This window comes from Chelmon rostratus, chromosome 22 (genome assembly GCF_017976325.1).
Source record: "Chelmon rostratus isolate fCheRos1 chromosome 22, fCheRos1.pri, whole genome shotgun sequence".
NCBI classification, from domain to species: Eukaryota; Metazoa; Chordata; class Actinopteri; order Chaetodontiformes; family Chaetodontidae; genus Chelmon; species Chelmon rostratus.
This window is the reverse complement of record NC_055679.1, coordinates 12,269,288-12,413,466: the sequence shown is the minus strand read 5'-3', so window position 1 is coordinate 12,413,466 and position 144,179 is coordinate 12,269,288. Positions and strand designations below refer to the sequence as shown.

At 41.9% G+C, this 144,179-nt stretch overlaps 5 protein-coding genes across 8 annotated transcripts; 2 read left to right on the top strand and 3 right to left on the bottom strand.

The window, feature by feature from the left end:
- Positions 1-30,703: 30,703 nt before the first annotated feature.
- On the top strand, positions 30,704-70,309 carry atp2b1a (ATPase plasma membrane Ca2+ transporting 1a). 2 transcript variants are annotated; one of them, XM_041963512.1, is made up of 21 exons: positions 30,704-30,784; positions 40,528-41,017; positions 49,619-49,816; positions 50,138-50,395; positions 50,606-50,731; positions 53,352-53,513; positions 53,995-54,033; positions 56,116-56,271; positions 56,396-56,610; positions 56,904-57,146; positions 57,238-57,479; positions 57,982-58,219; positions 59,386-59,565; positions 59,651-59,738; positions 59,832-59,938; positions 60,107-60,298; positions 61,147-61,360; positions 61,453-61,664; positions 61,817-61,924; positions 63,326-63,514; positions 67,058-70,309. In XM_041963512.1, the coding sequence occupies exons 2-21, from the start codon at positions 40,825-40,827 to the stop codon at positions 67,439-67,441; spliced, it is 3,744 nt and encodes a 1,247-aa protein (XP_041819446.1). In that variant the 5' UTR covers positions 30,704-30,784; positions 40,528-40,824; the 3' UTR covers positions 67,442-70,309. The 2 variants fall into 2 exon arrangements, with proteins under 2 accessions (XP_041819446.1, XP_041819447.1); XM_041963513.1 differs by lacking the exon at positions 30,704-30,784 and adding an exon at positions 30,912-30,933.
- A 1,229-nt stretch (positions 70,310-71,538) lies between these two features.
- Positions 71,539-77,608, top strand: mest. Of its 3 annotated transcripts, none has more exons than XM_041963978.1 (12): positions 71,539-71,634; positions 72,039-72,228; positions 72,656-72,735; positions 72,831-72,908; positions 72,995-73,131; positions 73,259-73,317; positions 73,788-73,828; positions 73,941-74,011; positions 74,114-74,215; positions 74,323-74,399; positions 75,412-75,475; positions 77,032-77,608. In XM_041963978.1, the coding sequence occupies exons 2-12, from the start codon at positions 72,075-72,077 to the stop codon at positions 77,147-77,149; spliced, it is 981 nt and encodes a 326-aa protein (XP_041819912.1). In that variant the 5' UTR covers positions 71,539-71,634; positions 72,039-72,074; the 3' UTR covers positions 77,150-77,608. The 3 variants fall into 3 exon arrangements, with proteins under 3 accessions (XP_041819912.1, XP_041819911.1, XP_041819913.1); XM_041963977.1 differs by having other exon boundaries at positions 71,560-71,634; positions 72,045-72,228; XM_041963979.1 differs by having other exon boundaries at positions 71,620-71,731.
- A 49-nt stretch (positions 77,609-77,657) lies between these two features.
- copg2 (COPI coat complex subunit gamma 2) lies at positions 77,658-85,430 on the bottom strand. The gene is made up of 24 exons (XM_041963825.1): positions 85,305-85,430; positions 84,642-84,694; positions 84,439-84,519; positions 84,248-84,319; positions 84,056-84,135; positions 83,616-83,691; positions 83,372-83,464; positions 83,112-83,198; positions 82,769-82,926; positions 82,474-82,607; positions 82,102-82,169; positions 81,698-81,886; positions 81,168-81,263; positions 80,751-80,994; positions 80,485-80,560; positions 80,268-80,371; positions 80,022-80,147; positions 79,843-79,911; positions 79,540-79,721; positions 79,197-79,326; positions 78,849-78,946; positions 78,608-78,746; positions 78,402-78,500; positions 77,658-78,041 (listed from the first exon to the last, which is right to left on the bottom strand). Exons 1-24 carry the CDS (start codon positions 85,339-85,341, stop codon positions 77,911-77,913), a joined length of 2,622 nt encoding a protein of 873 aa, XP_041819759.1. The 5' UTR covers positions 85,342-85,430; the 3' UTR covers positions 77,658-77,910.
- A 2,273-nt stretch (positions 85,431-87,703) lies between these two features.
- Positions 87,704-88,180, bottom strand: ucn3l (urocortin 3, like). Its single transcript, XM_041964361.1, has one exon. It carries the CDS (start codon positions 88,178-88,180, stop codon positions 87,704-87,706), a length of 477 nt encoding a protein of 158 aa, XP_041820295.1.
- A 3,509-nt stretch (positions 88,181-91,689) lies between these two features.
- Positions 91,690-141,954, bottom strand: col7a1l (collagen type VII alpha 1-like). The gene is made up of 109 exons (XM_041964447.1): positions 141,918-141,954; positions 141,529-141,709; positions 141,132-141,291; positions 139,410-139,503; positions 137,892-138,065; positions 137,426-137,589; positions 136,238-136,367; positions 136,006-136,122; positions 135,730-135,885; positions 134,507-134,623; positions 134,225-134,371; positions 133,996-134,115; positions 133,321-133,479; positions 133,100-133,213; positions 132,768-132,917; positions 132,215-132,352; positions 131,816-131,962; positions 131,156-131,275; positions 130,513-130,659; positions 129,944-130,204; positions 129,662-129,801; positions 129,033-129,156; positions 128,088-128,231; positions 127,752-127,939; positions 127,279-127,359; positions 126,989-127,006; positions 126,862-126,888; positions 126,637-126,702; positions 125,957-126,037; positions 125,834-125,860; positions 125,271-125,315; positions 125,072-125,146; positions 124,900-124,995; positions 124,664-124,690; positions 124,456-124,509; positions 124,183-124,254; positions 124,034-124,093; positions 123,785-123,820; positions 123,623-123,667; positions 123,396-123,431; positions 123,137-123,181; positions 121,774-121,845; positions 121,665-121,697; positions 119,870-119,941; positions 119,661-119,720; positions 119,520-119,555; positions 119,237-119,317; positions 118,946-118,981; positions 118,732-118,776; positions 118,335-118,406; positions 118,124-118,159; positions 117,777-117,803; positions 117,531-117,569; positions 117,369-117,431; positions 116,831-116,869; positions 116,690-116,743; positions 116,541-116,573; positions 114,864-114,929; positions 114,448-114,492; positions 114,332-114,367; positions 114,222-114,248; positions 114,062-114,133; positions 113,799-113,861; positions 113,557-113,574; positions 113,434-113,469; positions 113,305-113,343; positions 113,187-113,222; positions 112,957-113,091; positions 112,640-112,729; positions 111,884-112,087; positions 111,436-111,543; positions 110,550-110,594; positions 110,024-110,101; positions 109,616-109,672; positions 109,491-109,535; positions 109,301-109,333; positions 108,369-108,422; positions 108,208-108,258; positions 106,832-106,885; positions 106,699-106,752; positions 106,543-106,581; positions 106,165-106,443; positions 105,853-105,888; positions 105,674-105,709; positions 104,074-104,100; positions 103,898-103,957; positions 103,438-103,563; positions 103,219-103,290; positions 103,055-103,090; positions 102,848-102,907; positions 102,597-102,641; positions 102,450-102,485; positions 101,268-101,303; positions 101,013-101,069; positions 100,741-100,812; positions 100,539-100,610; positions 100,426-100,461; positions 100,244-100,324; positions 100,074-100,127; positions 99,881-99,934; positions 99,700-99,762; positions 99,560-99,622; positions 99,268-99,384; positions 97,986-98,063; positions 96,831-96,884; positions 96,661-96,709; positions 95,146-95,367; positions 93,149-93,211; positions 91,690-92,209 (listed from the first exon to the last, which is right to left on the bottom strand). Exons 1-109 carry the CDS (start codon positions 141,952-141,954, stop codon positions 91,995-91,997), a joined length of 8,802 nt encoding a protein of 2,933 aa, XP_041820381.1. The 3' UTR covers positions 91,690-91,994.
- Between the last annotated feature and the right edge of the window lie 2,225 nt (positions 141,955-144,179).

Here is a 144,179-nt window from a genome sequence, read left to right as displayed (position 1 = left end):
TTTATTAATAAATCTCTGCAGGATTGGAGAGAGAAATACATTGACTTTGTGCTGTATTTTAGAGAAAACAAAACTCTACCGTGGATGTTGAAAGAATGATATTCTAACCCACAAGGAGAAACTAGGACCATCTGGCAAGCAGCACCCTAATCCATCAAATCTAAACGTTACCTGGCTGAGTGAATGAGTGAAGGCATGTCATTGGAGTGATAAGGTGGGTGTCTGTAATTATAGAATTTGTTGATGTATCATATTTTTACTGACCAAAAGTGTCAAAATGTCTGCTGACCTGCCAGCCGTTGAAAGTCAAATTATGATATACTGTTCATGGTCTGGGTGGAAATGAATAGTGGAAATGTAGCAGGAGATTTTGAAAGTGGGACCAATACAAGTCAGCGGACCTCATTTCATGGATTTACTATAAGAACTGCCAGGGGTGTAAAGATGAAGCGATTCGCTATTTATCATATGTTATCCAGTGTGTCACATACTGTACACACATCATTTTCTGGGGTGTGTCTGATTTAGTTTTTATAATAAAAATGAAGGAAAAGATGTGTTATTTGTTTTAGTTAGTGAGTATAATTCAAGCAAAAATATCAAATCCTAATCACATCTGCATTGTATCGTAGTGCGTTGCATCATAACAAACTCAGCTCTATTGTTCTTGTATGATACCCCTAATGTACAGTAGTTGGAAGGGTGCCGGATGAGAATAATTTGATTTGGTTGTAAGTGCCTCTGAAAACTAAAAATAGGAAGCCGTTATCAAAAATCTAAAAAGCTCTCTTTTAAGTTCTGCTGGTCAGTTTCCTGTCTTCTGTCAAGTCTTCAATAAATCTGTTCCTATTCGTTTACATCCTGAGTAAAAGTCCAAAATATCGAACTTCATATTAGACTCATATGCAGGATACCAATGGGCCTGTGAAAGCAGTAATTTTACCCAGAACCATTTAACTTGAGAAACCAGAGAACGTCACCTAGCAAAAGCAAAAAGCCAAGCCGACATTACAGAGCAATATCTGTGCTAACTAGAGTAGAATCCTTTAGGTGAAAAACATGACCGTAGTGAATGACCTACATTCTGCCATGGTACACAACTCACACTAAAACATTTGAAACCCCTGCAGTTCAAGAATAACAAGTCTTGGTTTAGGCGTCACACCTACAGTTCACTCTTCACTCTCTCTCTTACACACACACACACATACACACGCTCAAACGTCAGTACACCTTAAACTGAAAAATAAATGCAACCCTCAGTGTTGATGGAAAAACAAGGTTTTATTTTGGAAAATTCCTGATAGCAAATGTGTTGCAGACGCAGGACACCTAAATGAAGAAAAGCTTTAGTTTTACACCCATGCAGAAAAAAAATCAAACTTTTTTTTTTTTTCATTCTTTCCTTTTTCCTAAAACAAAGAATTTAGCTGGATTTTAAGTATTTTTTCCTTCCCGGGATGTGTTTTGGTACAAATAGCTCACACAAAGGCCTGACATCTGGCCAGTGGTTTGCTATGTTCTGGCAAACCTTGATGCAAGCTGCGTGGGTTAGACAGAAAGAGACAGAAAGAGAGACAGTCGGGGAGGAACATCACACACACGCGCGCGCACACATACACACGGGAAAAAAAAAATCAGAGATGAAATAAAAAGAGATGAGGGGAGATTGGGTAAATATGCAGAGCCTAACTGACAGGAGCAAGGATAAACAAATTTGTATGCACGATAGAGAGACTGAGATAGGGAGGCAGATGGAGAGAGAGGCAAAGACAGAAGCAAATTCAATGACATCACTGGAGTTGGTTTGTGTCAGCATGCATGTGTTGAAAGTAGATGTGAGTGTACTAGAGCGTGTGCGGGGCAGGAGGGAGGGCTGAGAGCGAAGCGGTGACGTATTGTAATCTGGAATACTGAGAAGCCCAGCTGTGCAGAATCTGGGCAGAGCGAGGGCTTATGTTACGTCACACAGACACGCACACACGCACACATAGCCTGTCGTGAGTCCTGAAGGAACACAACTGTCACCAGAGACAAAGGTCAGGAGGGTTAAGGCACGTGTGTGTACGCTGTGTTTGCAGTTTCTAGCCCCTGTTATGATGTACATCCTCCTCACGAACAAATACCAGTAAATATTGAGGCTTGTGTCCACCCACCATCTCCTACTGACACTTTTCGCTGAGCCCTCCTCTTCTTCTGTGCTGCCATGCACCCTGGGAAGGGAGCAGTAATGCCAGATGGAGACGTGGTCAGCCTCATGTTGGGAGCCACAGTGCAGGGCGGGCGATTTGGACCCCACTCTCTGGCAGTAATTTGCCCAGGGTGAAAATAACTCTCTCCCGCACTGGAAATACAGTATATTTCTAATGCACCTCCACCCAAATGACTGATGGCACAATCTCTGCAAAGAGCTGGAAAATACCTATTTCTAGCTCCAAGACCATATTTGGCAGTGACCTCAGGAAAAGGAAATAACTCTACCCATGTCACCCTCCCTTCTTCGCTGGTTATTTTTGACCTTCCCCTTATTGCTCCCTTCACCCCAAGCTCTTCTGTACTCCTTTTGATAAACATCAAATAGCTTTAAAAAAAAAAAAAAACTCTTAACAAAATGACTTTTATGGTCTGAAGAGTCTAAGGCATCCCAGCTTCTGAGATGAGATGCTGCCATGTACATAAATGCATCCCCAGTGGTTAACCCATTGGCACCCGGCAAGTTGAGGCTATGAGAATGAATGTTTATTCACAGCTCGCGTGCGGACATGTTTACCCTCGGGGTCGTCATGAAATAAGGTCATCGAGCATGGTTGCGTAATTATTTGTACGTGCACCACGCATTCAGCATGGGTGTCTTTTTATAGAACGCTTGAATATATCCTCTTGCATTATATGTCAACCTGATTTATTCATCCCATCTCAATACACCTGAGGGTCATTCATAAGGCCTGACAGAAAGGTGGGAGAAGAGCTCGATCATTTGAATCCAGGCCCCGTGATGGATGTCTCAGAGAATATTGAGGCCACCAACAGTCTCCTGCTCATTTTCTTTTCCTTTGCATAAAATGATTTGTACAGGGCCATTGTGTTGTGACAGATGATTTACATGTTCCAGATAAAAGCTGTTATGTTTCGAGCCGCACCGGCAGCGTGGCTCTGGTGCGTGAGTCAGATATCTCTGCAGTGGAGTGCAACAAAATTTGGTGCAGAATTTCATGTTCCCCAGAGGATGAACGTTAATGACTGGTAGTCACATGGCTTTTCTTTCTAGTCATACCATTAACCAACCAATTAAGATTTCCACCTGTTATGAAAACTTCAGTTCACAAAAAGACTAATGACCAAGGCTGAAACTGTTGAGATGAACAAAATGAGTGTCCTAAAAAGGTCAATGTACAGATCTGATTTTGGTAAGTTGATAGTTGACTTCATTTCGTCAGGCTTTGAGAGGAGGATTTTGTTTTGTTTTGCGCTTAATAATCAGTAGCAAGTGATATATCCATCCTCCCAATCTCATCTTCAGTTCACACACAAGCTCCACTGCTGCTTCTAAGTTCACATTTTTCACATGAATGAAACATGAAAACACGTGATTGATGTCATGGATTTTATTTGTGAAAGCTGATTTACAAGAACTTGTGCATCTGCGTTGGTCTCACTCAGTCTTGTGGCCATTTTTCTGTTGCTGTCTTACATGAATGTTGCTAAGTAGCTGGCTAGCTACATAGAAAGATGTTCTCAATCCCTTCTACACAGACTGCTGTGCAGGAGTTTCCCTTGAATTCCTGGATAATTATGATTCCATCAGATTTGAATGTGCATTTCCAACATAATATGCATACTATATGGTAACGCCACACAATGAAGTGGAATCATATTCCACTTCTAATCATAGTCCTTGCAAGAAAAAATCAAATTATTGCCACTCTACTAACTTTCCAGTGTGTTGGAGTATTACAGTATTAATCCCTGTAGCGCATTTTGGCATCTAATAAGCCTTCAAATTCATGGATCAGTTACTCAAACTTGACTTCTTGGATTGTTTTCCATACATGAAGGAGCACACCCACACCAGTAAAGCCCTTTGAGTTGTTTTAATGCGCTCACTGAGACTTCAGTTCACTGTCCAGCTTCAACACTACTCCCGAATGTAGAAAAATGACTGAAGGTCAATGGATACACTGATATGGTGTGTCCATTGGCTCTGATGATCTGCGTAGGTTTGAGGATGAAGTCTCTGGAGGAGGCAAAGTCTGTGTATAACTGTAATGGAACTTTTTAGACTAGAAGCTAATAAAATGTTCATGTCAAGCTCAATGTATTCGTGCTGATTGTTTGTGTGTGTATGTTAATTACAGACCACCCGTTAAAACAGATTCAACCCACTTAAGAGGACCCAAGTGGGCACTGAGTGGTTGGCATAGTGCCGGCCTCGTGTCACTGCTTCTCTGGCATTGCGTCCAGCCTGTTTTCCGCTGCCACCTCCTCCCCGTGAGTGGGCACACTGCTGGGAGGTCAGATGAGTAGGTTGGTGTTGGAGATAAAAGGACACTGTTCCGTCTTCACACCTGACTGACACGGCGTGGTGCCTTCATATTGTGCTACAGCAGGACTGTCATAGGGAACACTTTCTTCCTTACACAGTGCATTTTAGCTGCTTAGCTGACACATTTATTTACACATTTATTTCAATGAATGCAACCGCAGACTCAGCTAAATTTTTCAGATCCCCAAATGTTATGCCATCCATGGTTGCAGTGCTTTTAACATACATACAACTGAAGGAACATGCAAGAACAAAATCCTACAGAAACATTATGTATGCAGTGTGGGGAGAGCTTCATAAATAGCACAAGTTTGTTAAAGCAACTTTTCATTCATTCATTTTTAATCGCTTCCTTTTTGTTTTCCTCTCACACATAGTTTGTCATACATGGAATTATTCATATTCCTGTGTGGTGTCTCCAGACTGGAAAGTGAAGATTTTCTAGTGAACGGTAATTGCAGAAAACACATTAAAACCAGGCTGTCAACTACAGTCTGTAGTCACGTTAGTGGCTCTATGATGCCGTACCTGCGTGTTCACAATGAAAATGCTGACATGCTAGTGTTGGCCTTTAGCAGGCAGGCTAATGTTTACCATGATCACCATCTGAATTTACAGGGCATCATGCTGACATTTGCTTTTTAGTGCTGAACACTAAGTACAGCTGAGGCTGATGGAAATGCCAGTAGTTTTGCAGATATTTGGTCAGTAATTGCCTATTATTTTGCCCTGATGATGGTGATACACGAAACAGTATTATAACACATCCTGTAGAGACCATGAATTTATACACTGGGGACCTTGAATATCCAGACCTAATTTCACACAAGACCAAAAATGACAACCTCATGGTACCATGCGAAGAAAAGTCAGGGCATCACCAAACAACATCCAGTTTCAGCTTCCGGGGACCGTCAAGGTCTCATGAAATAGTTGTTGAGATATCCCAGACTTCAGTGGCTGGCCGATCAACAGAGAGACCAGCCTACACTGCCATCCCTAAAGCCACACCAGCAGTGCACTAACTAAAAAACACTTAAACTGTTAGGGCAGTCAGTAGCTGGATCTCCACTCTGACGTAATGTACTCTACGTCCTCAGTGAATCCTTTGGTGTCTCATGGCCAAATGCAAAGCCACAATCTGTCCCATGAGACCATTAAACAATCCAGTACACTGTGTTCCTGGGCAACTATAAGAGAGTCAAGAGATTGTGCCTCGAGATCCTTAAATTGTCCCTTTTTGGAACTTTGTGTGTTTGTAAGTGAACAAGAAGAGAGAGGGACGAGGAGTGGAGAGTAGGCAAGCTTTTGATTCTGGGGAAGAAGACTGCATTAGCGGTAGCAGATTATAATAGAGGGCCCTCAAGCAAGAGTGACCACTTTGCCCCCAGGAACTAACTGTACTAAAAGGTTGTCTGTGGGTTTTTTTGTGTGTGCTGCCTTTGATTCGATCGCTTATCATCCTTAACCGTCCGTCAAACGTGGCTGTTGACGTCAGCATGTTTTGTGTTGCAACTCTCCTCTGGTCCTCAGCAGGCAATAAACATCCGAAGTTGGGAGTGTTTTCCAAAATGCAGCCTTCACAGTGCTGTGTTTGACTCTTTCCTGTGCATTATCAGCACTTCCTGTCATTAGCAGGAAGTCTGGATGTGACTGAAATAGATGGACACTGGAGTGCTATTGACATAGACAGAGACAGTAAGGTCATTATTGCTTTGCCCAGAGGAGAGAGACCTCTCCCAGGTCTCTTAAGTGCTTCTCCCTCTACTTTACCATCATCTGAATCCTCCTGTCACCGCTGGCCGCCTGGAAGACGGGCTCCATCAGAATGAGAGTGGTACTGAGATGTGTCAAAGTCACAGCAGGAGATGTCTGTCATGTTAAGAGACTTCTGATAGGCCGGTGTCATCGAGAATCACATTCACTGTCCTTGTCAAGCATAAGAGGATCTGAGCAGTTTTTCTTTAGTAAACATAATCTGCCAGGATTCCTTCGTCCGAGACCAAGAGGAAAACAGACATTTAGTTTCAGAAAGTTCCCAGGCACAAGTGAAAGCAGCTCCTCTCGCTCTGAGAACTAGCAGCAGTGCTTGCTGCTGCTGCTGGAGGTTTATAACTTGAACATTGCCATACGGACGCTGTGTTTGAACCCACAGAAGTCATGCTTGACTGTGTTTGCGCTCGCAGGCTAGCTGTGTGCTCACATACCATAATTAGCGTAATGAGTTATTTATAGCCAGCTGTGGAATTAGCTGTGGAATTGCCAGGCAGCCTCAGGGCTGATTAAGCCACTTGCCAATCAATTATTTATGGCTTCCTGGAGAAGAGTAGCTTGTCCTCTTTTGTATGCAGCACCATGGCAACACAACAGGAAGCAGAAAGCCTGTGGAGAGGAAGTAGACCCTGTGATAGAATCAGCTGTGCCGTCCCTGTCTGCACCATCTCCCTCCCTCACCCGCACTCACACACAGTGCTCTAATCTAAACCATACTTTTATTAGGAGCCCTCTATGAACTCCCTAGACCCAATAAAAGGTGTTTATGTTCTGTATTTGAGAGAAAATAAATAAACTGGAAGGATGAAATTAGATTATTCCCAGTTGGCGAAATGGAGGAACTGACTGAACACGGCATAGAAAATGTGCCTTTTATCCAGTCACTGTGAGATCAGGGAAACTACCTCTGGATGATAATAAACAGAGTTAATGATGTTCTCAGGGTCACAGGAACTTCTATTTCACACATTGTAATTGTTCCGGGAGTGAAAAGTCCCAAGAGGTAGACCAAGCATTTGTGGTCATGAAAGGAGTGTTTTTGGTCTTTTTCTGGCGAGTCTTCATTGCAAAATTTAAATTCCGTGTAAAACTATTTCCTGGCATAGTATGGTTGCCACATCCTCACTATGAGTAAGGGTGAATCACTGGTTTGTCAATCTGGCAGCCAAAACCAGCTGAGTATTTTTTTAAGGATAGAATACTGAGCATTTTGCAAAATCAGTCCCAGTTGAGAAATTGTCTTAAAAAAAAAACCTTTACCTGTTTTTACCATCAGCGGTATCCTCACTTTTCTTTCTCTCTTCCTGTATGTTCCTCTGCATATGTCTCACTTTCCTTCCTACAACGCAAACATACAGTGAGTTCCACAGATCACGACCAGGCAAACACATCAGCCACTCAGTGAAATAACACTACATAATAGAAATGAAAATGAAAGCGGCATGTTCTTTTCACCTCATAAAGTAATCGGACGAAGTCCACCCTCTGCATGTCAGCGAGGGCAGAGCGGCGCTTTGAGGCAAATTTCAATCAGTCTGTCTCACTCCTACACAGCTAGTTGGCTTCTGGCTGTGTGGGAGGCCCACAGGACATTGCCATGGGCTCCATCTTCACAGATCTGCCACCCAAATTGAATCTTAAATCTAAAATCCTCTGCAGTTTTTCCTTATCCACTTTTCTCTACTTATATAAACCTTGTCCCTGCAGAAATTGCTGAGCCTGAAGTTTGCAAACTAAATCTGTGCAAAGTTCCCCAAACAGCAAAAACCACATGCCTAAAATCTGACACAGGAACGTTTATTAGTATCAACACAGGAGAGCAGTTCTGTACCGACTGTGTAAAAGACAAAAGAGCAAGTTTGTATGTAGAGGTGTCAGAACTCGAAGTGTGACAGTGGTACAGTACTGCAAGGATGTTGATAGTCAATTGTTGAATGTGAAAGTAATTATGAATTGCTGCCTTAATGTCAAAGACAGAGAAATCCACTTACTTTCTTTAATGCCAAGAGTTAGATGTGAAGATTGACACAGCTCTCATGTCCGTGCAGCAGCCTAAACATGAAGCTGCAGCAATAGCCGGTTATCTTAGCATAAAGACTAGAAACAGAGTGAAACAGCTAGCCCGGCTCTGCACTCAGATAACAAAATCTGCATCCCAGCATGAGTATAAAACAGAGATTTTACACAAAATAGGCTGAATGAAGATGACCCAAAGACCTGAGTCCTCCTGGCGTTCAGCAGAAGTAAACTTATACTTTAAACGTGAAGCACACTGTCATCACAAACCCCCATGTGTATTTTTTATCACTTCCTGCCTCCTTTTCTCACACTCACATTTTTCCTCACTAAGCAGTATATTCTTGCCACAGTTGCTCTGGAAGGACATCTGTTTGCCCAGAGACTCATCATTCCCAGCATGCTTGGCTGTTGCCCAACTCTGGGTATGTGTCTTTTTCCTACCTGCTGTCTCTACATGTTTGCAGACCAATCATCACTTTCTAATTTACAGCGTTTAGTGAGAGGATGTACACACAGACAGAGCTGATACACAGATACACATATACTTCCCATGTGATGACACGGACACACTTTTAAATACACAGTGAGTACATTGTTTTTATCCACAAACACAATGCTTTCACACTAAGAAATACCTCTTAAGAACAACACACAAGTCTGAATGCAAGTACCGGATAAAAATACGGAATTAGACAATAATGAACGCTCAACGTGAATGCTTATTGTCATGGTTTAAAAAAAACTGTTGTGTCATACATACATACAAAAGAGAAGAGCTTTATCTACAAGGACAAACCAATGAATAATGTATTCCATCATGGGTAGCTGAACTAACTACTGTCGTTGGCATGAAATAGTGTGAGACTCTAGTTAGTGTACCAGAACTCAAGATGAGTCTTAACAAAAGAAATGTCCTCGAGAAATATTTTTGCATCCTTTTATCCTTCAGTCAACATTAGTTTTAAGGACACAGTGGTCTTTTCAGACTTGTTGTTGATGATGATGGTGATGTTAACCACTATGCAACGTTTACCCTTTTTATAAGAAATATTGTTCAATTTGAGATTTCATTAAAGTAGTCCTGGCATGCACTCTCCTAGGAGCCAACTGTTGCTCAGGCACCTCTCCCACTGCTCCCCTTGAGCCTACATAGCCAACATACAGTAGGCCTGCACCTGTTAGTCTTGTCGATATGTGTCATGCTGCTTTGCAGCAGCTCAGCCTTGTTCGTCTTGAACACATTATTGTATTTTCCTTTTGTATTGAGGACCTTTCAAGTCTTGTCTGCTCCCACCAATGACTCCCAGGGTCTCTCATCTGGTTTATATGCCTTTGTTGGAGTTTAACTGTGGTACTGGGACAGATCCAGACACACATTTTGCCTCTTTCTTCTAGTTAATCACGTTTCATCTCCTGTTTGCCTGTCTCATTGATTGTCATCTGTCCTCGTTTGGTTTAGATCCTCTCACGCTTAAATGTCTTTGTGTGCTTTGTTGCCTGTCCACATTTCCCTCTGCACACACACACACACACACACACAAACACACACTGCTTGGCCTTCGCCCCTTACATCATGTTTCCATTGCTCAATGAAAACCGACCTGTATCACGATCAGCTCTCTGTTTCGTCTTTTCGTCTCTTCCCTTTCTCCTGCCTTTCTCCACAGTCTTTGACTGTGAGTTTTATGAGATGGCCTTTTCATTCAATTGAATGTGTGAAAAAAGTTAGAAAAAGATTTCATACCTCATGCAAAAGCTCATTATCGATCAATCGGCCGATTCTTCTCATGATAAGTCAATGCCTGTAAAATAAAAAAATAAGTGAAAAATAATTTCCAGCAGCCCAAGGTGACATCTTTAAATGTCTTGTTTTCTCCAACCAACAATCCAAAACATAAAGATGTTCAGTTTACTATCATCATGGAGAATCAAATTGTCATATTTGAGAAGCTGAAACCAGCAAATGTTTAGCATTTTTGCTTAAGAAAAATGAATTTTTGATAGTTATTTTTCTTTCGACTAATGATTACACGTAAATGCACACTGCATGCACACAGAGGTTGTCATGCTTTTTTTCTCCACCCACAGTCATGTGACAATGCTGACAGTAAAGACATTAAACCATTAAGCCCTCCCTGCTCTTTCGCTCTTATGTCTATTCTGAATTCATTTTCATATTTGCATAATCTCATTTCTGCATATTCAGCAGCCACAAAACCATATTAACCTCTATTTAACTTGATTAACTTACTTGTGTATTAGATGTTTAATATATTTGCAAGCATTTCATTTGTATCATATTTGCCTTTTTCCCCAACCGAACATAAGTGTACCTCCTGGGCTCCACAGGCCATTTCGAGCAATTTAGCCTCAGTTAATTACTGATCAATAATGACCAAACAGCTTTAAAAGGAGCCTCCAAGCACACACACAACCACACACACACACCTCCTGCTTGCTCAATCCAATTAAATCCATCATAAAGATTCCACGGCAAGTGTATAATAGGAACGTAATATCTCGGCAATCATTACCCGAGCTGAGTTGGCCTGGCTCTCATTACCTGGAGACCTCGCAGGAGCTACCAGCCTACACACACACACACACACACACACACACACACACACACACACACAAATGTACTTATGGCTGGCTTCTGACTAATTTGAAACCTGGTTAAAAATGTGGAAAATGTCCGGTGTCAGCACAGCAGCTTGTAAAATGTCCTCTGGATTCTTGTATCAGTAGCTGACGAGCATGCACTGAGGAAGGAAACGGACCGTCACACAAATGTATTTCATATTATCTGTGTTGTGTATTTCAGCAGCCACACAATGCGATGTGTTTGTGTGTGTGCTTTTCTCTCCTGCCCTGAGGCACAGTAAATCTATCGGCTTCTGTTGATCCAGATTTCTTTTCAGCCCTGCATTAGATCGTCACACTCACACAGATGCACACACACAAATATGTATTTACCCTGCCGACCTTACAGAGGAATTGCAAACGTTAAACATGAACCCGCTGCAGGCATGAGCTCATGCTTACAAAGGCACACTCCGACACTACAGATTGATACTACCGCTCACATGTACTGTATGTAAATGTGCAATGGCCAGGACAGCACGCAGTACACACACACATCCCGTAATGCATTTGAGGTGGAAAGTGAGCGGCCCTGTTCATTGCCTTGGAAACGGCAGGCTGGCCGGTGGAGGTAGCAGCTTTGCAGAGTAATGATGTTATCACTTGACCGGGGTCAGTTCAGGACAGACCCCTACAGATCTACTGTACACACAATCAAACACACACATAGTCATGTTGACCAGTAATATGCATTTCTTATAGATGGAAAAAGGTTTATGTCAGAAATTGTAAATTTGCCCAGAAAGAATGTGTGACAGAGGACTGCAGCCTGAATACTCTCTGCGGCATTAGCAGTGAGCTGCAACAGACAGGATGTACAGTAGATGAATCTCACTAATCCGATAGATACTGCCTTTAAAAAAAAGCTTATATACATTTCATTACAATGTAGTGGTAACATGTACCATACAAGCTACGAGGGATTTTGATCCCTATTGGTTTTTAAAATCAAACAGAGGACGTGGATGTGAGCAGCTGTTTTTAAGTCTTCAAATAATTGGCCATATGTAGTATACCACATTATATGCAGTATTTCTGTGGTATATTACAGGTACTGGGAAAATCATGCTGTTTTGAGCGGGTAAAATATCTCATATACGACACCACGTTTGCATGAAAATTGCATTCAAAGTCAAAGCAACTTTAAACATGAAGCTTCTGTCCTCCGTAAAGTTCAAAAGTCTTTTTTTGAGATTTATTAACCTGCTGCTTGTTTCTCTATCCGGCAGTTAATTAATTTGGATAATTGATCAATTGTTAAAGCCATTTTTTAAGCAGTTTCCTCAATCACAGCTTGTTAAACTTGAGTATGTGCTGCTTTGCTTAATTAGTCAGGCAAATTCCACAGTTTGAATATGTCAACTTGGCCTCTCACTAGGTTCTTTTTAATAGACCAAATGATTAATCAGTTAATCAGCAGATTAATATGTAATGAAAATAACTCGTAGTTGGAGATGAGTTGTCATTTTTGCGTCAGTTACACTCTTGGTTTATAACACTTAATGTCTTTAGAGGTCTGTGATATCTCGCTGTAGTATCTCAGATTCCAGCTGTAAGAAAATGTTTTCAGGTGATGAGCAAAGTAGACACTCAGACAGGCATCGTCCGACACATTCATTTCACAGCTCGGCTAAAAAAAAGATGATTGTTTCTGTCACATTTTCTTCTCAGACTGTCAACCTGAGAAAAGACGTCAGCTGAAGTGGAAGAAACGTGTCTGTTTTCTTGTCATCTGCGTTATTAACCATGGTGCACCTTCACCTCCACACTGTCTGCCGTCGGTGTCTCCGTCACCCACCCATCCCCCAGCTGCACCCCGTCCTTGCCAGTTCTCCTATCTCATTTCACCACAGGGGAGGCACACGTTGGTGCTTGTTGTTGTTGTGGTCAATTGACATGCGATTCGCTCAATTCAGAATGTAAACTGAAACGTGTGTTTACTTGCTACTCACAGAGACGCTTATTTTTGATTATACTGCCTCAAACTGATCCCCTTTCTAGCCTTCAACCTTTCAATTTCACATTCCTACACACCTTTTTCTCTCTCAGTCGCAGTGGTTGAGTTATGCTGCCCTACACTTCTCTTACTCACCACAATAGTATTGGCCTTGGACTCATTATTGTGTGTGGAGGATGGTCCATCCCTTTTATACAGCAGCTAAATGGATGGTTATAGTTCAGAAAATGGCATCTATACATGGTGATATGCTCATTAAAAAGAATCAACGTAGCACATCTCTGCTATGTCAACTTTAGAAATCGTCAAATTGTGTGCTTACCTTCATGTAGGCCTTCATTTAAATCATGAAATCCCGTCACTTTTGTACATATTTGACATCTAAAAAGTTTAGTAAATTTCAAAATTTAGTTAGCATCCCAACTTTCCTTTACAGCTTTCTTTGCCTGTGGATTGTTAATGTGGAACTTGTGGGCACATATACTGCACAAATATTACTTGCTGTAGCTGCTCCTTCTTATTACACATGTCGACAGTTATTAATATCTTGAATGTCCTCTGTGTGTGTGTGTGTGTGTGCGTGCATGTGCATGTGTGTGTGTGCGTGCATGCATGCATGTGTGTATGCATGTGTATGTGTGTGCTTGTGTGTGTCAGCGTGTGTGTACATACTTGTGTTGGAATGATAATGTTAATGAGCTGCGGGCATGTGCCCCTTAGTTATTTATAAAGTGTTTTGTGCTCAAGGGTACTCACAACTCCCTCCCCCCTATCCCGTTACATCCGAATCCCAGTGAGGACACAGCACAGACTCCTGTTGCTTTCCAGGGTTGTCCTGTGTCTCTCCTGCATTCAGATATATATAAACATGTGTATAATTATTCAGACTTTTGTAGATGTGTGTGTGTGTGTGTGTGTGTGTGAGAGAGAGAGAGACAGCTAGACTGAGAGAGTTACAAGTGAGTGATGCTACCTTTGATTCTGTGACTGGGGTCACATCCTCTCAACAGGAACACTGCTTCCTGTTGTGTTGCCATGGCGACTGCATACAATAAAAGGACAAGCTACTCTCCTCCTTTATGCCACACACTGTTTGTCTTTCGTGTCACCAAATGGAAAGAAATGCACACACACTGTCTGTCACACACACACACACACACACACACACACTCAGGAGTAGAGATCATACACACATTGGCTCTGCCTCTGTTCAGTTATAAATACTCATGCACCAAAACAGCAGCACAAATTAAATTATTGCAACACAAGAGACCATCTAGTTACAGGTTTATATGATCACTTAAGCCATGCTGGCATGCCAGCCGTGTTAACTTACTCGAAACTAGGTCACTATATTGAGATATTCACCAATCACATCTCTGTGGATTACCAGATGCAGCCACAGCCCATCAGGACATTAGATATTGAAAATTAACCAGAGGATTTGGTGACGATAGAAACGTTTCTCATGATGTGACGAATGTGATCAGATCAGAAACGGTGTTTCATGCATGGGGATGTAATTGTGTTCAGCACCAAAGTGCCGCCTTTGGTTTTTAGGTCTTTTTGAAGACAGCAAACTTGTGACTTTTGAGAGCTAGAATTCACAGGCAATCTGTTTCGCTCATTTGTCGAAACTTCGAGTCTTGTGGTAAATGTGAAAGATTGCACAGAACAGATCCAATATTTCACACAGAATAATGAATTAATTGTTGTTCTGTTAATCGTTACTCATTCCAGCATGTCAGTACACACAGACAACCACTTAAAGACTGTTATATTTTATTAATATTATAGTTTTTTTATATCCTCAGATACCATAATTTAGCACGCATGAACCATATACTCCAAATATATAATTTTTCTCTTTATAAGTATTTACATTGTACTCCACTGCAGAGTTGTTTGACTGGCTGCTGTACTGAGGTGGCTGTGCAGAGAGCAGTTAAGCTCAGGGACGTTAAGCCATCTCTTACTACTGAAATGAGATGACCTGTAGGGTCAAGAAGCAGCAGTGTGTCTGTGACTGCGTGTTTTAGTGTGTTCAACTAAGTGGGTGTCTGCAGGGGCTGCATAAGTATGCTCATTTACAACATGAGACCTGCTGTCATTTTCCATGAATACATTTAAATAAAGATTTAGATTTAAACAAAATAGCCCCATTCTAATTTATTCTGATGCCCCATCCATGTCTACCCACAATTCAGCTGGTGTTTCATCTGAGGAGGAATCGACCCAAAGGTGCCGCTGCCAGTGGAGGGTGATTCTGCCTATGATGACTCATCAATCACTGTCAGTAGTTAAACATCCAATCAGAGGGACCTTGCCAGTGTCACGTCCAATCCGATTGATGGGAGAATTTTTCATCTTCCTGTTTCATCAGACTGAAGATGTCAAATATCCCTCCGACCAAAATATTTCATCTGTTCAGGGCCAAATAAAGATTCTACCACGGATGGAATAGTTTGTCTTAAATAAATAAGCTCATTCAGGACATCTAATGGATATTTTTAAAAGAGTTGACTGCTGATGATTCTCATTCTCACACAAACTACAGATCCACACTAAGCTGTAGAGGGTCTAGATAAGGCAATGGTTATAGTAGTAGTTGTAATCGTTGTGGTGTTTGTAGTTGTAAAGTATGCAACATGTCAAATGCAACACACATTCACTTGCATGTGCACAATAAGATAAAAGTTAATTTTGTCTAAGTTGTCTCTTATGTGGAAAATTGTTTTTGGCTTCACCACACAGCAAGAAATATTGAATATACGTAGTTTGTCAACGTGCATCAATTCCATCTTATCTTAAAGCATTTACAACGTTGTATTGTGGTTATTGTATTTTTTCACTTTTTTTAACATTTCATTTGACAAAACACTTAATGGATTGATCAAGAAAAGAATCGGCAGAGTAATAGTTAATGAAAATAATGGTTAGTTGCAGCTCTGCATGTAAATAAATGCAATCATTTAAAATAACCACACACATCCGGTTTCATGATATATGGGAGATAGATACACATTGCCAGCTCCGCTCACTACTTTCAGTTTAACTTACTCGTACCACCATTTTCAGACTTCCAAATGCTTGCAGAAATAAGGTAAGTGCAACCGCTTAATTAATCAATTACTGTGTGGATTAAGTCATCATCGAAATATACTGTGTGTGTGAAAAGCTTTGTGCCAATATTAATCTGGGATGTTGCACACACTTTGCAGAATGACTAATGAAATTAGAAATGACTAACTCACTGATGGTAACTGGGTAGCTAAAAATGTCTGAGTCAAATCAAGGCAAGCAATGACTACAACGGAGATGCCCCAACAGCAAAAATTCAGCAAAGCATTCAAAATGACAAATCACGATGCGTGTTTAATGCATTTGCATATCTGCATTCTTGTACTATGCACATGTGTTCATTGTGGTTTTGTGATTCAGTTGAAGTACTAATGAAGTGCTTCACAAGAGGTATCCATTGGGGTGCAGCCACACAATGTGTCATTCCGGACTTGGGAAATGGATTTACAGATATCATTTCCCTGACATGGCACTGAATGTGCAATCTGTGGGTGTCAAATGGAAGTGAGATTTCATGGCCTTGCATTATCAGTTCAGCAACAGAAATTGAACGGTTTTTTTTTTTATTGCAGGGAAGATGCAATCACTGATATACGGTACACACAAACATGGAGGAGACTTGTCATGCTACAGTGTTACACTGCAAGTCTTGCTCCTCAAGCTGTCTTATATTTATATCATTTGTTGACCTTTCCTTGATTTTCAGATGATCCCATGTATTCAAAAACCACATGCAGAGGCCCACCTAACCTGGGGGGCGCCAAAGAGTTTCAGTGGAATCTATGACATGGCCCGGAATGTGAAAGTGCTGGACGTTATTCATGAGAGTCCCAATTCCTCCTTTCAAATAAAACGATGTGGCCGCCTATTATGTGCTACATCAGAGAGCTTGATGTCCTGGAGAAGTTTCTGTTTTGTCATTCTCTGCTGGCAATAACAGCAACTGGGCCAGGGCAATGACAGGTTGCCATGGTGGTCTGGTGAAACTCATGCAAGATGTTGCTCCCACCGCTGTTTGGAGTCGCTGCATCATCCATTGACAGGCCTTAGTGGCCAAGAAGATGCCTGAGGAGCTGCATGCTGTTCTGGGTGAAGCAGTAAAAATTGGGAACCTGATGAAATTGGAAGCTCTGAATGCTCGTTTGTGCTCCATACTTTGCAATGAGATGGGCGCACACTTAAGCCGGCATCGCCTGCACTTTGAGTTCTGCTGGCTGCTCACCCACATGTGTGACTTATGTGAGGAAGTCCTCACCAAAATCAGCTCTCGTTTGTGAAAGTCTTGATGGACATGAACTGGGTGGCAAGGTTGGTCTTTTGTCTGATATTTTCGAAAGGATTAATGTGCTCAACAGTTTCCTGCAGGGAAAGGACGGCCATGTCTTTTTGGTACACAATAAAGTCTCTGCGCTCAGGAAAAGGTTTGACCTGTGGTGTGGTCTCGTGGAATGAGGTTCGGTGGAAGTTTTTCCAACCTTGGAGGAGGTTTAGGAGAAAGCAGAACACTGTACAACAGGTGGCCACTGCCCATTTGAAGGGGTTGAGCAGTTGAGGGGATTATTTTGGAGAGGAAACCAGAGGAGGAGGCCTTACCCGATCTGAGCTCTATATCAATATGGAGTTGCAACAGAAGATGTGTGAAGTGTCGCTGTCTGTGGAGGCTGTGTCACACCATAGCACACAGGTTTATCGGTGCAGTAACAACTACAATCTGAGGGCTGCTGTAAACCTTGCTTACTCAAGAAAATTTCTGTTTTTGATTGCAATTATATAGAAAAGTAGAGTTGTGGGAGTCAATCATTTCTCTGGCTGCGTTAGATATTAATACTTTGGCTGCCAACTCTACCAACTACCCTGCATTTTTGTCAAGATTTCAACCCATGAATTAGAATCAACACAAGCTGTATTCAAGTGCACCTCATAATATATGTTGACAGCTCAGGTGCCTGCATGGCTGATGTAAATTGTACATTTTCTGATGAGCTAATCTGCAGTCTATTGTCAAGTTTGGGCAGCTGGACCACAGTGTGTTTGATTTGTGTTTATAAAGCCAGTAGGACATTGAGGTCTAGGTAACATGCAAATTCTGAGGTCTCTGATACAGTACCTTTCCCAGGTCCGTTCTGAATGTCAACACACAAAACATGCACAGATGTAACTATTTGTATACACATTTGCAAAATTCTCATATACAAGATAATACATGAAGCATCATACATTTGCTTTTAATGTAGGTTAAAAAAAACATTATGTTTGTGAAACTTTTAGTTTAGATATGTTTCGGTTCCATGTCTGAGATGTCACAGTCCTCCTCCACAACTTTCTCTACTGAACATTACAGGCTTTTTGTGAATGACTGTGCCATTGTTATGGTTTGCTTTTTATCTAGCGAGCCGTGAATGCATCAGCTTGTTCTCCCCATCTCTCCCTCATTTTCCCTGATAGTCACACTCACTCTGTACCAACACCTATTTCTCTGCGACTGACTCATGATTCATACGCTCACATGGTATTATGCTGGCAGTGCATGATCGATTTTCTGGCAGATCTGTGCCTACACACCCACTGCCAAAAGCTTTGCTATGTAATCACACAAAGTATGTTGGAAATCCTTTTTACTTTCACACCTAAAGGTTCATCAGTTCTTGGCCCACTCACCGATGACATTGCCTCTGCTTTTGTGTACCTGCAGAAATCAATCAGCAGCCACTTAGAAGTGAGGAGGCTCTAATTAAATAAATGGAGCGCATCATTGTTGAGAGGGGGAGTGCAGAGGGCAGTACAATCTGTCTTGACAGGGTCCCACCCTCGGTACAGCCATGAGTCAGTCAGCCTCTGAAACACCCTGACTCCTGCCTGCCCGCGGATACACACTCTCTTTCTCACAGTCCATCAGGTATGTGACTAAGCATGCCATTGTCAGCATGAGGACTGAGGATGAGCCTCAGTAGTTCACTAGTCCCCCCACCCACCGTCCCTCCTACGCACAGGCACACACACACAGAGCTACCCCTGTTTCCCATCTGTCACCCTCCACTCAGCAGACAGCAGTGTCGCCTGTCAAAAGTGCTGGTCATCGATTGCTGCTGTAAGGTGGGATGGGCCTTGTGGTATTGAATTTCGAATAACTGCCTTAAACTGTGGGGCTGGTGTGGGCAGTGGCAGCTGTTTGGGTACAGTGCTCCCTTTGTAGCGGCCAGCTGACTCAAAGATCTCATCATAGACAGTGAATACTTAGCTGTTGGATCACTGTCTGATTCATCCCACCCAGTTCACATTATGAACAATAAAGTGGCTAAATTTAAGGCTGCTTTTAATGGGGTTCCCTAGTCATTTTTTGCTGCACTTCCAAGTCTAGGGACTCGCAAGAGAAAGATTTAAAATATCCCTTTTTAAAGATTTTCAATTCCTAGTATAGGTAAAATTCTGTAACACACAGTGACACTTCAATTCAGTTCGGTTTTTATCCTTGTGTACTGAATATCAGACGTTTTTTACAGTATATACCAGAACAGTGAGATTTAAACCTGCAATAAGTGTGAACACACCATTAACATATCACCCTTTAAGTTGATATGGTGAACTTATTTTCACATCCAGCAGTTTTGGAGCAACATTAGCCTTTATTTGGAGCTGTGTTTCTGCCCATCTGGTAAATGTATAATTCCCTTTTAGCTTTGTTTTTGGTCTCCACCAACTCCTGAGGGGAATATTTGGCTGATTAGCTGCTAAATGTGCCACTATGTTCAGCAGCTGGTCACTAACTGTGTCTGCTGTTTGTGCTGAGCAGGTAGCGTACAGTTTTTTGGTTTTTTTTTCGAGTTCTTTCACTGCAAACAGCTGCCTGCTGCGGTTGAAAACAGCACTACAAGAGTGAGAGTGAACCAGAACAGTGAAGTTGCGGCAGATTTAGGTGATAATTCTCTGTAGGTTCATCACTACAAGCAACTCCTTTTACATCGTCATTTAATTTTTATTGTAGTGCACAAGTGATGAATGCAGAACTAATGAATAAAGACAGTGGCACTACCACTTAGATTTTGGATTAAACATTTAGTCCAATTAGAATGATCTAGAACTTGGGCCTCCTCTGTCTTTATCACAGTGTTCCCTCATAAATGTATCCCTGGCCATCATGTTTGCTGGAGTGCTCATTTGGATTTATTTGTGTGCCACCATGTTTGTTTTCAATGCGGTCAAGTCTGGGTGAGCATCATGTTCCGTGTGTTCTGAGAAAGGCTTGTTGGCCGACAACAGGAGAAGGAGGAGGAGGAGGAAAAGGAGGCTAAGACTGAAGCAAGTCTCCATGTCCCACTGCATCCTCAGGTTACTCACCAGCCTCATCCATTATTGCCGACCCTCATCCATTATGGATGACCAGGTACAATGCCACATGGCTCCGGAACCAACGCTCCCAATGCTCTCCCCTTCCACCACTAACACCACTGCCGCCGCCGGCCTGCCAGAAACCTCCACCACCCTGGAGCTTCTTTATCATCTCTCTGGGCTGTGACCTACATAAACCAGGAGCAGGGACAACATCTCGGGGAGATAGAGGAAAGACGGGATGGTGAGACAGAAAACAAGAGCAAGGAGGGTTGAAATGACGCAGAGCAGTGAGAGTATGAGATCATCACGATGATAAGGATTTAAAACTCCCGAAAACAAGGCACATTTATTTTATCTTGCCTGGTGTTCCTATCAGTAAATCGTTTCCATTTCGCATCAGCGCACCACAGTTTATACCTTGAGCAAACAGTCTATCTATAATGATAGCAATTAGCATCTACTTAAACTGGCACTGTGCCGAGTTGCAGCACATCCAACATTAAGTTCCAGATAATAACACTAATGATGACTTGCAGCCTCCAACCGGAGTCTCCTGTCTGTCCTTTTTCCCTTTTATAGCAAGGAGTTCCTTGATGCTACTGCTCTGGGGAATGTATTTAGTCAGTGCTCCCCTGCAGTTGACAGTCAAGAGGCACTTGTTTGACATTGGGAAGTAAACTGGAAAGAACCCATGTTTCATTCCAGCATGGAGCACATCAACGGTCTTGGCTAATATTTGCCAGCAAGCCCTTGAAAACAGCTAGATGTGCAGTTGTTAAAGGAGAGCTGAAAATACAATGATACATTTAGCAGGATATTTCCAACACAACAGTGGCAAAAGTTTGATAAATAACATGGTATGAAATATAGTTAAGTCACTAAACTTTCCAGTGAGTCTCCCTATGACTGCAGTCAGAGCTCATTAACAGCGATTATGTCCTGCCAATGTGTTCTTGAGCAACACTCCTATAAGTCACTGAGGGACAAGCTTGTCAGATAGCTGCCTGAAATATTAATGTAATATATCCCATCCCAGCTCTGGCTCTCTGTGACATCTTTGCTCAATCTTCCCTCTTTATTTTAGGGTAGCTTCAGCCTCAGCTCAGAGTTGCCATTACTTATTTGGACTCTGCTCTCATGGAGAGACTGACTCTTCTGGGTGTTCTTGTAACTGGGCTATTGGAGCTGAAAGTAGGGTAGCCCTTAACTAGGCTATATGCACACTACTCCAACTAGGCTTCGTGTTGTCTGGTCACTCTAATGAGGCTAAAGTCTATTTCCCAAAAAGTGAATCTAAGTGCCAACTTGGTGACATGTAGACTCTTAAAGGAATAGTTCAACATTTTGGGAACGGTGTTTATTTAAAAGTTAGATAAGGTAGATGGATACCACTTTCATGCCTGTAGCTAGAGATAGCAGCTGGTTATCTTATCTTAGCATGCATACTGGAAACAGTTTGCCAGGCTCTGTAAAGTTCACAAATTAACATGTTAAATCCATTTTCATCCAGCCATTTTATGGGGGGATTCATACAGTATGTATGAGTGGCATCAAGATTCCCATCTAACTCTTGGCAAGAAAGCGAATCAGCATTTTTTCCCAAAATGTGGCTTTCACAAATTTGCGTGTCTTCCGAAACATCAAAATTCAGGATTCTGACTGGTACAAAGAGTATTTTCCCAAAGAGAGAGTTTATCACAAAAAAGAATTGATAGAAAATCATCCTCAGCCCTTCAAAATGTCACACCTTTTATTAATGTAATTTTTCACCCATTTTTTTCTTCAACACCGAATGTGTGAGTGGGCCAGTCATCTGCCACAGCAGTATTACTCAGTTCAGCTCACAGGACACTTTCCCTTGCACAAGAAACAAAGGCCAGTCTGTTTCTATGGTTTCTCACATACTGGAGATCTGAGTGGAATTTTACATAGACAAGGCTAATGGATGGCCTGCACCAGCCGACATTTAACAAATACCAAGGAGAGGTACGATCACAGAGAGCGTAACTTCAGTGCTCCGTGACTGAGTGAGCCGTTTCACAGATAAAGTTTTTGGATATTGTGTCATTGTGTTGCTCATTAGTGAAATGAGGTGTAGCTGTTACATTGCAGACGGTATGGGCAAAAAAAGCCTTCCAAGAATACGCCATGATGGCAGGTAGAACCCAAACAGAACATACACACACACATGCATCCACACACAAACCCTTGCTCTCCTGTAGATCAAAACAGGAAGCCCACCAAAAGAGCTTTGACAAACATACCCTCCTTTCTCCAGGCTCCTGATGCATCGCACAAGGGAAGGGTGTTTTTCTACAGACAGAGCATTGGAAAACTCCTGCCTTGCCCTTCACATGACACACTAACAGAGAGGAAAGTTTCCATGAACCGTTGGACGCTAGCTGAAGGCTGCAACTTTAGGGCAGAGGGAAGGCTGAAGGGCAAGAGAGAGGAGACTCACTGCAATATTTCTGAGCAAAGTTAAACAAACTATGTGTTTAAAGTGAATTGTGCCCTCCTGTAAGTAAGCAAAGCAAACATTTCTGTCAAGGATGGATGGAAGGAAAACCCTCACGAGCACCAGATCACTGCACAGTCTGTCGAAAATGTCATCTGTGCATAAATGAATCCTGAAAAGTTTGGAATTAACAAACTGTAAAATGGGAAAATAGTAAAGGACTCAAGTGCTTTTTTAAATGACAGCTCGGCATCACCCGTATTATGACTCAGACGAATTGAACCACTGCCTTGTTGAACCCTGTCAGTGTGTAATTTAATTGCACATTTTGTACCTTTTAAAGTTAAGTACACCAAACTGACCTTCTGAATTGCCGTGCACCAGGTCAGCACCAGTTATATGACAACCGATGCGCTTGAATAGGCAGAGATTTTTTGCTTCCTTTTTATGGACCTTTTGAAGAAGAGTAATCCTCGCCCAAACCTCAAAGCTGAAGCCATCAAATTTCACACATATGTTTACATATTCGTCATGCAGCCGATGGGGCTCCAGGAGACGCAGACAGTTGCTCCAAACCTTGAACATTTCTGCTAGAGGACAGTTGAAAGCAATTTCTCCACCCTGTCATCTTGCCAGCCATAGTAGTCGGTAATTTGTCAGTTTAACCAACAAAGTAAACAGAGTTGTTTCGTTCTTTCTGTCTCAAACTGACAAAAGTTTCCCCTTTCTGCTCTCTCAGTCAGGAAGGGAGAATCTAAGTTATAACCGGCTCTGGCTCAGTCTGCCTCTCTGTCACAGCAAAGTGACCGAGTTTTCCCCAGACAGACCTAGGGTAATTGGAACAGTGGATTGAGGGGTAGGCACACACGCACACACGCACACACACACACACACAAACCCACACAGGTCATTACATTTACCACTAAGCATCTCCATAAGCCCAAGCAGGCATATCTGACATATCCATCTGCTATGGTGGGATCATGCTGGATCTGCCTCTCTCTCACTCTCACTCTTTCTCTAAATCGGGGTAAGGGGTGTGCCAGTGGTAATGATGATGGGGACATGACATGTAATCACTGGGTTGATCGCAGCTTGGTAACTAAGCAGGGCTATGATTTTACCCACATTTACATCTCTTCTGGGGCAACATGTCATATTGGCCTGGTTTTGCGCAATAAAATGAAAAAGACAATTGAAATTCTTAAAATCCTTTAATCCTATAAAGAGGAGGTTCTTTATGGATTGTGTCTGTTGTTGCTTATAGATGAGAGTGGTATCAATCAGCAAGAAAGCAAATTATCATATTTCCCAAATAAGTAACTGTTGCTTTAAAATTGTAATGTGACATATGGTGTACACACAGTATGCAGTATAGTGTGCAGTTAAGCATAACTGACCGGTTCTGCTGAATATTCAGCTGATTTATTTCTTATTCCTTGACATATTTCTGTCTGTCACATCACATACTGCTTCTCTTTGAAACCTTTCCCCGCTCTCTCATTCAGACACACATATGTTCACTTGCTCTCTTCCCTGCGCAAGGAAGGTCAAGGCCATCACCTACTGCAGGCAAGGTGTGTGTTTGTATGCATCTGTGCATCTTGAGTGTGTGCTCACATGTGCTCAAGGGTTCTTTTGCGCCGAGAATCACAGATCCTAGTCTGCAAGCCTTCCTCTCTTCCTCCCTGTGCCTGCTTTCCTTCCCAGGGGAAAAGCCCCCATGCGAAAAAGGAAGAAATGGGGTGTAAAGGGCACCGAGTTCCCATTGGATCCACTCCTCTATGCCCCATCTGTGCCCAGTTTATGCCACTCTGCTTTGGACATTGCAAAAGCACTGCGCCGGCTTGAGGAAACAAGCACTGTTAATGTGCCCCTTCTCTTGCTCTCTGCACAATCCGTAGGTTAAGCAAAAAAATCGGATATGGCACTGTAATTAAGTTGCCATTAATTGTTTTGCCTGGTCTCGGGTGGCACTGCTCAGACTTTGGGGGAAGAGAACAGCAGATTTATAGGGCTGATGTGTTCCACGCCTAACTGAACAACTAAACACAGTGAAAACGATTCTTAATTGCTGCCTGTTGCCACTAATTCACCCAAAGTCACCTCAGCCAGAGAGCTAACTAGCCCTCGCTGTTGAGCTGCACTTAAGCACACAAGCTCCCTCTCTTTTATAAATTGTCCCTTCTATGGATAAATCATGTGTAAGCATCTTAAACTGTTGCCTTTTCTGATCGTGTAGACATGATTTCTGGCAAATGAGCCTGAAACACCAAAGCTAGTGTTTTGATTCTGCAATATTTTTGTCTTGTATGTTTTATTTTCCACGTTCATTCCTGATTGTATAATGGCCGCGTTTTCCATGACCACTGCACTGAGTCTAAATGCGGAATCTCAGGTGGTTTCTCTGCCTTGGCGGTAATTGAATCAAGACTATTTATATGCCCTACATTTTATGACATGTAGATGTTCACTGGCCTTAATGAAATACACTTTCCAGCTCCACCGCTGGCCAAGCCAAATGTAAATACAGCAGATATCGGCGGAAAACAGACCATGGAAAACATGTCCTAGAGGGCAGTGGCACTGCCGCCCCAGCAACCCCGCTAACACCCTTGTATGGCTCTTCTGACTTCACACACACAAACGCCAGTTTATATGCCGAAGGCATACTATAACCATACGCAGTTCCTCATATTGGGCTGGGTGGGTCGCTGCCCTGACAAAGTCTCGCCTCAATGGGCACTTGAGGTGAATTATTGTTTGTGAGTGGAAACTTGGCCAGATAATCTCAATGCTGCTGGCTCAGGCCTGAGTAAGACCACTGTCTCCTTCCCTGCGCACACACACCCTTTGCAAACACAGCTTTTGTTTTACCATCTCTATTTCCAGTTCACACATATTTGCTGACTCTTCGCCTTTTACAATAACTCCTTGTCTCTCCTGCCTCTCTCGTGCTTTTCCTTCATCTTTCTCTTCCTTTTCTCCACCTTCTGTTCCTCCTCTCTCTGTTTCTCTCCGCTGCTCTTTTCCCAACAACTCTGGCCTTTATCCTGCAGGCCATTCACCTCTCTGCGGCTGCCCTCGCTGCCTGCAGTAAATTCCAGGGGTAGCTGGAAACACAAACATGCACAAGCCTAGGACTAGCAGCTCAGTCATGATAGACCCCTCCTTACCACCACCACCACCTCTCTCTCTCAGCCTTCCTTCACACAAGGGGTCTTTGTGTGTCTAGCTGCTTCACAAGGTCTCACTTCAGATCTTCTCTTCTTAGATGTTTACCTGCATCATAGGTGCAATTCATGCGTCTATGTCTCCACTCATTTTGCCAGTCAGCAGGGTGTGAATGTTAATCATATAATTGGGGATTCCTCTCGCAGACATAAACCGATGTTTGGACCTCAGTAAAATGTGATTACAGTAATTGTGGCAGACTAATGACGTGTTAGATAAGAAAGGTTTGTTATTACAACGTGCGAGACCCATCCTTAATATAAACTGTATGATTGATATAGCTACTGTCCTGCTGGAATAATAGGTCTAAACAGTCTCATGTTAATGCAGCCTTCTTAACACTAAGGCTAAGAAGATGATGTGTTCACTGAACTAAGAAATAAAAGAATCGGTTAACAACAGGGCTTTTGATTGATTTGCAATCGGAAAATTCTCACACATCATCAACCTCCGATCAGCAGTCTTTCTCCAAAGTATGCAACACAATTTTTCCTCTTCCTCTTCTAAAGAAGGAAGCCCCCCCCCTCTCCACGTCTAACTCTTTGCCAATGTGCTGAGCCAGTGGAAAATCCAACGTCCGTTCAAGAAACAAAGTTGTGTAGAAAGATCGGTTGACCAGAGGAAGCAATATTCATACAGCATGTCCTCACTGATAGGGACCTGGTTGTGTAAGTTGACTAATGAGACATCTTCACATTCGCATTTTCCACTTGCCTTGGCTGAAGAGGCACATGATCTCCAAGTTCACCATGGGCATTTCCACCGCAGTCGTGTTTATTTAAGATTTGTTTAGGAAATAACTGATAATCTCTCTGTGGCTTATGATTTATTTTTTCCATTCCCTTTGGCTTTTCCATTGTGCATTGTTACTTGTGCAAATGTCCTCATCAGCTCGCAGCGTTGTCTTATCTAAAAATGTGATAAGTCTGCAACTAAGTTCCTCTCTGGGTTAGAGCAGCAGACACATTCACGGTGGCAGTTGCGAGACGCTCTTTGACTTGAACCTGCAATTATTTGTCAAGCTATCGTGTCTCATGGTGTGTAGAGCTCTTCCCCGGTAATTAAAGTTCTATGTTGGGATGAACACGCACATACAGCACACGCACGACCACAGCTATCTTATTTATTCTCAAACACTACTGCCAAACTTTTTTTGGTTTTCTGCAGCGTCCCCCTCTGTGACACCATGTGTTCTCTTTCAACCTAAATGAATAAAGCGGTTCTGTTTTGAGCGTGTTTTAATAAATGCAAAAGTTACCCTGAAGGCAACATCCCCTTTTGGGAGAGTTTTGGCGTGCCTCATCATTAATGCTTACTCAGACAGCATGAGCAACACATTAGCATGCACAAAGGCTAATGACACTTGACATTTACTGTAGTTCACAAGATGCTCCAGAGCATATGGCAAATTTCCACCCAGAAACTGAGTCAACAGCAAGACTCAGACAACAGCTGTGGGGAAAATGATTGGTCTCCTCAATTTAAAAAACTTGAAATAAGTTTTTCTGCTGTGGTTAATTTCCCAGGATTGCTGCTCTCCCCTTTGTTGCAGGAACATGTTTTGTTTTTTTGTATTTTCAGGAGCAAATAACCACTGTCTCCATTAACAAGTCAAAAGACCAGACAGCTCGCAGATTGTTGGTGTGGATACAGCTAAAGGCCCTTTGTGTGGGGATTCACCATCTTGCTCACTTCTGCGGTCCCAAAGTGTTTAAATGGATTGACGCAGAGATTAAGTGGTTTCAACTGAACAAACAGGCTCTGATGACACAAGGCAGAATTCCAATTTATTGTCTGTCATATTTAGATAAAGATTAAACAAACATCAGCCACTAGATGGAAGGAAGATGTCATGGGAAGTTGAGTTCCGCGTGGTGAAGAATTCCGTTTTTACTTGACGTACATACATTTTTATGAACTCTTGGCTTATCGTGTAATTGTGTGTATGTCTGTCTGTCTGTGTGCATGCTTGAGTGCATTTCTTCTCACGTTTGTGTGATTTTTATTTTAGTTTACATGCTTAACTATAATGCATTTTTAAGGAATAATCACATTTTGGGAAATAAAAATAGATAAGGAGATCGATAAACAGCCAGGCTAGCTGTTTGTCCCTGTTCCCAGTCTTTGTGCTAAGCTAAGCTAACCGGCTGCTGACTGTGGCTACTTATTTACTTGAGAGTGTTGATCCTCTCACTGCTGTTCATTGGGCACATTAAATTGATGGAGCTTCTTTAAATATATGACCTTGTAAGTAGTTTCTGAGAGGACACTTTGAGCCTATATGAACATCCCTACTGTAGATTTTAGTTAAGTGTGTCTGCTGGCTTGTGAAGTGTCTGAACAAGTAAGACAGAGGGAGGGAACATGTAAAGACTGATGGACAGACAAAGATAGAGAGAGAGAGAGAGAGACATGGGTGGCATCAGTGACATGTTAGGGGGACATCTGCTCAGGGTTGGGCTAACACAAAACACTGCAGGCTGCCAATCAGGAAGCCACCAAAACCACTGACACTGAGCTGGAAAAAATGGCAAGCGTAAAAATAGGTCTCGTCTACACTTCGGCATTACGGGGTTTGAAGGCCCGTTTGCCAGTCCTGGCTCAGCTGAGGCCTGTGCTACTGTTGGATGCACAAGAAAAACATCAGCATTGAAGTGCTGCTGTGCTACAGCTCCAGTTTGAAGTTTGGGAGCAGATGATTGACTGGCAGCTAAAAATGTGTGAAGGGTGTGGGGAAGCATATGTGACACCCAGACTTGACTGACTGCATCATCTCACTGATGGCTGCTTTTGCAAACATCGGGTCAAACTTCTACAAGTGTTACTTCTCAAATCTCTTTGATGTTTTGATCACAACAAAGTGCTGACATATCTATCTATCTATCTATCTATCTATCTATCTATCTATCTATCTTTTGACTGAACCAATTGTAGTCAAATTAAACGGACGTGAGGCCAAATGATTGCACAAGTCAACTTACATAAATCAAGTTTTGTTTTCCTGCTCCTTCTCTTCCACTTTCTTTCCGAACGTCTTCTCCCCTTGACGTAGATATGGCACGACAAGTTCTGAAACATTTTCCAACTTTTGAATTGCACGCAGGCATAAACATGTTGAACTTTTCCCCTGTTTACAAATCTGAAGAGGTGAACGCCGCTGTGCACTTAGGGCTGTTGTGTTAATGATAAATCCCATTATGTCAGGACAGCAAGTATATTACACTGAGGTTTGACCTCAAGCGGAGTTGTTTTCTGTTTATCATCTACTACCACTCGTGTCTCTTTTTAACCGGGGGTCCACCTTGTAGTCATAAAACTAATTTGTAAAAAGACAGTTTCTTCACATGACCTGGTTTGTGCAATGTCAGGATGTATTATTCACCTTGACTGAATTTTATTTTTCTTTTAGCCGGCCTCGTGCATTTATTGGACATTCTCTTGTGTATCTCAGTCATGAACTTGTTAGACTGCTGGGGCTTTGCACCTCAAACTACTGCACTTACACTTATCTTGCAATGTACTAAGTGATCATTTGGGACTTTTTGCTGCGAAATAATTGTGAAGCATATTCTCTAGTTACCGTTATCAAGGTGCTGTTTAATTTCTATTGCATAATAAAAGTCTAAAGGAATAGTAGTAGGAAAGGTGGACCTCTGCTTACACTCTAATGCAATGCAGTTCATTGCATTTCACAGACAGCTGTCTGCACTAGTAGGAAGGCTGATTGTCGAGTGTGTGACTCCTTCTCAACAGGACTAAAGAATCGCAAAGAATACAGGCATTGAATCCGCAGAAGAAGAAGAAAAAAAAGCGCTACGTCATGGAAAGAATGACGTCAGGTTTGATTAGGCGCCGAGGGGAGAGCCTTGTGTAGCCTAGGTGGAGTTCAAGCAGCCAGAAAGCAGGAACGATGCGGCGGTGAGGTTTCGGTGCGTACTTTTTACAGGCTGCATCATATTATGGGGGGGGGGGGGGGGGGGGGGGGTGGGGGGTGGACTGTTGAATAATCCTGTTATTATAAAGCGACACGGGAGCAAAGAGGGAGTACGAGGGGATCATGACGTAACCGTTTCCATAGGCGACTGATATGCTGGCTAAACCAATAGGAATCCACACCAGCGGTCCATACCCATCCTCCTTTTGACGTGCATCACATGTCCCTGGAGGTGTTGTGACAGAAAGGAACTAGAGTAGGCGAGATAACTCCCGGTTGCGTACTTCCGCCTTCGTCAAAATCAACGTTAGGGAGGCTGAAACCCCTCGTCCTTCAGGCTTGTTGTCTCCTACATTGTGCATACATACACCACATACATTTTGATGCTTAAAGCCTCAGAAAAGTGACGATAGCGATACGAGGCAGATACATTTCATTGTATTACTGAAAAAAAGCAGTTGATTTTGGTTTGTACCAGTTCTATGATGAAGTTATCTTTTAATGAATGACTACTGTATTCATTTGTATTATTTAAATATGTTAGCTATGGTGTATATCAGTTGACCGTTGTTACAACCGTATAAACAGCTGTTCGCATGTGTCATAAGGTTTCCGGACAAGTGGACGTGGGTTTCCACGGGCTCAAATGGGAGGGTAACTATCTTGGCAGTTCTCGTCGGAGACTTTGGTTGTGGTTGTGACAGCGCAGTGGGCGGGATTTTACCTCAGATCAGGGGAGAGAGTCTAGTCTTTGGTGAGACTGAGGGGGAGTTAAAGAGAGAAAGGGATCTGGGGTGCTCTTCAGAGAACGGAGTAAGTATTTTTGGGTAGATTTTCTGTGCTAGCGCGACAAAATGCCGCATGATAAGGACTGCTTCCAAGCGTGCTAGACGTTGCATAGAGGAACCTTGTCAGTTAAGTCTTCATTTTTGTGTGCAGTGATCAACGAGGGCCAGCCACCGGTGGGTAGCTGCCTTGGGTAGTTAGCTTTATACAGAGCTAACATCGTTAGCTAACGTTATATCTTGAATACATACTGACACTGGGCGTCTCGTTTTCCAACCCAGGTAGCTAATCGACCAGGATGCTGCCAGATTTTCTTTGGGTGTGCTTAGTTTACTCAGACCTCTGCATTGCTCTGGGCGAAGTTTTTCCACTTGTCAATGTATTGGAAGTGGCTTTTGTGTATTTTCCTTCTTTACAACCAACATAAGCTAACGCCTGGGAGCTAGTTGGCTAACATTGTACGCTAGCCTGGAACGTTGTTGTTTAACGATGGGCTCCACATGCGACAGTCTCGTGGACGGCAGATTGACGTTTACACTTTGTGGCTCATCATTTAGAGACAGCCTGTGAAATAGCACGAGCCGCTTATAACGTGGACCTCTAAACCGTTAACCTTACCTCTATAAAGTTACCTCTTTCATTCTGCATTAGGGTGCGTTTTACGAGCTGTCATTTGGTCTGTTTAACGTCATGTGGATCCCGTTTTACAGGCAGAAAGATAATCAGTCAGTAAGCTATCGTTAGTGTAGTAATTTTGTTAACCGACCTGGAACGGTATTCTCCGAGTACTGCTCCACGCGCTGCGGCTGCTCACGCGGACAATTCTGGGAGCTCAGAGAGGCACCCGTGGAGGCACATTAAAGTTATTTTGTCGGCCGACTGCCGCAACAGAGTGGACACGCTAAATGTGTAATTTCATGCGAAAATCGGCAACGTCCTGGAGAAACGAGCAGCGTCTCCCCATGCTGTTAGAGTCCATTGAAAGGATATTATTTACCGGTGTTTTGTCGAATTCTGGGTATCTGGGTAAGGGGGAAACCTTACCCAATTTTGAACCCACCCTTTAACCGCAGCGTCAACCTGTCGACGATGAACCTAAACCCCAAACGTAACCCCTTAACCCACGGAAGTGGTCTCTCAGGGGGAACGCTTTTCTGCACCGTGCCCATCTTGTCTAGTCAAGCGACCTATCGAGCCTCAATGTAATAATAGGAACCTGCCACTTTCATCAGTGCAAGCTGTACCACTATTAAAAGAAAAGCGTCCACTTTATGACTAGCACATTCGAAGACAGTAAACCGTTAACGCAGCATGTCGCTTTCAAACACCATGTCAGTTACCACGTAACAGCAATAGTAGCGTAAATCTCACATTTCCTATGCTTTTCCGGCTACTGCGAGTTGACTACGTATATTAACGTTACACTCCTGCCTCTGATTGAGTGTGATATAGTTTCGCACTCGCTAACATTGCATGCAAGTCTCCAGGTTGATGTGGAGTGCAGCCGCTGAGCACCTTTTGGTGTCAAGTTGAAGGGATCACTCCTTATCCAATTAAATAGCACCGGGGTTGCTGCAGCGCCAGCAGTGTCTTCCTGTGTTTGTGTAATGACTTGTGATCCTACAGTGGATTGTAAATAATGTTGTAGTCCTGTCAAAGTAATGCCACATTCGAACACAGAATTTAGCTCCAGCTGAAATGAATACACTGTGATTCAGTGGTACAAGGTGTGCCGGTCACTGTAGTATGGCATAGTTATCTGTAGACATATGACATAGTATAATGTCAGTTTAGGAATTCCTTGGCCAAGCATTTATCTTGTTGCAGAGTGTATGTTGAATGTAATGGCAGGTGTTGGAATTCAGTTTTGAATAGCAATATATCAGATTTTTCTTGATTTTACTACATTGGGCAGATATTTCCTATGTTTAACAGTGTGTGATTTTTCATGAGAGCTGCCTTGCTCAGCATATAGAGATTCAGTTTGTTTAATGATTCACTTAAACCACCAGTAACACAATCTGTTGCTGTGTCTGAGCCCTTTGAACTGAGACTGTTGCTGTCACTCAAGAATGACAAAAATATCTTTTCTTATTCCTTGCTAAACCTGCTTTTTCGTAGTGGCTGACTGTTGGCAGTGCTGCTCGCCCTGACTGAATTATGTGAGTCAGTAGCTCTAACACTTGTTTTGTACATTGTTTTTGGAAAATGGTTATATCTCAGAAGCAAAATCACTTGACCTCCTTGGCAGTGTGGCTCAGCTGGATAGTGGTCTTCTTACTTACATTTGTAGACATAACAACCTTTCAAGACTCAAGGTTTTCATCCTTAATGCGGTGCATATAAAATTAATTAACAATGCTGCAGAGTATGTAATTTATACTAATCCAGCATTATTGTTTGCTGTTGAAATGCTGATTGCTTCTCGTGGCATCGGGTGTTTCAGTAGTTACATAGCGATGGTCACTGCGAGGTAATGCAGTGTAGTGAATACACTTTCTTCCAGGCAGTTATCGCCTGTCAAGTCTGTTCCCAGCTCATCACGGATGAGTCCCCCTTACAGCTGCTTGATATGTCCACTGATTTCATTGTCATGCTCTGCACTTCAGTCAGTCACAAGCATAGCCTGAAAAAATGAATTAATCCTGTTAACAGCAACAATTGCTAATGTTTGTCCTCACTCCCGTCTGTATTCCCCAGTGAAATTGTTGTAAGTGCTTCGTATAAAGCATTATTGTAGAGAGCAAGCCACTGTAGGTCATTAATCTAAGGTGACATTGAGCCTCATGTAAACTGACATAGAAAGCTAAATATAGTCTGGTTTTTTACCATTAAGTACAATGTATTTATGGTACTGCTTTTCTTATGATGGAGCTTTGCTTATCTTTCTTTCTCTGTGTGAATTGTAAGGGCAAGGTTATTCCGGACAGTTCATTACTGATCGTTTTGCTCTATCATTACTTCTTATAAACTCATATCTTGCCCAACAAACCAGTAGAAACAAACAACATAGGTGTGACTAAACTTAATTTGCTGCTTTAAATCACAAGAGTTACCATTATAGTTGCAGGGAGACCAAGGGGACTATAATTTGGAGAAATTGGTCAGACTAATTGGATAAACCCCGATCCTGCCCACTCTTACAATTATAAGGCACGCACGGCAAAATATCATGAATTAGTCATCAAGACAGCTAGAAGGTCTAATTATGTTAACGGGCATTTATGTTAGTTTTGGCATTTCTGAAAAGCTGGTGGGCTTCATCACTTGACATGTCCTGATCAAAATAAAATGTTTAAAGTAGGGTAGAACGATTTCTTACTGAACTTTATAGTATCATCAATGGGATTATAAAACACAACCATACTGCTAGACCCTGAAGGTGTTTAAAAGCAAAGAATTGCTCTTAGTATACAGGTGACATAAAGTACACAATTCTATGCCGGTGTAATCTTCTCCACACATCCACATGGCCTTGTAGCAGTGGTGTGAAACCTTGCTACACCAGGCCAGTGGAAAAAGGCTAATGGCTACCTTGTCATACTGGTGTAGCCAATGAGTGAACAATTACTATTCATGCAGGTCCCTTGAAACCTATTTCCATAAAAAAGTAAGTACTGTAAGTACAGAACTCCACCTTTTTGAGTTAATTTGTAAGAATTCTAATCATGATGATCAATAAATAAGACATTTTGTGAGATTTTTGCATTGGGCTCTCTGGTGACGCTGCCATTACAACAGTGGCTTTGTCTGCTGAATGCGGTTTCACTGACAGGGAAAGCAAGGATGGTTAGATTGTGGGATAAAGGTAACATATACAGGTGTAAATGCAGATTTTGTCCAGACTTGACATTAGTGTGAAAGTTATTATCAAAAAAAAAAATCATGTTCGCATGAACAGTGTTGGCCAACTTACAGGGGGTGAATGTGAAAGTTCTGTGTGGCAACCTAGCCAGCACTAGGTTTCAGATTTAATTCACTTCCCTATATTATAGCATTGTATACATATGTTTGGCTGTCACAAATAGTGTTCCTTACCACAGGTCTTGGTACAATGTGTTTAATGCTCAGCACTAGTGTGTCCTGAAATTGGAATGGTAAGGACTGCAAGGTCAGACTGTGGCAACAAATGGCAGGGCGGCAGGACCTCAGGCCACTGAGCTGCGATGTAGAATCACACATAACAAAGAACACAGAAAGCTTCTCATCTTCAAAGTGGCTCGATGAAAGATGCTTCATTTTGGAATATTTTACATCCTATGGACATGAAGGACTCTGTCCTTCATGTTCTAAACAAAACCGCCCCTCCTGGTTTTATTTCCTCTAAAGGAAAAATGTAATATTTTAACAATCACAGTTGGAAGCGGACCACAGTATTGACAATACTGAGGCTGGGACAAATCTAATTAATATTTGGTACGTAAAGCATTTTGGAGTACTTTCAGTCCAGCAAGAAGAACATGTTTTGTAATGGTGTAAAAAATGTGTCAGTTATTAATTATACCTTAACAACAGGGTAATCCTCCAGGACTCAGCAATGGTTTGAAATTGGTGAGCAAATGAGAAGTAAATGATTGCACCATCTGTCCTCTTACCATTTACGCTTCACAATGAGTAGAAGTTGCACTGATGTGATGAAACACTAGAATACTATAAACCTTGTGTGACATCTTACTAGGTGTATTGATGAGGTTTTTAAAATGCTAAGTAATGAATGGATCATGGATTCTCCCGCTTTGTCTTTGGTTTACATTAAATGGCCAGCTTTCACAGGAGCTCTGTTTCATTAATCGTGACAGTTTCATTTAATAGGAGCCATTCTGTCTCCTTCACTTGAGGGATTGAATTGAGATCTTCACTTGATCTTTTTGACTGGCCCCTTTTCATGGACATGTTTTTGAATAAGTAGTTGAAAGCACTCTGCAACAACCTGCTGCTCATTCTTGACATGCATAAATGCCTCTCTACTGCAAATTTTAGGGCATTTTTGCAGATCAAAAGCTAGAATTTATGCTCCTGTGTAAAACATAAGAGCTCAAAATCCTGCCCCATTTTATCGCTAGCATGTGCTTCACGTGCATGGATTTGTGACATATCTTTCCCTTTTTTTAATGCTTAATTTGCAAACACTGATGCAGGACTCTCTTCATATTCTTAGATATCAATTGAACAACTAATTTCTTTACACAAAGGTTCAACAACAAAAATGCACTGACTTATTTAGTAGCATAAAACAGTTGAAGGGTTGCATGTCAGAAAACTTTAATTGTAATCTACAAAAATGAATGATTGTTCCAAACCAAATGAACTACTGCAGTTGTGCTAAAAGTATCCTTTAAAAAAAAGAAAAAAACTACATACAGTGGCTACACATTCTCTTGTGTACACAACAAGTAAATGTCTGGGTTAATTGCTCCACCTTAGATCCGGGACAAAAATATTAGGATTTGTTTTCATTTTAGAGACCATTACATGTCACTCTATGCGTCAAGTAAGACGGCTGAAGAGGAAAAGTGTGTTGATGGTGACACCTCTGGCGTGCTGGGCGTTCGTATGACTTGGCAGCCTGACAGCGTTTGAGAGCCGTGTAGAGGTTCCAGTCTGTGGCGTTGAAGTAGCGCTCTCAGCTGCGAGCCATGCAGCACAAGGAGGGCTGGGTGTCTCTGCTTTGTACCCTCCACATTTACATGGCCTGACCCAGTTCAGCAACGGCTAGCGGTAGGGGGAGGGGAAAGTCTGGGGGGAAGCTAAAAATACCACCCCTCGCATTAGGCGGCTCCATTGCAGAGGGATCCCTAGAATTGCTATCCTTGACTTGCATCGAGTTGTTGGCACGTAGAGGTGTACAAACTGCCAGAGGGTTTCCTTAGCGTGGAAACAAAGACTTGAGTATATTTCTGAGATGCCCACCACTGTTGTCCTATCTACTTGTGACAGCCTTCTGGGTGGATGTAGTGTGCATCTAATGTGTGAAAGCTGCCTGAAATAGCTTGGGTAGAGAGAAGAGACTTGTGACTTACAAGACTCTGGTCCTGGGGTGAAACCACCTCGTATTCATGCTGAGCTGCGGTGGCGGAGCTGTTGTGTGCAAAGGGTTAACCTTAGCCTCTGTCATTCAACCATACCATGCCAGCTGTTGGCTTGGAGATCCAATCACAATGATTTTCCACTGTTGTGACATGTGACCTGCTCCGCAACCCGAAACTGTCGCAGCGCAGCAAATGTTGGCACTTCCTTCATCTTGGCGTTGTTGCTGCTCGTGGGGTTAAGGGGTGTGAATGTGGGAGAGGGCTCATAGAGGAAGACATGAAGACGGGGAAATGGAGAAGGCAGAGAATTCCATTTGTTACTATTGGCTGCACATGTGGTCTTTTGTCAATGTTGTACCCAAGAGAAGTGAAATATTCACTTAACTGTTTGCTGGATTGTGATGAGGTGTTACTGTTGCTGTTGTTACTGCACAAGGAATTCAAAGCCTTTTTTACATTTTCTGTTGTGATTTTTTTTTTAGCTTGAAGGTAGCAGGCATATGGGCAATAATTAACCTTTAACCAGTGAATCAGCAGTTGCATAACAGTACATAGTGTTTAAAAATATGAAAAAAAAATCGTTGTATGCTGGAGCTGAGTCATGTTGGCCCTCTCATATAGTGATTTTTACACTATCGCGTATCATCAAAATACATAATTTTTTTAAATGAATAGGGGGAGAAAATAACATCTATGTTCTAATGTGCATTGGAACCAATTGTATGGGTGACTCCAAATCCAAGAGATAGGTGTAACTTGCCTTGCAGTCCATGGATCTAAGCTATGGTGAGATGAACCTTGAGAAATCCTTTTTTTTTAAAAAAAAGGTTGGTTTGGCCTTCCTTGCCATTTCTGCCCATGCCCCATGCATAGAAATCCAAACAGTCATGTGAAAAATAATAATTGATGGCTTATGAACATGCATTGAAGACCTCACCCTGAACCTGTGGTCAGAACAAGAGGTGCAAGAGTATTTCCTCTTCAAAAAAGGGATTTCGGCGTTCTCTCCCACCTCGGTAATACACCCGGCCCTGCAATTATGCTGTGTAATAAATAATAAATTCTGTCCCGTTTTCCATGGCAGATGGCTCCAAATAGAATCTCAACATGTGACAGAATAGTTTCCAAGAATCTCAATGGAATAAGCTGCAAGCATTCATTGTGCAGTGAGCAATAATAAAGCCTACATTTTCTCTCCTTCTGCATCTGCGTCCCAGTTTAAAGTTCTGACATATTTTGAGTTTTGGATGTTAGTTTGGAGTTGCATGTTTGAAGCCCTGTTTGATGTGAAGTCAGATGAATGGTGTTCGTTCAAACCTGTTTTGGTGTTTCTTATAGCCAGAAATGCAAAAAAGCGAGTAAAACTCCCCCAGCTGAGCGATAACTGCAGCATTTTTTCCAGGCAAGGAAAAAATGTTGCCTGCGCTGGTGCCTTTCTCTATGGATCAGATTGCAGAGTCCGGGTTCCCTGTGCAGTGTGAGTGATAGTCTGACATGGCTTTCCACCTGAAAGTACAGCGTGTGTTTAGTGTTTCACACAGCTGTTTCAGACTACAAGTCAAGTCCGTCTTGTTGAATCTTTCCAGTAAATCCAGTTTTGTCCCTCGTCGTGTTAAGAAATTCATCAAGTCATGTCCTTCCAACACCTGCAGTGCTTCAGCCTTTATTATTGGGGTCTTGTATGCTCATAGTCCTGTGTTTCACTTACAGTCTGAGCTGCACCAAGACAAATTCCGATCAACTGAATGAATGAATGAATGAATGAATCAGCCCCATTGTGTTAGGCTGATTAAAGCTGAATGGACAGCAGCCGCTCATTAGAATGGACTCTCCCATGTAGAGCACCATGGAGCTCCCTGATGCCACAGATAGTCTTAATTAGATTAAACGGAAGGCTTTTCCTGAGGTAATCAGTCACTTGGTCCCTGCTCACTACGTTACCCCACCAGTTCCACTGCAGGGAAGCTGGTGCCTTTTTCCTCATGCTGATTTTTTTTCAGTGGTAGACCTCCGGTATGTTGTTAGAACATGGCAGGGTACTGTGACACAGTATTCCGCACATGGATTTCTGGATGAAAGGATTTTGCTGTGATGCTTTACTTACCACCCAGTCAGACTAAAGGAGGAAACCGCTGTTCTTTATCATGCAGGGATTGTTTTTTTCTACTCAGCATTTATTGTAAGATTATCACCTAACTCTGCTTCTCCTTTAAGGCTCTGTTGGGGTGGAGAGCAGAAAGAGGATTATTAGCAAACTTAAAATCATAAATATATATCTAGCATTATATAAACAGTAAGAATACATAATCGAACGTGTGTGCCATTTCCCCTACCTGCCTATTAATTACAGCCCCAAATACCTGTGTTGTCAGTCTGCAAATAATAGGTGCCCTTTAAGACGGCCACCATGCACTTTAAAGTGGATCATAGAATAGTTACGTGCTGCTTTTACCGAATTTGAGTACCCCTGTGCAAAGTTCTGCAACCATATAAGACAAGAGAAACGAAAAAGAATTCAAATAAATGAGAATATGCTTATTTTTGTCAAGCAGGTAGAGTTTGTCTTCTGGTTTACTGCACTTGCAACTGTTTTAAGGTCCATAAGAAGGTCACCAACTACTGGCCAGCAAATTAACTTTGAATGAATATTATCTTCAATAGTTATTTGTTTGTTCTTGTGATTATTATTATTGATGTTATTATTAGCAATTCATTAGCTTCATGTCTCATTTTCTGTTACACACCAAAAGCAAATGCAACCAAACACAGTGAGTCAAGTAAAATCCAACAAAGGCAAGAAACAGCAAGATTCTGCTGGAAGTCCTTTACCGTGAAACAGCTGCAAGAAGTTTGTATTAACAGTGGATGAATATTGCAGAGGAGAAAGGACTAACCTCTAAGTTCTCTGTGCAGGGAAACGCTGGGAGCAGCTCGGAGTAGAGTGACTGCTCATTGCTAATGCTGCACTCTGCTCTCATGCTTTGACGGGGAAGCAGAGTGCACATTACTTGACAAGTGTTTTGTCCAGATGACAAAATTATTATTATTTTCTTATAACTCAAGTACAGCTAATCAAAATCTCTTGGCATGGCTGTAGGCAGTTTTGCTAATTACTTTGCTGCTTGTCTCAGCAGCCAAGTGGTTTAGTCTAAGGGTTTCCATGTTTCCTGTTAGGTAGTAGTAAAATAATTTAACAAAAGTGTCTGTGCTGGTGTACTGTAGCTGTATGATAACAGAAAATACATTATATATGATACATAACATTGTTGCTACATTGAAAATAAGTCAACACAAACAACATCTACAGTAACACTTAAAGGAAACACAGATGATGATGATATTGCAATCAAATAAAAGTGTATGCATGCATGTATATAGACCAAAACTTAGTATAGACATGACTGGTTTTTCAGAAAAAAGTTATGAATCCTTATGTTGGAGGCCACAGAAAATTGGTTCCTTGAAATTGCTTACTTGTGAGAACACAGCCGTGTTAAAGATCTTAGACAAAGTCAAACCATGTCTGTCATGTTCTTCTTCTAAATCTTCCAGCTGTAAGAATCTCACTGTGATACTGTAGTTCTTTGTAATGGATTAATTGGGAAAATTGGGAATGTATATATCCTGGACCGTTTGCTCAAATATCACTGTGAGTGTGATATCAACACATGTATGGAGAACCCTGTTGTTCATGAAATAACACTAACAACGTTTTTTTTTATGTTTGCTTTTCTCTTTCAGATCTGCATGCATGGTGATCTCCGCCTCTGTGGGTGAGCCTCAGTCACCATGAAAGACTAGGAACTCAGCTCTCCAAGGGAAATGGCTTGTTTTGTAATATCCTCGCCCTGCTACCTGCCGTATGACTCCAGCTGCCTCTGAAGGGCCCGTCAGCTGTTTATGGGAACTACCACTGTGTTTGCACTCTTGAGGATTTAAGTTTTTTCCAGGACAACACTTTTTTTTCTTTTTCTTTTAACCCCCACTGTTAAGCCGAAGCAGCGACGCTTTGCAGTAGTGCGGGGACGCAGCAAGACAATGGCGAACAACTCGTACAGCGGGGTGAAGAACTCCATGGTGGAGGCCAACCACGATGGAGAGTTTGGCTGCACGCTCAAAGAACTGCGCTCCCTTATGGAACTGAGAGGCGCAGAGGCGCTAAGCAAAATTGGGGAATCTTATGAGGATATTCAAGGACTCTGCAACCGGTTAAAAACATCACCTATAGATGGTAGAGTAATGTTTCCACTACACTCAACATGACTCTTTAATTGGATGAAATACAGGATGTTTTCACAACAGTGCTAGTAGCAAGTCCTGTTGGAATGCTAATGTGTTGCACACATAGTTTAGGAGCCGTGTCATTGGCCATGTCATCCACATTGTGGATACCTTGACATCACTTCCTTGGAAAACTCATATGCCAGACAGGTGGCCGGGCAGGCTGGCTCTGACCTGGGCCGGTCCTGCTCTATTTCAAGGCCTGTGGATATGTCCCTCATATCCTCCCTCTCTCCCTTTTCACCTCTGTGTCTCTGTGCGTGCGTGTATGTGTGTCTGTGTGTGTGCAGGCTTCAGACAGACCAGCTGTCTTCCTGGGCACAGCACCAGGCTGCAGGCAGGTCAATGTCCCACATGTGGCGGACAAAACAGGAGACTCTAAGGCTGGGTAGTAATGACTTGTGCATGTTAGGGAAGAAGTGAGTTCATCTTTTGAATGTCTCGTCAGGGTTATTATTTCACCACCTCTCCACCATACCATACAGGACAAACTCATATACAATGAGTTTTTGAATAAATTCCTAGTCAGGCTACTGTTGGACCCCACTGGGGCAATGGCGATTGGTAGCACCTCTCTTTTTTCCCTTTTCGACCACTCTTTCTCTCTCTGTCTCAGTTGGTCTCTCTATAGACAGTCTGCCTAATCGCCAGTATGACCTTGACTGAACTCTTATGGGAGGGGATTTTCAGTTTGATCCCAGATTAAAACGGCACTGCATATTCACTGTAGCAGCACCAGTCCTCTATTCAGTGTCTCAAAGCAAGGCACAAAATTCCTAGGCTTCATCAATCCCAAAGGAATGGGGTAAATATCATGCTATACGGCAGCACAAAGCATCTCTCATTCAGGATGTTTCCCCTCACTATTCAACTCTTGATCTCTCATTTATTGACAAGGCGGCAGCTGTAGAAGGCACACCATGCCGTGCTTTTGCAGTGTCTGCGATGCAGGCCAGTAGGCCATTGTCTGAACGGAGGAGAAATTGCTGAATAGGATTTCGGCTGTTGAGAGAGAGCTTGAGTTGTCCAAACATGCATGTGGCTGCGTCAAGGTGGTGGATGTGGAGTCCTGTCATATTTGTGGCATGAGTGACATCAGTTGTTTCGTAGGTACGCTCATTCTGCCTGGACTATGTGAAAAAGGAAAGAATGTGGATGCCGATTAGCTTTTTCAGCACTTTTTGCTACAGAACACACACATGTCATCTTCACATGGTATTGGTTGCCCCGTAAGTTTGTGCATAGGTAAGAGAACAGAATTCTGTCAGCATGTTGGTAATATTAAACTACTGTCAATCTCTGCCATAGCTGAATGCACAATGTTCTTCCTATCGGCAGTCTGTACCATCTTCAGGATATCACACACGTTCTAAGACTGAGAGAATATTAGATTATTTTCGATTCCTAATGAAAACAAATCTTTTGATGAGATGGCTTGCTACTTCACAAAGCAAAGGCAACTTTTATCCGTTTTTGGAAATATTTGTTTTTACTTCTGCATATAACTGCAGTTATTTGCAACTGCACCATACTGATGAGCTTCAATAGGTCCACATTTTGTTTCCCCTCGCAGCAGGTGCTGTTCCACTTGGTACGCAGCCACTGAGTGTTGATACTTCCAGTTTCAATCAGCTCATTCGTCATTGGCTTGGGAAATTAAGCCATCATTTAAGATTACAGGAGCTTGACAATTGAAAAGGGATTTCTAATTAGTTGGTTGGCCATTTCTCGAACCTCTTAAGCCAATCCTTTGCTAATCCTCCGCATTTCCAAGCTCCTTTTTTCCCCCAAAGAAGTTTGACTGAACTTTGACTGCAGCTGTGCATGGATGTGCCACTCTGCTTTGACTAGTTTTCAGCATGGTCTGTTTGGATTAGGCAAAATGTAACTTATAATGGCACTGCCACTGCTGTTTTCCATGCTATACGTAAGGCTGGGTATCTAAATCTCCCCATTCAATTAGATGTTAGTTCATGGAGCTGTGATTCAGATTGATTTTAGTAATTAACATACCAGTGCTCTGAGTCTGAAGAGTTAATTGCGCACACTGTGCAATATGCTATCTAAATTGTGACAATAAACAAAAGCTTATTTAGGTATTACATCTGTTTGACAAATTTAAACCGTTAACTTATAATCACAAGTAGAACATATCAACACTAACAGATGATATTTTTTTACCCAAATATTTGATTTAACATGTCTCTTTTAGTTTTGCTAGTATGCTGCACTTCTCAAACAAACCCTGTTTCCGTAGTGGTGAGGATCCCCTTGTGTGGTGGAAAGAGAGCTCACCAATACCTGAAGCTCTGGCATTTGGCCTGGTTTGATTTGTATGAGTTCACTTCCTCCCTGTGTTTTTTTTTTTATTCAGAAAGCAACCACCATGAAATGAGTGCCAGTTAAGTCTCAGTTTTCCATCTCTCTTTTTACCTCATTTTTACAAGTTGTGTTGTGAGTTCTTTAAATGTCAATAACATGTAAAGGGGTTTTTACACATGAAAATCAGTTTTTGTGATGGGAAGCACTACTCAGCTTGTGAAAACAATTGTATGATGCTTGAGAAGATAACACTCGTGATGTCACCAGGGTTACCTTGGCTTGGGTTTAGCAATGACACATTTTAATCGGAAGCCTGCATTACATACTTGGTGTGTGGTACAGACATGTTTTAACAGGTAGGGAGGGTACAATGAAAAGACTCAATTGAGTTACATTATGGAAAGTAGAACCTACGTTTTTGCAGCTTTCACATTGGACTATAGACCCCATTTACGAACAAGATTAGGTTGTCAGCTGGCAGACTTGCCAGTGTCACACCCCAAGTCAAGGGAAGCAGTGTGGGTTCTACATATTTTCCTGGTCTTGCATGATGAGTCAGGACATCTGAGCCTCTGCTGCATCAGTTGTGTGACCATTCTTGTTTTTTTAATTTGTCTCTGGTGAGTCCCCCAGCTGTTTGTAAGAGGAAAATAAATCACTGGAGTACTGTTATAACAAAATTCCCATCCTTTTACCACATTTTCTCAGCATTGAATATCACAGCTTAGGGTCATAGTATTGTGCTCCAAAGTGTACCCAGATGTCTGCATTTAGGCTTGGAGATGGTTTCTCCAAACCACTCAAACCAGTTGATTCTTAAAAACTTTAAGCAGCCGTTGATGCCCAGAAAAGACTTAGAAAGATACAGAGAGGAGCAGAGTTATTGCTTCCAAAAAATGAAACCACGCCATTGTGTCACTATTTTCAGCGAGTCTGCCGAACACAGCAGCATTTCTTGACTTACAATGGAATCCTCTAGTTCCTCTGTATAATGAGACTTAACAAATGGGTAGGGTCACTCCACATCAATATTATTGACATAGTTCCCCTATTTTTCGCAGTTATTCCCTGTTGATTGCTGTTATAGTGCAGTCAAATATTTGGGTTCCAGCCTATTGATCCAATCGGCTGTGGGCTGAGAGGCTTGCACAATTGGACTGCAATTCACAAAAGCTTGACAGGCTCTCTGTATCTGTCATTCCAGCCACCACACCCCCTAATTCAATGGGAAGGTTCAGACTGTTAAATGATAGTTTACTCTCTGTAATTCAGGGGGCTGGCATAGCTTGTCTTCATGTCTGAATTCAAAATGATGTGCTGAGATGGGCTTCAGCCAGTGAGTGGATGTAGCATATGGCCAGACCCTGCTTGTGTTAGTGCCGGTAATAATGTGTTTCTTGTGTTTCCTTGTATTTAGTGAACAAAGGTTATGGTTTTGCTGAACATAGAACCATTTGATTTTAAGCCACTTTGAGTAATCAGTGATTGATCAGACTCTCTCAAACAAACTATTTAGATATTGAGTTATTTTTGTAGACACTTGGTCTTGATGTAATTTGCAGCCTAGCCAGCTTCTCCGGTTTGGCTTGCCAGGTGGAGCATCATCTTATGTATGGACAAGTTTTTTAGGTTGTCTGTCCATATGTCCTTACGTACGAGAATGTCTCAGAAACACCAACACCATAACTCAGGAAAGAAGGGGGAAATTTCACACTTGGTCAGATAGTGAATTGGTGATACTAATGTTGGGCTCAAGCCTTGAAGCTGTGGTGATCCTGCAGATCGTCTGTGCTGCTGGCTTGAAGATGTGTTTGAAGTGTCCATGTTTTAGAATTTATAGCTTCTTCCCAACAACGTCCGTGTTTGAAGCATTGCAGTCCGCCACAAGCTCATTGTTTTTGCTGATATGAAATAGTCTCTAAGTGTCACTGTCACTGTCACTGTAAATTATCCACTGGAATCCTACATGTGAATATTGTGAATGAAAATATGCTTAATACCTTTTTATTAAATTCCTTCAAAGTCTTCACTACATCTATAATGAGTCTGGACAGACATAGATGTAAACTGTAACTTGATTGGCTGGCGGAGGCAAACAACTGCTAGGCGATAATTCTAGTTGCAAGTAAAATGATGACGATAAAGCAATGAGGGTGCAGCACTATTGTTGCATTTGTTCAGCAAAGCCCTGCTAATGTGCAACAACACCCATAATGCCCTGATCACATTTAAATGGAAATGAAGCATTGGAATTAATGGCTGAAATATAATTTTAGTATTTTTTAAAAAATCAAGTACAAAAATATTCTCCCTTTGCGTCAGTTGCTATCCGGTTTCTATTTGGTCCAGTTCAATTCAGTTTTTTTTATATACTACCAAATCACAACAAAAGTTGTCGGGGGGACTTCCCATATAGAACAGCTCTAGACCATACTCTTTAATGTACAGATACCCAAAATTCCCCCATGAGCAAGCACTTGGTGACGGTGGCGACGACAAACCTTTAAAAGGCAGAAACCTCGAGCAGGACCAGGCTCTGCGTGGGCGGCCATCTGCCGACCTTTGTCTGAACCCTAATAATCTGGTCTTTACATGATAAAAGTAATACTATAACTTGAGCAGAAATGATTAGAATAATATAATCCAGTTATCCTTGTTGGACTGTGATGAGCATAATATATTAACACAGCCAGATTTGGGGTTAACCATTCCTTTGTCTCCTTTTCCTTGTGTTGCAAAGGTTGTTACACGTGAACAAATTCTTAAGTCAACCCAACAATTTCTCTGATTCCACTCATTTCTTCAGCAGATTCATCTACTGAATTTTGACTCTTAGGGGAACTGAAACGCACAATGTAAATGCTCTGGCGGTAAGATTCACATGCAATGACTTTAAATGTTATGACACCCTGATGTCATTCAGACAGGGACTTTATGGAAGAGAAAAGAAAGTAGATTGTTCCCATCTAGGGTCTGCTTCAGGTCTAATGACCCAAAGACCCTAATTTTCTATCAAAGTGTACCACCAGTAAGTAGGCCGTGTGCAAGATTCCTCTCTTGACTGCATTTTATTAACACAAAGTGGGCTATTATGTGCATGAATTTATCCATATTCTCTTGGAAGTCAGATTGCTTCGAAATTGGCTGTCCAGTCACTGTGTCCCATTGGACTGGACAGTGTGTTGCCACATCTCTGCTTACACAGTTATGTGAAGGCAGTAAAAGCAAAATTGTGACCCTGTTTCATTCAATTGTGACAAGACCAGAGTGAAGGCTTACCTTGACCTCTCACTGGTGGCTAAAATGACAGTACTCGGTGGGGTCAGCCGGGGACAAGCATCCAAATTAAATGGTTAATGATTAGCTGCTTGACTTGAGAGAGGCTCTGGGTGCTAAAATGATGTGAGGGGCCAAGGCCAACCTATTTTCTGTTTGTGTATCCAATGGAGGGACGACATGTTGATCGTCCTCTGTCACTTGTATTTATTGCTCTAATGCAAAGGGAAAATGTGGTGTAAAATTGAATGGGGTATTAGCTGTCAGCATGTTTTCATTAGAGGCGTAGAGAATCAAAGCAGACGGTGAGAGACAGCCAGGGAGCAGCAACAGGCAGCTATGCAGGATAAACCCCGTAGCCTTTTAATGTGCTGTGCTGATGAGTCATCATCATTCTTCTCACCTCCCTTTTAGAAAAGTATGCGTTAGTGTTAGCTTGTAATGTTAATTAACAATGTGCCTAGCGATACAGGATTATTTTCTTCTTTTAATGAAGTCGACCAAAACTTGCTTTAAGTGAGCAGTTGGTAGAAATGTGAAAGATGAAACAGAGGGGCCATGTTTTAATTAAGTTGGATCTAAACATGTGATAGCACACGACAAGCGCCAGTCTGCCTAAGACTGACTTCAGTATATTCCATTTTATGAGTATTTTGAGGCAGTTCATTCAGGGGTAAAGTGTCGTCCCATTGTTGTTTCTCTGATTTAATTATGGGCCTGTATAATGTTCATTACAGTGAGAATCAGCAAGGACAAAGCAGTCTGGCTTGCCTGTAGCTTTTCATTTTATTTATGTGAAATGTCTGTAATTATTTTGAGCTCGAATGACTAATTAGTTAGCCAGTTGTCAACAAATTAATCAACAACTTAGTTGAAGCTTGGACAAAACAAGCAGTTACTGTGGGCTTTTGTGGACATTTTCTGACATTTTACTTCCTGATTGATTAACTTAAAAACATTTAAAAGGTCCGTATATAAGATTTAGGTGGATCTATTGGCCGAATATAACAGAAATGGAATATAATATTTGGTGTGTTTTCATTAGTGTGCAATCATGTGAAAATAAGAATCCTTGTGCTTTTGTTTCCTTAGAATGAGCACTTTTATTTCCTCTTCCATGGAGTCCGCCATGTTTCTACAGAATTTTTCATTACACTTCTGTTATTACTGTATTACTTATCATTTTGTTATAATAGTGATTTATTGCTTGATTTGGAGTGGAGGTTCAAAGTCATAATAAAAGGAATACCCTTGGTAGTAAATAAATACTGACTCCTAGAACTGAGTGAAGAATCAGTTTCAGATTTGGTTTGCATAGTTTATAGATGTCAGTTTTACAGTCGATACCAGCAATTTTTAATGAATCATGTATTTCTGTGCTCTCAGATGGCGCATTGTAGTGGAGAAAGTATAATTATTGAGGCTGTGTGTAGATATTTAATTATCTCATGAGATGGCAGGAAGGCTAAAACTAAGATATGCTTGATAAATGACCAGATTGCTCTAATGATTTTTCTAAATTATTGGTCAACAAGCAGTTTTTTCTGATCCCTCTACCTGAAATGCCAACATTTAACTACAGGGCTGCGGCTAACAGTTACTTTCATTATCGATTAACCCACACATTATTTTCAAGATTAATAGTTTTGTCTATAACACATCAGAAAATACCTGCCAGTCTATTTATATTGCTAGTTCTATGAGACCCAGTCAAAAACCCAAAGATATTTAGTTCACTATCATATATATGGCAAACAAAAGCAGCCAATTATCACATTTAAGAAGCTTTAAGATGAAGAAGCTTTAAAAATGACTAAAATGGTGAACCTGTTATCAAAATAGTTGATTAATTGACAAATTTTTGTTGCTTTGCAACCATCAGTGGACAGTTTTGACAGCATTTCTTTGCGTATGAGAAGAAAACTGTCTCATTTTCAAAAACACAATGTATATGACCCCCGATCCCACAGATTGTCCAAACGCGGTGTCGTGATTTGCATTGTTCCTCTCGTCTGTGTGTATATGTGTGATGTCTGTCTGTCCTCTCTGTCGGTCCATACCTTCACCGTATTGATCTTTTTCCCTATTAAGATGCTGCGACTCCAAGCGCATCTTCCCTACAGCCGTCCCGTTGCTCCACTCTTTATTAGTCTCAGTGCCTTGCACCCTCACCCCCACCCCACCCCCATCTGCCTGTCAGTAGCAGTTTCACACAGTCACTCTTCCCTGGCCCCCAATTCTGCTCCACCTCCTCTCTGCCACACACACACACAGCTCCATCCAGCCTGCACAGCCACCCACACAGAGTCAGTCGGCATGAATAGAAGTGAAAAACTGTCATGCATCATCAAATGTGCGAAGGCCCTTTTGAATATATGACTGTGCCTTGAATGTGGAGGCATTTGAATGGGTGGCCGCAGAATGCTCTCTGTGCACATGGATGAATGGGTCTCTGGCCATGCAGACGTGCGATGTGTCAGAGAGATGACTCTATAACGCGACAGTAGGATACATAGGCACCTGTGACTCTAAAGCAGATTCAACCTCTCCAGTCAGTCGGGCATTGTATTTGAAAAGGCAGTTTATGGGATTAGATTTGACCCCTGTTCTCACATTCTCTTGCACACCTGAAAGAGGTGAAATGGTTTGTCATGCCCACAGAATGTGTGCCATTGTTGTCCAGCATTGTCGCCTCCATAGTGTCCTGTCAGAAATGCTGATTCCTTTTGGAGATAATGTTTTTGGAGGCCCAGTGATGAGAGCACAGACGAAGCTCTCCTCCTGTGAACAAAATGTCTACAGTCGTGCGTCCATCTGTGCTCAAATTATGTGCCACTTAATTAAGGCTTTCTTTTTGATGCGTATATTTGTAGTCTAACATTAAATTCCTAGGTGGATTTAAATGAAAGTCTTACGAATAAAATGCTTTTTGTCCTCTTCTTTCCCTCCTCAGGTCTAAGTGGGCAGCCTGCAGACATCGAGAAGCGGAAAACAGTGTTTGGGCAAAATTTTATACCGCCCAAAAAGCCGAAAACTTTCTTACAGTTAGTGTGGGAGGCACTACAGGATGTCACACTGATTATCCTAGAAGTTGCAGCCATAGTTTCACTAGGCCTTTCTTTTTATAAACCTCCAGATGCCGAAAGAGAACGTAAGCAACAAAACTTCATTACATTCCTATTTCTCATTGTTTTGTACTGATACATGTTACTGTTAATGGATATGAGCCTATTTCTGTTTGGGATGTTATTTGAACAGTTTGCACCTGGATAACAAATGTTTCATTTGCTCTATACAGTTAATTTATTTCATGGTAGGATCTAATGAAATGCCCTCTTCTCTCAGTCCTGTGTTTGTCTCAAACTTTGCTTTTCATTGTGTCTGAGTGATGGGATGATGTGATGCTGGGGTGACTTGTGTGACAGTTGCCATTGAAGTTTTTCTGTTAAGATTTGCCCCTGTCCCTCTGCAGACTGTGGAAGGGCTGCTGGCGGCGTGGAGGATGAAAATGAGTCGGAGGCGGGCTGGATCGAGGGTGCTGCCATTCTTCTGTCAGTTATCTGCGTGGTGCTGGTGACAGCATTCAACGACTGGAGTAAAGAGAAGCAGTTTAGGGGCCTCCAGAGCCGCATTGAGCAGGAACAGAAATTTACTGTTGTCCGCGGAGGACAAGTTATCCAAATTCCTGTGGCTGAGATTGTGGTCGGTGACATTGCACAAGTAAAATATGGTAAGAAGAGATTGTTAGCTAAGTTATTGAAGGCATTTAATTAAATCTAAATGTTTCTTTGATGCATGAAATATACATTTCTCAATAAAGAATGCTTTGAATGAATATCATTTAAATCAAAAATTCATTCAAAAATATTTCACAATTACAATTTTATGCAGTCTACTGTTCCTCCAAATTAAAAACGTGTTCTGTCCGTGTGTCTTTCAGGTGACCTTTTGCCTGCCGACGGAGTTCTCATCCAAGGCAACGATCTGAAGATTGACGAGAGCTCACTCACAGGGGAGTCGGACCATGTCAAAAAAACACAAGAAAAAGATCCAATGCTGTTATCAGGTGACATGATGCCGCAATTTTGCTTTTATTTCTCAAAAGTTATTCTCCTTACTGGTTGGCGCAGGAAGACAATGACGGACATTTTTTTTTTTTTGAAAGAGGGTTTGGGTGAAAACATAACTTTGACTGTTTTTTCCAGACATCTTAACATGCTCTGCAGAAATGATCTGTAATGCTTGTAGACATCTGTGAAACTGAGCTGAGTAAATTGTAAATAATACAGCACACATCATCTTCAAGTCTGGCTTTATGTGTGTTCAGTCTTTATTAAACTTCAATGACAGATAACCCGCATGCAATTACATCATATCAAAATGCAGTTAATTTTTTATAGACTTTTAGATTTGGCCACATGCACGCAGAGCTCAATGGGGAAACTGACCCTAATTTGACTGTTAAAAATTGATTATGGCAATTAAAACACTATCATTCATAAAGTGCCTTGATTTTTAAATTGATATTTAATCTGCCGTCTTCAGACTTCTGAGACTAAAAACACCCAGAACAGACCTCTGAATAGAAGGAGGTATACTGTCATCAGTGAGGCTCATTGGTTGCTTTATTGTGGCCGGAAGGTTGCTCGTCCAGTGCTTGATCTGTAATGCAGGAGCTCTCCCTGGATAGTCACCTGACAAGCAAACGGTGTGTTCCACCTCAGACCAACTCGCCATCCTACATTTATGAGCTTCAAAACTTAATTTACACCAATAGTATTCTGAGCAAAGCGTTTACTTACATCAGGTAAGAAACCAGTAATGGAATTTTTAGTTAAGTTTTGATTATTCACAAATGAGCCGTTACAGCTGCTGATTGAAAATGAAAGAATTCATCAGTATTCATTGTAGTACTCACTGATGATAATTTGCCTGTGCTTTTAAAGATAAGTCTCTCTGTGTATTCAGTGTTGTGGTGTTAATTTGCATGGCTTTAGCGACAAACTGGATTAGAAATTGAAAGTGAATTGGTGTTCCTATTCTGCTGCTGAGTGTAATCAATTATCAGCCATCCAGCACTCCCCAGATGTAAAGCTGTAATAGTTTCAGCTCTCGCTGTGTTGAGAGTCCACTCCACGTCCGCGAAGCCCCTTCAACGCCGTGTTTGTGCTGTCAGATAGCTTTGTCTTCACCGCTCCGCACAGAGTGTGGGGTTTCTGGAGAAACGCTTCTTGTTTAGTTCATTTGGTTCTCTGCTGGCACGCCTCCAAGAGAGAGGAGTTTACTCGGCATGTGTGTGTGTTTACACGTTGCTCCACCACTGCTTTTTGATTTTCCCTCAGCACAGGCTGTATCCCTTCTGCCATCACTCTAAAGAATGAAAGGAAAGCATCCTCTAATTAACACAGGCATGAGAGAACTTTTATAAGCATTCCACTTCTCTGTTTTTAGCCTCTTCTCTCTGTTTTTCCTCTTCTGTTATTTGCTTTTTCTGTACAAATCAACAAGATTTCCCCATGTCCTGAGAGAGATGGAGACCCAGAGATATTAAACTCTGTTATAACCCCTCAGATTTCCTTTAATTCACCCGGTCTGACAATTGGCTTTTGATTAAAGGCTGTTGATTAAAGCTTTGGAGGGTATTTGCATCCGTGACTGTGTTTCTTTCCCTGCACCATTCCTTTTGTATTTATTGCCTCCATTTGAAAACCTGCATCTATTTTCTCCATCTTGTGTGTAGCTGAGCATGCCACTTAAAAAGCCCGGCTAAACCACCTTCTCAGTAAGCAGTGGAATCTAGCTCAGCCTTGAAGGCCTTTACACACCGGGGACATGACAAATACTGCACACGAACATGCGAAATACTCATCTGCGAATGTTTCGCATTAAAGCTATTCATACTGGCAGAGATGCGAATTTGTGACAGATTGCAGCACTTGTTCAACAAAAGATTCAAATAAATTCGCGCCAGCTCATTCTTCAGAGTAAAGGATGGATTCAGCATCGTCCAGTGGCGATTATGTGGTCCTCCTCCTCCTCACTCAATATTTTATTTCACTTGACCTGGTTTGCTGTCTCCGCCATGCTGTTCGCTCCCCTTCTGTATGTATGTGTGTGTGTGTGTGTGTGGGGAGGAGCTCAGCCCTGCCCTCAGTCAAACACAGTCACAGAAGAGAGGATGGAAGAGGTGACCAGCGTTGTCCTTGAGTTCATTGCCTTTATAATTTTGGTGTCCTTTGTCATATAATACAGGGTGATGAGAGGCACAGTCAACAGGTCTACCCTTGTCATTAGGAGCTGTGATGTGATGTCTCTTCCGCACAACGTGATTGGCTGATGCCTTTATTTGCTGCGTGAAAGCTCAGAAAAATGATCTCATTCCGGAAAAAAATGATGTTGCTTTTTCACCTTGTAATAATATGTTTGAAACGATGTATTGACGTCTGAGTTAATCGCATGAAAAACACGCCCTCAGTGTGTAAAGGCCATCTGCGCAAAAACGAAAAAGACAAAGAAACAAATAAGTTAGGAATGTATATTTCTTCAGGCTGAAAGCTACTGCCAAAGTATAAACAGAAACATGGCACAAGTCATCTTGGAAACATCAGGATTTAGACAGATACTGTACATGCCCTTTCCCTCCCTCCTTTATTGACTGACGTTTTATTTTCCTCCTCTGTCCAAAGGCACCCATGTAATGGAAGGCTCAGGGAAAATGGTGGTCACTGCCGTGGGTGTCAACTCTCAAACTGGAATTATCTTCACTCTACTTGGGAGTGCCGAGGACGATGACGAGGACGAAGAGGAAAAGAAAAAGGAAAAGGAGGAGAAGAAGAAGCAGAGAAAAAGTCAGTCACCTCACTGCTAATTTCTCTTCCTTTATTTGTGTTGCTATTGATCAGTCCACACAGCAGGTGGACATGTTTGCGCAGACATTTCCATTTTCTGCCACCAGTTTTGCATCTCACACAAAGATGCTATCAACTTCCGCTGAGACTTTTTTTAGTATACTGAAATTGAAAAGGGCTCAGAAAAGTGTCATTAACTTGCAAGCAGAGGTGAATACATGCTAAGAACACAGGTTTGACTTCTTATGCAAGTATTAGCCTCCTCAGGAGCACAGGCTAAGCTCTAGGAGGTTTTGCAGTTACTTATCGACATCACTCCAACTAATGATTCCTTTCAGTATTGATTAATTCTGCAGAATATTGTCTCAATTTAGTCTCTGCCCTTTTTTAAATGCGTAATACTTTACTGAATAGTACTGTTACCATGTATTGCCCACTACTACATGAAGTACTACTGACTCCATGGTTTATTTTTCCACAGACAAAAAGCAGGATGGATCTGTAGAAAATCGTAAGAAAGGTAAGTTGCTGGCACACACACACACACACACTCACACAACCATATATAATTGCTTTGCAGCTTAGCGCCTACTTCTATGTATTAGCCTTTAGCTTTATCAGTGTCTCCCTCCCCACTCAACAACACTGGATGAAGGTTAAAGCCTCAAATTGTTAATAATTGCCTGCAGAGGTTTTAGGCAAGTAATGAGGAGTTGCATATTTTTGCATGACCCCATGTCAGTGTATACTCAGTACTGGCTGTTCTTGCCTATCCATTGTACTGTCTGGCCCTCCCTTCTGTCTCTATCTCCTCTTTTCTCGTCCTTCCCTGGCACATTGCGCTTTGAGCAGCAGGTGCTACTGAATCCAGTTATAGCGATTAGTGGTGAGGAGATTAAAGCCATGCAACAATTCTGGGGCCAGAACATCTGCTTTCCCACCCATCTCTCTCTCTCCGACTCTCCCTCAGGCGCCCACAATTTGATTTCTATTGATGTCCCAATCTGAACTATTCAGAGTCAAACTGTAAGACTTGCACTGGTGCAATTTCAGACTGACAGCAATGATAATGAGGCTGTTTAGTGGTAACTCATCCAGCTAGCCAGGCTTGTAGTCCTGCTGGGACACTATGATCAGTAGTGCTTGGGTCTGTGACCACAACCCTGGCGCTGGTCCCTGGTGCACAGATTCCCTCTGCCTGCCAGGAATCAACAGTAATCCTTTAGACTGAGATTACACAGGCCATGTAAGTGCAGAACAAGCCACAGTCCACAGCAGCTGCAGTAGCCCAGTGTTAATGCCCCTCCTCTTCCTGGAACATATATTCACACACAATGCACTGCTGCAGTCCATACGGTAGTAAATATAGCTTTTAGCATTCACAAACTGAGCGTGGGCTGCCTGATATGCTTTTGAAAATCAATGCTGCAGAAATTACACAAGACATGACAATAATATCAGCAAAAATGACAGTGAGGGATGTGTCAGTTGTCCTGCAGCAGCTGTAGAGTCGGTGCGCGGCAGAGCTAATGATTTTAGCGTTGTGAATGACACGACAGAGACCAGCCCCTGCTGGCCAGCCGGCTGCCTCTCCTCCCTCCTTCACCATGAGAGGCTTTGTGTCTCCAAGGTTACCTGGCCAGATGTGGGTTTGGGATTCCTGTCAGTTCTGCACACAAGAAAGGGTGGTCCTGAGGGATGTTGAGGGAGAGATGAAAGAGATGTATGGGAATTTAACTGGCGGCAACCGCAGTGGTTGCTGTCCTGTGATTCCTCAGACAGATCCCAACGCTGCGAGCAGGTTAACCTGTTCTTTAAATCTCCAGGTGGGAGTGTGGTAATTACACTTCCAAATCTTTCAGCTAATTACTGTGCAGTCAGATCACTGCAAACATAATTACAGTGACATTTCCCAAGTTCCATTTATAAAAAGGAAGCAAAAAAAAATCATGCTAAAATTTTGAGTGATGTGACATCTCTTCTCCTCCTTCTCCTCTCGGAAGTCACTTTTTATTTAATCCATTGGTTTAATCCGCTCTATTGTCTTATACTTGAAATACAGTGTTTTTGTCATGCTGTTCTGGAGCAACTTGTGTTACCTGCTAAATTGGATAATCAAATAACTTGGGGTAAAAATCTAGTCCAAACCTGTCGTTGATCCTCCTGTTCTTCTTAACACAACCAAAACATTACAGTAAATGTAGAAAAAGATGGAATTCCATAAATAAAATACAGTTTATTTGCTGTTTGGCCACATACAGTTTGTTCATTCACTGGTGCACAGCAATGTATTTTTTTTTTTAATCTCAGGTCTCAAGTAAGCAAATAGGCAAATCTAAACAGGCTTCATTTGGTGCCTGATTGAAGAATGCAGCTCTCGTGTGGTCTTTGACTTACGCCCATTTGTTGCAACAAAATCCTCAATTCAGACACATGCTCTTTTCATGAATCTTGGATTTTGTTTGAATATGAAGACATCAGACTCAATGTTGCTTTTATATAAAAATCTAATTGTGCACATTAAATTTGTGTGCGTCCGTTGACCCCGCCAAAATGCGATGGCCAATACTGAAGTGCAACTTTTTCTTGTTCTTTGCTGCAGCTAAAGCACAGGACGGTGCTGCAATGGAAATGCAGCCTCTGAACAGTGACGAGGGAGCTGATGCAGAGGAGAAGAAGAAAGCCAACCTGCCGAAGAAGGAGAAGTCTGTTCTCCAGGGCAAGCTGACCAAGCTAGCTGTACAGATTGGCAAAGCAGGTGAGTCGAACAAAAGCACTTGATTGTAGCACAGCTGAAAGAATTGTAGGCAGTTGAACAATTTTATTTACTTGCACTCTCTTGTCCCCATTAACTTCATTTTATTGTCCCTTGTTCCCCTCAGGACTGGTTATGTCAGCCATCACTGTTATTATCCTGGTGGTGCTGTTTGTAGTAGACACCTTCTGGATCCAGAATCTGCCCTGGGTCAAGGACTGCACACCCATTTACATTCAGTTCTTTGTGAAATTCTTCATCATTGGCGTCACTGTTCTGGTGGTGGCTGTCCCTGAAGGCCTTCCGCTTGCTGTAACGATCTCCCTGGCATACTCCGTTAAGGTAAAGTCCTCCTAGCCAAGTGACCTGTGCCCAGTGCTGACCAGCTTACGCATTAGCCTATTAAAACTAGCAGGCCAGGCTGCTAAGACAAGGAGACTTGGCTAACTGATACCCTAAAGCCAAGCTATGATCCCCTGTGCTGAAGGTGTTAGCCAGCAGAGAGCTTATCCAATCAAGGAGCCATTCATTTCAATTTTGTAGCCTTAACACGCATTTATTTGGCCTAAAAGTTACAGCCATGCTGAATTTAGTTGGCATTTAATCAGTTGAGAAATATTTTTATCTTCCTTTAGAAAATGATGAAAGACAACAACCTGGTACGTCACTTGGATGCCTGTGAGACTATGGGCAACGCCACCGCTATCTGCTCTGACAAGACTGGTACGCTCACCATGAACCGCATGACTGTGGTGCAGGCCTTCATCGCTGAAAAGCACTACAGGAAGGTCCCTGAACCCGAGAACATCCCCTCCTCCATTTTAGACATCCTGATTCTGGGCATCGCAGTTAATTGCGCCTACACCACTAAGATCATGGTAGGCCCGAGAAAAGCATTGTGCCTCTAAAATACACTCTGTGTCGCCATGAATATTCCCTTACTTACTGCTTTCCCGTCTTTTCCTGCAGCCTCCGGAGAAAGAAGGGGGCCTGCCGCGGCAGGTGGGCAACAAGACCGAATGTGCCTTGCTTGGCTTTTCTAATGACCTGAAGCGCGACTACCAGGCCATCCGCACCGAGATCCCCGAAGAGAAACTCTACAAAGTCTACACCTTCAACTCGGTCCGCAAGTCTATGAGCACTGTGTTGAAGATGGCTGACGGCAGCTACCGTATGTTCAGCAAAGGGGCCTCAGAAATCCTCCTAAAAAAGTAAGAAAACTGTTTGATTGATCTTTTTATCGGTGCTCTTTTGGAATTGTATACTGATGAGAAATGCACTGATGTATGATCAGTTCTACTCAATAAAAGGTTGTGTTCCAACTGGACAGACTTTGTAGTAAATGATATGTGTAATGGCTTAAGCAGCTAAGAAGTTCAAGTGCATCCCACCCAAGCCCCTTACTTTGCGACTTAAAAACAGGCGCTGAGAAAATGAGCCGGTAACAACTCTGTAAGCCTCTTAACCAAGCAGGCTTCTTTTTAACCCACAGAGGGCTTAGTGTGACTTCTTATACTGCAGCTCACCATTCAAATGCTTTGTCTTCTCCTCAGCCCTATCTCATCGAAATTATTTTCTCCATTCATGACTCCGTACCTTCAGTATCTCCTTCTTCATCAGCATTACTCAGCTACATCTCTCTTAACGCCTTTCTTCCCTTTTCTTTCAGTTCTTCTCCATACAATTCAATATTAATATATTTTCACCTCGCAGGTGCTACAAAATCCTCACGGCAAATGGTGAGTCCAAGGTGTTTCGCCCACGGGACAGAGATGACATGGTTAAGAGAGTGATCGAGCCCATGGCCTCAGAGGGCCTGAGGACCATCTGCCTCGCTTATAGAGATTTCGCTGCCTCTGAGGGTGAGCCTGACTGGGACAATGAAAATGATATCCTCACTGGACTGACCTGCATCTGCGTGGTGGGCATTGAAGACCCTGTGAGACCCGAGGTTAGTGGCGAGGACATCAAAGTTTTAATTGAAGCAGGAAGAGAGAACTTAAGTTCATGGACAAAATTGCTTGTGTGTTCTCTGAAAGAGTGTCCGTATCCATCCAGCACTTAAGATAAACTGCTCAGACATGAAGGAAGATTTGTCAAGCAGCTCTGTGCTACTGGATTTTGAGCCTGGGCTGTTGACTTTATTGGCTCTGTGTGTTGTGCTGTTGTTTGCTGCCCAAGGGTCAGGCCGTGCTCAAAAAGTAATAGTTTGTATGACCCGTTGTCCAACGATGCCAGAATGCAAAAAGTGTTGTTGTGAGCCACACTTGAAAAGCCAGCTTTTCAGCCATTCAGTGTTGCACTTGACAGAAATAGTTCAGTCAAGAATGAAAACAGAGAGCGAGAGAGAGAAGTTCAAACTCTAACCCTTTCTCACCTCCACACAGATGGTCAGTCGCATGTGAAATGAGTGTGAATGTCGGGATTTAGGTTGCAGAAAGTTCCAGTGAGGTGGGGCGGGGGTTCCTAAAGCTTTTCTCAAGCAGTTCTGAAGAAGCATACTGGCAGCTTAATGGTTTAGCTCACTCTACTGGACTGGTCGGCACCAAGGCTTTCTGAGTGGAGCAAGAAAATGGAATGACAGGACATGCCGCATCAGCCATTTTTAAACAGGAGAAGTGGCTCCACTTTGGCATAGGCATCAAATACTGAACCAGTGCAAGAGTTATGACATTGAGGCTTTTGAGGGAGTGGTTCCACAGTGAGACATTTAAATGAATGTTTGAAATAGAACTGGTTCATTAATTTGCTCGATGGTCAACTTTCCTCTTCAGTCACTCGTTTACTTTGGCTTTTTGCCATTTTGTGCTGGCTGGGTAGCACACACTCAGCTTGTTTGCTGGAAACAGCTGGTTTGGAAGGGGCTTGATGGGAGCAGCGAGGCACCACCATACAGTCTCTATATAAATCTAAACCCGAACAAATCCTAAACAAGGACATAAGCGCTGGATAGAGCTGAAGAGTTTGCCCTTACTAATGACAGCTTCACAAAACATGATTTGATTCAATGTTGAAATATAAAGCTATAGCTACTGCAAAATTATAATTGTTATGTCCCCAGTGATATGCAAAAATAACATGCATTTTCTCCTTCATTTCCTTTCCTCTTTCCTTCAGGTGCCAGACGCCATCAGGAAATGCCAGCGTGCCGGCATCACGGTGCGGATGGTGACTGGGGACAACATCAACACAGCTCGAGCCATTGCCACAAAGTGTGGCATCCTGCAGCCTGGAGACGACTTCATCTGCCTGGAGGGCAAAGAGTTCAACCGAAGGATACGCAATGAAAAAGGAGAGGTGGGCCTCAGCAAAACACTGTACCTCTGAGACTGTTGAAAATGTACTGTTGGGATTCTATTAAGGTTTTGTCTCATGTTTCTAGATTGAACAAGAACGCATTGACAAGATCTGGCCCAAACTGCGAGTACTGGCTCGCTCTTCCCCCACAGACAAACACACCTTAGTAAAAGGTACGTTTGTTTTTCTGGTTTTGGTTGAAATGTATGAAAGATGTTTTGTCCTCTCCAGTCCTCATCTTGAATATTCCTGTTTTGCTTTTCTAGGTATTATTGACAGCACAGTGGTAGAACAGAGACAAGTAGTAGCTGTGACAGGAGATGGTACTAATGATGGTCCTGCCTTGAAGAAAGCAGACGTTGGCTTTGCCATGGTGAGCTTTCTCCATGTTTCCTGTCTTTGATTAGAATAGTAGTCTAGTCAAAAAAATGGGTAATTTTATACCTACAAAACATAATTTGTAACCAATGCAATAATTTGTTTTGTTAAATATAGTGTGATCCGATGCACACTGATTCTTGATGATCGTTTTTGTCTTCAGGGTATTGCCGGCACAGACGTAGCCAAGGAGGCGTCCGACATCATCTTGACCGACGACAATTTTTCCAGCATCGTCAAAGCCGTCATGTGGGGGCGCAACGTCTACGACAGCATCTCCAAGTTCCTCCAGTTTCAGCTCACCGTCAATGTGGTGGCTGTCATCGTGGCGTTCACTGGAGCCTGCATCACACAGGTTAGCGCCAGCAGAGTCTTATTGAAAAAAGGCACTGGTCTCTGGTGTGAAGGTGGTTAAACTGTGAGAAGTTTTGCTCACTAGTTCACACTTTGACTCACAGGAATGGAATTGGTACAGCTGGCAGCAACAGACTGAAACAGCTAAAGCTTTATCTCAAATCTGTGAAGTTCTCAGTTCTCCATATCTTTGTGGAGATCCAGCAATAAAAGGGGAGTAAGGGGAAACAGACGGTCTCATAAGAAGATATAGAATCATGTGTTGTCCGCCTTCGAACTGGCTCATTTGCTGTATTCTGTTTTTAAAGAGGCCTATTCACTGAATTTCCACAGCCATTAGAAATTATAAGCACCTTAATGTTTTTTTATTTTTATTTTGATCTTTTGTAGTCTACTTGAGCTGTGTTTTGCAGCCTAAGGCAGTGAATTAAGTGTCTTCTTTTTTCTTCATCTCTGCCAAAATATTGCTGATCTGTCTTAAATATTCCATACATTTCTCAGATCTAATTCTCTTGACCTGCATAAAAACCCTGTCCTGTAACCACAATGCTCCATTTTTTATTTTTTACACCATTTGTGCACTGAAACAAAATGTCTTTTTTTCCCCACCTACCTCATGACATAACACACACTCCTCAGTGGTCGTACTGCCACAGCTTATAAACACGCTCTCAACCGAAAACATAATTTGTTTTCCATATGCAATTTGGTTTGTGTCAGTTAAAATAAAATATCTCATAAGAATTTCCTGGAGGTATGACAGTATGTGTGACAGTGATGCAAATTTTGTGGCTGGATTACTTTTTTTCTCTTCTCAACCTAATTTGGTGCCCCTCTCTCCACCTCTAGGACTCTCCACTGAAAGCAGTACAGATGTTATGGGTCAACCTCATCATGGACACCTTTGCATCACTCGCCCTGGCCACAGAGCCCCCCACAGAAGCCCTGCTGCTAAGGAAGCCATATGGCCGCAACAAGCCTCTCATCTCCCGCACCATGATGAAGAACATCCTGGGCCAGGGCGTGTATCAGCTAGTCATCATCTTTACTCTGCTCTTTGCCGGTAAGTTCTTTACAAAGCCTGTGGACTTTTGCATATATCCTGGATAAAACCATCATTTTTTTTTAACAAATTATCTCTGACTGTTCCTGTAGGAGAGAAACTGTTTGACATCGACAACGGCAGGAACACACCCCTCCACGCCCCGCCCTCTGAACACTACACCATTGTCTTCAATACTTTCGTAATGATGCAGCTTTTCAATGAGATCAATGCTCGAAAGATCCACGGTGAAAGGAATGTCTTTGAAGGCATCTTCAACAACCTTATCTTCTGTAGTATCGTCTTTGGTACCTTCATTATCCAGGTAAAGGAGACTTATGTGGCTGACTTTGGGGTTTTTGTGATTGTGCTTGGTGGCTCATGCATGAAAAAAAAAGATGATTAGTCCAACGAGACTTGCAGACCTGCAAATGTTAAACCCTCAAATTAATACCACCTCTCTTCATGCTCCTCTAGATCGTCATAGTGCAGTTCGGAGGGAAGCCATTCAGCTGCGTTGGACTGACCATCGACCAGTGGCTATGGTGCACTTTCTTAGGCTTTGGCTCTCTACTATGGGGACAGGTATGATGTGACTATACAGCTGAGCTTCACCTTCAGTTGGCCCGATACAAAAATATGGTAGAACACTGCCCCCCTGTGTTGGAGTTGGCTTAGTTGATGTCTAATGTTGGCAAAGAGGTGAAACAGTACAGTATGTTCGACTGCAGTGACGAGATGGGTAAACTCCCACACTTAAAATTAATCTTCAGTCATATGGTGTAGTTACACTGCATAGTACATGGCTTTAGAAGACCTTCTCCATTTATGAAATTTTGTTTATCAATGTTTTTATTTTAATTTTGAACAATTTTGTATAATCATCTAGGTTTAGAATCAGCTAGTATGGAGTATTTTATTTCAGTTTGTTTGCCATTTTGTAGTTCAAAGTAATTGTCTGTCAGAGATTGACACCACTGCTGACAAAGGCAGAGAGGCATAATGGATGTTTGATGTTGTTCTAGTTCACTCTTCCTGCCCACACTCATCCTACAGAGCAGCGCACATAATATGTCATTATCCACTCTCGTCAATTCAAAAAGAGTGACGTCGCCAACGTCTTCTGACAAGACACAAAGAAAACAGGGCTGCGCTGAGTGCTTGTAAGTTCAAACAGCTGACAGTTGCGAGCTGAGAAGGCGGCTGTATTGTAGGAGGACCAAGATTACCGGTTCCAAACCAGAGATTGTCCAGAGAAAGGTCATTCCATTAACCGAGGTGCTGGCCTTCGAAGCAGAGCTGGGCTCTGAGTGCTGAGCTGTCGCTGCCCTCTGCTTTTAAATGGATGCAGAAAGGTAGTTTCCATAGGTTGTAATAAACTGTACTGTGTGCAGTAAGCAAGTTAGAAATTTAAGGACAGCCACATTTATTTATGTTACATACTTAATCTACTTCTGTGCAGCAGTTGCTTTGAAACATGATGATGTATTTTCATTTTCAGTGCATCTGCTTATTATTTTCATTATTTTGGGTCAGAACAATGCCCTATTCTAATGTCCCAGAAGCCAAGATGGCAACATTATTGCTTGTTGTATAATGTATTCAATTTCTAATCACTTGTGACACAGAAAAGCAGCTTTTAATGCTCTTAAATTAGAGAATGTTTTGGCATTTTTGCTTGAAAAAGTATTGGAATTATTAATGCTAATTGATTAATCGTCTGATTGCCTCAGTTTGAATTTGTTGTATTGTGATTGAGAACAAGTGAGGAGAAAGAGGAAGGCTTTCAGACACAAAAACAGATTACAAACTGATTCCCAAGAGGTCCTGGATCAGTTCTTATGCAGCACGTAGGGAGAAGTTATCGTGGTGACATGCACCCAGAAATGTGGCTTGTCCTCCCGTCGTGAAATGTCATTCAGCACGCTGAGCAGTGTGACGGTCTCATAAGTCAGCGCTGCTCACATAAATCCTGATGTCTTCCAGGTAATCTCCACGATACCCACCAGCCGCTTAAAATTCTTGAAAACTGCGGGCCACGGCACCCAGAAAGAGGAGATCCCAGACGAGGAGCTGGAGGAGCTGGAGGACATGGATGAGATTGACCACGCTGAACGGGAGCTTCGCCGAGGCCAGATCCTCTGGTTCCGAGGCCTCAATCGCATCCAGACTCAGGTAACAATCTACAGACCTTCCCGTGTGCCACCGTACACCGCACCCGACACCAAGGGAATCAAAAGCCATAAAATCCTTAACTCTCTATTGCTCCTCCAGCTTAAAAATCTATGTTTCTGTTCTGTGTCTCGGCATTCTCAAAGAATGGCTTGTGCCCTAAAAACAAGAGCCTTCCCTCTAATTTTTCTGTTCTGCTTCTGAGCTAAAGCGGGTTCCTATGCCTATTTCTGACTCGGTCTGAATCTATCTGCTAAAACGCGACCAGTTTGAAGGTACTGATGAGAAGCAAGGGAATTGGATTGGACGGAGAGCTCGCTAGAACAGCTGAATGTTCAAAGAAAGCTGGCATGGCTAGAGCTGGAAGTATGGAAGGACTCTGCAGAGAAAAGAGTGAAAGTGAGGTCAGATTTTGGAGTCGGAGCTTCATGCGATCAGTGCCTTTAAACCCAACTATCCCCCTTTTCTTCTCTCTTTTAACTATAATGCCTAAATCCAATTTCCAAGTGACATTTTTTCGATGGTTACTGGTGCCTTTTCTTTATTTTTCTCTCTTTTCTCTCTCCTCTGGCTGTGTTGTGTATGATTTCCTCTGGGCTTTCTCCTGTCACGCTGTCTGATTCTTTGCAGATGGATGTAGTGAGTGCGTTCCAGAGTGGAACTTCCTTTCAGGGGGCTCTAAGGCGGCAGGCCTCCAACTCCAGCCAACAACAGCACGATGTAACCAATGTTTCTAGCCCTACACATGTAGCCTTTTCTACTACTACCACTACTGCCACTGCCGCCAACACCGCTTCTGCCACTGTGGGGTGTGAGTGCGTGTTCTCCTCTAGTGCATGAGACTTTTATTTCTTCTGTTCTTCTAACATCTTCCTCCTCCACTCTTCTTCTCACCTAACGTTGACACTTTTACTCTCTCATGCTCCCTCCTAATGTCCCCCCACCCCTGTTTTCTTCAAACAAAAACAACACCACCAAATATACCACATCTTCCATATTGCTTCGATAACACTGCTGTATATATATGTATCCTGTAACCAGGTCGCTTCTAGTGTCAAGGTGTTTTCTCTGTGTCATCATGTTTTCTGTTCTGCTTCTGCTTTGGTCTCAGAAATGGAAAGGTTTTACTCGTATCTCCGGGGCGGGTGGGATGATGTGTATTTACTATATGACCAAAATTACATTCTGGATTGACAGTCACCAGGTTTGTCTGCAGCTGCCTCAGTCTGCTCTGTGCCCCTGTAGCACCCATGGGTCTGTGTCGCAGCTCTCTAGTCCCTAGACGGGTAAATGTTTTGAGTATACGCCCATGATCACGGTCTAAAACAATAGAGACAAACCATGACATGGACCTCCCTGTGGGGAGAAATCTATCCGGTGTCAGTGGATATCTTGTCAGTGGTGAACTAATGACCTTTTCTTCTCCAGCTGTGGCTGTTTTCTGAGAGTGTGTAAAGAGAGTGGGTGGCAAGGGAGAGGTGGATAAGCAGCTGCAGCTGATAATGACACAGGTTGCTGGTGTGTTTGGATGCAAGGCTGTGCGTTGTTTCAAAAGATCTGGCAGCCTCACCATCACGCCAGCGATCCATCCGGCGCGGAGGATCGCGACGTCAAGAGCGGAGCGTTTGATGACGTTATTTCCGAAGGCCTCTCTCTTTACCGAGCCCTTACACGACACTGGTGGTGGCTCCTGACGACGACTCTTTTTCTCTCTCAGATCCTCCCCAGGCAAAGACCGTCTGAGCAGCAGTGGATGTTAAATGTCTAACAGATGTCAAAAGAAAAGAGCTTAATTGAATAAATGCTCTTGAATGTAAAAATGTGGTACTTTCCCAGACACATCAACAGCAGATGCAATGTTTTTCCCTGGCATACTGAAAACTTATGCAATGCTACAGCAGTGGTTTAGGTCTCTGTCTCAGGTGGGACTCCTTTAAACGTCTCGGACGTGGCGTTCGCAGGCCTGCAGGTGCTTCCCTTCTAAACACTCAACTTTTCCTTTCAGGTGCTCTGGAGAAGAGTTTTTGTTGTTTTTTTTCTATGTGAATCCTTGTTTGTTGGCAGAATGTGTCCACCTGGCAAAGTGTTGCCTGAAATGAATGAATACCACTGACTCCCCACATATTCTTCTTTAGATTCTGTGAAATGTGTCATGGGCTATACTCAAAGGTTTACTACCATTGAACACAAGGTAGCGCCGCGCTCTGCATGGGTTCAAAGTCTCTGGTCTCGTTTGTGAGTTTTTTCTCTTTGTGCTGTTTTTGACATGTTGAACCAGCTTGTAGACATGCTTGGCTGCTGCAGCTTTTTTGTTTTTACTCCACAAACATAAGCTATAACTGACCACCCCTTTCTGTCTCTCTTCCTCTGTCTCTCTTCCTCTGTCTCTTTCTGTCACTTTCTGTCTCTCTTCCTCTGTCTCTCTTCCTCTGTCTCTTTCTGTCTCTCTTCCTGTCTCTCTTCCTCTGTCTCTCTTTCTCTGCCTCTCTTCCTGTCTCTCTTCCTCTGTCTCTCTTTCTCTGCCTCTCTTCCTGTCTCTCTTCCTCTGTCTCTCTTTCTCTGCCTCTTTCTTCCTGTCTTGTCTTTCTCTCTCCTCACTCTTTCCTAAGCATGTCCAACAATAGTAAACTCTCGTGTCCAGCCTCTGTCCTTTTTGAATGTGTTCTCGTCCAAAGAACAACATTCCTCTTGTCTCTTGGTTTCCTCTTTGCATCTTGATTAATCAGACACAGGCCTCTACCAACTACTACTGTACTCACAAGAAAAAACAAAACAAAACAAAAAAAAACAACCAACATACATTGCATTGGGTTTGACACTGGTTTGCACCCTTCCCGGGCTGATTTCTTGAGTCACTACACAAGTTTTAAGACTAGTTTTTCTGCAAGCACACAGTCGATCATCAGGTTTGTCTCCACCGGATACAACTCAAGTTTTCTATCTCTCAGAAACTCTTTTACTTTTATTAATACTCCAATCTGAAGCGGCTCTTTACAGGCTTTTTTTGAAGTCGTATTTTATGCCTCAAGTCTAGCTCGTGCTTGTACTTGCGAGCATTAGCGCAGCGTTGTGTTTCCCAGTGAGACAGGGCTTTAAATTCAATGCCATGTCTACATTTTGATCTCCATTCATTCATTATTAAATCCATAGGCAGGACAGGGGGTGACTTGGAGAAACAGGATGTGAGACTGAAATGCTCCTGTTTACACTTTTAAGCCAGTATGAAATTTTGCTGTGGTTTTGAGGCTAACATAGTCTAGACCATGGGTAATTACTACTTCTACTACTACAAAGTACCACTATTAGTTACAAGTGGTTACAAGTTGTAAATTTACAACTCGCCATAACTGCTCACCTGCACGTGTCTCTGAGAGTTCCCCCCCTCACTGATAATTTTGCCCCTAAAACTCACCTATTATTGACCCAATAAAACCTCGGTTTTTATCTGTGGTGTTATCCAGGTGACAAAATTCAAAAGGCACGCGTATCATTACTGAATGTGACTGAATGCCTCTCCTGCTTCCTGTCCCTTCTCCCTCCCTCCAGATCCGGGTGGTGAATGCATTCCGCAGCTCCATCTCCCTCTATGAGGGGCTGGAGAAGCCCGAGTCGCGAACATCGATCCACAACTTCATGACCCACCCCGAATTTCGAATAGAGGACTCTGAGCCCCATATTCCCCTCATAGACGACACCGACGCGGAGGACGACGCCCCCACCAAGCGCAACTCCGCCAGCCCCCGCAACGCCACCCCCACGCCGCCTTCACCCACGCCCTCCACCGCGGTCCCCACCGCGCCAGTCTCTCCCTCCCCAAACCAGAACAATAACGCTGTGGAGAGCAGTAACCACCTCCTCCCAGAGGGCCCCAAATCAGGAACCCCCTCGGCCCCGGGGAGCCCCCTACACAGCCTGGAGACCTCCCTTTGATCTGATCCTCGCTCCACACGTCACCACCACTTTTCTGCCCGCCACCAAGGAGCTCAACTCAGACGAAACGAACGGACACTTGGAGAGGAGACACGGAGGGCGCGAAGGAGAGCGGAGTCTTGTGTGAGCTCGGCTTGGGCTGGACTGAAAGAACAGCAAACATTCAGAGGAATGTACGGCTTGGTGTGGATGCTTTGGTCTTCTTTTATTTTTGGTTCTTCTTAATACCCCGCTGCGCCACAAGGACTCTGTCTCCACCCCTCCCTCCTCGGTAACTTGTTTTTCTCGGTAAACAAGGGGTGATTATAAACTCAGATTGAAAGTGACCTGTTTTTATTATTCTATTGTTATTATTATTATTATTTTAATTGAGATGGGGAGGTCCTCCTCCTGGCTTGAAGATCGTCTGTAAGAAATATGAAAGAAACCTTTAGCTTCTCTTTTATCTGAATGGTGTTGTATATTTATCTCTTTGGCCCTTGCTCATTCAAAACTTATTTCTGCTCCATTGGCTGTTAATATTTTGAGTTATTTATGTTTTTGGAAAAAGCAGGTCTGTTTACAAAGTTTGTAGATACTTTTTTTCTGTTTGTAGGCAAAAGAGCTTCCTGATGTATGATGCAGAAAACTGGGACAGAATAAAAAAATGAATGAGAGGATTATTTCAGATACTGCTGTATTTTCAGGAAAAAGGGTGTTTCTATTGAAACTTAACTATTTTTGCCTGCAAGTTTTATTTGTTATATATTTGTAGATAAATGTAGAACCTTCTAGCCAAACCGATAAACACTAAGGCTTGTATAGAAAAGAGGTCCACATGGTGAGGTGTTTTCACAGGAGACGGGACGGGAAAGACAATTAGGGCCTCTGTCCACTAACATTGCTATAAATATTTACTTCTTCCATTTCTTTGATAGTTTTCATGTGCACAAAACCTTCTGGAGTTCTGGATTCTCTTTTCATTCATTTTGTTGTGTTCAAGGATTTCCACATGTTGAAAGGTTCACTCATTAAAGGGAGTTAGGTATATATCTGGGCCTGTATTTAGCAAGCATCTCAGGATGAGACCTAGAATCATGCTAAAAGTTGGACTAGGAAACAAAGTCTTACCTCAGAGTCGGACATGAGGTCCTTACGAAGCGTCCTGCAGTCGCTCTCAGCAGGAAGTAGAAGGAGAGGTTTTTTGTGGTTTTGCAACACTTTGGACCGTATAATGAAAATCTTGTAGTTACCATTAGTTACATTCAAAGGAGGCTCATCCAGATTATTAAAGAAAATAGCAACATAAGAAAATTTATGCACATTCAGGCTAAAAATTTGTTTTTGCCAAAACTCATAAAAGCACGAAAAAGAACTTACAGCTTCTTTTTATGACCACTTGAGTTCAAACTAGAGCTTTATTGTGAGCTAATCAGCCAGTGCGCCTATTTATTTTTCAATAATTAGTTCACATAGACAAAACGTGAATGTGCCTTGGCTACGATAACAATTTAGACGATGCTTTGTCATTTTCCACCTGCAGGCAACTGTTACTCCTACAGCTAAACGTAGGACCAAATAAGCCTCATTCTGATAATCCTGGGCCAGTTATGACTTGAGTTTCTTGGATGCTTGATAAGTATGGACCCTGGTCGTCATGTGTAACAAAAAAAAAAAAAGAAAAAATGGTGCATTTCATTTCTATTTTTTTTTCCCAGCAAAGCATTAGCCCCCTGCCAATGTATAATATTGACATTTGTTTACTCAGGCATAGAAAAAGTATTTAATTTAAAAGGAATCTATAAAGAAAGAACCTTTTAACTTCAGACTTTGTGTATTTAGATAGTAAAACATTGTCTTGGTCAAAAAGTAAGTGAATTATTTTCATATTTCATTCAATCTTTAAGATCACGCCTTAGGGAAAACTTACTTTACTCCTCCCATTTCTGGTATGTTGACATTTTAAAAATCAAAAACTGAGGGGGGGGAAGGCTTTTTTTTTTCTTTTTTTCTTCAACCCTGTCCATAAGACTCCTTTCACCATGAATAAATGTTGCTGCATTTGATTTGTTTGTAAAATATTTTTGACACCTGTTGTACTGGAAACGCTCAAGAATTGGACATGTGCATTTTTCAAGAATAAAGACTAGGCATACACTGGTATCTATCTGCACAGGGTACTTTATTTCATAGCGTTCCTTGGGGGAAAATAATTTTGATACAAATCACAATAAAAAAGTGTACCTTTGTATTTTTATGACAATACTGATGATACCTTTCATCGTACTAAACCAATTTTGGATGATTTGACACCGATCTCATTATACAGGGGGGGGTTTTGGCCACTAAAATGTGTGTTGTTCTGGAATATTCATCTCAGGGTGCAAACGGTGTGAAAGAGAACAGGCCTCTTTTAATTTGTATATTACCACATTCATTCAGTGTTTGGGACGGTGCTCGTCAACCACACAGGATGACTCGGGCAGCAGGCTGCAGATTCTTCCTGCAGCCTTCTGGCCGTCTTCACCTGAAGGGCCGTGGACAGGGGAAGGAAGTGGAGATGTTAAATCACAACGTTCTCTGAGGAAATGGTTTGTTTTCCTTGTTTTACAGATAACAAAATAGCAGCTAGGATTGCATACAAAGTGAGAAATCCAAAAGGCAAGCGAAATCCATACGAGGAGTTTGTTCTGTAGCTTCTTCCTGTAATGGGAATGAATGTTTTTCCATCTGTTTTATGGATTATTATTTTTTTATCTTTTAACATTTGGAAATAAAAGTACTTCATGTCTGTTTATCTTGAGCATTTTAAATGGATATCGTGATTGGATTTACATTTGAAACTTGTCGAGTAATGTGTATGGTTTTTAAAAATAAAAAATGTATTTAGCCTAACTGCAGGGCCATGTTTTTCATTTACTGTGAAGGATTTATGGGATGGAGTTATGCATTCAAATGTGGAATGTCTGATCCAACTAATGCATGTCATAAATACAGTCTAGCTATTACATTGTGGATCCAAACGGTTCTTCTATGAACAGATATACAGTTCAGTGCAAAGATTTGTCTTGCCCCCACCGACATGGATGAAACAAATGTATATTTTAAGAAAACTGTAAAAAGCATTTGCTTTTTCTTTCTTTTGCACAATAATGGACCATAATAACATTAAATTTACATCCTAAGTGCAAAATGTATTTGTTCAAATCATATATATTTCAAAAAGCTTGCTTGTCAAAAACAAACCCAGACTGTCTCATACTGTCAGTCCTGCAGACGGAATTAGGAATGCAACTGATTATTTCACTTATCAATTGCATTGACAAATACTTTTCTCAGTAATTTGAGTGTTTGGTCTGTAAAACATTAGAAAACAGTGAAAAATCAAAAAATCAATCCAATTGCTTGTTTTTTTGTCCAACCTACAGTAAATTGAATTACTTTTGCTTGTTTGTTTTCTGTCCAACATTGAAGACTCAGAAAATATTCACATGAGAAATTGGAAACAGTTTTACTCAAAGGATCAGAGGAGCTATTATTCCAATTGTTCTTCAGTGCACGAATCCGGATTTGAATCAAACTGCAACAACATTTGGTTTGATTCATGGTGCCAGCACTGTCAGTTAAGCTTTCAATACATTTTTTTCCACAACTTTAGCTTCAATTGCTGCTTATTATGCATATTTAATATTATACAGAAAAGCTTAAGATTCAGACCTAGTTTTTATGGGCTTTAATGTGATCATTTTTTTCTCAATTATAATTATAATAGTAACTATAATTATTATTTAGAACGAATAATCAGTGATAACGTTATTGGCAATTAATTTTCATGTTATGTTGAATAATGGTCTTTTATTTTCTATCTAGATACAATTTACATAATTGATATTATATGTCGTTGCACTTCCAGACCAGCAGATGGCAGCAGATTTATCTCCTCTCTTTACCTGTCACTCTCTAAACAAAGATTGTCTATTGCTGAGATGACTCAGCCGTTTTTCATCTTCTTGACAGCGACCACAGCCAACTTCACAGCCTGGTTTCGACAGTCTGAACGTTTGGGAACCCGGAAGTAGGTAAAGAGTGGGACGTCTTCCCATTTTTTCTTCTCTGCAAACCGTTGTACCCTTCCGCTCCGCAGGAATGTGTTCTGCAGTCATGGATCCTGAACACAGGGCGAAGGTCTGCCAGTGACAGGTCGCAGCATTTCTGTGAGTCCTGGAAACTGCTACCGTGTGAGCCGAATGAAACATGTATAACTACCCTATTAGTATAAACAATATTAACGGAGGAGGGTTAACGATAGAGGTGTGTGGCTCTCGTGGGTTGTTGCCTTTCCCCTGAAATCCACCATTTTTAGCTAACTTACTGAACCGTTTTACTCGTATTTGAGTGACAGCAGTATATGTCGTCTGCGGTGGCTTCTCGTGGCTGTTTCTTGTCATAGACCCTCACATAGATGTATATTAGCTCATCCGATTGTGTAGTAATGTATTACAGTCTACAGTGGAGGTGGGCAGGCGGAGTTAGCCTCTGAACACGCCTCCAGACATGATCTCTCACCTGTTGGGTTTGTCCCTGGACATTGTTGTCTTTTATTGTCGCCATCTCCCAGAGGCAGGAATGACACTCTCCCACCGCTAAGCTCAAGATGAGAGAGTGGTGGATTCATGTGGGTTTGATCTGCATCCCGCTGGTAGCCGTCTACCTGCACATCCCGCCCCCTCAGCTGTCACCGACCCTGCAGAAGTGGCACAGCGCCGGGGAGGTGTTCCACTTCAGGGGCAGGGAGATCTTCTACAGAGGTGAGAGAGGGCTTTTTAATCGTCCCCATCCACACTAACGGTCTTAATTTACCTCCATCGGTGGTCAGAGTGAAGTAATGGAGGACTTAACAGATTCAGCTAATAGGACCACAGTTAGCACGGCTAACTGAGCTAACTAGCCAACGGCAGCTCCAGCTAGCAGCAGTTAGCGGTTGCTCTGGTGATATGCTGCCAGTATGGCCAATTCTTCCATATTGCACCTTAAAGACTTCTAATCAGCTAAACAGCTGAACGCATCAAATAAAGAGATTTTTTTATTTTTGTCTGATACATTACTAAATCAGTTAAGTATTTATTAAAAATGTTTTCAATTATTTGACTTTTTAGAGACCTAGTCATACATGTATTTCTACACGCCTCTTTACCTTGGTGCACATCACACATTTCTCTTGTCCCCTCAAACCAGATTCCTACGGTGCTTTGGGAAGCTCCGACGTCGTCCTTCTGCTCCACGGCTTCCCCACCTCCAGCTACGACTGGAACAAGGTGCCCGCTGCATGACTCGGTCACACACCGATCAACACACACCTGTTGTCATGTGAACCAGCCAGAGCCCAAATGTGTGTGTTTTTTCCACGCAGATCTGGGAGCCACTCACTCAGCGCTTCCATCGAGTCATCGCACTGGACTTTCTGGGTTTCGGCTTCAGCGACAAGCCAGTGAGTCAAATTTGTGTCAGTTCATGTTGTTTATATTTCCTGCATGATGTTCTGTCCTCACTTACCCATAACTCTTTTTCTCCCAGCGACCCCACAGGTACTCCATCTTCGAGCAGGCCAGTGTGGTGGAGGCCCTGGTGGCTCACTTGGGTCTGAGCAACCAGCGCGTGAATCTGGTGTCCCACGACTATGGAGACACTGTGGCCTTGGAGCTGCTGTACAGGTGTGTGTGTTTGTGTGTGTCAGTGTATTTTTATGCAAACTGCATAAAAAGCAGATTAAAATGATTAATTGCTAACCCGCCGTCTCTCTCTCTGGGTTGTTGTTTCTCTGCACTGCCAACAAACCAGGAGTGACCAAAATCGCACAGGTCACCTGACCTTCAACAGCCTGTGTCTTTCTAATGGAGGTACAGTCGCTTTTCTTTGCTCATGCTGCAGATTGCAGCCTTTTCTGCACCAACAGCAGGGATTTTATATTCTGTGGTAGTTAAAGGATGAATCTTTCTTAGCGAGAACTCCATTTGTACTCACTCGCAAAACCAGATTTGCTATAGAAATGTTGTTTATTAGTTCATTAAGTACCAAAAAGCTATTATTGACAACACTGCTGATCATCGGTTAATTATTTAAGTCACTCATGAAGCAAAAATCCCAAACGTTTGCTGGATCAAGCCTCTAAACTATCTCTTTGATATCTGTGGGGTTTTTTGGTTTTTTTTGGACTGCTGGTGGGACAAAACAAGCAATTCTCAGACTTCACCTTGTGTTCTGGGAATCATCTGTTGCAGCCCTACACCGAAATAATTGAATTAGCGCTATAATTTTACCCAAATGTGATTGTGCTGTTGTGGAAGTCACCGTCGTTTTTTTCTAACAGGATTGTTCCCAGAAACACATTACCCGCGGCTGCTGCAGACGGTAAGTCACCTTTTGTTTTCTTCATCCTATGTTTCAGCTCATGTGGAATTCTGGGAGATTTTAAAAAGCTGATGACATTGAACTGGAATTTGTGTTGTTTTGTCTTCAAAAGCTTCTGAAGGACTCCAGTTTTCTGGCTCCAGTTCTGATGCGGCTCACCAACTATGTGGTCTTCCAAAAGGGGTGAGAGCACCAGCATACTGTTCCAAACTGGGAGACTGGAACCAGTGTGTAAATGCATGAATGTGTTTTTTATTGTTGATATTGTTTTCTGTTGACTGGTAGGATTGGAGAGGTGTTTGGTCCATTCACGCAGCCTACAGACGCTGAGTTCTGGGACATGTGGACGGGTCTACGCTACAATGATGGCAACCTAGTTTTGGACAGGTGTGTGAGTGTGTGTGTGTGTGTGTTTGCTTGCCTGAGTTGAGTTATCTTTGCTGCTGCTCCTGTCTGTCTTTTTCTGATTTTCTGATCTTCTCCCTGTCGCACAGTATCCTGCAGTACATCAACCAGAGATTAAAACACAGAGAGCGATGGGTGGGCGCGCTCACTTCCACCTTCATCCCATGTGAGTTCACAGTTGCATCATACATCGTGATGTGCGTGTTGGTAAAGCAGAGAGGAAGCTCGTCTGCGTAGGCCAAGCACTTCCTTAAGGTGTATTGACCCAGCAGCTTGGCAGGAGGGCCGCTGATGCTAAGCTGCTTAGTCCGCGAGGAGAAGCCTCGTAGTCCATCTGTGATGCTGAGCTCAGGAGGAGGAGGTGGGGGTGGGGATGTGCGCTACTGACACAGACCTCATATCAAATGCAGCAAAAAGGCTCAAGCCAAGGTTTCATGAAATTACACACATTCATGGTTCTGAAAGGAATGAATGAACCAATCATCAAGACTTCCCTTAATCTTTTCTCTAGTACCACCATCAAGCCCAAAGTCTGATTTGTCCAATGTGACCAAATACTAGTAAAACTAATGACGTTCCCATATTTCAGCACTTTAGAGCTGATTAGCAAATGTTAACATGCTAAACTGAGATGGTTAGCATTGAAAACATTGTACCTGCTGGGCATGTTAGCTTGCTGATGTCAGCGTTTAGCTCAAAGCTCCGCTATGTGCAGCCTTACAGAGCCGCTAGCTTGGCTGTCGACTTTGTCCTGTTTTATTGCAACAGTTCACAGGTTAAAGGCATAGTTCAGGTTTTTTTTGAAGTGGGGTTGTTTGAGGTTTTTATACACAGTCAGTGTATTGCCTGCAGCAGACAGTAGTAGCAGAGAGATCTCTTCTTTGGCACCACTCTGCTTCTTCAAACTGGGGGCATGCTGACCACCATCTGCTGTAGCTAATACACTGACTATGCATAAATGCCTCATACAACCCCCTTTACAAAACCCTGATTATCCCTTTAGCGTCAAATGGGTTTCACTGTATAGTTATTTGCATTCTTACTATATTATGTTTATGGTTTTGAAAGGAAAAAGACAAAATAACCTATAGTTTTGACAAAAGCTACAAATTGTGCTAAATTACGAGGAGCCACGCTCATTTAAGACACTTGGCTTTTCATCCCTCTTTGTCTTTCAGTGCACATGATCTACGGACCCCTGGATCCAGTCAACCCTCATCCCCAGTTCATCCGTCTTTACCAGTGAGTGCCCCTGCCTCTCATTCATTCGTTCAGCTTATCTGTAATACACTCATCTCCTGGTCAAACTGCAAGGAAAAAGGGTTGATTTACAGATCATCTGAACTCTTCTGTTTTCTCCTGTTCTCTGTGATTTGGCTTTGAAATTGTGATTTGACTTCAGTGGATGTAAGTCAGGAAAAAAGTCTTTTAAATGAGTTTGTCTTTTTACTTCAGTTGTATTTACAAATATAAAATAATGGATAAAGGTTGTATTTACAATCTAAGTTTTGTATTCAGGAAATTGTAGTAAAAGATACTTTATACTGGGCCTTAGATAAGTTTCTGTTATTATGTACACGCACACATATATATATATATTTTTTTTCTTTTGGACACCTGTTGTCCCTCTTCTCTGTCAAATAGATCTATGGGTAATGTGAAGGAGGTGGTGGATCAGGGGTAAAGGAAGGGATTGGTAATTGGAAGGTAAAGGGTTCAAGTCCTGCTCAAGGACAAGTTAAAATTAGGTCTTAAAAAGTGTGTTTCTGCAAAAAAAAAAACAATTATTTTCTTACTTCCTCTCCACACACCACTTATTTTACTGTCACGGTCTGCTTCACTGTGCTCCATTTACAACCATCTATTGGACATGTGGACTTTCATTCACCGGTTTGATTTGCTACATTCACTTATGCCACCATCTTTCGTCAGTTTCACACACAGTTAGGAACCTCGTTCGATTGTTCCTGAGTGTCAGCTCAGAATGTCCGCCATCTTTCGTCAGTTTCACACACAGTTAGGAATCTCGTTCGTTTGTTTCAGAGTCTCTCCTCAGAGTTCCAGCTCAGCCTTGAACCGTCAATGTCATGCACACGAGGCGCATACTTTTCCGCTCTACCACCGTCTTTCGCACTTAGTTTAGTTTGTTTTAGCAATTTCTTTAGCAGTGAGTATCTGAGAGGACAAACAAGGGGAAAAAAAACTTGTAACAGGTGGGATGAGAACCCCTGACCTTCAGGCTGTTGTGCCACGGACATGTCCACTAGACCACAGGAGTCCACACTTGAGTGTGCTTGTTTTAGCAATTTCTTCACATGAATGCAGCAGTGAGCCTCTGAGAAGACAAACTAGAGGAAAAGGAAAAAAAAAATACTTGTATCAGGTGGGATTAGAACCTATGACCTTTGGATTATGTGCTCTTGATATGTCCACCAAACCACAGGAGAGCTACAGAAATGGTCCTCATTTATCTTTCTCTCATAGAATCATGAAGCCAGAAAGATGTGTCAGAGTTTGTGTTTCTTTGTTACTGCTTGAATGAAAATAATACAGAAGTTTGTGTTTCAGTGACTTTTCATGGTTTTCCTCCATTTCTTATCCACCACAATGGATCCTGCAATATAAATTCTAATATAAATATGTGCATGCATCTAAAGTCCCAGGCTGGATTTGAACCCAGGCTAAAATGATTCATGGACAGCACCATAAACCACTACTCCACTGAAACATCATTCCTATAGTTTACTCCTGATGTCTGTGATGATGTCATTTATCTCGTATGTATCTTACTCCTGCAGGCAGCTGGTCCAGAGGTCGACAATCACCATTTTGGACGAACACATCAGTCACTACCCTCAGCTGGAAGATCCCACCGGCTTCCTCAATGCATATTTCAATTTTATTCACTCTTTCTGAAGAGGAACCAAATGCAACACCTGTGTCCAAGCCTGTGCAAGCTGTTTGGCACTGCTGCAACACTTGAACATGATTAATGACCTTTCCTGATGATTCTCAGCAGGATAAATGCTGCATCTGTTTAATTTAATCATAAATGCTGGGCCAGTTTACCAGCATCAACCCCTAAAATGTCAATTATTGGCATGGGAAGACATCAAATGTGAGCTGGAAACATGATTAATTGTACTTGCTACTAACCGACTGATCTGATGTTGACAGTGTTAATTAATGAGCTCTAAGAGGAAGCGTGACAGCTTTGTTTGGTTGTGTGATCACTGTTGGACACTTTTTGATTCCCTCCATTTTCTGTTGGCTGTTGAGTCCTGCAATCAGCTGCACTCTGAAGGAATTTTGATATGATTTTCTACAGTTCTCTTGATGTCATTGAAAAAACTAAATGTTAATGTTTCTTCAAATAAAACTAGTTTTGTAAAAAACAAAAAAACTGAATGAATGAAACTTGATGTGCTTTGACAGTCAGAATTTATTGAAGATTTGACAGAAGGTATTCTTACTGCAAAGAAAACAGCAGACAGTATAAAGAAACACTTTTCATTCATATACTGGAGTCATAAAACATTTAGGTTGGCTGTTGTCAGCATCATAATCACAACATCAGTATGCGTTAAATTTTAGCGCTCTGGAAAAGAACTCAGTGACGTGTCAGACAGATGAAGGGTCTTGTGGTTGTGTTGGCACGAAGCTGCACCGCCGGCGCTCTAGCCCACGGATGCCAGGATGACGTCGACAACCGTCTCTTCACTACTGCGGACCGTCACCTGCATGGTGACGCCGTCAGCGAGCGCCAGACGAGCGCGGACCAGCACGTCATGACCTCCCCGAAACACACCTGAGAGGAGATGGAGGGAGAGCCAATCAACTCACAAGGTATTATTTTGTGTGTTGAGCAGTGTCATGTTTTGTAGAAAATACATCTGAATGAGAGAATATGTTACTAAATCCAATTGAAAACTAGTAATTGTGGAGGTAAATGGTCACATTAGTATTGCAGTATTTTAAACTGAATTTCATACAATATTCTACTAAATTTGGAATCCACTAAAATCTGGATTCAAACTGCTCTTTGTAGTTGTGGTATTTGCTGTACAAAAACATCTGAAAAAGTTACACAAGACACATGTAGCGATTCATTTGCGGAAAGCAACCCTTGTAAAGAGCAGTGACCACCATCCTGACATCCAACACCCACCAGCGAGGAAGAGGACATGCGAGTTCTTGTTTTCGGGAACTTTGTCTGAGCGCTCACATGGCTGCATTCCCAGGAAGCTGATGATGTTACCCACCGCCTCTGTGGAAGAAAACCACAGTTAACTCACGTAACACTGGGTGCTGCTTACTGCACAAACCAAACATCGCTTTACATATTGTGTAAATCTCTGGAAAGCTTCTGCGTACCGTCTAAAGTCCGTACAGACGCCAATGCAAACGTCTCCTCCTTCTCAAATTCATCTCCCACTTCTTCCCACGCTGCGCCAAAGTTCGGTTTCAAAACCTTCTGGATGTGGTCGGCAACTGTCACCTCCAGATCCTCCAGCTGAAGAAGAGCAGGACAAGAAATGCAAGAAAGATGATGAACATTGCTGAAAAACACAGGATTGGTTCTCTTTCGATAGTTTGTGAATGTCCGATTACGTACCACATATTCATCATCGTAACCGTCATCGTCAGGCTCTCCTGTGTTGGGGTCGCAGTCTCTGACCAGGTACTTCATAGTACAACTGAATGTACAGGACACTGTGGACAGATGGGGCACAGCTAAACACACTCTTCTTATTGCTCTTGTTATTATTTTGGACCTTGTACATGCATTAGGTTGTCCTTTCAATGTCTGCATGTTTGGGCTGCTGATGGACTTTGAGTAACCTGTTTGTGATCTGATTGTGAGGAACTCTCAGTTTCTTTGACAATATATTCAAACCCTTTTTGTTTGTTTTTTTTGTTTTTTTACTGTCCCATGAGCCCAATAACATCCCAGTGATCCTACCAGCTGTGGGGTCGTCGTCAGGCAGGCGGACCAGAGTGTAGCAGGAACCAGGCTGACTGTAGGGGAGGCTGGGGGCCGGGATGTAGTGTATCACCTCATAGGACTCTGATGGCTCCATCTGCACGACGACCTGACGCAAAGAGCAACACGATGCATTCATATCAAATTTGTTATGAACAAATTGCTAAAACAAGCACATGTTTTAGTTTCACTTCTGCGACGACTAAAATCCTCGAATAATTCTGAATATTTGTGGTCAAGACTGATCAATAGCCCAAATAAAGATCTCCAGAAAAATCCAAATTAATAAAACAAAAAGAATCGATCCCCTCTCAGCCGGTACCTTCTGCAGGAGCTGGTCGTTCAGAGTGTTTGTGCAGTCGAACTGGAACACCATGTGTCTGGCGAAGGCGTGTTTGACGCAGCGAACCACATACTCTGTCTCAGCCTCCGTCAGCTGCACTGGCTCGGACGATTTGAAGAGCGGGCCGAGACCCTGGAACTCTGGGATGGCCGCCAGTTGTTCTGTTGACAAAGGAAAGACAAGAATGACATTTTATTAACTGTAACAGGCAAAATATCAGTGTTTAACTGCATCATACTCATCTTGAATCTGATGATGCACAGACAGCGGTTACAGTCTTACCCTGATAAATGTCCTGGCGTGATGGGGCCAACTTTTCTGGCAGTTTGCTGGTGGCAATAGGGGCGATTTCTGGGAAGAACCAAAAAACATTAACAGGAACCCCTTAACTATCTGATTCCTGACCATGATAGATAATGAAATGAAACCGTGCAGATGAGTAAAGAGCTTTGTGGTTGTACCTGTTTTCTGTTCTGTGATGGGAGTGGTGGCCAGAGGGACAGACTTCATGTCGAAAGGTTTCTCCGAGGGCTCCAAAGTGTACTGGTGCAGGGACTTCTCCAGGCCGGGGATGGAGACAGACAAACCTAAGAGCAACAGAAGAGGAGATGTTAACGCTTAACCAACAGCCACTGTGAACCACAAAACACACACGCATTCACCCATCAAAACCCCAGACAGCATAACCTGAGTGTGTGCGTTTTTACCGTTGAAGATGTAGGCAGCATTCAGAGCCTTCTGCTTCTGCTGCAGCACGTTCATGTAGAACGTAGCTCTGTCGCGCACCTCATCATCACTGTCCATCATGCATCTATGAGGAAAGGCAAATGTACAGGATATACATTACATCTAAGGAGTCTCACAATCATGTTATGAGTAATTTAACCAGTGTTTTCTTTGCATTTAGGAAGATGAAATGAGCACCTCTGCATGAGAACCAGGACACTCGGCAGCAGATCGTCGTTCTGAGCTCCAAATTTAGCCAAAGCGCTGACTGCAGCTGAGGGTGGAGGAAGAAAGAAATGTTTTCACTGGTTATAAAATGACATGAAAATAGCTGAAGTGTGAGCAGTGCGGACACAGATGCCTGGCCTGAATGTTAGATATCAGCCTCTGAAGTCGTCAAAGGTTCAGATAAAACAAGAAATCGTTAAAAATTCAAGGCTGTGTTCCATCTCACTCTGTCTCACCTGCACGGACAGCCTCGCTCTCCAGCACCACTCGGTTGAAGATGAAGCGGATGTACTTGGAGGGCTGGGGGGTGCGTGGGCCCTCTTTGCCCAGCAGGTGCAGGATTTTGGTGGCGAGCACCGTGTGTTCGCAGTCCTCGATGAACTCGCACAGGTGGGCCAAGCCCGTCTCTTTGCTCTCCGGGTTCTCCTCAATGATGCTGATGATGCAATCCACGATGGCCCGCTTGTACTCAAAACCACCCTAAACCAGATATAAGTAATCTGAATACTTGTGAAGATATAGAAAAGCATGCAAACACTCATCTCTCCAGCATGTTTTTGTACAGGTTAGAACATTGCTGATAAGGACGCTCCCCCACAAGGCAAAGACCAAAGCATGACGGATCATCAGAGGTCTGTTAATGATCCACTTACATCGTCTCTGAGCATGTTGGACAAGAAGTTCATCATGACGCTGTGCTTCCTGGGATACTTCTGGCACAGAGCGCTGATGGCCTGCACCACCACCACCTGGAGCGAAACAAGCATCAGGGACAGATTTAGGACCACAGAATATCAAGCACAAATAACAGGATTTGAAAAGAGTAGCGAAGCAGTGAATCTCATGCTGGAAATAAATGTTTTGTGGCCAGACGCTGAAATCCAGGGTGATTTAAAAAAAAACACCTCCTCATGACACATTCCCACACTTTCAACACAAGTATTCTGTTTAATTCCAAAACAACTGTTAAAGCATGTTTTTGGTGGAAAGAACTGATTTTTTCCTCTTTCTCTGAAGAAATCAGAAGGTACACTCAGCAGCCCTCCAATGTCCTACTTGAGGATATTTCAGCAACTTCTAAATGTGATGGCTAAAGTAGGATCTCCCTACTCATTATGACACCTGAGTAGGTGGTGTATGCACATGAATGAAATGAAACTAAACTAAAACTAAAGTGTCTGACCTTGAATTCGTCCGAGATCTCAGAGACAAACGAGGAGATCTGTTTCATGAGTCGGTCCACGCTGCTCTCACTGCCGGTCTTCAGCAGAGTGGTGATGGCCAGCGTGGCGATGCTGCGGTTCGAGTCGGTGATCAGATTCTCCAGGTCCAAGTTGCACGCAGTCACAGCTGAAGGATGCTTCATGGCCACCTGGTGGATACAAAGGAAACGTCAGTGTACTTCATTCACCATTACAATCCGTTTTTTCATTTCTCTTAAGTATGTATCCAGCTGAGAAATCAAGCCCTTGATACATGTGCAATTTCCCAATTTCTTATAGCTCAGTTATAAGAAATATAGAATGATCTGTGTTTATACATTGTAAAACAAGCCATGCGAAGGAGGGATGGAGACTGAAGTTGTACCTTGTTGAGCGTCCTGACTGCAGCGTACCTCAAGGCTGCTTTGGGAGAGCTGCAGAAGAGCTGCAGCACTGCATGAAGACAAATAGATTCACAATGAGACTCAAACTGGCAAAATATCATAAAGACAGTTCATTTTACAATAACTGAAACAGCACATCTTTCTGATCTTTCAGTTTGCAGCTAGGACCGTGCAATATGAAGATAAATATATCTTGTGGCAACAGACAAATGTCAACATGACCGGAATATTGTTTATGATATGTAGCCTCGTGTTAACGGAGTGTGAAATGAAATAAAATGGTCATATTGCACAGCCCTGTCAGTAAATCAGACAGAAAACAAAAATGAATGAGGTGAGAGTAAATGACTGACCAGACACAGCAGGGGCCAGCTCCCTGGCAGTGCAGTTGGGCATATGGACAATAGCAGAGGCAGCCTCATACACCACCATCTCATTCTTGTTCCTCAGGCATCCCTCAATGAAGTCGAACAAGGGGCTGTCATGACTGAGAACAAAAAGACGGAATACAATGCTGTTAACACATCCACCCTACACTTGTACCCACCATGTCCTGTCTTAAGCACGTGTCAGAGACACCACAAACAACAACAGATCATTTATCTGTGTGCTTCCACTAGAGCATCAGATCAACGCAGGTCTACTCACCCGCCCTCTGTCTCGTCCAGCAGTTTGCTGGCGATCCTGATGAGCATGCAGTAGGCAAAGGGAGACTTGAGACCAGACTTGGTGAACTTGTTGAGCATCTTGGTGACGGCAAGACGGTCGTTCTTCCTGAGGTGATACAACAGGCCCAGGGCATGGTACTGGAAGATGACACACACAAACAGCAACTCTGAATTTGAGAAGTTTGTAAACGATCATTTTAATCTGAACCAACTGAGAGATTAATTGTATGACTTCTTGTTGAATGCCTACATAGAAATTCAGTGGAGCCGCCCCAGAATATATGGTTCAAAATAGCATGAATCCTAAAGTCTGTATTACCCACCTGGACCATGATGTTGTCACTGGAAGCAGCCTCCTGGGCTTCATTCACCCAACGCTTCACCACATCGTAGCTCATCTTCACCATGTGCTGAACACACACAAACAGAAGAGATTTCAATACTCGCCAGCAGTGATGTGATATACAATTACACAACTTTATCTCAATTATACAGAGGCACAAAATACCAGGAGAAATTAAAATCTGAAATCCAATTATTTCTTGATTTATGTGTAAAATATGAAACGGTGCCATTTATTTACCAGTGAGGAGACCAGGGCTGAACTGGACACACTGGGCACCTTGTCAACAATTGCCTGCTTCATGTATCTCTCAATGGCCTGCAGCATGGTGGTCTGTGGAGGAGACAGAAAGTGAAACAAACAATGCTTCATTTTCTTAATTTTAAGAATTAAAAAATACGTACAAGGTATTTTTTCTTGCATGAGATGACAAGGTCAAGGGGGAGGTAGGACAAGGAAGAAAACAAAATGAAGCAGCACTTACATCTGTGATCCTGCAGAGGGCTCTGATAGCAGGTCCTCGGTATACATCTTCCTTCCCTGTCATGTCTTTGGTCAGACTAAAAAAAAAAAAAAAATACACACACAAGGAATAATTCTACACACTACAACTTCAAAAGCAAATAACGATGTTCCACAGTTCGAAAAAGACATAATGAAGGATCCTCTGTAATAATTCAAACACTAATAGACATCTTGTCTGTAACCAGATTTCATGACAACATGAGGAAAATCTAATTTGTACATGCAGATCTGGCCCTTAATGTATCCTGGTGTTACTGGATGATGACAAGTTGCAGTAAAACGACAAATGTAAACAGACTTGGTAGAAACTCATTCAGCCAAAGAACGACACCTCTTGAGGGAGATACCAGTATTTGGGTACAGGGGACATCTAAATCCATTTAACATGGCGATACAAACCTGCTAGTGACAATGATGACATCCTCAGAGATGTTGGCCATCTCTTTGATGGTCAGGTAGCACATCCTCCTTAGGGTTTGCTGGGAGAGAAAGAAAGAATATAAACTCACAAAATATACATTTGGACTCAATTAACATACACTATAGTTAATTATAACAAATGGATGATTGAATATATAGTCTGTATCTTACATCATTGGACTGAAAGAGCCTGGTCATCGCAAAGAAGGCCTCTGTGGCCTCTGTGGTTCCAAAATGCTCTCCCTAAATGTCCAGAGACATGGGAGCGGGACAGAGTTCAGATGTTAAGACAGGTGGACAATCACCAACTCCACACATACCAATAACGAGCTACTTGACTTTTTGGTCAATCAACTTTTTACCTGGTTGAGGAGGTAGATGATCTTGGTGAGAATGTGGAGGCATCTTCTTGGGTTGATCGGGGTCTCATTGAAGATACGTGCCTGTGAAGGCGAAGGTAAACCTCATTTCATTTCAGGTCATAAGATATTGTTTCTCAGGCTCATGCTTTTTGTTTTATCTAAGTGCAGAACATGTTTTCAGTAATATCAAATGCAGACTTTACCTCCTGCAACACGGCACTCTTCTCCAGATGCTGGAAAGGGTTCGACCCACTTCCTAAATGTCAAAACAGTGGAGTCAGATGTCTGTGCCATTAAACCTTGTCTTGTTACTTTACCGATCTTCACTCAAAGCAAACACGAAAAGGGGCGAAAAGTTGACGTTAGCTAATGCTACATGTATTCAACGCAAATGGATCGAGAACTGGAAAACGCATGTAATCTTACAGACTGATCTCGTTTAAATTAAGGCATCACTGTGGAAAGTTTCAACCATCTATATTTTGAGCTAATGTTCAGAGAGTAACGTCTTTAAACCAAATTATCTTCACAACATCCAGCTGACACTACCTTAGCTTGCAATGCTAACGCTAAACTAAGGAACACGGTATTACTATAACATCAAATAAAAGCGTTAGAAATGTTAATGCAATGTTAACACTAATCGGGTTATAACTGAACTTAAATGCCTGCTTTGCAAATATTAATTAACCTGATAAACCCGAAAGTTAACGATAACCCGACAGCTATCGTTAACGTTAGGTAGTCGTCTAACAGAAACAGGCTAGCTTCGCTAGCTCCAAAGCGTCAAACCCCTTGTCAGTCCAGACGCAATTTTCATTTTTCAAACGCTCTCTCTATTTAATGTAATAATTGTCCAATCTTACCAGACTCCTCGTCCTTCTTATCAAACTTTTTAATCATTATGCCGGAATGACAGCTGACGAGCGAGGGCAAAAGATGCTCTCAGTCTCGGTTAAAAGAGAACCGACTTCCACGTAGCCAAAATGAAAACTGTCTTCCTGTTGAAACTCCACGTCAACGGAAATTACGTAAAACCATTAGCGTCATGACCGGCAGGGGGCGCTGCTGACAAGTAACATTAATGAAGTGGATCTCAACACTACGGTTATCATCAAACATAAAGAAGTCAGTAAGTCCTTTATTATGAGCGAGAACAATAATTAAAACACATTTTAACTCAGTTATTCAAACTGAGCCGTATATCCAATCAGCCACAATCAAATTAACAAACGTTGAACTTATCAGGAAAGAATTTATTAATAAGCAGAAGGCCCTACATTTTTACTGATGTACTTTTTAAGCAAAAGTTGGAAAACAATACCATCAAAATATATTTAAAGTACCAAAATAATGTATACTATATTATTAAATTAGAATATTATTATAACAACCATTGCAGCTGCAGCTATTCGTTCTACTTCACATCACACGACTGGGTAGCTTGTGAATTTTACCACGGGACAAATAAAGTCTTATTTTTATCCATTAAACTACATCATAATTCCTTTGTTGCATTAGTCATCTGACTCTACAAAGTAACTAGCAATTTATTCAGCATTTCATTTTAGCATTTATGAACCAAATCAGCAGACTGACCTGCAGAGCTGACTCATGGCCTGGGGTGTTTTTAGGTCAAATGACCGCTAGATGTCGACATTGCTCTGTGTCTTGTCTCAGGATGGTGAACTGCATGACTCGAGAAATAAAACCCAGTCGCTGCTAATGTGTTAAGCTTGGTGGGAAAAAAAAAACAAACTCTCATCCACTTAGAAAATGAAATAGCATTTGACTGGTGACATTTAACCACCTACACTATACGAACTAAAATTAAACTGAAGCACTGTACGTTAACGATGACAGAGCCCTCTGTGTGCCTTTTACTATGTTTTCTGGTATTTGCTGACATCTTACTGGACACATAGTGGAGCCTGACTGATACTGATATTGATAGTTGATATACTATTTAGTTTTTTATCATAAACACATAATATAAACTTATTTCAAAGTATTTCTGTACTTTAATTTGTTGTTATTTTGTGGCCAAGTATACATCCATACCTACATAATGTATCTATGATTGCCTTAAATTGGCCAATAAAAGAAGACAAAAGAAAAATAAATTATAGGAATATTTTATGGATCCCATTGTTCAAAAAGCTGTGGGCTTATATAAAAAAGGCCAATGTAGTTGGTTACATCTGCTTTATTTGAGGAAAAATAATCCTTTATTTTGAGTAGAAAAATAACAGACATCTGATGAACACATACATTCCCATGCATTTGCATTTACTGTATTTCATGATCTTGCAGTAGGTTTGTACAGTATTTCAGGGTCGGTGTTGCGTTGATGTTTCACACTAGACTCTGGAATCATCATAGGCTCCCATGTGAACGTCTGAACTGCCGACCTCTTACATGATAAATAAATGAAGCGGCAAAGAGGGGGAGAAAATCAGTATTTCAAATAATGTTATGATTGTGCAACAGAATAACAAAACATTTCATTAGTCTTTTGCTAAGAATTAGTCATCACAACTGCTTTCTTCTTCTTGTTTAGAGTGAGATTTAAAATTTGATGAGTCTGAGGCAAACTAACCACATTAAACTTTCAGCTCACTGAAAAAGAATATCTAAGGGCTCATCTCAATTGAAGGCAGTCCTGCTTTACTGCAACCAAAGCCCATGTTGAAAGTGAAATTCTTAAAATCAACAAGTTCTAAAATCTGCTTTTTGGATATGCAAGCAAAGACAACTTAATCTGTGTCCAATGCAAAGTATGTCTTGATACAAGTAAAACAACTTTTGCTTTGTTCTGTCTTGATTTAAGATAGTGTCACTATTGCTTAATAAATCAAATTATTTAACTCAGACTGTGACACAAGAGCATGAATCTGCTGTCTAGGATTTACTAGATTTATCAACCAAATGCATCACTTTTTGAAGAATTATCATCCAACTTTTAGTCACAAAGTTTGATTAGTTCACATCGTTTATTGCCCCTAATGGACTTGTTTTCCAGCGTTTTCATTGGAGGAAAATGAATATTATCAGAGACTTTAAGTCCAAGGACGTTTCACATGAGAGCGATCATTTATATTAGAAATCTTTAATCTGTAACGTGAGTGGAGAGGAAACACCCTGCCCCTGGAGAAACAAATCACCACTACTTTAAAAGCGAATAAGAAGTAATTCATTACATTTGAGTAACGAGGAGGCCAACACTGGTCATGGCTGTCGGTTAAATCGAAGTTGTCCCACATGTTCACTTCCTGCGTCCGATCTGCGCCAGCAGCCGCGCGTTCTCGGCCGCCTTGGCGCGCAGGTTTTTGGCCTTGGCCACATCAAAGAGGACGTTCATGATGTTGGTCGGGACGTCCAGGGACAGGGTCAGCCTGCTCCTCCGATCCCCTTTGCTGCTGTTGCGGAGCATCTGCCCTCTGAGCTTCGTCCGGCTCATGAAGCGGTAGTTTGCGGGAGTTGAAGTCCTTTTTTCCCGGCTTGACTCGTCAGAGGAGGGGGAGGAGGAGGATGAGGAGGAGAGATACTCCGCGGTCTGCAGGAGGGACCCCCAGCCGTCCAGGGGGGAGTAACCCGGCTCGTCCTCGTCGCTCCGGACGCCGACAGCCATCTGGTCGTCGCACAGGAGATCGGAGCGTGACTGAGAGAGGCGGAGGCACAGGCTGGAGGTCGGTGTGCACAGGACCGAGAGCAGCAGCAGGGTCTTCAGGGACGGCAGCATGCTGTGTCCTCTGGGTCCGACACAGGTGAAGAGGGGGAGGAAGAAGAAAGTTTACTACACGCCATTTCAGCCTTTAACATCTGAACAACATCCCATCCTCCATCCGAACAAGAGGTTTCATTTTGAAGTGTATTAATTATAAAGAAAGGGAGAAAAAAATGGTCTGATAATGAAGTGGATATTAAAATAAAGTGCGTCTTTCCAACGGGGTCAACTAAACATGGTCATTTACACTGAAATCGAACGAATTTCTGATCGATTTCTCATTTCTCTTATTGAAAATATGCTTTTAGGGCTCTGAGATTATGTTTCAAGAACAACTTCTGCGTGCGTCTTAAAAAAAAGTCTTGAAGTTTTTTTTAAAATGTATTTTGGACCACTAGCAGTGATTAAATGGCATTAAATGGGTCGCAGATATGCAAGAAATTAATTTCGCACAACTTACCACTCGTGTCCTATAATAAAGAAGACAGTCAGAGAGGTCAGCAGACACCTGTCTCTGCAAAGAAAAACACCAAGCGGGCTGAAATCCTCGCAGGTCAAAATGTGGTAAGAAATCCTGAGAAAGTGCTGATGTGTGCGGAGGTCAGCAGCGCGCACTGTGTGACCAGCGGAGAGTCTCGCTCGTCCATTCCCACAGCATTCATTTAGTAGGAGCCTTCAAACTGCAGCCCTACGCCAGCAACAACGTCATCCCGTTGACATTTTGGTGCGCTGTGAGGGACCCCATTGGCTGCGAGGCAGTGATGTAGTGGTACACAAAAAAAAAAATTGGTAAATTTGACCTCCTGTCGGTGAACATGAGACATCACGACCAGACACACAAAGAGGAACTTGTTTTTTCATGCAAGCCCGAGACTTTGATGTGTCTTCTACGTGCAATGACTACATTTGACCGCCTTAAAGACATTTTAGGCTTTTTGCAGGTGTAAGATTGCTTGTTCTGCAGCAGGGACTGTTCCCATTCAGGACCCCGGACAGTTCCTATTCAGGACCAGAGTCAGTTCCCATCTTTCAACTCCAAGCACTGGTGTCCCACGGGAGTCACTGACAACTTATTTCTCTATGAAAGCCACATTGTTAAATGATGTATTGTGATATATGGCTGTTTATTTTGGTTTAAAAAGTTCTCCTTTTGTGCATTTTCACACTTATACGTAAATATAAAATCAAGTGCATTCATTAAATAACTATTTGATTTGTTCGCCACTAGTTTGACAATCAATTAACTGTTTTTAAGGGCAAAGATGTCAAATATTTGCTGTTTCCAGCTTCTCAAACATGAGGATTTGAAGCTTTGCTGTGTCATATATGATGATAAACTGAATATATTCGTGTTTTGGGATGATGGTCGAATAAAACAAGCAATCTGAGCACATCATCTTAGACTGTGGGAAATTACAATGTACATTTTTCAGTATTTTCTGACAATTAATCAACAAAGCAATTAATCAGTTAATTACCCCACAGAGGCATTGCTTGTTTTTCTTATTCAGTTTCTCACTTTGCAATAAGCCATAAAGTCTGCAGTAACAAATCATCAAAGTTAAGTGGGATGGGATGGGATTGTCACTGCTTAATAAACCATTAATTCTATAATCCAGCAAGTCTGCAGCTGTAAATGCAGAAAAGTTGATAACAGATAGACTTTGGTCCAGATGCTCTGCAGCCCTTTACAGCCCTTTTCCAGAAGGAATGAGGCAGAAGTACAGCCAGTTTCACATAACCTGGAACAACCCAAAAATGGCTCTACTGATGAATGATAGCAAGTCTGCATAAATGATGTATGTAATCATTAAAAAAGTCATTATTTATATCTTATAAACCCATTACAAGGGGTGGCTCATACGGAAGAGGTACCGCTTGATTTAACCAATTTTTTTATTAATTTGATGTAAATATAAATATAAAATATGAAATTGTGCCTTTATTCAAATAAATAAATGAATAAAGGCACAAAGTTCACTGAGTTTCTCCCATTGACAACTTCAGGTTATGCACTCAAATGAGCGACGCCGTGCAAACCGTGCTTGCTATGTATGCATCATATTTAAATTAGCACGCAACACATATGGCTACTTAATTTCAAAAGCAGACTGATATCTGAGATGTGGAGAACATTGTGCTTTAATTAAAAACTTGGAGTGTACGCTCAACACACGCCACGGGAGCCGCCCGCAGAGACGAACGGCACCACGTCAAGACGAGGAGAGATCATGGAAGGAGCGAGAGGATCAAAGGCTGTTGGGTCAAGCTCTAATGAGCGATGCCATTGTGAGATTAATATGACTGTAAGCCTTCACAGCTGGAGTAATCACACTCTGTGGCACACTGTGCAGTAGGACGTCCTCCCACTCTTGCTTCCACTATGCAGTTGATCTCTGAAATGGAATTACTTGCTCCTCTTCAGCTTCAATGGAAAAGCACACTTTCATTACATGCTACATTATGTTGTTGTTAGTCACTCGTAATAGGATGTAGTTCTCCATTAAGGTGCTGATTTGAGGTGTAAAGGAGTGTTGACCACACCTGTTTTATTCTGGTACAGAGTATTATTTTAACAAGTAAAAGAATATCTATCTACCTGTAGGCTGAGATACTTTTTCTTTTTTGATGGAAGCTGTCTGAACATTTTCTTGAATCTTAATTGTCCTGATGCAAGTGAAACCAAGTTTTCTGGGCTTTCTATAGGAATGAGTGATTGTTTAAAGCACAAATAGATCTATTTTAATCAAAATAGTTGAGGTTGGCAGGGGGTGTGGTTCAGTGAGAACAACCTGTCACTGTAGACTGAGTTACCACATCTCGCGATCAATAAAGCATCTTAGCAAATGGGAGTCCGTTACAGTGCAGAATTGTGACTAATATGACAAAAGCCTCTGGAGGCTTGTTGGTGAAAGACTCGCCTGTCGCTTTGGGGTGAATGGGATTTCTGAGTATTGTCAGTGAGCGAATTTAAGAAACCTGGTGGTGGAGCTGGTGCAGCATGTTGCGCTGAAGATGTGGTGAATGCTGAATTAAAACCCTGACATGAGCATTCGCACTGCAGTATCCTCGTTCCAACACCAACCAATGGCAGCCGGAGGATCGAAGCTGGGTCGTGTATTGTGGCTGCCAGAAAAAAAAAACCCAAGAATGCGTGCTGCCCCCACATCAACACCCACGCAGGAATCCCCTGCTACTGCTGTGTCGGTCTGATGGAGAGTCCTCTAAAACAGTCCCCGCGTGATCCCCCTCACTGGGCCCCTGTTGGCCCCTCATCTGGCTCCCAGCCTGACCCATAACACCCCCTGCCAAAGCAGCATATGTAGTGGTGGAGGTGGCAGCAGGCAATCAGCTGCCAGCTTCTTATTTTTCACACTGCACAGGATGCAGGGCAATTGACAAAACATAAGAAAGATGACTGGGCGTTACACGAAGGGACCCGAGAGATGGAGCGAGAAGACACAGGCACGACAAAGACATCACGGAAGGAAAGACGGATTTAATTTTTCAGTTGTAAACTCGGGCTAAAGTGAGTCTGTTGCAGAAAAAAATCACAAAACTAACATGTTTTTAACATTCACATTTTGATTTGCAACACCTTTGTCAATAAAACTCAAGAAACAGCTGTTCAACTATATAAATAAATCCAGTATAAAACATTTTACACAGTTATGTACAAAAATGACTTTCTTGTATGGGATTGCTAGTTTTATCTTCAGTACCTGAAAATACTGCACATGTGATAGATCTACTGTATTCATACTGTACAACCAAACCCTTTTTAAAGAAGAATTTCTTCCTTTTCTGACTAGCTGTTACAATGCATGTTTCATCTGTGATCTGACTGGTACCGCCGCCCTCTCCTCTCCACCGCACACCAACTCTGGCACTCTTGTCTCGAGGAAAAGCGGTTTCTGCTCCCACCACAGCCCCCGTACACAAATGGCCTGCATTCCCCCAAGCGAGGGTGGAAGTACCAGAGCAGAACGTACTCCGAACAGGCCCCCTCTGACATCGGCTCCAGGCAGCGGTCAGTTGCTGGAACTGTATAAAACAGGTTAAAATTTATTTAATTTCCCCGTATTTCAGATGTTGGATATGACGCAAAAATGGTGGGATTCTGCGTGATGGAGTCTTTAACACTAAAATATGGATGGATACCACTTGAGGCCACTAGGGTGCAAAATGCCTGCTACAGCTGTGATGAAGAGGAGCAGTAAGGACTCCAGGAGATATTAGAGCACGTCTGACAAGATCTGACAATGATAAAAACCTGCTTTTCCATTGAAACAAGTGTTTGTGAGAAAGAATACTTGCATTCTTTTGGAGATTTGGATGAGAACAACAGCTATCTTACAAGACACAGAATGAATAAGTTGTCTTATTTAGTTGTCACACATCACATTTGTGCATAAAGTGCGTGCTAAGCTAGCCTGTGCATGAGAGCCACTTCTTGAGCAACAACAGCAGGGCCCAGTGAAGGTGTTTGTGGATTGTTTTAATGCACCACTGACTGTTTTCTAGCTTACAAGATACAATATGTAAGAGAGTTTTAGAGCTGCTGAAAAGTGAAATTTTTTTACTTTTGATTTCCCACTTCTTCCAAACTCCAGTTTTTGTGCTAAGCTATTGATATGAATAAGTGCCTATAAACTGCTGGATGCGATCGATTTATTGTTATCTTTTCTGACTTCCACACAAGGTTTAGTCACCACATTCTTCATCACACTTCAGATCTCTCTCACAGCATATTCTTCTTCATAAATTACCTCATGAAATCTAGCACAGGCTGTGAAATATTCATGCATTAAGTTTTGGCCTTATCATTCTCTCCCACCTTGTGCTTTTAACAACCGCAAACAAACTAATTACTCATAGATAATGAAATATGAAGAGAAACAGACACAAAAATGGAGGTGAACAAGAGGAAAAAAGAGAGGAGGCAGAAAGATAAGAAGGAAATCAGTTGTCTTGGCCACTCACCAGCAGTGTTTGTTCCAAATACCCTTCTTTTCTTCCTCTGTCCCCACTCTGCATTCAGAGAAACTGAAGGAAAACAACATCAATGAGGAGATTTACAGGTTTGTGGATTCAGTCATTAGAGACCAGGAAGGAACCACTTTGACTGCACCACCACTTCATGAATGCCGGCGGTGTATTGACTCATCTTAAATCGTTTCTCCAAGCAGATGAGCAACATGGAGCTTTCTTTGGTAGTCTTTTTGATCTCTTTGTGCAAACCTTCTGCGAGTCTGCAACACTGTGGACTTAGTTCGAGGGAATTACTGTTACACAATCACAAAATTCATATGGTGCTAATGTTAAAACCAGGGATGAAAGTGGAAATCCATTAAAAAGTCACTGAAAGAGCTGGAAGGAACACGTTTATAGGTACAAAGCAGCAAGCACAGTTTCTGGTTCTTTGTTCTGTGAAGTCTGCTGGGTTGATCTCTTTTCATATGATTTGATCAAACAGTATCACTGACAACAACCCTCAGTTCAGTCAGAGACACTTACATCAAGGAATCAACCATTTATAGGTTATACAGTTAAAAAAAGGGAGCTGTAATGGAGGAAGGAGCAATCGCCACTTCACAAAAGTACATATACACAAGCGTTAAATCTTAGTTAAATCAAGAACACCAAAACCTCAACACATAACGAGCAGCTAACAGCGCTGGCATGAGCGAATCAGCAGAGCAATAATAAGAGGTGTGAGGTTATAACGTTCTGTGCTGTGCACCTGCACAAATATGATTGGATGTGCCTTGTCAGTGGTCGTCAAGCACCAATGAAGTGGGTGATGCTAACCAGCTAATGCTAGCGCGACTTCAGCGCTCTGCCTGAACTAATGCTGTTCTTAATTAGTTTGATCAAACGTTAAATGAAACATGAACCTCACACTTTGTTGACCTAAGTGTCTGTTTTGACGAGCAAACAGTAAGAAAGAAAGAGAAAGAAGAAGAAAGACACTCCAGTGAGGTCAGTTCATAAACATGTGGTGCTAAAGGGACGCTGGCTATCTTCCTTTCTGTGTGTGGCACCACAGACAGTTAAATGTGGTGCAAATTGCAATTTTTATTTAATTTGTTGAAAGTCTCCATATTAAAGTGCAAACAATGAACTGTGGCCCACGGTGCCCGTACACATTCATTAGTCTGTAAGCAGAATGAGATGAATGTCATAGCCTTACATCTAATGATTGTAATTTATGAATAAACATGGTGACATTGACAGTGGGCAATGACAGGCTCCCTTTGATTAGCTTTTGTGGTTTACCTGAAGCAAGAATTAAAATAAATTGGGACGCAGACAGCTCGTCGTGCCTGGGGGCTGCATTCGCTAATGAGCCTCATGAAATGTTGTGTGATTTTTTGGCCAATGTTGACCCTTTGTTTAACTTTCTGGTTGCTTTTTTGTCTCGATGCTGATCGTTTCCAGCCGTAGGAGCAGTCCAGGAGCTGAACGGTGATGTGCTGTTAGACACTGAGCCTTTTTTGGATAGAAAACAGTGTAGAAATAGACACAGCAGAATGCTTTTTGTTACAAAGCAGATTGTGTTCTCTCAGATCCCGATGCTCAGCTTGCATCCACAGTTTATAGTAGTAAACTGACTTGATGCTTTTTAAACATTTAATCCAAAATATATTTTAGTGCCGCCTTTAGCTTAGCTTTAAAACAACATCCTTTGAACCATGGCAGGTAACCATAGCAACATGATTATGGCTGCGCTCAGTCTGCATTATTACTGCAGAAAAGTCCCCACATCTCAACTAACAGTGGAAAAACTGCCTACATCACAACTGCTGCACTTATGTATGACATAAATGTAGCTATGACACATACTTGGTCATACGCTATAAATATGTTGTGGAGGCAGTTAAGCAGTTTTGAAAATTATGGTATCTCAGGAATCTGTGTATTTGCCTGACCAAAAATGTACTTGTGTTGATGTGTAATATTAAAATAATCATTATTACCAGTGCGGTTTGGTAGGATCCCATTTTCCTCGATCATTGGGGCAGGACTGGTCATTTCTCCTGCGTTGTCTCCATGATCCTTCTCCTCCTCTTCTTCTTCACCTTTTTCATGCAGGACAGGGTTGAGGAACGGCAGCACCTCATCTGCCTCATTTTTCTTCTCAGTCACTGCGGTTGTTCCATCAGGATCCACAGACTTAACCATGAACTTGTATTCCAACCCTGTAATGACACAAACATTATTTTACATCAACCCACTTTTGAAGTTATAGACTAGCCTGGGGCAAAGTTTGTGACCATTAAAATCAGAATTTCAGGTATTTTATGTCATCCAGACAACTTTATTTATTATTTTATATCCTGAAACCCCAAAAGTGATTAAAAACATATTTTCACAGAATATACTGTGGTAACTATTAGCCTGCTTTACAGTTAACAACAAGACAATAATGAAAAGCATTAAAAATGAATTGAGATGAGCTTTAAAACACTCAGCACAGTTGGCTGATCTGAGTGCTCCATAATCTACACCTGTGCTTCTCCGGCTCCAACATGCCAAAATGTCACCTGCGAAAAAGGTGTATTGCAGAAAGGTTGACAAATGATCCTTTAAGTGTCTTGTAAGTGTGTAGTGGATTCTTGGTGAGGCGTCCCACTTAATGGCAGTCTCGTGTTTGTGAATGGCTCTGCTGTCGGTGGCACCATGGTGTGTGTTCCTCTGAGAGAACATAACAGATGGCACAACACACATGGGTGCCATGCTCCTGCCATGCTGGAGCTCTACAACAAACAACCACGCACCCACACACACACACACACACACGCAGACAGACGCACAAACACACAACTTACAGACACTCACACAATATGTGGGCCTATCTGGAGGCACACGTTTATTCACTCTTGGTTAAATGTACAGAGAAGTACAAACACACAAAGAAACCCACCCACACATACAGACAGACGCACATACATACACACACACACTTTTACTTCTATCCTTATGAGGACACCCTAACCTGAACCATCACAACTAAATTTCTAAAGCTAACCTCAACTTAATTCCAGCCTAATCCTTAAAACCATTTATGAACCTTCAAACAGCCCTTTGAAGTTGTGAGAAGCTGCCAAAATATCCTCACTTTCCAAAAATGTCCTCACTTTGTTGGTTAAAAGCTTGGTCCTCATGTAGCAAGTACACACACTCACACACACACACACACACACACACACACACACACACACACACGTAGTTGTGTTTTCATCACTTTTTGGGACATTATCTAGACTTACATGAATTTCCTGGAGACTTACCATAACCCAAAACACTACTTCCCTAATCCCAACCCTAACCTTAACCTTAACTCTTAATCTTAAATCTTCAAACTAAAATTTAATGAGTTACATTATAGGATTATAGTTTGTTTCCATCAGGAATGCGAGTCCCCACAGTGTGATGTAAACACAACAACATGAGTAATACACACTGACTCACACACATACACAAAATCTTACCACACTTTTGTGCCACCTCCTGAGTGACTAGCTCCTTCACTTCTTCAGCCTTGACACCAGAGAATGACAAGATTCAATGTTATTTCATTCTCTTGTGAATTTTTCCAGATCTCTCTGTTTATACATATTTTAAATGACAGTGCTTGTGTGTGTGTGTGATGAACACGTACAGAGAGTCCAGGTTCCCCCTTTTCTCCTTTTCCTCCTTCAATGCCCACTGTACCCTACAGTAAAAACACATTAGCAAATGCATGAGATGAATTATATTCTATCACGCAATAAGCATTTGTAGTAAGTATTTTAATTTAAATTAAAGTCCCAGCCCCTTGCCTAGCTAACCACCAAGATTAATGCCACATTTATGTCACATTTATATTGTAACTTAAATACAAAGAGTGACAAAATATTCACATCAGACATCTAGATATTTTAAAAAGGAGATGTTGGGCCTCAGACTCAGAGGGCACTTTATTTCACACCCTGTGGTATTTCCCAGTGGTACAAGACTTTTGGAAGTGGCTCCACTGGTACATTTCAAACCGAGGCTGTAGGCACTGAGCGATTGGATTTTGACTTGCATCATAGTGGACATAGACAGGATTTAATGAGGGGGTGGTCCCTTCAGGACTGGTTTAATCAGTAAAGCAGCCTCATGTGAGAAAATGTCTTATGGAAGGACTGATAGGTGGGAAGAATATATTGAAACGTGGGAAACATTGTACTATATGGGGATGGGGACTGACCTCTGCTTGTGTTGTAGCCGAATTGGTCTATTTGTTACTTGTAATTTATTACTCGGAAATTCTGGCATTCTTTTTGGTGTTCATTTGGTATTCATTTATTTAATTTTATTACACTTCTTACATGTTTTGAATTTCTTTGTGAAGAGTAAAACATGAAATCTTGAATAAAATATAAATCATATAAAAACAAACAATATAATAGTTTTCTCTTTCCTGTGATACAAAGCGTGTCAATAAGCTGGTGCAAAAATGGCACTGAAGGTTTTATAAAAAACAAAATCCAAACAAACAATTAAATGCATCTATTAAAACATACTTTTCTGAATGATTTATATCTGGTTTAACATGTTACTGAACACACTACACTAAAAATATATGCAGTTAATTAAGTATGCAGTTACACTCATCTGAATGAGCAGCAATGGTATCACATGAGTCTGACTCACTGTCATTTTATCTTTATCATCAAAAAGAATTAGCTGAAAGATAGAACCCATTGAGTTACAGAAGCTAGCTAGGAGAGGTCCAAGACTCTGTTTTCTCCACTAGAGGTTTGTTTGAGAGGACTGTGTTCACTCTCACGCTTTCTCCTCTGAGTCCTGGAGTCCCGGGTGCCCCCCTCTGACATGGCTTCAGTCTGCCCCGTCTGCCCCTTTCCCCCTGTTTGACACGAGAAACAAAGTGAGTTCAGAAACTCACACAAAACCTCTATGCTAACAAGTTTTTTTCTTAAATCCACAGCAGCACATCCAACCACTCACTTATAAGCAGTATGAAAGACAGACCAATTAGGTACATCCCTGGAATATCCTCATTAGAGGTTTCCAGCCACTCTCTGTCAACACTGAAAGTGTGGTAATTGTAGCTGAAAGGAGCTAATTGAGTAAGATATTACTTGAAAGCTGCAGACGCAAATAGACCTGTGTGTGTGTGTGTGTGTGTGTGTGCGTTAATTAAGGACATGCCTCTGCTGTATCATCTGCTGCAGTGTACATGCTGCCAGTCTCTCTGTTCATGACATGGTGATGACTGTAATCAAGCTCAATCAAGCCTTCTGCTCATTGTCTTCTGTCACATTTTCCCTCCTCATGCTCACTCAGAAGAAAAAAATTCAGTTTTTAATAACTGATAGACATATCTCACCCTCGGCAGAAACACTTTACTGTACACACACTGTATGTTGTCAGTTAAGCCCGGAGGCTTTTCAGTGCTGCCGTTCCTCAGCATTCGTTAAAGAGGTGGCTGTGATGTGACTGCACCGTTCAGTTAAAGGTAATTAGGCTTGTTCTTGGATGTGCATACTTCATTAAAGTAATGATTCATGGCTGCACCAGCCAGAGAAAAGTCTGTGCAAGCTTGGAGGGATCATGGATAATTTTTTGGGGCCTATAATTGTGTGCTAACAACTTCCTGTTCATGTAAAATAACTGTATTTACGGAAGGTAATTATGAGTTAATCATGTGCATATTCATTTTTCAACAATGCCTGTATGATCCCAAGAAAAATATCTAATTATATGATATCCTTGACGCATCCGGCATTATTTTCATAAATGAGAGAATCACTGACGTATGCTCATTGTAGCCTAATCATGTCAGCTCCGCCTGACAGATCACTGATCAACAATTTTCACTGTAATGAGGATCTGACACAAGCAGCGATGAGCCACTGATTAGAGAGATAACAGTCAAATAAGACCTTGTCAAAGGAGAAGAGCTGGACTATGACTGATGAAAGTGACGCAGTCAAGTCGGGATCAAGAGAAAAGCTCAATATCTTGATGGAATAATCAATGCAGTATAAAAAATATATAAAGCTGTATCACATATTTACAAACACACTGAGGAAGTACAAATACTGGACCTTAGGTCCTGTGTCCCCACGGGGTCCCGGGAGCCCTGGTGGTCCCTCATCTCCGTCCCTGCCTGGACTCCCTGCTGACCCCTTAAACCCTGGGAAACCTGGGAAACCTGCTGCACCCTGCATGGAGGAAGTAAATTACCACACCAACACATGACGGTTCTTTTGTGTGCCTATCTTTTTACATGACTGAAACACAAAATTAGGTATAAAAAAACATATTTTAAAGGACCTTCTCCTGGGAATGAATAGAAATACAACTGTGATGAGATACCAGCGATATTAATTAACTAACCTTGCCTCCTTTCTGTCCTTGATCACCATCAGCGCCGTTGATACCTCCTGCTCCCTTATCACCCTAGAGCCATGAAAATATTGAGTCTTTATATGCTTGTGGACAACAGACAACCAAATATGTGGCCACTTGATGTTTACCTTCCTCCCCGTGAGTCCATTCAGTCCAGGCACGCCAGGGGTGCCAGAGAACCCCACATCTCCCTGTTTTGCAAAGAAACCATGCATGCACACAGTTATCTGGACTATTGGCAGGGTTTCTTCAGATGATATTGTTAGATAGCTCTCTTTTGGTCTAATCAGATGCTAACTGAGGCCTAACCTTTTCTCCATCCAGGCCTGAAGTCCCAATACGTCCAGGTAAACCCCTGAAACCCTGTAACAGCAGGCAACACTTTAGAACATGACTGCATGAACAGAAATCATAATATAGAGACATCCTGCAGATAGAGAAGCTAAAACTCAATAGAAAGACCACAATGTATCAAGGTGGGACAAATAGTAACTGCCTGCACCTTTTCTCCCTTCTCCCCTTTGTCTCCTGGTAAGCCTGCTTCTCCTCGATCACCCTGTGGGGAAAAAAAACCCCAAAATACAAAGAATGAGAAAAACAAAAGCAAAAATAATCCTGAATCCTTGAAAATGAAAAGGGTCTTGATTGGTTTTATATTGATTTTCGGTGCACCTGATTGCCCTTCTGGCCTTGCAGTCCCATATCTCCTTTGTCCCCCTTGGCCCCGTCCACTCCATGATCCCCATTGCGACCCTTAAATCACATTACCGGTATGACTGCTTGTAATCGCTGGAGCTAATATTGAATTTTGGGTTTGTTTGTTTGCTTATGTTTGTACTGCAGCTCTACTGTACCATCACTCCATTGAGTCCTGGCTCTCCTGGGTCCCCCTGTAGGAGACATACCACCATAAGAATACTGAATGATGAAGCTAATGTTGTTGATATTAAAATGAACCTTTACTCACCTTTTGGCCTACTGGTCCTCGTGCTCCAAACCGGCCCAACGCACCCTTAGTGCCTGCATCACCCTTTAGGCCCTTATAGAGACAATTTAAAATACTGTCTGTTGTTATGTTCTTTTTTTTCAGTCTTATTTATTATAAATTAAAGTATGTAGCAAGCTAATAATGGTCTATCAGAGACTTAATCATCCTCAGGATTCATTACCTTGACTCCAGGAGGACCGTCCTCGCCCTTTTCTCCTTTATCTCCATCAAAACCTGGTGGGCTTCGCTCTCCCTGAAACAAAACGTTGACTCAGTTCCTCATCTTTTTATGTGTTTTTATTGATGGGTGTCGTTTTTTGTTCGCGTCAACCTGGGTAGTGAGGTGCTGAGTACAAATGCCCTCATACGAACATCATTCACTCCTGTTACTTTGCTTGAATGGAAATCTATTGAGCAAGAGCATAAACGACTGCAATTTCAAGAGGCTCTCACCGCGTCTCCTTTGGAACCCTTAAATCCGCGGGGTCCTTGGATCTGAAGCACACTCCCCTGCAGGAAGGGATTATGGATACATTGAGCCATGAATCACGTATACCTCTCGCCCGTTCTGTGTGATACACAACATCTACTACCGGCAAACAAACTGTTTGTGAAGCTGTAATTCGCTCTGCACAGTCAGCTGTAACAAACAGTGCGAAGGCTAAATACTTCTCATGCACGTACAAAGAAACAGGAAATTCATCGTACCCTTTCTCCTCTGACTCCAGGCAAACCACGCCCCCCCTGCATAGAAAGAGGTTTTTTAAAACAGCTTCCCAAACATGATTATTTCAATTCCAGGTGCCAACACAAGTAAATATATTACTTTCTATATCTCGCTGCTTTGCTGTTGTGATGGGAAAATGAATAAATCCCTTCACAATACAATGAAATCCACCTTTGATAAGATGTCATGAGCGGTGCACTGCATGGAAAAGATTTAGTGACGTTTGACAGGAAAGAGTCGCTCAGTTGTGACTCTTCAGTAAAGAACAAACAAACAAACAAATCTGAAGACAGTCTGACTGACACGTGAATTCACTCCCAACAACACGGCCTGGACGTGCTGACACTTCAAACCGAGTGGGACGCTGTTATCTTTGAAATGAAAAGGAGTCAAATGTCAACGCTGGCCTCTTCTTCCACACCTCATACCTCACTGCTGACGCAGAACCATAAGAGTGAGTCAGGTGTAAATAAAGACTAAGTGCATGAAGAAAGTGAAGGTCAAGAAGTCTCAGAAACTGCAGCAGCAGCAGCGTGCTTTTTGTGCACCGCGGTGTGTAAGATTTGACAGAAGCTGCGCTGTAGGTACACATTGAGCTACTGGTTGCAGACCTCTGGTTGAACACACTTTGGTGGTGAGAGAGGTCAGAAAACAGCATGAATGTTGTGTGGTTCATCAGATTACATGCTGAAGCTTGGGTACAAAAATCTGTCGTCTATCCTCCCCGCTGGCAACAGTGCAGGCTCGCGTTAGTGATGCAATAGTTAGGAAACATTTTTGATTTGACATTGAGACAGAGCAAAGAGCAAAAATTCATGAAACGCTGGCGATGACAAGACGCATCCTTTCAGAGCTGCAGTTTCCGCTGACTTAAAAGGCAATTTCAGCCGTCACATCTCAATTTAACCTTGCGGGCACCTTTGGAGGAAGTGGAACAGGTGGTTTGCCGCCTGTGTTTGGTCATCACACTGAAGAAATTTCAACAACTTGCAAAGTCTCGTTTGCTGAAGTTACTGACTCTAAATTGTTGTCAAGCATCATAGTATTCCAGTGTTAGTATATGAGTCATTAAGTGAGTGGGCTAAGTAAAGGAGTCATTAAAAGATTCATTTTTAATGCGCATGTATACTGTGTTAAACAAATTGTGTGGAGTGACAGCTCACCTTTTCACCTTTGCTGCCACGCAAGCCTTTCGGACCCTAGCAAAGAAAAGGTAAAAGCGTTTTGTCTCCAAGTGAACGTTAGTGAAACACGAATGCTCTTCAGTGAATTGTTAGACTTGTTAGTATGGTTTTGAAATTGTTGCTTACGAGTTGCCCAGGAGCTCCTTTAACACCTGGACTGCCTTTTTCCCCCTGAAAAGAAAATAAATATTTCAAGTTCTCTGCATAATCCTGCAACATTACAGGAATGCACTAAATACTGCGCGTCAGAAGCTTTAATGGGTAGATCAATGAACCGTCACATAAACATGTGGAAACTGGTGTTCTTGTAACGTTTGACATTTAATAAGCAGCTGTCAGGGATTTTCTAACCTAAACATAAGCTGGGGAAAACTCACCCTTCTGCCTGTGAAGCCAGTCAACCCTCGAGCACCAGGCTCTCCAGGAATACTGTCACCCTGATTAAGATAAGACAAAGTTATGATCAACTTTATTGCACAACATTATAAAACAGAGATGACAAAGACACATCTGTTGAAACAGGCCAAAATGACAACTACGCTGGATTCAAGGAGCAAACAAAATCATATATACAGTATTTGTACCTTTTCTCCTTTTACTCCAGGCACACCAGGAGGACCCTTTGTTAGAGAGATGCAGTTATAGCAAAAGAAAATATCATTATGTGTGTTTCAGAGCAAACAGTTGGATGAAGAATCAGAGAAATCAGCACTTGCAAAGATCCTTCAGATCATTTGGATTTTCTTACCTGAGGTCCTGCTGCCCCTCGAGCTCCAGGAGCTCCATGTGATCCATTCCTCCCCCTTTTACCGCGGTCACCCTGCGCCAACACACAAAACATCTTCTCTTTCAAACCCAGGAGCACAACCAGCTGCCCATTTCTGCATTCTGCAGTATCTATTCACATACGTTCACTGTCTTCACTTTCCCAGATGTGTGAGCTGATGTGTTATAAATGATGAAGTACCTCTCTGCCCGGCTCTCCTGGGTCCCCAGGTGGACCCCTAAGACCTGGTGAGCCCTGGATGCCTGCATTGCCAAGGATACCCTGTGTACCCTGAGCACCTGGAGGCCCTGACTCACCTGGTTGACCCTGGAGCAAAACAAAGACAGAGAGAACGAGACAGAGAGCGAGAGACTGAGACAAATTAAATGGAAGACAAACACACAGTTAAAGGTCACTCCTTTCATGTCATGTAATTTATTCAGCTCTTCTATTACTGTTGAATAATTGCTTTCATCAACTTTTATACTCAAACACAGTTTTGAATGAGTGAGTGAGTCACTGAGCCAATTAAATTCCCTGAATTAAAACCGTGATGCGAAACAAAGTCAATCAAAGCGAGCGTGATGGAACAGACTGTGGGGATTAATTGATTTAGAAGGAACATTATAAATAAGGGACTGCTTGTATTTGTAAGTTTCACCTTCTGTCCTGGAGGACCAGCCTGGCCCTCTGGACCCCTGTGGCCGATGCCTGGCTCGCCCTAAAAACACAGAACAAACACTATGTTTCACTGTCGTTCCTTTGAATGTACATCTCCTGATTGTTGCAGTAAAAGAACTACATAAATAACAGTTCATGGAAATGCATTGCATTTACCTTTTGTCCCTTTTCACCAATTTCACCCTGAAGAAGTGTGGACAGACAGAGCCCGTATCAGTTAGACAGTTGAAGTGCACCTCAGAATGATGCTTTTCAGGAGCCAAAATAAACCAACACAGAGGAATTTGAAATAAAAAAAAACTTGTCAGCATGTTTAACAAGGGGAATTATTAATGTCTGCTTTAATCTACTGTCTCACAGTCAAACAGAAATAGAGCAGAGGGGACATCAAAGGCCTGCAGTCAACTGGCTTCCCTGACAGGCGAGACGGGAGAGAAGTTCTCCCTGGGCTCTGATGTCATTTACTGATGCATTGTGGGTAGGAGGGGAGAACAGTGATGATATTTTTATGAACTGGTGGCACATTTCATGTGGCGACTGTCATTCTGGCTCTGTGATCTGAGGACGACGATAACGATGCTTCAAATCAGCGTAATCAGTGGGATGACATCAGAAAATCCTGACGACTGAAGTCAGCTCACCCAAATTACAAAATTCTTCTGACATGTTAGAGACATGTGGTTCTAACAGCGAGGCTACAAACATGTCATAATCTTACAGAATATGATGCTCTGCTGTAGATTAAACTAGCCAACAGTATATAAACTAGTTAAATGAGCCTAACCTTAAACATCTACAGCAGTAAACTGCAACAAAACACATTAATGGCAGCAGTAATATTAATCCACAAACATCGGATATAATAATAAAACACTAACAGGGAACATTTTACTGTACTATGAATACTTTCCCTTTTCATACTTTAAGTTAACTTTGATGATAATATTAACATACTTTTAAACTTTTAAAGGTGTTAAACGCAGGACTTTTACTTGTAGGGAAGTATTTTCACTGTGTGGCATTGATACTCTTACTCTAAAATAGGATCTAAACAAGATCAGATATTCATGTTCTCCAGATGATGAATCTTAATAATAATGAAGCACCATCAAGCAGGTTGACGGTTGCAGTTTTGAGTGAAACGCCAATAACTGTTTAGATTAGAATAAAATGATTTTTTTCATCTGACCATTATCAAGTCAAAGTGTTTGATTTTTTAAAAATTATCTAATGCCTTCAATCAAAACTAATGCCATTCATGACATCCTCAGTGTGTGCTTTGCGTTTAGTGCTAATTAGCATATGTTAACATGCTACCACGCTAGGCTAAAATAGTGAACATTATAACTGCTAAACATCAGCATTTTAGCATTGCCATTGTGACCATGTTAGCATGCTAATCTCCAGCTAAAAGGACCACTATATGTATATACAGCGTTTTAAATTCTGTGAGCACCACAAACCAAATTCCATTCAGTTTTGGCAGAAATCTTCCATAAATGTATCCCAGTATCTGGTCAAATAAAATTATTGCATGGCCACACATCTGTATGTGAGATAATGTTTTTTGCCATTTGGTTGAAATGACCCTTTAAATCAGGGTTGCCAAAATGTATGCACTTTTGCTGTTGTTTTTTAAAGAGTACTAAGACAGATCAGTAAAAGTTGTTGCACATTATTGATTGTGTCTTTAGCTTTACAAAGGTAGTTCTGTTTAATAGAGTTTCCTCTTAATGTTTAAAAGATCTTTAGTCACCTTTTGTCCTGGTTTTCCATTCTCACCTGGTTGCCCCTGTTGCATAAGGAATGTATGTATAGCACATTAACATCATCTCCATAATTAAATTGGACATTTCTTCAGCCTGATTTTGAACTGATAATACCAGTTGATTATTTGAGTCATGAGATGATACAGTGAGTACTTTGTTCTCTTACCTTCAGGTAAAAATACTCTGGAGGGTACGGGTATGGCTGTCCAGTTTCTTCATCATAACCTCCCTCTCCCCTCCTCTCCATCTCCTGCCTCCTCCTCTCCCACTCCTCCCTCTCCCTCTCTATGTCTCTCTCCCCCTCCTGCTCCGTCCTCTCCCTCTCCAGCTCTTTTTCCCTCTCCTCTCTCTCTCTTTCCAGCTGCAGCTCGGCCTCCCTCTCCTTCTCTAGCTCCTCTCTCTCTCTCTCCATGTCCATCCTCTCCCTCTCTCTCTCCCTCTCCAGGTCCTCCTCCTCTCCTTCCCTCTCTCGATCGACGTCCTCCTCTGTCTCCCAGTCGTAGTCTCCGCTCCTCTCCTCCTCCCCATTGGCTGGGTCAGGGCCTGTCTCTGTATATCCATCTGTCTCTACTCCTTTCTCTTGTCCCATTTCCCACTGCTCCTCCTCCTCTTCGTCAGCTCTAGTCTGCTCCTCTCCTCCACCTTGTGTTTCTGTATAAACCTCTCTTTCTGTATCACTGTATTGCTGGCTCTCCTTCAACTCTTGCCTCTGCCTCCTGGAATATGCTTGAAGGTCGGGGTTTTCTTGCTTCTTCCTCTAGAGAAACAAGTTTTATATCACAAACCAGTCTTTTTATAAGCTGCATCATCTTAATTTGAAATAAAGCTCATCCTTTGCCGTTCATAACAAACTTACATTCCAGCTGCTGTAACCTTGAGCTCCAGAGGACAAATGCTGGAATTAAAATGAAGGAGAAATCTCATATATCCTCCATGAAAGGGCGTTTTCATATTTTATTTGATGCAAACTCACATGTATGAAGTTTAAATTTTTAAAGACTGGAATGATTACTTTTTGTGCCTCCTTGAAACGATCTCTTCCACCCGGGGCACCTGGCATGAACACCTAAAATATAAAAATCATCACTCCTGCCATTTAAAAAAAAAAAATTAATCTGTCCTCTACAAAACAAGGTGAAACTTACCATAGAACGGGGCCAGGGGGCGCTTTTCTTCACCCTGATTTGGGATCGAGGCACCTGTCAAGCCCCCACCCGAAACTTCTCATGAGCATATTTAGCTTCAATAATTCAGACGCTTCCTGTCAAACAGCTGCAGTGATGTGTGGTTTGATGTATTTGATGGTCAGAAAGAAAGACACAGACTTGCTTAGAGAGATATTGAACATTTTTACTGAGGGATACATGCACAGAGAGGTTAAACACAGACAAAACACAGTAATAACGGGAAAATTTCACCAGTGAAAAGAGTGTTTGACCTGGCTATAAAATGACTTATAATACTAATACATTTTGAATAATATCACTGGTTGTCAAATATGTTTTCGGTGAAGTAATACAAGATATTTTCCATTTTTCAATAAATAAATTTCAGTACAACTTGAAAAGGAAATATGTTTTTAAATTCCTGGACCAAAAGCTTTGTGTTTTATCCAATGTGATACAATATTTGTCTTAATAAATAAATTAGGAGTTGCACACAAGGAAAGTAACGGCCACACTGGCGTTAACATGGAACAAAGTGAAGAATGAAAATAAGCTGAGCACGAGGAAATAATAGTGATGTTCACACTGCGGTGCCTGATTTTCTAGCTCTGCATGCTCTTTTAAAAGCCCTCAAACAAGATATAGACTTTGGCTTCGCCATAGGTTTGGGCGAGCGACATCGTCTCTGTGCGGAAAGAAGTCCTTCCTCATGAAACGTTGGTCAGGTTCAGGGCTCCTCAACAGTTTTCACAGTTAATCACACTCTCCATGCGGTGTGTGCTTTCTTACGAATGCTTAACGCTTTATAGTCACAGTCTCTTGGGAATTAAGAGATGTCCTGTTTAGAAAAAACGAGAGAGAGAAAGTATTAAAAGTAACTCTCTGGAATCGTCCCTGAAGAGCCGGACTCGGCTGCTACTTGAGCTCATTCCCATTCAGGCAAGCTTTGGAGAAATGACGCTAAAAGCATGCTGCTCAAAATGCTCTCCTGTCTCATGCTTTGGTAATGTTTGTGAATTACAAACTCCACGATGGCACACTAACATTCCCACAGTATTCACGTTAGACTTTGCACTGGTGAAATTTTCATAGGAGGTAGAAAGAAGAAAAGATCTTGAGATATGATGACAAGTGCTTATCTTATATTACTGATGCATGGTTTATTCATGGCGTATTATATGTTCTGGCAGGGAGAACGTGAAGCCCATCCTTCATTTTATTCAAGCACTTGTCCCTCACTTTCTCGTGTTAGGTGTAAATAAAGATGAATTGCATTCCAAGGCATGCAAGGATCTTCAGAGACATTCAAGACAAGATTCAAGCCTGCGTGATTTAGACTAAAAGCAGAGCTATACCTGGCCTGGTTCTTCTGTTGAGATGGGAGGTGTAGGCAGTGACGCTTCATCCTGGTCAGAAAAATAAGGGATAGATAAGAAGGAGAGAGTGAAAACGACACTCCAGAGGTGAATGTGGAACACTTCCAGTAAGACCCAATGAGGACTGATGCCCCTCATACCTCTTCTGTATCACCCGTGGCTTGAGATAGTGGTTCTGTGGTTGTCACGACAACCTGGGGGGAAGAAAAATCAAATCACTGGAAGTGGTGGAGGAAGTATTCAGATCCTTTACTTAATTAAAATCACTAATAATACATTATGAAAATACTCTGTTACAAGTAAAAGTCCTGCATTGAAAATGTCACTTAACTAAAAGTATGTAAGTATAACCAGGAAAATGTATTATTTAAAGTAAAAGCACTCAATGCAGAAAAATGTCCAGTGTCACTAGTCATGCATTCATGTAAAAGCAGGGTTTACCTGCCTTTAACTAATATGTATAAGACTACAACTAATGATTATTTTCATCACAGATTAATCTGTTGATTATTTTCTCCATTAATTGTCTTTTTTCTTTGGTCCAACCAATAGTGCAAAACTCTATAATACCAAAAATAAAATTAATTAAAAGGAAATGCAGCAAATTCTCACATTTGAGAAGCTGAAACCAATGTTTTCTCATTAAACAATAACTGAACCGATTATGAAAACAGGCCAATTAATTTTCATCAATTGATTAACTGACTAATCGTTTCAGCCGTACATTTTAACATGTTTTGTGTGCAAAAATGTGTAACCTGTAACTAAAGCTGTCAATAAATGCGGTGAAGCAAAAAGTGCAACATCTCCCTCTGAAATGCAGTGGAGAAGAAGTAGAAAGTGGCATGAGAAGAAAAGTAAAGCACAAGTCCTGTCTCGTCCTGTGCCGTCCTATCCTGTCCTTTACTGTGCTGTACTGTCAGTGGGTGTATTTGGATTCGGGGTTTGGTTTTGTTGTTTCTTGGACTTAAATATTTGTGTTTCACATTAATCTTGTAATAAGTCATACATTAAGTGCAGTCTCAGTTTCTCTGTGTGAGGAGGCTGTCAGAGGACGACTGGAGGTTTCGACCTGGGCATGACCGTGTGTGGGTAATTGTTCCTCCTACAACAATAAAAAAAACATGTTTTTATTCTTCAGGCACAGCAGAGCAGCAGATAACTGAGCTCAGCTGTCTCTGCTGCCTTTCTATCAGAGTACAGTCTTGCAACAGTGAATGAGGTTTTGTTATTATGCGGGCTGCAGAAGTCCTAATGCTCACCTTGTTATCCAGTCGATGGGGGAATTCATCTATTTGGACTTCAAGCTGCACATGATAAAAACATGTTTTACATTACTGCAATCCAGCTGAAACAGATGAGAGCACGCTCTTTGAAGCAAATCTACCTGTCTGTTGCCTCTCCTCTCCTGAGAGACCGCAGGGTCATCTGGGTAACGTTCTTCCTGTTAGCAGAAAAGAAGAATTTCATCGGAACTTTTAAACACCTACAGACACTCCAGCGGATGATGTGCAGAGCAGATGCAGTGGGCTGTGATGACAAACTAATTTATTTTCAATAATTAATTCAGGTAGTGGGTGTGTCATTAATCAGCTCTCTTCAGCGGTTAGTGTAGGCTGGGAGGAGATGCTGCTATATAAAAAAAAAAACCAGGCCATTTGATTATGAGTTTGACAGGTCCGTTAATAAGAAGCCACAACGCTCCAAATGTGCGACCCCCGCGTCATCAATCAGCACTTAAAACTGAAGTTTCCCACAGTTGGTGAATTAGTCATTGGTTGCAGCGGCTGCCCACCTCGTATTCATAACTGTATTCTTCACCGTTATAAAACTCCTCTTCGTCCTCTTCCTCTTGCCTGTCCTCTTCACTTGTCTGCAGATAAAGGAGATGCCACAATAATTACAGGAAGACACTGTTACACATCATAATTTAGCATCAGCATTTTCATCATCAGTGGTTGGGAGACAACAATGCCAAGCGCTTACAAAGCAACCCATTAATCAAAAACCTTCAAACCTGTTATCAATATAATGAGAAGCACATGGACGTTGAGACAAAAGCATGCTTTTAGTCTTACTAGCCACACCATACACACAATAATCAGTTCATTCTGTTTGTTATGTTTAAAAAATGTTAGTTTATTATGATTACTTTTATCACACTTTAGCACTAAAGCTGTTATTTCTGCACAAATACTGTTAGCCAGTGTGTTTAAGTCTTGCAGGGTGAGACGGCTGTTAGTTGGTTGTCTTTCTGTTTAGTCCGGACAAAGGTGGAGTTAAGCTTTCAGGTTTAGTTTGACCCCTTCAAGGACATTTACCAGGCGTTGTCTCTGCCTCTTATGTCGTCCTTTATTTCCTTTGCCCTGGTTAAGAAGTTCACAGTCGGGGAGAAAAAAAGATAAAGATTTCTCATGCTTGAGACGTTGATGATCAGGTGTGAAACTACGAGCTGACGCTGGAAGTCGAGGGAGATATCTAAGAAGGGTATAAGTCGTTGATGAGTATCAAAAATTAATGCAACACCTTCACTTAAAAGATATTTAGGAACCCTGAGTGTTAAAGTTGCTAAATGGTTTAGATCTATCTGTACAGGACCACTCTGGAGGCTTTGCATGTTTCAGCTCATTAATATATAGTTTATATTATTGCTGACCATTTTTGGAGGTATTCCAGAAATGGGTTCGATTCTAAAATATTTTCATGTCACTTGTTGATGTATGATGTTTAATGTAAGGCACATTTATTTTGCCCGGAATGAAATATACTGCATTAACAAAAAAAATCACCTTCCTTTGCCTTGACTGATGTCATTCCTTGCAGGCAGCCACTGATTTTACATCATTGTTTGGGAGGTTTTTATCTATTTTCTGACGTTTTCTGAAATTGTTGCGCTGATTCAGTGTAATTCATTACAAAGCATGTAGCAGCTCCCATCCGCATTACCACGGAACAGGACCTTAACTTTGTCAAAACAATCAAACAAAAAGTCAGTTTGATTTTCGACTGTCCAGTGGCATTTACTGAGGTCAGTAAATGCTTGGAAGAAAGAAGCTTGAGCTAAAACATGCAATGCGAGTGTGTTCCTTTAATAATATACATTAAAGTTATCAAAGACAGTCAGAGACATGATTACACTTGTTAAACAACATAATCCGAGGAGTATTTTATGTTTTATGTTGGAAAATAATAGACGAAAGTCCATACCTTCCCACGTTCCCTGTTCTTCTTCTTCTGTCCTGAGCTGTTCTTTAGAGAGTCCTCCTGAGTGAGGACAACAGTCTCCACCACCGTTTCTGGGAACCCTGAAACCGTCTGCACACACATCTTAGTTTGTATTACTGTGTAATCTGCAGAGCATAAAAGCTGCACCACAAAACCTGTGTTTTCAATACTTTCTTCCACGTGGTGAACAGAAGCTGCCATGATGTAATTATTCTTGGTTTTAAGGATGATGACAATGCTAAGAATAATAAGTAATAATTATTTTTTTTCTGTATGTATGATGGTCAAGAGTCAGAATCAAATGTAATCAGCTATGTAAGACACTGAGATTTCACTGTATTCACATTAAAAAGCTGCTAGGTGTGTTTACCGCTCAGTTTGATTTCAAATGTTGCAAACGTTGACACACTTTATAGTGAAACGTCCGTACCTCCTGGGTCGTAGTGTAGTTGAAAGTAGAATTGACTACAGTCAGGTTAATTTTGAGTGAAGCTGCTCCATCACTGCCCCCCTCCGCTCCCTCCTTCCCTCTGGGTCCCTTTAACTCGGTGTCAATCCTGTCGAGCTGCTGCTGTCCGTTCAGCGTGGTGACGGCCCACAAAGCGGGACCCTCTGCAGTTTCGTTTAAAGGGTCCTTCACATCAAAAAAGACAGACTCAGCCTGAAGAGGTCAAAGCAACAACACTGCAGCGCCACTTGTAGTATAAAGAACAAGGTAAATGTGAGACTAGCATGTTTTGGCTTGTTGCTTTCGTCAGCGTCATCATGCAACACGGTACAGATAACATTTAACTGGAGAATGGAAGAAAAAATTTAAATGTAAAAAAAAACAATCAAATACATATGCAAACCTTTACTTTTTAAAATTTTCTCTGGAATAAAGTTATTGCTGGAGTTTAATACAATGAAACACAAGTGGGCCAACAGAACCTTGTCTCATGAAAACAATGAAACCTTTATTGAGTAATTCACACCCATACTGAGTCTTCAGGACAGAAAGAGTCTGAGGAGAGGCATGAGAAAATAGTTGTTCCTGGTGGACACTCATTTTCTGTCATTGTCAGTATCTCAAATCAAGACACGATTCAGCATCTAAAATAGCCTGAGAAACGTTCTTGGAAACAGGTTTCACAGTCTCATCCTGTTTTTTCCCCCCCTCGATTCAGGAAATTTTGAGGTTACTTACAACTGACAAAGGCTCTGGAAGCTGGACGTCTAACCCGGGGTCCTCGATGGTGTCCAGCTGCTGACCCGTGAGGTCGAACTTCACTGAACTCTGTTGAGACAACACAAACAGAGAAGAAGCATTTTGGGGTGGGGTTTTTTTACAGCATTTTGTGTTGGAAATTCTGTAATGAGCAAGTTGATTCACTCATGACTGAAATCTCTGCTTGAGAAAGAGGTTTTTGAAAGGTAAATTTGAATTAAACTTCAATAAAAATCACTTAATTCATTAATTTGATGACATAAATTTCACACACTTCTTCCCCAGAGTTTACGTACTGTGTACTCAGTGATGACGTTGGAGGTGTGAGTCTCTGCGTTGTCCTTGGTTTTCTTGGAGTTGCCGAGCACATGAAGCAGCTCCTCTATTCCCTCCTGCAGCAGCCTGTCAATCAAAGCCTTCAGCAGAGGCAGCTGAGAAAAAGGTTTTTATTGAGCAGGTCAAACCAGGATGCCATTACAAATCCTATGAGCCTAGAAGTACATACAGTGGGATGCTCAGAGCTCACCCTTATGCCGTAGTCTTGAAACATCATTTCAATGTCCTGAAGAAGAAGAAAAACATGTTGCTCAAAGCGCAAAGTAAGAATGTACCTTAAAGGAGGAGTTACTAAATCCTTTATTCACCTTCATGTCAAAAGATTTTCCAGGAGCTCCAGCATCACCCTACAGTAACATGAAGGGGAGTGCAGTGAAAACAATGCGATTAACATCTCCATACACATGTGCTTATGAGGGAAAACACTGAAGCAGTACCTTGTCTCCTTTCAGGCCTGTTTCTCCTTTATCGCCCTGTAAAAAAAGACAAATGAGCTACAGAGCCAGTATTTCAGCTTTCTAACTACTGAGTTTTGAGTGTAAACCCCATCACCATCTTACCTTCATTCCTGGTGAACCCTAAACACACAGAAACAGAAGAGCAAGACATTGGAACATGCATCTGCAATGCATGACATCAAGCTTGCCGTATCTGTTCACAGAACTCACTGCAGCCCACAATGAAAGCACTACAGTCGCCACCGGATGACGACTCAGATGGCATGCAGAATTACGCCATGCAACAGCTGTTATCATGAGCTATAAATACGTAGAAACGTGTTGTGTGTAAGCATTAAACTCACAGTAGCTCCTGGAGGACCCATTGGGATTGGAAATGCTTGACGGATTTCATCAACGGTGGCGCCCTGAGAACATAATCACGTAAAAGTCAGTCAATTCAAGCTGGCAGGCGTGTTTTTCTGAATCACCAGCAAACAGACATGAGCCAAAGTGAGCATCATTACAGGCACGACTATGAATAAGCTGCTTAATCTACTGTTGTGCTTTGGAAAGAGAGTTGAAATAAGAAACCTGTTTCATAAATCACTGAGGTGATTATTCTCACCTCTGGAGTGACAAGCACCTGCCTTCCAGGCAAACCTGGAGGTCCCGGTTCCCCCTTACTACCATCTTTACCCTGTAAAGGAAGAAAGACGCTCTGCAGTTACAACCCGTTTTCTCACAAAGATAATTGGTTTATTTTTATCTTTAAACCTAAAGCTTACATTTGCACCTGCATCTCCTTTGTCACCCTGGAATGAGAGGAACATTAACACTTGGATCTAAAAAAATAGCTTCATAGATGTTCTATTTGGTCGCAATAAATTTTAAGAACCTTTTCGCCGGTATCTCCTTTGGCTCCTCTTTCTCCCTGCGAAAAGAAAATTTCAGTTTTAACTTAGCTTGGAACAATTTGGTTAGCATAAATCGACTTTGAAAATATCTCCTCACATCTTTTGCTGGCAGGCCCCTCTTCCCATCAATCCCAGGTCTCCCCTGTAGAGCAGAAGAAAGCAAACAAGCACAGTTGAGGAAGATATTTTTCAGACTGATCACAACATTTTAATTGCTTGTGAACCACTGAGCCTTTCCAGGATGCCGCTTTCACACTCAATAATAATACTATCACCTGTTACCAACCAACCTGTTTACCTGCAGAATGCATATATTTACAAAAATCACTGACGCTGATGAGGTCAGACATTAAATATATTGTCTTTGTGCTGTTTTCAATTGATTATGTGTCAAAAAGGATTAGCTTGTTATCACATTCTGTTTTATTTATGTTTTACAGTGTCCCAGCTTTTTTTGGGATCTGGGTTGTATTAAGGATGAATACAGGCAAAATGATTCAGAGTGATACTCACTGGAGTTCCCGGTAAACCCGGCATACCAGCGATCCCAACCCGGCCCTGGTCTCCTTTGTCTCCCCTCTGCTCGCATGCACACACACAAAAACAATGGTATGAAATGCCAACATTGGTACAACACACTAACAAATAAATAGTGGCAAAAAAGAAACCCAACATACAGACTACTTAGTGAAGCTTTCAAATCAAATTTATTTGCAAATAGTTGAATTATTAGCATGACTATATATTTAATATCTCTCCACAACTCTTGTGCTTTTACATTTAGTTTAAAAAAGACACTGTGCTTAGTCTCAAACATTTTTGCTAATTTGGCAGATACAAATTGTTTGGGCTGCGATCATTTGGGCTATTTTTTTTAACCATTTGGACAGTTTCCACCAACAAAAAGTTAGGCTGTATTCCAACTGATCAACATGCAATGACGATAACACATGACAGTCAAAACCGCATGGCATTTCAGTTTATTATGACTAATTTGACACTTAAGATAGCTTCTGCTGCAGGAAAATGGGAACTTCAGGGCCGGGTGATGATTATCCATGAAGTTGTCGGTACTAGCGACACATAGTCATTTGATCTGATTCGGGAAGCTTTAAGTCTCGGCTCTGCTGCTTGTTTCGTCTACTTTATGTTAGTCACATCTCTGGGGAGCCACTACTGAGAGAAACTGGAGTCTTGCAAAATTCATGCTGCCAAGTATACCTCTGTAAATATGATGTATAAAAATTAAAGAGACACACAGAGGATGTGATCTATATGGGATGCAAATAAGATTGTCTTGTTTGCCCTTTATTACCCTCCTAGGAACCAGTGTCTTTGTGTTTCTTGCCATATTTAACAGGCATCACCCCTGTTCTTAAACCCATGAGGCAAAACCAGTTTCTGGCCATTTTTTCTTCTTCTGTCACACAGCTCTTGAAAATACTTTGATCTGTTTAAGGAGATGGTAAGGGAGGTTAACTCCACTCTACACAGAACTGAATTAGTTTATGTGAATCTGTGTTTGGCATCGTCGTAGCTTACGCGCACAGTTTGCTCACTGTCAGTTTTAAGCTTTACGTTTACACGCCACGTCAACCGAAAAAATTATAATTGAAACGAAACCGCTTCTCTTTAGATTCAGAGCGCAAAGCTGACAAAACGTCAGACAAAATGGATCACGACAAAAACATAAAACACCTAAAGTGGATGGGTGCAAAACAAAAATGCAATAAAAGACGACTGCGACAGCATCTTTGCTTCTCCTTTCATTAATGTATGTGTGTAGGTGTGATAATATACTGGAATTCACATGAATACATAACAAGATGCTTTCTATGTCCTGTCAGCTCCATTATCAGTCTGTAGGTTGCATCACAGCAACTGAGTCACAAACCCAAACAACTGCTTAACGAGATCGGATGAGTTTTGCAATATGTGTCCAAGTGAATTGTCCTGAAGTGAATCAAATTATTTCTCTACAGTTTCCACTCGGCTCTTGAGGGATGACCACTTAATCCTTCTGTGAAATGATTAATTAGATATTTGAAAACAAATTCTACGTGTTGCCTTGTTGTCTGAGGGCTACACACACACACACACATACATACACACATCAGTCAGAACAAAGCATCTCTATTTCTGACTTTTGAGCAAATAATCATGTAATAATGGAAACATCAGGCCACTCACCGGACCAGGCTCTCCTTTCTGTCCCTGATCACCCTGCAGTTATGAGACATCTAGTGAGTAAGTTCATACTGTAAATGGTCAACGCTCAATGCAGTTCACATACACAGATTTTAATAATACAAGTCAAACTGTGTGCATTAATGTACAACCTTCATTCCCGGCTTCCCTGGTAAACTACCGAGTCCATCTCTTCCTGAACCACCCTGCAAACACGTGGGAGACAGGAGCATTTTTAAACAAATGCAAACAGCACCACAGTAAATGCCATTTAAAACAAGGTTTTCACGTACCAGAGATGGTCCTGGTGGTCCAGGTTTCCCCTCTGGACCCTGTGGAGTGAGAAAAAACATTGGAATGATTGAAGAAAGTTTAGTTATTGTTGCCTCCGAAAAAAAATTCCAATCAGTTGTCATGTCAGTTAAGAGATTACACACATACCAAAAACAAAAAACACCAACTATAACTTAGAAAGTAATATAAATAGGTTTAGCTATTAACTGACCATTATTCTCATCATCGATTATTCTGCTGATTATTTTCTCAATGAAATCATTAATCATTCAGGGGTTTAATTCAAGAAATGCCAAAAAACAGCTTTAGGTAAGTCTACACATGCTCTTTTTTATTTGACTGACAGTCCAAATTCCAAAGATTTTCAAATTGCTATTGTTTAAAACAGAGAAAAACAGAAAACCCTCACATTTTAGAGTCTGGACGAGAGAATGTTTGCCAAATCAAGCAATGGACTTTTGCACTGCTATTGATGGTAGACATGATCAGTGTGCTTCTGAAGATTGTGACATGTGAAGCAATCAGTAGGTTACTCACTCTTGGTCCAGGTAGACCTGTTTCTCCCCTCAAACCAGGCTGACCAGACTCTCCTGGTTCTCCCTGAGGAGAAGAAAAAAAGAAAAGAGAACTTTAAATTCCCTCATGAAACAATAAAAGAGATAAGGCTGAACGACATAAAGCATGTTGCATGTGACTTACCTTTATCACTCTGGTCAGTACACTGTTGTCGGACACAATCTGGTGGGACAAAATGAGAAATTGAAAGTTAACTTGCTAATTGACGCAATTCCCTCTGATTGAGAGTAGAAATTCATTTTCCAAGGTCTCATGGGAGAGTTGTGTTTTCTCCTTTGTTCTTTACGAGCTCCGTTACAACGAATGCCCTTGACAAACATGGCTGAACTGATGAGAAGCTGTCAAAAATGATAACAGAGGTTTGTTTACTTGCACTCCCGGAGGTCCAGGTTTTCCCTTTGTGACGACGGCAGCATGATCAAAGGAAGAGCACAAGAAAACACAGTTAAAATCTAAAATGTCACACTGCTAAACACAGTCCATATTGGCAGCACAAAGGGAAAACAGCAGGCGCACTGGAGGGTGGCACACGCACAAAAAGCCAAACTTAATTACTGAACATATCGAAACAGAAATCGTGAGGTCACAGGACGATAGCAGGTTGTGAAGCTGTGACATGGTGAGCGACACAGAAGAATGATCAGAAGGCGTCAGGCAGGAGAAACAATACACATGCTCATCAAATGAGAGAGAGATGGTGGTGAATACAAACATACCGTCTCCCCTTTGTCGCCTCTCTTTCCATCACTGCCCTTCAAAATAAAAAGAACATCACAGGTTTGCAATTCAAGCTGAATTATTACATTTACACTCCAAAATAAACTGAACTGTAGGGTTTTACTTAATAGAGACATGACTTCCACAAAGAAAAAAATTAAATGTATAATTTAAAAGTTGTCTTCATTTTATTAAATTCAAAGAACCTACTGGCAGACCAGGCTTCCCAGTATCTCCTTTCTCCCCTGGGTCTCCTGGTCGGCCTGGTAATCCCAGTGGACCCTGATCAAAAACAGAGAAATTAAAAAGAGATATCACCTTCCATTGCCGCTTAGATCAACAGCCTTAGAGTGACTTTACAGTAAATACAAAACTAAACAAAAAAATGTGCGTATAATTGCTGCAACTTTATGTTTAAAGGCCTGAAAGACTGCAGAGCTTCTAAATTCTGGGTTAACTAAGTGGCACCCTTCAGCATAAGAGGCCTAAAACCAGAGATTTGACATGAAGAGAAACAGAAATGTGACATAAACAAAGCAAATGAAACTGCTGATTGTTTCTATGACCCAGATTGTGCCCTTAGTCTCACAAAACACTGAAGAAATACCCTAATTCCTCTGTCACCAGGTTCTCCAGGTGGTCCTTGTTCACCCTGTGAAACACAAAAGGAGGTCATCACTTAATATGAGCAGCATACATGATTGCATTGATTATAAGTGTATTTACAACTGTACTGAATATACAGCATCATTAAACAAGCTAACCTCCTAAGCAACAAAGCAAAGCATCAAGAAAACATTAAATGAACACGCTGACTGTACCTTCATCCCTTGGTCTCCTCTAGTTCCCGCTGCTCCCTGCACACAAAGTCAACAGTAATTGTCTCCAATACTACAATACAAATACTGTGCAAACATACAATGAATGCTGAATTTTATCTGTGCACATCACATTCTGACTTTATTATCTTCTATCTTATGTTTTAATTAATACTCTGGACTTCCTCCTGATGTAACGTTTTCTATATAAACTCTCATTAGAAAAAAACATCTAAATTCTGTTGCACAAAAAAATTGTATTGTGGCTGTAACAGCCACTCAGGATTTACTTACATCTTTACCTCTTAATCCTGGTTCTCCAGGATTGCCGGGTAAACCAAGACTCCCTTTGTCCCCTTTCGAGCCATCCTGCCCCTGGATACACAATTCATGACTCCAGTTATAGGCTTTTTCATACTTGTGAGAGTGTGGAAGGTGAACCAAAGCAATGAGCTGAAGGATGCTCAAAAAGATTTTAAAAAACTGCTTGTTACGACTAGTGACCATCACATGAAGTCATTTGACCAATTCTAGACCAATATAAAAACTACAGCAGCCTCACATTCAGTTCACTTACTTTTGGTCCTGGTTTTCCAGACAAACCAACGTTTCCCTGTGAATGATGAAACATAAATAACAATCAGCAGCTGTTTTTACCTTCAGTATTTATGATGACAATAAGGTTGAAGGAATAATTTCACTTATTCAGCTGACTTACCCTCTCGCCATTTTCTCCCTTCGGTCCCCGCTGTCCTGGAATCCCGAACCCAGGACTGCCCTGCGCACATCAGAACAAGCCATAGCCATATCATCATATAAAGCATGACGGCTATTCATTTTATACTCTTTTATTAATGAATCAGAAAGATTGCAAAATGCAGACATGACAAACTGCAAGCTTAATGTGCAATATTTGTCAATATTAACCTTCTCTCCTTTGACTCCTTGTTCACCCTTTATTCCCTGGGGGCCTGTGGGGCCGTCTGGACCAATGTCTCCCTGACAAAAATATGCACATACATGCACGCATACACAGAAAATCAGTCAACAGGATTCTGGTCACCAGGCTAAATTAGCCCTGCGGTTTCAAAACAAAACTCTTTACTATAAACGTTACCCTGTGGACTGAGATTAAAGAAGTCCCATTCATTGGTGCGTTCAGCCCCACTGCAAAAGCTAATGAGAGAAAATCTTAATTGTGTTTGATAAGCAGACCCAGAGGACTGAGTCTGAGTCTGCAAGAATACCCCAAACAATTAATTAAGAATGTCTCGACAGAATAAAACATTATGAGAATCACTTCCCTCTGGCGGGATGACTTATTCTAAGCCAGTTAAGGTAAAAACAGGCAAACAACTTAGAGTTTAAGTCTTTGGGCTAATTGCAAAACCTTAACCAGGGCAGAGAGCAACGTTTTGCCCCCCTCAGCAACTTCTCAAACTTCAAATCAGCAGTCGAGCGGAGCAGAGGTGAAGACCATTGCAGACTGAAGTCTTAATCGTGCAAACATTTCTCGGAGGCACAGCTCCTCTGGAGGCTTGACTAATTGTATTGGTTGAGTTAAACCTCAGTAGGCTGGAACAGATATCACTTCAAGGGTATTTTCACAGGTTAAGAAAAGTACGTATTTTGAATCGTATATGAAACAGGTTTCACAGAGCCCGGCAGGAATATGATGCACAAGAAGAACGAAAACGTCATCGTAGTAGTGCAGTGAAACCACTTTTTAATGAACAAACTTTGAACCTAAACTTTTAAGACAACATGGACGAGAAAAAGCAAACTCCATGTGCTGATGAAGGCCATGATCATGATCGAAAGCTGAAAGCTTTTAAAGTGACATTCAGGTGAGATTGTTTTGTCAGCTGCTGTTTCCAACTGAACTTGAACTCAGTTTTTAATGTGTTAATGTTGCGCTGTGACTTTCTCACAAATGTGTAGAGTAATTTGCCCTCCACAGCAGCAGGTGGCGCTATGAGTCAATGCAGACAGACAGGAGGTTGAGCAGGGCCATTGGAACAGCTGAAACCACAGCTGGATTTTATTTGAAAGGAATTAGATTTTAACAACATCTGAGTCAAAATGTGATGGCATGTGTCTGTTCACAGTGTCAGGTCTTGTCATGCACTTCCTGTCTTATTGTGAACCCCTAACTCTCCTCTCGTTCCAGATACCTGACTTCCTGACGTGTTTCCCACCTGTCTGATTGTCTGCCCCACCCTGATTGTCTCCACCTGTTCATTGTCACCTCATGTATATACTGTATAGTCCGTGTCTCCCTCTGTCCTGTGCCAGGTTGTCTCGTACGTCTTGTGCTCTCTGTATCTCGGCTTGTTACCAGTCCTTGCCATCGTGCCTCTGCCTTTGTATTTTTGATATCCTAGCCTCCTTAGTTGTATTTTTGAAATCCTTAGCGTCTTTTGTTATATTTTTGAAATTACCTCTGTGCCCTTTGTTTAGTTGTCATCATTTTCCGTTTTGTAAATAAATCAGCCTTCGTGCTCGCCCTTAGTTGGAAGTGATTCTTTTGTTCTTCATTTGAGTCCTGACTCCTCCTTTATTCATGTTGCCAGGCCGCTGTGATGAAATATCTGACGTGATGGTAACTGAAACTAGGTTTTCCGGGGTGTACCTCAGTTGCAGATGAGAACTGTGAGCTGCTGCAGACACATGTTTTCCTGCATTAATAAATGTAGAAAAAAAGCTTATTTTGGTCACTTACCCTGGCACCCTTTTTTCCAGTTGGGCCAATTATCTGTTGTGATAGGAAAAAGAAGACTGAGTGCTGAGTATCAAGTACTTCAATTTCTAAAGTGTAAATGTTTTCTTACACCCTTGGCTGGATCTCCAGGAGCTCCTCTTGGACCCTCATCTCCTTTTAACCCCAGTGGTCCTGTCCGTCCCTTCAAAAGTCAAAGTAAATGAAAAAAAAATCTGAATTCTGAATTTCCATTTATTCTGTTATCACTGTTAATTCCAATCCTCTCTCCAGCAACTTTGACTTATTTTTTGCCATTCATCAACTATCATAAATTCTAAAGTACCCAATAAACAAAATCGATCACTCTCTGTTAACCAGCAATTTAGCTTTGAACACAACAGCTACCAAACTTTTTGAACTGAAAACTGCACCCTGTTTTACAACATGGTTCTCATGACGGCATTTTGGGGGAAAGTCGCTTCCAAAGGACTGTGCTGCCTCAAATTAAAAATCAGCGATGCAGGACAAAATGGCCCATTTGCTGAAGATACCCACTGAGGTTTGACAATTTGGCTCTCGATCGTGTGTAATCATAATCTATGATAAGAGTCTAATCTTGAAAACCCAGAACAAAATGGCTTCCTCGTTTGTTCATTTATTAATCTAAATGTCTGTTCTGAGACATTAGAGAACAATTATTGAAATGTGTATTACCGACTTTTCCAGGCAGTTTTCAGAGTTGGTCTCAAATAAATACATTACATCTGCACCATTGTAATCAAAAATTAATTAGGAAGCAGATTTGAATATGCTCAGGTGAGTAAGTGCAACTCCGACTCCACAAAAACGAAACAGAATAACTTGCAAACAAACTGTGTTTACAACATGGGCTCAGACATGAAGTGTTTTTGAGCCCATGTAGTAACATCCTTTATATTTGTGTTCACAAAGTGGTGAACCTCGCTTCATCCTCACTTGTGAACCACTGAGCCTTTCCAGGATGCCCCTTTCATACCCAATCATAATACTATCACCTGTTGCCAATCAACCTGTTTACCTGTGGAGTGTTCCAAACAGGTGTTTTTGGAGCATTCCACAACTTTCCCAGTTATTTGTTGCTCCTCTCCCAACTTGTTTGAAACGTGTTGGTGCATCAAATTCAGAATGAAAAAGTAAAGTAAAATATTAAATATATTGTCTTTGTACAGTTTTCAATTGAGTATATTAGCAAATGATCACATTTGGTTTTATTTATGTTTTACACAGCGTCCCAGTCGTTTTGGAATCTGGGTTGCAGAAGCAATTATTATTATGTTGGTTTAGTGGGAAATTGGTGTGCAGGTAGTATGTAAAAAATATATACATAAACATATATTTCAATATTTGTGAGGAATAGTTTGTCTCAGCACTTCAAAATGTAAATCTGAAGCAGCTAAAACGTGCATCAGTCTGTGTATTAAGACCACATCCTATCAAATGTAAGGCTCACTCACTGTGGGTCCTTGTGGTCCTATTGGTCCCATCTCTCCCTGTTCTCCCTAAAAAGACACAAATGTATTAATTCATTAAAAACTTAAAACTGAACCATGCACACACTCACATACAGTTACTTATAGTATGATGGCAGCGTTATTCAAACATCTATTAGCCTGACTCTGAATGAAATCGATTCTTTCACTTCACCATATTAATTATAGAGTGAATATTTTCAGCCTAATGAAGAGAGAGTGGATGTGTGGGGGATGAACTCACCTTGTCCCCTTGCTCCCCTTTGAATCCCTTCTTTCCCTGCAGGTAAAAATAAATCACTCCCTCTGAATCCTTTCATCACTGATTCTTACACAAGATTCACCCACAGTTTAATAGGTTTGGTTTCATCTCATTAGACTAAGCTGGAATTAATTTATATGAATTTGAGGGTAAAATATGCAGGAAGTCATCGCTAGCTATTGCACAGGAGACAATAATGAAGTGCGCACCCGAGGCCCGATGATTCCTTGGATGCCCTGCTCTCCAAGATCACCCTTAAAATATAAATGACATCGCAGATATTATTCCCTATCAACATCTCCAACAAAAACATGTCACATTCAGAGGAAACAGAATACTCTGTGCTTAAATGTGCTTTTCATGTTTGTTACCTTTGGGCCAACTGGTCCCATTAAGCCGATATTTCCCTGCAACACAACAGTTCAAACACTGAAACAAAAATTGGATTTCATAATAAGGCATCCAGAGAACGCCTGTTCCACATTAACAATCTGCCCCATAAGACAGTTAGCTTGTTGCTCTCATCACGGCAGACATCTAAGAACAGATGGCTGCTGTAAATAAAATGATAAAACTCCACATCTCTAGAAGATTTTTCCTCTTTAAGTGATGTACCGTACCTTTTCTCCCGGCTCTCCACGAGCACCTTGAATACCTTGTATGCCAATTCCTTCTTCTCCCTGCAAATAATGAACATTCATCAGTTACTCAGTCTATATTCATGTATCTTTAGCAGGTTGGTCAGCTTCTTCATCAATAACACTGTTACCTTCTCTCCTTTCTGGCCTGGTAACCCTGGCACCCCATCAATGCCAATGGGTCCAGGCAAACCTGCAATTCCCTGCAGCGGTTTGCAAACGTGTGCGTGTATATCAGAGTTTGTGTGTCAGCGACAGCAGGAAAGAAACAAAGACGAGAGAATAAAAAAACACTTTAAATTATGCAAACGATTTTTTTCCGAAGGCAACTCTGAATAATCTTCCATTTGTGTTGTGCAATGTCTTCTGCCTACATCTAATAATTGTATCAACTATGCGCTTACATCTCTTCCCGACTCTCCTTTGTCTCCTTTCACACCCTGCTTCCCACGTAAGCCCTTTCAAAAATAATGAGAATAATTATCAGATATGAGTTCTGAGGCGTTAAAAATAGGCTTCGTATGCAAGAAGACAACATTTATGATGCATGATATTTATGCTGCACATTAAATCTTCCAGTGCAACCTTTTCACAAGAAGCCATCATACTCACTTTTGCTCCCGGCTCCCCAGGATCTCCCTGCAAAGTGCAGACAGTAAAAACAACTCTGGTTGACTGTGTTTGCTGCTGTCAAAACATGCTAAAGCATTTTGTGACACTTCAAACTGAATACTGTGGGTTAGTCTGACATTATATGATGCAATATGACGGTGGGATACCTGTATAATGAAACATCACCAACAGAGAGACACCATTATGCTGTGACAGTGTTCACTGAGCTATGTTACCTTGACAGATACTCCCGGTGACCCTGCTGGTCCTAGCTGGCCAGGTAGTCCCGGAGCTCCATTGACCCCTGGTACACCAGGAGGTCCCTGAGGACCCTGTAACAGAGTAAAAACAGAGTTTTCCCGAAGCTCACCGTCGAAAACCTTCAAAAGAGTTTTTATAAGGACTCACTGAAGATCCCGGCTCTCCTTTTCGTCCAGGAACAAAATTTGCGTCTGTGCCGGCTATAACATATCCAGGCTCTCCCTACATGTGAACACACAAAAAACCCCTTTCACAAAAGTAGATAAATCCAGACGACAACTGTGCCATGAGCTCAAATCATAGCTGAAAGCAATCAGTCTGAATTAAATGCGCATGTTAGACTTACTCTCTCTCCTCTCTGTCCTTTTGAACCAGCTGGTCCAGGCAGACCCTGCCAGGGAAAGAGTGAAGCAACATTAATCAATCAAATAAGATATTATACTGATAGACTTGCAGAACATGAAACAGTTTATTGGTGAGGCATCCTGGTGGCCTCTGGGTTTACATGATCGCAATCCTGTTTGATGCTTTCAGGCTTTAGAATCTGTCCACCCTTATTTTCTGTCCTCTTTCTACCGTCTCTTATCTAGTAAAAGCAAAAATGCCCAAAAAAATGCTTTCAAAAAGTTGATGATGATGTTGAAATGATGAATATAAAACTCCACTTCCTGTCTGACCCTACATGACAAAATAAAAATTGCCTACTGCAGATAATTGAAACTCTAAATATTACATGGATTTTCTCTTCCTTCATTTATTTATGAAGTCTGCAGTGGAAAGGTAAAGGGAGCAGGTGATGCACACATTAGAAGACATGACAACATATTTTCATGAGTTTTAGCCAGCTGACCCAACATAAAGCTCCATTAAAAGCTTTTGTTATAAATGCATTTGTCATTTTCATCTCACCATATCACCTGGAACGCCTGGAGCGCCCTGAAAAAACACAAACATCATTTTCAGAGTCAGAGCTAAATGAAATAAACTTTAACCGAGTCAGTGTGAGGTTTTGTTTTTTCCCAATTTAGTTACCCGTTGGCCGGCAGAACCTGGTGGTCCAGTTCTCCCTGGTCGTCCTGGCAACCCAGGTACGCCATCTGTTCCTGGAGGTCCCTGTCAGATTGAAACATTATGGTCTGCGCTGGAGAATGAAACAACAGACACACACAGCAAAGCCACGCTCACCCACACAGTCACAGCAGGGTTATGAGATTGGAATACAGCGCGAATGAAAAAGTAATGACGACAGTAATGTGATTCACTGGACCCATGAGGACCAAGCAGCTGTGTTTACATTCACTGCAACTGACTCAAGGAATGAACAACAGCAAACAGACTGTCGGTCACCTCTCGTTTAAGCCCTGTACTGTGCATACTTCAAGCTGATGAGTCACCGCCACAAACACAGCACAGAAACATCTGTTCACCTGTGAATCTGTCAATACTCAGCACAGAGTAAAGACTTATGTTTCAACATGATGAAGATGCTGCAACTTTCACTTTATATGCAATGCAATGCTTCTATTGCAGATAAAGTTTGTCCCTCTACATTAGTTTTGCTCGTTTTTGTGTGACGTACTGTAGCCTTCTGGCAGTAACTTCAACGTGTATTTTTTGCATCAATGGTAGACTAAATATTAACAAACACATTACTATCAATGATGATGATGATGATGGTGGTAGTGTCTATTGTGCATTATGTTGATTCTTACCCTTTCTCCCATTTCTCCTTTGGAAGAGGTGAAAGGATCATACTGTCCAGGACTTTGCCGAAATCTCTACATACACAAACAAACAATAAGTCAAATTAATAATAAAGACAATGAAATTGAATTCATATGAATGAGGGTACATTTGAACAGGACAGAGTGAAGACAGTGGAGAATGCAAAGTATTATCACTAAACAGGGGACGTAAGAAAACTTGATGAAACGTACCAGACCTCCGACACCAAAACCATCGCCCTGAAAGAGTGAGGGTAACATGAATAACACTGCTTTGGCATACATTTCTAAATGAATGTGATATTTCATGATTATATGCTATACATTTCAGTTAACTCACCTTCTCCCCTTTCTGGCCCTGGATAAACAAACAATTAATGAGATTAATAAAGAGAACTCGTCAATCAAACCAGTGTTAATGTAAATAAATGACACAATGTGCTGCTGTTGAATCTTGGTTTAAGAACAAGAACTCATAAAAATATTTACATGGCTTTATATTGAATTTTGAGGTGATTTGTACCCTCTCACGCATGTGGCCGCACTATGACTGATGTGATTATGACAGTGATGATGACAACAATAATGACAAAGCTGGCGGTGGGAGGAGAAGGAGGATTTTGCCCTCACCTTCGCACACGTGGACGGGCAGGGACCTTCAGGTTTGAGCAGCTCCTCTGGGTCTTCTGTCGGAGTGTCTAACTGAGCGAACTGGAAATGGAAACAAGGGAAAAAATATTAATCACGGACTGCATGCAGATATCGTGGACGACTGACAGGATATAGCATAAAGTGGCAAAGACGGCTGTGTAATGCAGATGCTTCCATTTCATCCCCTCCACCACTCTGATGCTAAATTAAAGTCAAGCCCGGTGGAGTGTTTCCACCCACAGGGTCTTGTGAGTCGATTAAAAAGTATCTGATACAGGGTCACCATGAATGCCTAACCATCAGCAGAGCTGGTTTGGACGCCCTCTCATAAACATCTTCTAGGTGCATTTACTTTAAATGTCTTCTCAAGATGCCTGCTTGCGCTCCATATCTGAATGTAGTGAAACAGAAAGGAAACAATGAGACGGACAACAGTTTTGCGTTAGTCTTGCCTCGTCATGCAGTTTGAACTCGGAGAGGAGTTCCTCACTACAGATGCTATTGATAAACTCTCTCTCTATGGAAGGGAAGTCATCAAAGGTTGGTGCGTAGAAGATGTTTTTGTAGTTGGTGGGTGCTGCTATTTTATTCAGCTCCTCGATGTCTGCATTAGAGACTCCGATTGCCAGGACACTGACACCTGGAGAGAAGCAGATTCAAAAAATGATAATCCAGGAGAAACCTTTATCACAGATTCATTCAAGAAAATAATATTTCTCTGCTATTTCCACATTGCATTTTTGGCTATACTAAAACAATTTGGAGGCTTTACAATGACTTGTACTTACCCAGAGCACGTGCAATTCTGGAGGGAGGCTCCACGTTATCCTGGGCCCTGCCATCTGTAATTAGAACCAGAACGTGGGCCACATCCTGCCTCATCCCCAGAGACTCCTGGAACAGTTCCTGTAGGACGTAGCTGATGCCTTTTCCTGGGTGCACACAAAAGTATTAAGAGAAACAATGAAACTTTGGGGAGTATTACTCTTATAAATGCTGGTTTTGAGGTGCCGCAGTGATGTAAGCAATGCACACCTTCAACAAAGTTTATTTTTATTGCACCTTTCATGACAGACGACTAACAAGCTGAACAGATCTACAAAACAGCAAAACAATGCAAGGCTAATGTATACCAGATATATAAATGCTAAAGTTAATTTTTAGAAAATAACTAAACAATTAAATACAATTAAACAAGAATGAAATAAAATTATATATTAATATAAAACCCTCTAATCAAAAGCCTGTTATAGTTTAAGTTTTTATCTTCTAGAAATAACAATGACTAACTCATTTTTTTAAATGAAGTCATTAAAAAGAATGATTTGCTTTTTCATGTATAGAATGATCACTTCAAGGCTTTGTGAACTCTGCAGGCTCCAAACAAGTTCAACCAAAAATGTGTTCCCCTCCTCTGTAATTCTCTGTGATGTTTATGGAAACAAAAGCAATTCAATGCAACTTCTAGTTATCTTACATGACGCAGTAAATCCTGCACTGTGCAAATTTTCTTTGACAAGGTTAGCTCGCGTGGTACTTGCTACGACAGGAGTCAGTATTAATGCATCTATACGTAAGCAGGACCAAGAATAGCATATTTTCTGCCCACCAGCATGACAGATAGAAACTGTGACATCAACAGCTGCACCTAGATGGTGTTATGAGAATAATGTGTGATGATGATAATGATGACAGGTAGCAAATAGGAGCAAAGACGTGTGAGTGTCACTGACCTGTTCTGGTGTTGCCCCCTACATAACGCAGAGCTCTGAGCGCCCTGAGCACAGAGTTTCTGTCTTTGAAGTCATTGAGACGGAATTCAATTCGAGGCTCATCGCTGTAATGAACCACGGCTATCTGAGAGAAAATTAATGGGGAAAACACACATCATCATAACATCATCATCTTGGCCAAACTGAATGTGATGCCACTTTAAGTTGTACAGCAATTTGGAATTTCATTATAGTCGATGCTCTTCACACAAAATATAAATTTTTTTGCATGTTTACCCTGGCTGCCACTCTTTACTTCGCCAACAACAAGCCATGTGGCATTGTGCCTTGTTTATCCTCTCTGCCAATGTTTGGGTCAGATTGTCCCACTAGGTTGAAGAATTGCACATTGTGTTCTTGGTAATGGTAAGGGTCTGCACAGGAGACTCAGTGGAACACTTTGCCACCTTGCAGCAGCTATCATCGTTTAAAAGCACTGCAATCAAGTCCAGTTTGGAACTGTCCTACCACATTAGAACAAACTTACGGCCAAAGAGACCAAAGCACAGTTTGCACCTTGAGCCACATCATCACCAGACTGTAAAGCTGAAACAAGATAAAACAAAGAAAGTTTTTACTGGGAGACCAACCTGTGTGGCCTGAGAGCCAATGACAGGGAAGTAAGTGGCCACCCGGAACATGAAGTCTTTCATCTTGATGAAGTTGTTCACACCAATGCTGGAGGACTCATCCACTAAGAACACTATGTCTGCTTTGCTCTTACCGCACACTGACAAAACACAAAAACACACAAACCTTAAATACATACAGTTTAATGCAGACTAGACACACAGTCAATTACTTATTCTTCACACTGCAGATCATATAACTTGAGCAATATGCACGTATGAAGCAGCATCTCTGTAAAATACCCGGTCTTGGTGGAGCTGTTGTCGCTGCACTGAATGTAGTTAATCGAACGGTGGTGACTCCTGCCCTGGCCTCAGTGACGCTTGGCTGACCTGGAGGCTTCTTGGTGGTTATGGATTTAGTCTGTGGCACAACAATGGGGCGCCGGGTGGTCCTGACGGCCGTGTGAGTGGTGGTGGTGTTGGTGATGGAGGCGGTCGTGATGTGAGGGGCGACTGTGCCTGGCATGGACTGGACTGTTACCACCGAAGGCTCCTGTCCCACTGAGATGAACAGAGCCACAAAGTAACTGATTAAAAAAGCTAAATCAAACTCTAAAGGTCTCTAGATGGAAACAGACTGGTTGCTGTTTGCTACAGATGGGATAGAGTGAAGGAAAAAGGATTTTAAGAGCAGTTAACTGCAGTTGAACAGCTCTCTGTGGGTTTGATGGAAGTAGTTTACTGAGTTGCCCCAGCATTTCCAAAATCAAGGACTTTAACTCCGTGTGTAAAGTCTTTCCTAACTTCTTTGTAACCATTAGCTGGTTACTGAATAAGTTTGCAATCAAACCATTTAAGTAATGTCTTACATATTCTCTGATACACCGTGCTTATAGGGCCCTCCACTTCTCCATACAAAGGTCTGATGGTAAAAATATAGGTTCTTCCATACAGCAAATCATTGATCTTATAGGAGGTGAAACCAGGGCCCAGGATCTCTGTTTTAGTCTCCAACACTGAAAAAACACACAAAGGGGAACGTGATTCAGTGATTGATGAGTCATAAATCAATACATTTTAGTCCACAGTTTTGAATTTTTCAAATCAACTGAGCGATCAATTTGTCACCATCCAACGATATGTGACACACATGATCTAAAAAATAATTCTGTGTGCTTGTAAAACTCATGCATGTATGATAAAACATGGATATTAGTTTTGTGAGTGTTTTTCTTAATATTTCCCTTTTCGACAAAAGAGTGCTAATGCTGAGACTCAATACACAATGCAATAACATCATGCTACATATCTGCCTCAAACCCAGAAGGACCCTGAAAAAATTATTACTACTACAATCATAATGTATTTGGAATTTATTCAAATAAATCCAAATAAATGATCTTCACACCAACTCCACTTTTAAACAAAACAGTGGCTGTGCCAGTTAGCAGATAACATGCTGCTAAATTAAGGGTGAGAATCGTGAGACTGAACATGTCGTTCACTGCTGACCTGAGATGTGCCTCCAGGACAGACGGTATCCAGAGACACCAGCCACACGTGTCCAGTTCAGGACAGTGCTGCTGTCTGTAGTGTTCAGAGCAGCGAAGCCATTCACCTTTGGAAGATCCACTGAAAGAGAAAAAACACATGAATAATGAAACAAACAACAACAACAAAACAAAACACAGGCGGGTGGAATAACCAGGAAAAATCAAGATTAGAATTTTTGCTGAATATGCTGCAACATTTCAATCCGAGGCTTAATCAATGTTTATGGACAAACATGGACGATAGGAAAGCACAGTTCCAGCTTTCGGCTGTGCAGCTTGCATTGACCCAATAAATAAATGAAGGAAGCACTGTACTTGATCAGTTGCATCTGATCCACTTAAAAAGGTCAGTATCACCGCTGACAGCAATCATTATATTTTCTCCACAAACATGGGGAAGATTATGAAGTCTGATAGAGAAAAGACATCAGTGAAGGCACCACTGGAGAATCCTGTGCATCGAAATACTAGTTTACAGGACTGTGATGATTTAAAATACCATGGACACATTAATACCATTAATGTATGTTATATATAACTGTATAAAATATCTCCCTGAAACCTCTGATTCAGACACATCTCATGCTGTTGCTCACTGTTTTGGGCAGGCAGGACTCACAGGTACGTGCAGTGACCAGGACTGGGCTTCCAAGCCTATTGCCCACCATGGAGGACACCTGGATCTTATAAGCTGAGCTCTCCTGCAGGTTGTGGATGGTGTAGGTGGTAGAAGCAGAAGACGCCACATGGGACTTCTCATTGCCCCCTAGAGTGGGAAATAATACAATTTCAGTGTATTGAGATAATGAGAGTGCAAAATAACACTGCTGTGTTCTCACTTACAGTTTAAACTCCAATGCACTGAGCCACAGGAGTCCAAACAGTGATTTGGGAAATATACATTTTGCAATAAACTGTTTTTGAAGTGTATGCACAACTTACGTGAATATTGGGGTGTAAGAACACATAGTTGACTGTGCATATATGTGTGTGTGTGTGTGTTTGTGTGGTGCCTTACCCAGGAAGGGGATCCAGGAGATTTTGTACCCAGATGCCCCTGGTGTTTTCCTCCAGGATAGGGTGAATGAGTTGACTCCAATGTCCACAACCTTCACCTCCCTCAGTGCCTGAATTGGTCCTGAGTCTGAGACGGCAGCTGAAAAATAACACCATGCAGCCACGTCAGGTGATATAATTTCAAAAATCACATGAAGTTAAACCTGGTGTGGCTTTACTCACACAGCATCATATCATTTGTCAGTGTAATAACCTTGGCACTTGGCGTGACACACTAACTTTGACAGTGACAGTGATAAAATGATAGCAGCTCTGCAGACCTGGACTCAGTGACACATACTACAAGTGACAACGACAGGAACTGTGGTTAAAATGGGAAGACCAAAATACAAGACGTGTCAATCAAGCAGGGCGCTGTGGAACAGGATGAAGAACCTCGCAATCCCTACCCATTTAATTACAATGGGAGGGCCCAGCTGCACAGAGCTATTTAGATCTAAAGATGAATCACGATCAGTTAAAATAAACTGTGAGACCTCACTTCCGTTCTGTACCTGTGAGCTGAGTTAAGGAGATATCTGGTCCCTCTGAGTTGCCGTACACTGCGCAGATGGTGATCGTGTAGGAGGACTGTGGGTTCAGGTCTTCGATGCGATAGAAGAGAACACTGCGGTCCAGGTAACGGGACTGAGGGCTGCTACCATCTGCAAGCACGCAGACACACGTAACACAATATCACATATAGTGTAGGAATTTTGAGTTACTCCCACAACTTCTATTACCTGATAACTACACCAATATAAAGTTTGCTTGACTGACATGTGAAAACACATTAATAGTCTCCCTGTTGGGCTGGAGCTTTGAACAATATGGGTAAATATATCACCTGTGTTCCAGGAGAGTTTGTACTCAGTAGCTCCAACTATGGGACTCCACTCCACATCTATGGAGGTGCTGGTGTAGGATATCACCTTGAAGTTGGACACGTAGCCCAACGGAGCTGAGGAAGAGAAAGACGGAACATGAATAACTGCGATGAGTCTGCACAGAAAGACTAAGAAAATAAACACCCAAGGGGTGGGAGACATATTGAAAACTGGTACTCACAGGTTCTGAAGGTAGCAGAGATACCAGGCCCCACCACAGATCCAAACAGCACATAGAGAGTCAGGACATACTCTGTGTCATGGGCCACATTCTTCAGCTGGTACTCTGTGGTGCTGCCGTTCAGAGCCAGCTGCCTGGGACGGTCCCGACCAAGAAACTCTGAGAACAGCATTAACATTGACAGTACAGTCACATCACTCTTTCTTTCAATTGGTTATTCCTCACTGTCCTGGTATTCCTCTCAACTCTGGCTCAGCACCAAAGCCCCCTGCTCTGGAAAACGTCACCCTCCTCCTTTTCACTAGACATTTGCATTTCATCGACACTTGCTGTGGAAGGACATCACTGGGCTGTGTTCCACCTGTCAAATCCTCCTGGCAGGCTGGCAGGGTGGATGTGTCCATTGTAAAAGCGGTGGCATTTCAAAAGCTCTCATCAGAGTGACTCTGTCACCGGCAGAACGGAAGCAAGCCAACAGCAGAAAAAAGCCTGGGCATGCATGCATGCATACATACACTTTAAAGCACATGACCTTTGCCCAACACCTGCTCTGGAAGGACATCACTAGGCTGTATGGCAGAGATTTTATATATACATGCAACACTAGAAGAACCAGATCTTATAACTGCATGGATATACTTTTATGGTGTGAACAAAACAGGAAGGGTAAATCACCTGGGGTGGGTCCCCAGGCCAGTCTGTATCCTGTAGCTCCTGGGACACTGTTCCATGAGACGACAGCAGCACTGGTGCTCACAGCGGACACCTTCAGAGTCTGTACTGCACTGCTTTCCACTGACACACAGAGAAAGAGAGTTGTTGTTCATCTGTAAGTCTAATCTTTCATACGCCTATAATACTGCAAGCCTGTATTTTTGTGCTTCCTAGCAAGCATCATAATTACATGTCTTGACTTTGGTGGAGGTGATGGGCCCCTCAGTGTCTCCAAAGATGGGGTTGATGGTGACGGTGTACTCAGAGCCTGAGTGGAGGCCCTGGATCATGTAGAAGTTAAAGTTGTCCCCCAGGTTTATGTTCTCTATGTGGCCATCTGAAAGACACACAGAGGCACTGAATAGTTAAATGTCATAAAATAAGATCTGGTTGGCAGCAACTCTTGTTGATATGTAACTCTAATATCACACTTTTTGGAACAATTTCATAAACCAAGATTATCTCCTCTTACCTGGGGATTCCCACGTCAGACGGTAGCCTGTGGCACCCTTGACTGAGGGCCACCTCGCCTGGACAGTGTCTGTGGTGGCGTTCTGGACCAGGAACTGCTGAACTTGTACAAGCTTTACTGTGGAACACACATTTCCACAAATCCACATGCACAAATTTCATTTCATTTATTAAGTGATCCATAACATTACAGTAATGGCAGAATAATGACATGAAGTAGAGATAAATTAGAGTCTTACTATGTATTATAGACCAAATGCTGGTATTTTTTCTTGAGCAACATCACCCTACAGTGGATATATGTGGTACTACACCTTGGCATTTGCTACCTTCTGTACAGACACACACACACAAATATATGTTATATCTAACTCTATTACTTGACTTTGTCCTGCAATTGTTGATTGGGTACCGCTATCCAGGCTCTTTTCTGTCATTGTCTGGAGTAATAAATGTGTAAGAGTGTTAAATATGGTAAACAAATGAAGATTTGATCTTCGGCATTTCTGTTTATGTGAATTAAAGCTGCAGTAGGCAAAAATCATGCAAACCTATTCAAACCCCTCTGCCTCTTTATTTGCTGCCTCAAATCACTCCATCTAGCCCGTTTCAGCAAACCCACAAGTTTGAACTGCAGTGGAAGGAGTTAGTTGCCCTGCGAAACCTCATGCCTCATACGGCCTGCTCTCCACAGCATGAGCCACAACAAGACACCGGTCCCTCTTGCAGTGACTCACCTCCTCAATGACGGCTTTGCAAGTGCTTCGTGACCCCCAGGGCAGAGCACCTGAGGCTTCAGAAGCAGCTGTGACACCATCTAACAGCGGGATGAGAGGCTAGTACACCACACACACCTCTGCCCTCCCTTAAAAGTTACTCCCCACTGTTTGTCATCATGCCTCTTTCCCACAATGAGCACAATGGCCTGAAGCTCTGTGTGGAGCCGGAATGCATTTCCATGTGTTTTTTCCAACACTGAATCAGACTTTCACCATCTGAAGGGATGCACATGTGCATCTGCATTTGCAGAACAGCCAATAGGACTCTGTCCTGTCAGGGCCAAGTCAACAGGTGGTGCAGACGTCTAGTTTTCTCTCAAACTACTTGAATTACAATATACAATACAATATTATGGAATTGCTGCCCAATGACACAAAAAAAACACATCTGCCTACCCCAGCTTTAATAAAATTATGGTGCTTTGATCAAAGCCAATAAACTTACATGTCTTGCCCACTACTGAAACCGGTTCACTTGGTCCTTGGGGGAAAACAGCATAAATACTGATAATGTACTTCTTATCCTCCTCCAGGCTGTCAATCACATGAGAAGAGGTGTCTCCAGGAAGCAGGTGCTCATAAGTAAACCCTGGTCGGTTGGCTGCGGAACAGACATCCAGGAGAATCAATACTCAAGAAATATACCCCGCAAGTTGTTCCTGTGACGCTGGATGCACTGATTTAAATTGAATAACAATTGCATGGTGAAATGTTAGCATACATCTTGGGATGAAGATCTTGAATCCATTGAGCTTCCCTAGCGGAGGCGTCCAGCCCAGGCGCAGAGAGAACAGACCCTCCTCAATAACACGGAAGTTTGACACTTGAGGCAAAGGGGCTAAGAGACAGAAACTTGTTGCTCAGGAAAGCGAAATACAGTTAAATCCACAACAGATATGCAGAAGTATTTGTGCATTTTCGACAAGGTGCATTCACTGATGTGTGACACCCACTTGTCTGGACGGTGATTGTTGCAGAGTCTCCTATGAGATTGGGGTAGATGGCATAGACGGTGAGGGAATAGTCTGTTTTGGGACTCAGCTCCGTCACCACTGTTGTGCTCACATCTGCCTTCAGATCAATCTGTGGCGTACACAGAACACAGCAGAACGAGAACAAGCTAAGCGTGTGTGAGCAAGAGGGAGCAAGAGAGACTGAAGCGAAGCGAAAGACAATTGATCAAGAAAGTGTTGAAGTCAGAGCACAAGAGGGAAATACACAGATACACTTCTGAAATGTGTAAATATCTTGTCTTACATAAAAATGCATTCATATCTTCACTTCTCAGTGAGTGTCTACCTCAGTAAACCACCAGCACCCTGATGCTTTGTTTACACTCCTGTTCAGTAGCCTCTTCTACCCTCTTTTCTTTCTATTCAAATTAGGTGGCATGTTGTGCCTTATAACATAATGCAGAAACTGAAACATCCCTCCCTTGGTACTGTAAGGTAATTCTCTGTCTCTGTTCAGGGTACGACTGCATACACAGGCACACAAACACAAACACATAAGCATGGATATTGCAGGAGAACTGGGAATGGATGCCAATACCACTTAATGTGGTATTGCTGTGAGCTCTGGAGAATAACACAGATAGAATTGCAGATAGAACTGAACCCACAGTCCTCCTACACGAATACTGTGACTTAGGCTGCAAAGAGAGACTCACTGCATTTTAGTTCAGACCATGTGCTGGTCACAGAGGTGGAAACATGTTCCTGATATGGAAGGATTCATACATGTGCCAGCTACTTGCAAGATATAATTTGAGAGGTGGCACTTTTTGTTCCCAAATGATACCAAAAAATATAAAATGAGTTCCTTTTCAAGTCTCTGGCTGATGAATTGTACAACTTGCAAACAATCATGTCTCCAGAGCTTAATCTGAGTTGTTTATTTAATGGGATCTTTTAAGTTTGTATCAAAGTCTTTGAGCTATTAGGTGATTAGCTCAATCAGCAGGAAACAGATTGTTATGTGCAACAACTATTAGGTCCTTAAATCACATCTGAGGTACGGCGAAGCTACCGCTCACAGCTACAACAATAGGACCTCCATTATGATAATAGAGTCTGCTCTGTTACACTCCGGCTCAATAACAACAACAACACTCATAATTATGCACAAGCGTAATCCCTCACCTGTCTTTGGTGTACAGGGAGGAGGTGTCCCTTGGAGCTGAGAGGGGTGACCAGGAGACGATATCCAGTGACATCACTTGTGGCCTGGCTCCATGTCAGTCTGAGGGAACTGTGGGCCAACTCGCTAATCTGCAAGTCTCTGGGACCCACCACACGCTCTTCAACTAAAGTTGGTACAGAAAGAGGGATGAGATGAGAGAAAAGGAGGAGAGGAACTTAAAGCATGCAAGTTGGTTCGGATGTATAATTTGCCTGCAATATAAATCAATCTTAGTGAGTGAGCTGCAGGGCAGAGTGAAATAAGAGAAAACTATTATGCATTTTTATTGTACTTTTCAAGTTCTAGTTTGAAATTGACTTCATCTATATAAAAATGCAACAGCTGTCAGGATGAGGGCATTTTTTCAAGGAAATCTAAGTTTGTTACAAAGAACTTTGCTTTGATGCTGGGTGTGTATTGACTCACTAGGCTGGGACTTTTTCACAGGAAGCGGTGGCTCGGAGGCAGTAAAACACACTCTGCGGGACAGTTTGGGAAGGACGGCTTCAAGGAGAGAGTAGTCGGGGCCCAGCAATAGGTGCTCCTCGCGTGGCTCTGACACAATCCTCATCAGCTCTGACTCATCAGCTCCCCTGACACCTGGTCTCAGGACGGACAAAAAGAAAACGTGAGAATGTGTGGGATGAAGTCGATAAAACTTAAATATGGTTAGTCCAGTTATATTTACCAAAGCAGATAAAAGCAACACTTCAAAGGCAATTAACATGCTGAATTACCTGCCATACATACATGACAGGACTTTGATACTTGTGGGATTTTACTTGATTAATACACAATGAAAACAAGTGAATGTGAATCACAGAGCAGTAATTATGTGTTGTCGTTCCTCTTTAGTTTGCATTTTCTCCACATACTTTCCTACACCACTAGGGGGAGCTGTGGCATTACAAGTAATTTATTTTTAATAACAAAAAGATGTACATACCCTTCCATATGCATGTTGTAGACACACACAGTCTTAATCAAACACTTTCTGGCACCTGGCATCTTAAATTATAGAACTATGTGTGTTTGTCTGGCTCCTGATTGTCTGGCTCCTGACACCTGATAAAGCCCTAATCTGGATTTGAAAGCTATTAATGTAATAAAGAAGAAACTTTAACAGAAGCAGGACAGTAAATTCACAGTTACCTGAATCTACCTGGATAATACCTAATAAAAGATAAATGTGCATTTGTTTTCTTACTAGCTGTTCCTATGTATAGAACATGTATTTTGATGCATATATCTGCACACAACATGTGTTATCCATGCTACACAGGCTCTACAGGCATATTGGTTTTGCACTAATTCACAAGATGCATGTGGCGCTTCTCTGCGAGAGTGATAAACGAGAGGAGCAGGCCTCAGTGTCAGAGGTGCAGATGGGGGACAGTGAATCGCCTAATGAAAAATGGCTGCGATTAGCACACCATCGGCTAATGAGCAGTAATTATTGCACCACTCCTAGCTGAGAGGAGTAAGTTGTGGGCTTGTGTGCTTATGCATGTGTGTAGGAGAAAGAGGGTAAGATATGTGTAAGTAAACATGTGGGTAAACAGCAGTGTGTATTCATGAGCAGGGGAAAGGTTGGAGGATAAAGTGGCTTTGCTGATGAAACACACAATATCAGAAAGTGCGCTATACACTATAGGAGCTGAATTAATCACTCACTTATTCTTACATGCATACAAGGTCGATATTGCTATGTTTGTGCATACATATACAGTGCAAACGTCTGCATGAGCGCACCCAGGCACTCAAAAACAAGATTCTCACACACGCTATACAAATACCCACGCTGAAGCCAATGAATTCAAATGTGCAGGACATGAATTTCTAACTGCAAACACTGCAGATAAGCCGACAGAGCTCGGATAAAATCAGAGGGGCCGCTGCAGTGGGGATGTTGGAGGAATTCACAATACCAAGTTCCATGCTCACCTACTGCAAAGAGAGAAATCCCATTGTCAGCTACTGCCTTGGCTGCGGCGTCGACCCGGTCATCTGAACGCCCATTTGTGATCATTACAGCGATCTGAACAGCAGTGAGACAGAAAAAAACACACACACACATTAAACATTATAATACGTACACATGCATTAAGGTCAGTAACTAAAAAGTGGGACAATTAGATAATGAAAGATCAGTGTGAATCAGTAATCTTCTTGATATTTTACTGGCATTCTGCACGATTTTTATTAGACAATACCCAGATAATCTGCATAATAATTCATGGCAGTATGGTTTGTTTTAGTAGCTCACTTTCTACCTTTGATTTTGTGTTGGGGTTTGCTAAATCTGTGTTTTGCATCAGTGGAGGTTCATCCACTCTCTGAATATCATTTGTTTGGGTGAAAAGAACATCCTTGCAAACTGTGTTATTCTCAAAAAGCCCCCATGGACTTTTGACACGGTTTAACTCATAATTAAATACGTGATTAAATAAATCAAACAAAGTCGAATTCAAGGATGCCAGCTTGCAACTAAGACTGCTAATTTGCCCATTAAGGAGAATTTACTCAGTTCATTCAAAGTTCATCCCTCAGTCAATGAAGATGAGGGCTGGAAAGCATCAATATTAGAACGTAGCTGCTTTTCTGCATGTGCTCCGGCTGTACAATTCAATATATCAGCCTAATCCTCAATTCTCTGCCTTCCCACGTCAAGTGTGCTGCTGCAAGATGATTCACACGCACACTCAGAGATAGAGAGATGATTGGAATGCTAACCAGCTGTGTTATACTGAGACTACGCTGCTGTGCTAGACTGTCAGAGAAATGTAGTTGCCAGGAATGGAGAGTTGTTGGAAGGACATTTGGGTATCTGACAAGGCACTTATGAGACAAGTTTAGTAAGTTGCTGGCTATTGCATTTAGATTCAGGTCCAAAGTTAGGACCATAACCAATTTGATACATATTTTTCAAGATCCTGTGACATCGCAGGCCGATATCTTTCAATGGGACTCTTTGGATGACCATCAACTGGACTTTTTCCAGTGTGTCTGGCACTGTTGGCACTAGTCCTCTCTTATCAACAGCCTTTCAACTGATTGTGCGCTTTGAGTTGATAGGGGAGGCAAAAATGATTGTCCCCACCTTTTTTTTTTGCCCTTCCCCAAGCAAAAGATGCAACTTTCTGTCAGACACACTCTCAGTTTGTATTCCAAGCATAGAGCAAGACGGTTTAATCAGATTCACAGTGGAGAGAAAATGGGAGACCATTTTGTTTTGTTTGTTTTTGTCCACAATGTTCTTTGGAGTACAAATACAGACTCCTGACTAGTCATTTCCTTTCACACGGGGCCAGAACATACAATATATGCATGTTGGTGGCCAGCTGGAAGCAACAGTCTTCGCAGTGTGGGCTGTAATCTTAATTCAATTGTTTCTCTGTAGCTTGTGTGTCCACACTTTGTCATACATTTAACAAGATTTAAGCCCCTCAGTTTGTGATGAGCACGGAAAAAAGATGAAGGACCTTTATTTTAAAGTGATGTGACCTCTTTTACCTTTGCTCTTGCGTGGTATTACCTAAAGCAAGTGCAGTCAGTTTGAAGGACGGTTTCAAGGGTACTTTTTCTATGCTTTTCTCCAATGTGTTGGTGTGCTAGATACAAGCACCCCAGATTGTTTTTCACATCTCTCCAGCTGAAGCATTGTACCTTTGGGGCATGGTCTCGACTGATGACAGGACTGAACACAGGGTCAACCAAAAACTGGAGGGCATCACCGATCCTCCTGGATCCACCCTCATAAGGAAGGTCTCTGATGGCTCTGAGCACCTCCTCCAGTGAGCTGTAGTCCGTCAAAGCAATCCGCATCCTGCAGGAAACAATTATGGGAGAACTGGATTATGTAGCAATAATGGAATAGATGGTCACATTTGGTCCTAAGCCTCGATTTTAGTACAGCCACAAGGCCTTCTGACCAAGGCCATGTTGTCTGTTTTCTCTGATTAGAGTTTCTGGGACTCTCAACTGGAAAATACAATCATCTGTGGTTAAGTTAAATGAGTCTGACTCAATGGTCTGTGCTGTGTGTTTTGTATTTGAGTTTTACCTCGGGACATCCCCAAAGACGGTGACTCCAAAGCGCACCCCCTCAGTCCCCATCACACTGTCCTTGAAGGAGGAGATGATGGCTGAGATGAAGTCCTTGACACTGGAGAAGCTGGTCTGGCCCACACTCCATGACTCATCCACCAGAAACACTATGTCTGCCTGCACCACCGTCCTGCATGCTGAGGGAAGAAGACTGGATGAATTAGTGTGTGCACAAATACCAAGAAGTGAGGAACAGGGGGTGCATGCAAAAAAATCCAAAGGAGGTCTGTCTTAATGTTAAAGGGTAAGGTTTGTAATGAAGCTGCATACCTCAGGTTTTATTCCAACACTGACCACCAGATAGCAGTCTTGTTCTATGATGTTGTGAGTTTTACTTTCGCTTACTTCTGTCATGCAGCCAGAGCGCCACACAAATCCCCATGAATTTTTAATGAGACACAAGTGAGCCAAAGAGACTATCAATATTCTGAGCACTCCAGCAATAAAACTTTAGTACAGCAATGAGGAACGCTTAGAATAATAAGGTAAACACACCCAAAATCAGGGTCAGTCGCCTCACTCAAGCAAACAATCGCATTTAACATATGGATCTGCTGCATTTGGCAGGATTCAGATGCGTTTTGATGGAGTTAAAAAGCCAGGCACGCTGATGCATTCACTACATGCACACGCACATACAGACTCTTGCAACTCTGTCTCAGATGCACATGACTGCACATGTTCCCACAGAGATATACAGTACTAGACTGGGAAAGGCACACACAGTCCACACAGAAATCTGCTGCGTGTGCAAACATCCTCCGAGTCAATATATTCTGGCATTACATATGCAATAAAACAGTGACAACAGCATTGATTAGGTTAGTGAATAAGAGATAGGCACCACTGATTGTTCTGTAAGTGATAACTCAGCTTCTCTGCTATCCTCTATTTCATTACAGCGCTTTCTCGCCTCTATTATCTCCCCCTTCTTCCTTTGGCTGCAATCCCAGGATTCACTGGGGGTGACATATGTCTCCAGCCCATGGCGACCTAACATTATGTTCCCTCCTCACACATCTATACATCTCTGGCAATACACCAAGGAAACAGAATATCATTGGGAATACCATTTTGGGGGCTTCTCCAGGCTACTATCTTTGCCTACATAAAAGCTATAGTGTCACATGTTCAGCAATGGATTCAATTCACTGTTAAAACCAGTGATGCAAATTAACAGCATACAATGCTTGTCCACTCCAACCCAGCCAACAAACAACCTGTGAACATATATGCTATGTCCATTTACTGGCATATATTTTTTAGTTCCTAGATTTCTGTAACACGGTGGAGACTTTGAGTAAAGAAGCAACTGAGGGCTGGTCTATGTAAGACGGACACAGACTGAGGTGGAAAACAAGATCAATTATCCAGAAATTTGTCTGTCTGGGCTGGCAGGTGAGAACCACATGCCAAGAATAAGGAGACAACACACTGAGGGATTAGGAATGGTTTTCTTGAAGGTTATCTATACTGATATCTCAAAGGTTGTGTACACCTCTGTGTTGGACCACCATTGATTTATGTATTAGATGTAGCTCAGTGGCTACAGCATACGCTGCAGAAAATTCTGCCACGAAAGAAATAGTGTGAGAAATAATGATGTACTTCTGGAATCAGCTCCAACAAGATCAAGAGAAAATATGTAAACCATCAGAGAGCACAAGTCTAAGTAACTCAAAGGGCCATCAGGTTCAGGTTTTATCCAGACAAATGAAAGTAAAAAGAGGCTGCAGTAATTTGCAGAGAAGCTACAAAGTGTAGGACTGAAACATAAATGATACGAAGACCCAATACTGACAACATTTCTCATAGCTGATGTGACAAACGCACAGTCATTCCCCCAGGATCTGTTTCCAGTGCCATGTGCCCGCCCCGTTGGGACAGTCGCTGGATGTAAACAAGCAAGTCAGTCTACTACTCTACTCCTAATGTTGTCACTCTAATTTGAATTTCATGCAGTAAATTATTATGGAGCTGAAAACAAAAGCACAGAGAGAACCATATAGCCTGGTACCAAACAGCTGGCTGAAACTAAGCTGACAACCGGGTCAACCGGAGGGACAGATTCTGGAACTGGTGGTTGTTTCATATTCTGCACAGATGTTTGGTCTCTCATCACATCGTCACATAAACATTACTCTTAGATTAAACTATGAATTCTGTTATGTTTTAAGAGATACAGGCTGTTTGTTTTTGATCTGATTTGATTGAAAGTCCACATGATCCTGGGTCAACAAAAAAAGAACATTTACTTTATGGATATATGTGGCTTGCATTTTTACTATCTATAATAAATGTAAAATTAAGTTGACTGTGACAGTTAAAGGGTCTGGTTCTCATTATATACAGTTGTATATAAAATTTGATTGCATTTGATGTTTGATTTGGGTCAAATGGTGATCAGGTCAGTGAGTGATTAAATAATATGCATGTGGTACAAAGATGTATTGGATGCCATAATTTAGCTCAAATAGATGCACTTGCTCAGAAAAACAATGTTGTAATAATCATGAACTGCTGATGGAGCTCTTTGCACCCTTTGACCATGAGTCACTGTGGAGACAACATGAGGCTTTCATAAGGCAACCTAAGTGACAGCATTAA

Coding starts and splice junctions, on each gene's coding strand:
- atp2b1a (XM_041963512.1), top strand. CDS start 40,825: ATGGCGAACAACTCGTACAGCGGGGTGAAGAACTCCATGGTGGAGGCC. Junction 57,480..57,981: donor TCAGAAATCCTCCTAAAAAA/GTAAGAAAACTG, acceptor TTCACCTCGCAG/GTGCTACAAAATCCTCACGG. Junction 61,361..61,452: donor CTTTACTCTGCTCTTTGCCG/GTAAGTTCTTTA, acceptor CTGTTCCTGTAG/GAGAGAAACTGTTTGACATC.
- mest (XM_041963978.1), top strand. CDS start 72,075: ATGAGAGAGTGGTGGATTCATGTGGGTTTGATCTGCATCCCGCTGGTA. Junction 73,318..73,787: donor CCTGTGTCTTTCTAATGGAG/GTACAGTCGCTT, acceptor TTTTTCTAACAG/GATTGTTCCCAGAAACACAT. Junction 74,012..74,113: donor TATGTGGTCTTCCAAAAGGG/GTGAGAGCACCA, acceptor GTTGACTGGTAG/GATTGGAGAGGTGTTTGGTC.
- copg2 (XM_041963825.1), bottom strand. CDS start 85,341: ATGATTAAAAAGTTTGATAAGAAGGACGAGGAGTCTG. Junction 78,747..78,848: donor GTTACGATGATGAATATGTG/GTACGTAATCGG, acceptor GCTCTTCTTCAG/CTGGAGGATCTGGAGGTGAC. Junction 78,042..78,401: donor GCATGTCCTCTTCCTCGCTG/GTGGGTGTTGGA, acceptor ATCTCCTCTCAG/GTGTGTTTCGGGGAGGTCAT.
- ucn3l (XM_041964361.1), bottom strand. CDS start 88,180: ATGCTGCCGTCCCTGAAGACCCTGCTGCTGCTCTCGGTCCTGTGCACA.
- col7a1l (XM_041964447.1), bottom strand. CDS start 141,954: ATGGGGATTTGTGTGGCGCTCTGGCTGCATGACAGAA. Junction 127,940..128,087: donor CAGAATTGCACGTGCTCTGG/GTAAGTACAAGT, acceptor GCTTCTCTCCAG/GTGTCAGTGTCCTGGCAATC. Junction 123,821..124,033: donor GTGGAGAGCCGGGAGAAAAG/GTACGGTACATC, acceptor GTTGTGTTGCAG/GGAAATATCGGCTTAATGGG.